Source organism: Phoenix dactylifera, chromosome 3 (assembly GCF_009389715.1).
Source record: "Phoenix dactylifera cultivar Barhee BC4 chromosome 3, palm_55x_up_171113_PBpolish2nd_filt_p, whole genome shotgun sequence".
NCBI classification, from domain to species: domain Eukaryota; kingdom Viridiplantae; phylum Streptophyta; class Magnoliopsida; order Arecales; family Arecaceae; genus Phoenix; species Phoenix dactylifera.
Window position 1 is genome coordinate 8532877 of NC_052394.1, and position 144179 is coordinate 8677055.

The 144179-nt window shown below is 40.0% G+C and overlaps 9 protein-coding genes and 2 long non-coding RNA genes across 18 annotated transcripts in view; 6 read left to right on the forward strand and 5 right to left on the reverse strand.

Moving 5' to 3' along the window:
* LOC103700965 (protein FAM91A1) overlaps window positions 1-16311 on the reverse strand; it is a 17196-nt gene extending 885 nt beyond the window's left edge. The window contains 11 exon segments of the mRNA XM_008782873.4: window positions 453-1947; window positions 1950-2042; window positions 3795-4159; window positions 4295-4355; window positions 6582-6735; window positions 6942-7064; window positions 13793-13899; window positions 14866-14962; window positions 15304-15421; window positions 15653-15802; window positions 16036-16311. Coding sequence (XP_008781095.2) covers window positions 453-1947; window positions 1950-2042; window positions 3795-4159; window positions 4295-4355; window positions 6582-6735; window positions 6942-7064; window positions 13793-13899; window positions 14866-14962; window positions 15304-15421; window positions 15653-15780 — 2741 coding nt within the window. The 5' untranslated portion in view covers window positions 15781-15802; window positions 16036-16311.
* Window positions 16312-16868: 557 nt separating this feature from the next.
* On the forward strand, window positions 16869-24004 carry LOC103700968 (peptide chain release factor PrfB2, chloroplastic). Of its 2 annotated transcripts, none has more exons than XM_008782878.4 (7): window positions 16869-17393; window positions 17828-18040; window positions 19085-19186; window positions 20757-20894; window positions 21440-21744; window positions 23230-23383; window positions 23460-24004. In XM_008782878.4, the coding sequence occupies exons 1-7, from the start codon at window positions 16983-16985 to the stop codon at window positions 23595-23597; spliced, it is 1461 nt and encodes a 486-aa protein (XP_008781100.1). In that variant the 5' UTR covers window positions 16869-16982; the 3' UTR covers window positions 23598-24004. The 2 variants fall into 2 exon arrangements, with proteins under 2 accessions (XP_008781100.1, XP_017696796.1); XM_017841307.3 differs by having other exon boundaries at window positions 17075-17393; window positions 17848-18040.
* A 2727-nt stretch (window positions 24005-26731) lies between these two features.
* Window positions 26732-57082, reverse strand: LOC103700969 (bromodomain and WD repeat-containing protein 3-like). 4 transcript variants are annotated; one of them, XM_039124520.1, is made up of 25 exons: window positions 56538-57082; window positions 55185-55278; window positions 51538-51907; window positions 50480-50634; window positions 50022-50261; window positions 47164-47273; window positions 46985-47062; window positions 46778-46884; window positions 42018-42112; window positions 41814-41929; window positions 41573-41676; window positions 41416-41493; window positions 41166-41244; window positions 40400-40568; window positions 39465-39535; window positions 37661-37741; window positions 37505-37575; window positions 34936-35032; window positions 34794-34853; window positions 31678-31732; window positions 31166-31566; window positions 29044-31098; window positions 28372-28941; window positions 28203-28261; window positions 26732-27238 (listed from the first exon to the last, which is right to left on the reverse strand). In XM_039124520.1, the coding sequence occupies exons 3-25, from the start codon at window positions 51891-51893 to the stop codon at window positions 27043-27045; spliced, it is 5403 nt and encodes a 1800-aa protein (XP_038980448.1). In that variant the 5' UTR covers window positions 51894-51907; window positions 55185-55278; window positions 56538-57082; the 3' UTR covers window positions 26732-27042. The 4 variants fall into 4 exon arrangements, with proteins under 4 accessions (XP_038980448.1, XP_038980449.1, XP_008781101.2 ...); XM_039124521.1 differs by having other exon boundaries at window positions 55173-55278; XM_008782879.4 differs by lacking the exon at window positions 55185-55278.
* Window positions 57083-59815: 2733 nt separating this feature from the next.
* Window positions 59816-65357, reverse strand: LOC113462337. 2 transcript variants are annotated; one of them, XM_026802185.2, is made up of 7 exons: window positions 64474-65357; window positions 62439-62690; window positions 62146-62319; window positions 61825-61931; window positions 61191-61558; window positions 61052-61117; window positions 59816-60937 (listed from the first exon to the last, which is right to left on the reverse strand). In XM_026802185.2, exons 1-7 carry the CDS (start codon window positions 64645-64647, stop codon window positions 60552-60554), a joined length of 1527 nt encoding a protein of 508 aa, XP_026657986.2. In that variant the 5' UTR covers window positions 64648-65357; the 3' UTR covers window positions 59816-60551. The 2 variants fall into 2 exon arrangements, with proteins under 2 accessions (XP_026657986.2, XP_026657988.2); XM_026802187.2 differs by having other exon boundaries at window positions 62841-64610.
* An 8862-nt stretch (window positions 65358-74219) lies between these two features.
* Window positions 74220-75481, forward strand: LOC120110202. Its single transcript, XR_005510971.1, has 4 exons — window positions 74220-74562; window positions 74705-74743; window positions 74892-74982; window positions 75140-75481. It is a non-coding gene; the product is annotated as an uncharacterized LOC120110202 (long non-coding RNA).
* A 2315-nt stretch (window positions 75482-77796) lies between these two features.
* Window positions 77797-78231, forward strand: LOC103700970 (bZIP transcription factor 53). The gene has a single exon (XM_026802171.2). It carries the CDS (start codon window positions 77797-77799, stop codon window positions 78229-78231), a length of 435 nt encoding a protein of 144 aa, XP_026657972.2.
* Window positions 78232-81497: 3266 nt separating this feature from the next.
* Window positions 81498-82285, reverse strand: LOC103700971 (calvin cycle protein CP12-2, chloroplastic). The gene has a single exon (XM_008782885.4). The coding sequence runs from the start codon at window positions 82053-82055 to the stop codon at window positions 81804-81806; it is 252 nt and encodes an 83-aa protein (XP_008781107.2). The 5' UTR covers window positions 82056-82285; the 3' UTR covers window positions 81498-81803.
* A 2483-nt stretch (window positions 82286-84768) lies between these two features.
* On the forward strand, window positions 84769-90254 carry LOC103700972. Its single transcript, XM_008782886.4, has 2 exons — window positions 84769-85034; window positions 89271-90254. The coding sequence occupies exons 1-2, from the start codon at window positions 84962-84964 to the stop codon at window positions 89990-89992; spliced, it is 795 nt and encodes a 264-aa protein (XP_008781108.2). The 5' UTR covers window positions 84769-84961; the 3' UTR covers window positions 89993-90254.
* Window positions 90255-91482: 1228 nt separating this feature from the next.
* On the forward strand, window positions 91483-103464 carry LOC103700974. 3 transcript variants are annotated; one of them, XR_005510972.1, is made up of 5 exons: window positions 91483-92507; window positions 92657-92791; window positions 97198-97400; window positions 102211-102317; window positions 102763-103461. It is a non-coding gene; the product is annotated as an uncharacterized LOC103700974 (long non-coding RNA). The 3 variants fall into 3 exon arrangements; XR_003384515.2 differs by having other exon boundaries at window positions 102211-103464; XR_603102.4 differs by lacking the exons at window positions 102211-102317; window positions 102763-103461 and having other exon boundaries at window positions 97198-97583.
* Window positions 103465-107833: 4369 nt separating this feature from the next.
* LOC103700975 (nicotianamine synthase 3) lies at window positions 107834-109139 on the forward strand. Its single transcript, XM_008782887.4, has one exon. It carries the CDS (start codon window positions 107897-107899, stop codon window positions 108848-108850), a length of 954 nt encoding a protein of 317 aa, XP_008781109.2. The 5' UTR covers window positions 107834-107896; the 3' UTR covers window positions 108851-109139.
* An 18755-nt stretch (window positions 109140-127894) lies between these two features.
* Window positions 127895-138509, reverse strand: LOC103700976 (homeobox protein knotted-1-like 1). Its single transcript, XM_008782888.4, has 5 exons — window positions 137844-138509; window positions 137653-137763; window positions 137351-137513; window positions 128647-128894; window positions 127895-128445 (listed from the first exon to the last, which is right to left on the reverse strand). The coding sequence occupies exons 1-5, from the start codon at window positions 138087-138089 to the stop codon at window positions 128257-128259; spliced, it is 957 nt and encodes a 318-aa protein (XP_008781110.1). The 5' UTR covers window positions 138090-138509; the 3' UTR covers window positions 127895-128256.
* Window positions 138510-144179: the final 5670 nt, after the last annotated feature.

Here is a 144179-nt window from a genome sequence, read left to right on the forward strand (position 1 = left end):
TGTTATAAGCGAGCATACTTCACAAGCATCACGGAATTAAAGGACAGATAGAAGAGCATATGTCAAACATAAATAGTAGTTGCGTTGCATGAAAAAGAGAACAAGGTTATTTTTGATCACCTATATTTTGACTAGGATTAGTACAAAAGCATCTATGGAAGCTACCCAAGCATCTAAACTTGTTGGAACCAGAAAAAATATAAATGATTAATGTAATTCACTCTGTAACAGATCTTTCACTAGCTGGACAGAAAAATTGAACACTTCAATGACAGGAGTGATACGAATACATGAAAGAATATTCTCCTGAAATACAATTTATGAACTGAAGTAGCAGAGTTGATTCTGTAATTGACATCCTTAAGTTTATTGAAGCACCACAAGTAACAAATTAGTAGGCTGTAATAGACTGATAATGCATTTTACGTTGTTAACATTCTTTGTAGAACTACCTGAGTATGTTCCCATCAAAACTTAGAACTTCAGTCCGGCACTGCTGTCGATTAGCAAGCTTGAGCCTCTGGCGTTCACTGGAGGCTCCAGAGATTGGTGTTGAAGGATCCAGTGGACTCCACCTTCCACTAGCATAGTTGATCAAATGGCGGGGTGACTCCTTTACATGCTCTATGCGATAAAAGAGCTTTGCGGTAGGACCAGTTGCTTGGTATTCAGAACAAATTTCACGTAACCTCTTTCTTAAACTCTGCATCGCATCATGATGTTCATTAAGTGAGTCTGCTTGTAGTAAATGTGATGAAACCACCCTTTCACATATTCTACTACATAATTTTGGATTGAACAGGGGGACTCCGAATTCCATGCTTAATGGAACCCATTCATATTTTTCATTATCAGGGAGAAACATGTCAGATTCACTTTCCTTCTGAAGTCTTAAAAGGCGAATATAACCTAACGTGCATAACTCGGCTTTCCTTGAGAGTTCATCTAATAATGAATTTAAATTGGCACTTTCTTCCATGGAAAATCCCAACTCCGATGCTATGGGTGGAAGTGATCCATCAGAATTCTTAAGGGGTAGAGCAATATCCACTGTAACAATTCTTCCAGACTTATTAAGATCATATCTACTCAGAGGTTGCACCAGCACAGCTGAATGCTGGAGCATTGAGTTTAAACAGTGTAGAAGTACATTTCCATTAACCAAATTCCCTTCAAACTTGCCTCCTAGTCCTCCTATTACAGATCCATCCCAAGACCATATCAGGGCCTTTTCACAGCCTGCTAATGGTGCAGGAACCAATCGTAGGCGCTGTCCTTTCATTAGAACAACTGAAAGTGGTCCACTAGACATACTTGTATACAATACTAGCTTCATCCACGGTGACATAGAAGAATAAGAAGGTGGTCCAAAATGGATGGGACCTAAAGGTCCAGGTAAGACTGATGAAGAAGGAAGCGGAACCATAGATACAATAATGTCATAGTCCCTAAGAAGTAAACGTTCCAGTGTTGCTGGTGGAAGAGCAGCCAAGCTTTCACAACGAAGGATATCAACACGGTATTTCCTTTTTCTCTTCAAAATTGTTTTTTCAGCATGTGGGTCCTCTACCAACATTACGTTCTGATCATTCTGCAAATCATTGTTTGGTGTGAAGGTATTACTTTCAGTTGAAGTGGTTGAAAATGAGTCAGGAGGAACATCTGTAGCATTGGATTCATTTGCAGAGGAATCAAGTTGAGGCAGTTCCATATCATCATTGCATAGTGTCTTTGCTTCATTAATGTTAGAATAACCAGAGTTCTCAATAGTGTTTCTATCAACTGTAAGGGAAGTAGCCTCATTAGAGGAAAGCTGCTCATCAACTTGATCACTAGCTTTACCAACCACTTCATTAGTAGCCACTCCACCAGATTGCAGGCACTCCAGAATACATCGAAGACTATATGCATGGTTAGCAAATTCCTGCAATTCACCCTCAAACTTTTTCCTTCTAACGTAGCAAGATCCTTGCAAAGTTCTGCAATGCAAGAATCACCAAGTTTTCCTGCTTCATAGAGTGTCACAGCATGAGACTTCAGTCCTGCAAAAGTTTAGCAAAAAATGAGGACAGCAAGCTAAACTGATTTAGCTTATTACAAACAGAAAGTGTACTGATTGAAGAACCAACTGACTAGAGGATTTAGTGCTAAACATGCATCAGTGCAAAGTGCTGTATGTATTGTTTACTTCAAGAGAAAATTTGCTCGACATAAAACCATCATACTGCGCCTCTGGTATGCTTCATCACAAGTATTTAATATTGGATAATGCCACCAACAATAGCAAAAATCTTTTGAAAAAAATAATTTTGACTAACTATAGGAAGATATAAAAATTAATGCTTGATAACAGCATTGCACGGACTAAAGAATGATGAGTAGTTGGGAGTTAATCTTAGAAAGTCATTTGTGAACGAGACATCCTATATAGCTTATGCAGGAAAATGTTGATTGAGAGAGAGAGAGAGAGAGAGACTAAAGAATGACGAGTAGTTGGGAGCTAATCTTAGAAAGTCATTTGTGAATGAGACATCCTATATAGCTTGTGCAGGAAAATGTTGATTTTGAGAGAGAGAGAGAGAGAGAGACGTCTCTCTAAACTACCAAGATTGAACCAAGATGTTAACCAAATCCCTGCCACTAATCAGCACATGCCTAGCACAACAATCATGCGTGTTTCAGTTGTAGGCATTTATTTCAGATAATTCTTGTCACTGAAATTTAATTAGTTCCTCAACTGACACTGAAATTGCTTTCAAGATTCTCTAGTCAAACAATTCTGTTGTTCTAATTCCAAAAACACTAGCAGCTAAAACACAAGGACCTCCTAAATACGGACAGTCAACGCATCAATTACAAGTGATAAAAAACAGAAAGCCCTCTTGGTTCTCCACTATAAATGACAAACACCAAGTGTGCTAGAAATATTTGTGCATAAGATTGTTTGTCCCACTTTCCTTTTGTAAGACCTTGCATTAAATTCTTCTCTTAATAAATATTCCATTCTATCTTCGCTCCTTGATAGACTACTAAGGAAAAACACATAAACTAAAAGTACGAGAGTTGGAGTATGTTTAACAAATAGACTGAACAATCATGATTGATGGGATTGCAGCCATGTTTTAAATGATCCTTCACACTATGCAAACACACTTTCGCTCTGACACACCTATATTCAACAACCAGTGTTTGTCGGGTACACATTTAAAACACCTTCATAGGCAATGAGATGGCATATTGCACATTTTGTAAATAAGAATGTATATACAGATTTTATGATACTGGTTTACTTTTACAAACAAGCACTGTAAAACACAAGGAACAACTTTCACCTTATTAACACTATTATTTTGAATCAGAAAACAGAATTCCAAACAGAATGATGTATCCTATTACTTGATTGACTCCAATATTAAAAGAAATTGTATTAGTTAGCACATAAGTGCATATATTAATCTATTATCTGGTTGGTTATACCTGGTCAATTGGCTTGTCTTCTTAAATCATATGGTGATATGGATAGGTTACATAGTGTTAGGCAAACAATAGTATTCTATCAAGAAGATTTGCAACTCACAACTACGACCAAGTTGAATGTTTCTTCTTTTCTTTTGATAGGTTTATCATCTCAAGCCTGTTGTTAGTATATCTTCAAGTTTTGAACACCAAAATGAGCCAATTTTTCAGATATATTTCAAAGAGAAAGTAGTTAGGAAAGACCCAGGTCAACAAAAAACAAGAAAAAGCCAACAAGATTGCAATACGAAAAAGGGCATAAAGTAAAAGGATTGAACCTGGTGAAAGAGAACCCATCATTAGATATGAAGTTATATTAGCATCCACAACAAAGGCAACATGAGCATTATTGGAAACTGGCCTAGGCTTTTCGGTTCCTGAACCATGAACTTGTTGAGCAGATTTTTCTGAGCTGACACTAGCATTTGAACCATCTTCATCATCACTGAGTATATTACTAGGATAGCCAGGTATTATTGAATCTTGAAGAACAGATTCTGGATCTATAAGCTTTATAGCCCAGCCCAGTCGGCAAGCAAATGATGCAGCAGCCTGTAGCTGAGAAAGATCAGCCTGCAATGTTGCAGCCAATTCAGCAACAGTGGCATTCTCGCTCGAGACAACAAAAACAGCATACAATAACCTGCCGAGAAGATCCGTGATATTAGGAAATAACATATCAGCAAGTCAAATGATATGGGCATGCAAAAAAAAAGAGAGAGCATATTCCTCGTTAATATATATTTAGAAATATCTGATTGGACACCAAGGAACTTACTCTTCAATGGGATCTTCATAGGACTGCTCTTTGTTAGAAACAAAACCTTCGAGCCTGGAAACTGAATCAGTATTATATATTAGTGATTTAAACATTGTACAAGCAAGTGAACAAAAAAACAAACACAGCAAACAGGACAAATGATTTACATTTTGTTACTGTTTCTATTAAACTAATTAAGTCTCATTTGATTATGAAATGTTATCCATTATATATAAAGGAAACTCTTGGAGTCGGGCAAGCAAAACCGAACTTCAAAAGCAGTGAGAATGCACATTCATTTCTTTTTTTTTGAATTCTCTATCCTTTTTGGTCTTTATCCAGACACTCTCCCCAACCCACTTCGGAGTGAAAACGATTACAGTCCAAACCTTTATTGGACTCTTCTACCAAAATTTTATCTGAGAAAAATACATATTGGCAGGAAAAAACAAAAGATAACCTTCTGGAAAAATTACTGCCATCCATAATTTCCATGTACAATGCATAGCATGTGCTAATAACTAGTATATTTTAAATGCAATATACCAGGAGCACAAAAAGTGAAAAATAAAGCAATTTATGCATTGCTTTCTAAATGAAATGATATAACCTAAAGAGGACTATACAGCAATATAAAAAGCAATACAGGGACAAGTAAACCAAAATGGCTTATAATTGACCACACAAATCCACTTGTTAATACAATTTTATTTTAAGGCTCAAATATGTTGATTTGAAGATTTGATTTAAAATAAGTAGGATAAGAAGTTTTCCTTGTTTTGTAAGGCATTATGTAGGCGGATAGCAAAGGCTAGGTCTTAATCTGAAGACAGTAGTCAAATTTGAAACCGGAGCAACATCTGCAGGATGTAAAAAGCCAAAATAATTAGGCTATAATATGCATATAGCATACCCTCCCATGAGGAACTCATTTCTGTTTACTATGAATGTTCACACCGTAAGTATCCTTGGCTTTCATGGCTATTGTTTAGCCTTACATCATTCTCTTCACCCTTTCAAATTTCTTTTTTCACCAGTGAACTGCTCCACCTTAAGCTTGCAAAAGCAGCTTCCTAAATAATAATTAAAATTGTATTCCAAGTCAAGCCTATCATTGTAAACCTTCAACATAATATACTACTTCCAAGGAGCAAGCAAATAGTACCAAGCAAAAAGTCATTATCTACCCAAAATCAGCCCCCCAGCAATCCAAAAATGCTAAAAGAGCATAATGAGGTGATAAATTGAATAATAACAAAAATCTTCTAAAATAACATTGTAACATCATACCAATTAATTCATAATATTGCATGCATGCAAGGTCCGCTGTACCGACCATACCGACGTATCGGTGGGCACTGGTACCAGTACCATACCGAACCGAACCGGTACTGTATCGGTTTGGCTGGTTCGGGCCAAAAGCCAAAAAAAATTTGAGGTTGGTACGAGCCAGTCGGTACGGACCGGTACTGGTTCGGTACGGATCGGTACGGACATGTACCGGCCGGTACCGACCAATACGGATTGCGAATAATCGGAACCGAAAAATATAGCTGTACCATATCGGTTCCGTCCGGTACCGATACGTACCGGCCCGTACCGATCGGTACGGCAAACCATGCATGCATAGAAAAAAATCTCATGATTCAAGCAAATTACCATTAATTGAAGCTCTGCTTTTAAAAGCAAAAATCAAGTATGTTTTATGAATAACATGATCATTTCATAAGCGCCATAAATTTTGACAATAAATAACAAAAAAAAAAAATGAGAAAGGTCGCATACTTCACCGTAAGGAATAACATAACGTGAATCTACCTAATAGAAAATTATAATAATTCAACTAATTTTCCCACGAGGCCACAACAAAGCATGATTTCTTAGTCCTCAAAAGAACCTTCATTAAAACCCAAAAGAAAGACTAGCATCAAATAAAAGTAATGTAGGACTTTGATTTGATAAATGAAACCTTAAAATGGCTAGAAAGATGTAACACAAATAAACTAAGAAATACTAAAATAAAAAATTCCAACAAAATCAACTCCTACAGTAGCAGACTTATTTAGGTTTCTGAAGCATAACCAAGGCATGTTAACCAACAATCATGTTATCCAACAGATAACAGCAATTTGACTGTACGTGAATCAAATAAATACTATGCTCAGAGATCATTATTTAAAGCCAAATGCAAATACAAGATCAGTCCTTGATAGAACAGTTGAGCAAAGTTTCACGATGTAAAGACTAGAAGAGATATTGAATTGTTATAGAATAACAACAGATGTAGCTTAAGTTCATTATATACCTTTAAAACGATCATCAGGATACACAGGGACATCAAAGTAGATTAGTCCCCTTCTATAAAGACCTCTTATGATGTCAGGATCAAAGAGAACAAATGAATTTGCTTCCTCCTTACACACTTTGTCTATTGTCGCCATTTCTTCTTCTGTGAGTTTCTATAGGAGAAAAAGAAAAGCTACTAGCATCAATTACGTTAACTATGATTTACTGGTATTATATAAAGCATGATTTTTAATGGCACCATACACATAAATGAATTCCTCATGAAAATACATGTCTTGAGCTCCCTTGATAGACATTGTTACATACCTAAGTTTATTTACATTTCATGAATAATAAATAACTTTGTAATGAAACTCACCTTAAATTCTTCGAGTGTAAAGTTAACAAGGCAAACTCCCCACCACGTTTCAATTGAGAAGTCCACAGGCTGTGTGGGCAGTAATTCTTTTGCAATTGACTTGTTGAGCTTCCACATTATTTTCTGTAAATCTCCAAAACAAAAAGCAATAGTCAAGGCAACTAACAGAGTACAACTAATGAGAAGTTAAAACTCATTCTTAGAAGGGATAAAATACTAAAGAGTGAAAAAATAGAACATTAGTAATAAAATCATTTAGTAATACACATCAAATACAGAAGATGCTGTTGCATGGAAGATGTTTGATTAATGTCATCTCAAGTAAAAGTGACAACAGAACTATAATAATAGTTAAACTTTAAAGCACAACTTCAATGGCTTTCTCATGGAACAAGTTATATTATCTGATTCTATTAACACAATAAAATTCTGAAAAACAAACTAGTCTACAAAGTATTTACCTAATTCTGAAAGGAAGAGACATATTCCAATATCCAAGTCTATGTGTGCATTTACATATAACCACTATAACTTTCCGATTCCTTTAACTGCCTCGAGAATAATACATTTACTCAAAACCACAAAGGCTCAAAGAGAACTTTAAAAAATATGGTAGACAGGCAATAACATGTGCATTGAAACGTTAGGCGGTCAAAAGGTGGATGCACAACATGTGCAGCAGATATCATGAAATTAACAAGGATTTGCAGGTAGATATACATAAGAGTACTTTAAAGATAGCTTAGGAAGGTGATGGAGAACAGTCCTCTTCTCACAAGGAGGTATGATAGTAGTTGGTCCCGACAGGAAGGGTATCCAAATTTATGGAAGAGTCCAAATAAGAGGAAGACCTAAAACTACCTGGACGGTAATTTAGAAAGAGTATGCAAAACTGACTGACAGAATCAAAAAAAAAAAAAAAACTGACCTGAAGGAATGGTACAGCAGGCTTATAGAACAAACAATTCGATTTCACATAAACTTGGAAGTTAAACTAACTGTTGACCTACTTCATCCCACTCCTTTGTTGTTCAGGTCAATCCATATTTTAGCTTAAGATAGAAGCGATATAAGGGAAACAACAACCAGTGTTCACTCGTTGTTCACTACCACTTTTAACTGTTCTTTTTTCTTCCAATTCTTCCTCCCTTCTCTTCATTTTTAACAGTCCATGATTTCTCATCCCTCTTTTTAACCTTCTTTGTCCTTCACTCAATCTTCTTGTTAGTCACCTACTTTCTTTTTCCTTTTTTTTTCTCTTCCCCTTCTTTCTTATCATCTTCCTCCTTTTTCTCATTTGTCTTCTTTCTTTTCTTAGGTCGGCTTGTGAAAAGCTGGTTGCGTTGACAAAGTTGCAGCTGTCCTTCTAGAAGCATATAGCCAAGTCATGATTCCCAGAAACAAATACTAATAACAGAATGTCTAGAAAACAATTTTCTAGCTGAGCATAAACTATGAACTATGAAGTATTTAAAATGTCATCCTCTACTTTTTTTGCCACTTGCAGCATTTGAGCATTACAGTAGAAAAACCATCGACCAGACATGGTAACGTTATTTGATTATAGTTACAAAGGTTACATAATGCTGTAGCAATGATATGCAAGATTAAAACCAATAAAATTACAAGAGCAATGCAGAGTAATTAAATGATAAGAAAAGTAAAGATACGTAAATAAAAAAAACGTAAGTCGGAATTTTCTTAATATCATAAGAATCTGATGAGACTGGAGTATCACTTTTTAAATATCATTTTCTACAAATACATAGTTCAGAACCTGCTTGTACAACTCAGAATCCCAACATGAACGGGAATTTTCTCTCCACCTAGTGAATCAAAATTGACTATTCCAAACCAAGGCGGAAGTTTTGTCACATTTCACTTAACACGACATAAAGGATTTCATTAATCAATAACATGTCTGCATTTCATTCGCAAGATGTAGCACCTGGTCTGCTTGAAGATAGACTGAAACAACCATAAAAAACAAGAACAATGAGGGAAAAACAAAAATAGATTAAAAAATTGGTATCTTGGGATTGCCATGCCATCCCAAGTCATAGGAAGCAATGGTCCCTATCTATCTTGGCCAGGATGGACCAAGATGACCTTGTTTATAGAGACCCAAGGTCTCAGACGCATTCCAATACCTGATCTCTCTCTAGCCTGGTATGATATCACCCGGATGGATTGAGATGGACAAGATTCTTAATCTTTCAGCATACGTAACACTAGTTAAAGTTTGGAAAACATGGACAGTGTTTTCAACATAAGAAGCAGACTATCTTTTTTCACATAAAAAAGCATAAATGTCAGCTTCAAAACCTCGCTCCATCTCCAGCTACCACTTCCCAGCACTTCCACCCATCTTTAGTTCAACAACTTTTATCATTGCTTAATCATGTTAATTTAAATCTTAGTTTAGTCACAGTTTTGCTCCTAATGTTCTATAAGCATATAAGTTCCTTTGTATTCCAATATTATGATTTTTCAATGAGCTAGCCCAATGAGCAAATATCATTATTTTGTAAGATTTATTGCATTGTGGCTTTCTAGCTGTTTGTTCATCTTAAATTACTCCATAACTTCGATTTCTTGCTCTGACACTGACTCTGAATTCAGGCAACTAAGGTTCTGAAAGTAAATGTAAAGTAAACAATACTTAATGTAATTTGTGTCCCTCCCAGTCCCTACATTCTTATTATATTTTTATTGTTTGTGAACCCATACAAGGTAAAAATGTTCAATTTAAGACTATACTGGTATTTGCACTTGTATTCTGTTGTCACAGACTAGAACATTAATGTGTAGACCTCCTACCTTGCTAAAAAATATAGCTATTGCAACAAAAGTTAATATGATATCATCAAAGTGGTTTTCTCCTTTTGCTTGAAGATTCCTTTTCCCACTTCTTGTGGTCTTTCATTTCTTTTTGTAATTTGTACGCAGTACCCAACTTTCATGCAATATCTGATGGAAATGGAAACGCTTAAAATACAGACTCTGGACAAGATGAGAAACTCCAAACCAAGATTTTTATTCTTGGTCCATATTGGTCCCTCAGTGATGACAAACAATATGAATGGACAAATGACATTGAAAAAACAACAAGTCTAACAAAAGCTAAAACAAAATCAATGAATAGAGTCAATAAACCAACCGCATACCTAACATAGCACATATTACAACAACTATTATAATCAATGATCATTCAAATTTGGATGAATCTCTTCTGTTGTCATTTTTTGAGAATACAAGTTCAACCATTTCTCATAAATGTGCTCAAGCAAGAAAACTGAAAAACCACTCAGCAGTGAGGAGATCGATCCAGCAGCATAACCCCCCTATATTTGTTTTCTTTGAAACCCACTTGACTGGTCAAAGTTTGCTCTAGCCAGATGCCAATTGCCCCCTATTGGTGCTTCCATTCTGCGGAATTGCAAGGGTTGAAAAGAGGTACCATTGCAATTTGGCAACGGGGTTTTACAAAGGTGGATATTTTCAACAATTGCTCCCAGCAGATAGTTTTTGTGATCACGGAACCTGGTATAGAGCCATGGATTTTGTTCGCGGCATATGCAGATACAGAATATAGGCAAAGGAGAATCCTCTGGTCAGAAGCTTCTGCATTGATAAACCAAGCTTTGCCAACAGGACTACAGGAGACTTCAATTGCATTGATGCACCTGCTAAGAGGGTGGGGGGAGGAGGGTAGGGCAAGGACAAACCATACACTGAAGGTCGGTGTCAGAGAATTCCACAACTTCATATCTTATCAGCTGTCTGATTTGGGGTATTTAGCAGCGTACTCGCTATAATAATCATAGCAATCAGGCCAGAGAATGGGAGCGCATTCATAAAGCTTGTCCTACTGGGAGATGGATTCACAAGTTCCTAGACCAGTGGGTAAGCCATCTTTCTTGTATTGCATCTGATCATTGTCCTTTTCTTATTGATATCTCTTTGGGTACATCTTGAAAACCACCTTTTCGCTTTCAAAAGTTATGGCTTTATTACCCCCAATCATGGGATATTGTTCATGGTAATTGGAGTGTTCCAGTCAAGGGTGATGCCGTATCTCGAGTGACTTGCTGACTGGAGTTTACCAAGAGGAGACTGCAATATTGGAATAAAATGATAGTGGGTGGCATTTTCAGAAGGATTAAGGAAATCGAGTTGGCCACCAGACCTTTGCTTCCTCAAGAAACTTTGATGATGGTGTGCATGATAAGAGAGCCTATGGTGAAGCAAGTTTCATTATCAGGAGTCATAGTTGCTCTTTTCTTGCTGCAGGTGGCACTCGGATATTTGTCACAACTATTCTGACAGCTAAACTCTAGGAACATGGTAAGGATTGACCCATGCTGCTAAGATCCTGGGTGCATCCTGCATTGTGCTAGGGAGACTCTATAACGGTGATTAAGTGGTTGCCAAACATGGTATCTAATTAGGGCTGGAAATCGGTCGAGTTGTGTTGGGCCACTCCCCTACCCAAGCTCGGCCCAAAATTTTTTCAGGCTTTGAGTTAATTAGACCCGAAAACTTTTAGAAAATCTCGGCCCGAGCCCGACCCGAGCCCAGGCCCGGGCCAGACCCGAACCCGGACCCGATTGGGCCATCCCCGAATTATCCGCTTTGACTAAAAATTGGGTTGGGCCGACTCCGATTGAAGCTTAATCTTTCAATGTTTCATACTATAGCTTTAGGTTTTCTTGATGAAATATTGTAGCTACATGTTAGCAATTATCTGATGATTAAAAACATGTTTACCAAAAAAACAAATTGATAACATAATTGAAAATGGCATTGTTATTTTCTAAGCAGTTCATAAATAAGTATCTAAGTTCGGGCTATGTTTCGGGCCTGTGTTTGGGCTCCTTTCGGGCCTCGTCCGAGCTCGGGCTTGAGCTGGGCCAACGATATACCCGAGTGCAGCCTAAAAAAAATATGGGTTCTATATTTAAGCCCAAAACCGATCCAAATTCTTTTGAGCCTAGCTCGTAGCGCGACCCGAAGTCAGCCCAGGCCCAATTCCAACCCTATATCTAATGATGGTGGTGCTCACCCTCTAGTACAAGACTATCGATGTATAGTCACCTTTCTAGACTCTTTTGAGGTGGCACACATTTAGAGGAAGGCAAATAGTGTAGCTAATTGGGTGACAACCTATGTAGCCATCCTCACCCTAGTAACCCTATGGGATTCTGTATTTATGGCTCCTGGACTGCTAGAAATTTTGTCCTCAAATTCTCATGGATGTATTTATACTGGAAATATATACTATATCCGACCCACCAAAGAAAAAAGACCACCCAATTCCAAAAGCTCAATAGGCTCATGAATGAGTTGGGTTCAGTCTGCGTCTCAAAAGATGTAAACCCAACCCAATTAGTGTTCAGGTCTCTGATTCCAAGCAACTTGGATGTAGTTCTACTGCTAGTCAATCTAAAGCTATCTATGGTCAAATCAGTGATTTGGAAACCTAGATATTTTGAAATGATGGGCAAGATCAGATGCGGTCTAGTACAATTCGCCGAAGGAATAAAGTCTAGAATTTGACCAAAATCCTACACAAGGTTCATTATAAAGGGAAAGGTTCATTGAAAAGGACACAAGTCCAAGCATGGATACTATGTAGCTTATAGACACCAAAGTGTGCTCGGTGCTAGCATCCACTCCAACTGCATGACATATTCTCATGCTCAAACTGAAAATGGATAGAAACTACAAACCAATAAAAGAAAATACCAAAAACAGCAAGAAAGATACTACCTAATATCAACATCTGATTGTTGAAGTGGTACAAATTTTCATATATCAAGCAAGTGAAAATATAAAAGAAGCTAAGGAGGTGTAACACAATTAGGGTTGAAAGCAGGTCATGTTGGATCAGGAATTTGCACACACCAGATCCAATACATATTTGAATCAGGTCAGAAAATTGAATCCAAGCCTAATCCACTTTCATTTGGTCAGGTTGGATCAGGTTCAGGATTTTTTTATGTTAACCGATCAGGCTCTTTAGTCAAACCAGGTCAAGAATAATCTAGACACAAACCATAAAACATGTATAAATTGGTTGCTTAATTATATCATTAACATACTGGGCAAGAAAATAACAATTAAACAACATATAAACATTTGATCGACAACCACATATAATTTATAACAAACAACATAAATTGGTTACTGACTATATTAAAGTTATTAAATGAAAAATATTTTTCTAAAACTTTAGAGTGTTATGAAATATAAAAAACGATTCGGCGTACTAGATCATACCACCCTATACAAGGTGTATTGTATCGTATCAGTAGAAAATGACACGATGTGGGGGTGTACCAAGTGTTAAAACCATGAACTGACTTGTACCGACACTATACCAGCAATGTATTGGTATGGGTACTAAAACTGGAACTGTGAAATATGATATAAAAAGTATTAGTTTTGGGTAAGTTTAGGTTAGCTTAGGTCTAGATTGGGGTAACTAATGATCCAAATCCAATCCATTTTACGGAAGGGTCGTATTTTTTGATCCAAGCCTAATCCAAAAAACATCAGATCAGAATTTCAGGTCAAATCCAGACTGGAAGTAGATCAATGCAATCCACTTGCAGCCCTAAACACAATCAAGTTGACAAAATTAAAGCACAATGGCAGTCATGAGCTATCACTTTCAAAATTATGTAAAATTGTCTATGGACCAACATTGGACAATATGTCAATTTTTATGTTTCAACATATATAGAAGAGTCAATGAACCGGGAATAGGTACAAATTGTTGAAACAATTTTTTTTTGAAAGTAAGATCAGTCTATTGCATACAATTGATGCGGACTTATAAGATATACCTTTGATCTGCACTTATTCATAATATCAATAAATTCATTTCTTCCAATTCCTGTAATCCTCAAGGCATCTGCAGCACTGAAATTAGGGATGCTGTCATATGGTTGCTCTGCAAAAATTCTTCAAACATTAAAACTCATGCAGACAATTTGTTATATAAAGCAAGTAGCAGGTACAAATTTCCACAAAACAGTTACCTACTTTCTAGTCTAATAAGAAGAATATATAGCAGAGAAAAGAGAAGAAAGTTCGAGAGGAAAAATCAAATAAGTGGATAAAATTAGGCAGTACCATTAGGAATCCACCGATCGATCAATTGAACGATCAATCAATCAATAAATGAGATTAACATTTCTCCAGTCATGCTGGCAAAAAATGAAATGAACCTCCAAATGATGTCCATCAGCAGACTATAGAATTCTAAACTTCTAGAAGCTCCTATGGAAATGCACACCCATCTGTTTACTAGGATAGTTATCGCATGAGGTCTACCCGATGCTAGATGTAGAGGCACATGATAGATCAATATGAACATCATGAGTTGTCCCATAATAAAACCAGTTGTCGCTGATACCTCCTACTTGATTCCTTCTTCCATAACCCAAAATTGGAGAAGGAGAAAAGAGGTCCCCATGGAGAACATGGTCAGAGATCCATAATAGAGTCCCACCACAACGATAGAATGCTCCAAAACAAGTGAAAGGAATTTTTTTAAAAAAAGCAAGTCAATTAACAAACACCATATAACTGATTATAAGTTTGTAACCCGATAAACTTGTTTACATGACTAAAACAATTTTTCCAATGAAAGGCAGTGTACAGAAAATGTAGAACAAGTTCTAATAAAACATTGGAGCACAAAGTTAAGAAACAGTTAACTAGAATCACAATCATACATATGAAACCTGTAGAAAATTATAAGAGGTTCGTATTCTGCCATCTAAACTGTTTGCACTAAGAATACTTATAGAAGAACATACAAAGGAAGGTTCATTAGACAAAGAAGGGAGGAAGGACATGGCTGAAAATAGAAATATAAAAAGAGCAATATCTATCAAAAGGTATTAGGCATTACCATTCTTCATAACCTCGAAGATCATGTCACAGTAATATCTAAATGGTGAGATTCTCATCACTCGACAAACATATTCTGCAAGATGATATGGAAATAACTGCAAGCACACGATATTAAGTGAATATAAATTAATAAAATAGAAAATATTGCAATGAAGCAAAAAAGGAAAAAGTACAAAACACCAAAGTCATAAGGGCATATAAAAAGCAACTTTTTTGGCTTGGAAATTGGGCTTGACATTGGTATGAAATCCAAAAAATGGGAAACAGAGAAACAAAAAGGAATAAGTTATGGTTTGTGGCTGCTCAAAGTCAGATTCCAAAGGAAAAGAGGTTCAGTCACTACAAGGATTAAAATATGAAACTGGCAAAGGAAGACTCGAGCTAGTCTACATGTAAAGAAACAAGGGAATAGAGAACAGGCAGGATGCAAACATACTGCAAGATTTTTACGCAAATAACGCATCATCTCTTCATGATATTCTCCTTCCTTACAAACTTTACGTGCAAAACAGTTATTCCATTGTAGTCGTTTTCTGATACAATACTCTATTATCCTGCAATTGAAGAAGCAAAAATAAATCGTTGCAGGGACTAACCAAACAATTCCATCCAAGATAACTAGCATATATCAAAGTTATTGAGTATCTGATCCATTGACTGAAGTTAAAATGCGCCATGGAAGTGAACATTTATGCTATCTTTTAGCTTGAAATGGTACATCGTGCTTCCTTTTAATCAACAAAACAATGTGTAAGAGATCAATAATGTAACTTAAAGAAAACAACCTCCTGTGCCACTCCTCTTTCGACGACAGGATAGCTTGAAGCCTTTTCGGAAGACTCTCCCATGGGCATTCTTCCCTGATCGCCTTTAAAAGAAGCTGCTCCTCGATCGTTGCTGGTATGCGCTGCATCCTCTCGAATGGGCTTCCGGTACTGCAAACAATACCGAAGAACAAAGAAGCACATCCTCATTTGCACCAATTCAAAGAATCCAAAAACTTATAAAAATCGACCACAAAACCACAAAACGACTTCAATTGCATTATATACTGGACGAGTAAACTATCAGATTCTTGCAAAATATTCAAACTTTAAAACAAATACAAAACTAACATCAAAATAATTAAGAATACAAAATTAAAGTGTAGGAGATGGAGATTGCGAACCCTGGTGAAACTATAGCATAGATTTACGAACAAATCTCTAACAAAGACATCCCAGATCCATTCTTTCTGAGAAATAGAACTTGAAACGACAGAGGGGGCAAAGGTTTCGCAGAGATCGCGATCGAGAACGGTACCAGAGAGCAGCCTAATATCGGAGTTCTCGTGCTCTCTCCGGCGAGATCTGCGCGGTGTTTCTGTGAACGAGGTGGGGGTGAGAATAGTCTAATATAGAGAGAGCAGAGGACGGGTAGAATGGAAGAGAGGAAGAATGGCAAGCAGAGGACTCGGACCGGTGAATCCCTCTTTAAGCCGGCCAAGAGCCGGTTCGATTCGATGGTTCTTCTTACTTCTTACTTCTTCTTAATATTAAGTTTTTTTAATAAATATTTTTCTAAAAATTTAAATTTACATGAACATCCTCTTTAAATTTATATTTATTTTTATCTTCATAAAATATCATTTTGCATAAATATCTCTAATATAATATTTCTCCTAACATCATTAATAAAAACTATATTTATTTTAATTAAAAAATAAAATTTTAAAATTATTTTTTTCCTCCATTACAACTGCCTTATAAATATTTTATTTACATAAAGTGCATTTTAGTTATTTTAATTTAAAAAAATATACATGTAAATTTAATATTTAAAAAAATATTTATGTAAAATTTAATATTTAAAAAAAATATTTATATAAAAAAACTCTTATTATTATTATTTTTTGACATCAGCGGCTGCGGCCGGCAAAATTAAAAAATAAAATGGCATTGCACCGGCTGCGGTCTTTCTTCTAACTTTACCATTCCGTTTGGACCTGGAGTCAGACCCGAGGGCGTTGCACCGGGAAGCGTTTTACAAGCGCGACGCAAACCTCGTTATACAAAGCCTTCGAGTCCGAGCCCCTTGGCTTTTGATTCCGGCCACCATTCGAGAAAGCTGAAGCGAATGGGTTTCTTCTTCGTTCTAAAGAGATCGTGCTCGAGAGTTCGCCCTTTCCCTCCGATAAACCCTAATGGAAAGAGCTCTCTTCTCGCCCTCTTCTCGACTTCTCTCTCCGGATCCCGAGCAAGAAACTTGATCTCCTCCCATCCGTTTTCTGTTGGCTCTTTTGGGGCTCCCCGTGGGCCCAATGGATTCTCTGGGAGTGGCAAAAGTCTGGATTTTGCTTCTCTTCCGAAGGTCAGATTGTTCTCTTCTCAGACGGCAGCTCTCTCGGAGCCCACGACCTCCGATGGGCTCACGGTGGACGCCATCGCCGCCAAGGGCTGGCCGATACTTGATGAGAGTGAGAGCGATTGGAGGAGCCATGCCGCGGCAATTGCTCAATCCATTCGGCTCATCAAGAAGCGATTGCAGGTATACCTTTTACTTCTTTTATTCATCTTTACCTTGTTGCTTTTTCTTTGATGCTTACTAGTTTAACTACGTTCTCCTATAAATATCTCAATATTTTCATTGTTTTCCTCACAGAGATTATATCTTTTTGTTAAATTTAGACTGTTTAATAGGTACGGGTAATGGATATGTTTGATTGCTTATGGAAATGAATGTTTAGGAATGGTTTCTAGCCGTAGTGCTGTCAGGGTATTCAGATATGGTGATAAAAATTGCTTCTTGAAGTCATAATGCACTACGTTGGTTTTATAGACTTTTAAGCAAATGCTTTTGCACTTTCTTCTTGAACCTCTCTGGAAGAGAGAAATCGTATGGTATGATTCTTATGTACATGAATGCTTCAATATGATATCGTATTTAGGTCTGATATTAGATTTTTTTTTCTTTGCTGACAGTGGAGAAAGATGATTGTCAGGTTGGAACAATTGTCTGCGGCACTGAACAAGTCGGACCTTTGGGATGATCCTGTTTATGCTGGGAGAATTAGCCGTGAGCATGGTGAACTTATGGGTAAGATAAAGGCAGTAAACAGATTTGAACAAGAGCTACTTGAGCACATTGATTTGTTGAAGCTTGCACGTGAAGAGGGTGATAAAGAATTGGAATTGGTGGGCTCTTGCTTCTAGGCATGTATTTTTATGTGCTTCTTGTTCAGTTTTAATGCTTTTGTTTCCAAGGAAAAATGTAGATGGAATGCTTGTTCTTTTACAGATATGTCTTTATTATGTTTCGGTTAGGTTTTTGGTGACAAGGTGAGATATTCTAGATAAATTGTGGAAATGTTTCATTCTGTAGGGATAGACTTATGTTTAATGCATTAATGTGGTAGTTATAAATCAACCTGAATTTCTCACTTAAATATCATACCCCATGTTTTCTTGGTCTGTTCTGTTACTGATATAATTCTGATATTCTGTATATTACTTTTTATTTCTAGTTGAAACTCGATTTCTAACTTGAATCTTGGCAAACAAATTTTGCGGTAGTAATCAATGACAGAGGCAGATGAGTGATAGGCTTATTTTGCAAAACATATCTAATACTGCATATTCCATTCTAATACGTTGTCTATTTGTTGTTTAACATCTATACTTCAGCCCTCATTACACTATCTTAGCTATCTTGTTTTGAGCCCTCAACTGTTTTCTATGTTCTTTGACTAGAATTATAGCCCCATACTACGAATTAGTACCAACCTGTGCGAAATTCTGAGTATTTTGTTGTGGAAGTATATTAGATAGAAAAAAAAAACTTTGCTAAAACTTGCTACAAAAACCTCCCAGTCTTTTTCATCATCATATTGACTTCCTCTTTGAGCACATGAACCAAGTGGGAACCTTTCAAGAAAAGAACATTGCCTCTTAAATACCATATCGGCTTCCAGAGATGGATTTTCTAAACATAGGCATGCATATCGGTCAGAAATGAGTGCAGTACAACACTGTTGATTTCGTATTTGCTAAAAACAGTCATATTGTGATGACTGTTATATACTGATTATTTTATTGAATCACCTTCTGAGCAATTCTTCTCCAGTCCTTGGAGAGAGTTTTGACTATGTATGCTATTTTTTTTTCTTTTTCTATTTTATCCCTTTGATGCATGCAACATTGACAAGTTTTAATTTGTCTTTGTACATCACCTCTGTGAAGGAATCTATGAAAGCACTGCTTGATATGAGAAGAGATGCGAAGGAGAAAGAACTTGAAGCATTGTTATCTGGGGACCGTGATTCATGCTCGTGCTTTATTGAGGTTATTCCTGTTTCTTAGAGTTCTCTAGCACTTTAACTGCCCGACATGAATTTGCATTGTTCTCTGAACGTAGTTACTGAGTTATTATTGTAAAAGGCTCTGTTTGTCTATTTCCTTGTTCTTCCTCATATATCTAAGATGTCCAGCCTTATGTATTTAGCATGTATATGATGCTATACTCTTTTGTTTCTTCAATATCTTAATACATGATTTTGCAATTTCTTGATTTATTGTTATCAAAAGAGGATTGAAAATGAAATGGTTGAAAAAAAAATAGAAACTATGTGATCTAAATCATAAAGCATCAATAGAGTTTTCTGAAGCATGATTACATCTGCAAAATTGGTAAATCATCGATCATAAATTATGGACTATGGGTTAAGACTTCTTAAACACAGCCAGTTAGCTGCCATATGACTGTTTCATTTCTCTGCCCAAACCCCCAATCCCCCCCTCCTCTTCTCCTCTTTCTTGTTTGTTCCATGCAATACTGTAAGCTATATATCACAATGCCCCAAATATACTCTGTTTAGTTTGAAAGTACATGTTTCACACTTACAATATGGACAAGATCTAAAGGACAATATAGTTGAAATGCTTTGAAACCTTACTATTCTCTGTCATCTATACTTATCTTCCTTTTACTTCCAATTTCCCAAATAATTTTATTCAATTCCTGGAGTTTAAATTTTTTTACCGGGTCTTCTGGTTTAGATGTCTCACTGTATTTCAACAGAAATGGAATTTGGAAGAAAGTTCTGTAAACTGCAGCTATGATTCATACACTCAGAGGCATCTTTAATTCACACTAATATAACCTGAAAAATTGGTGAAAGTGTTTCTACTTTTGTTATATAACTTTTTTTCTGCACGCCATAATTCATCTACAATCTTGAACTGACTCGTGCACTTTAAATGCTGAATGAATTAATTGTATTCCATAATGCATAGCATATCTGTTTATGGTATCTATCACTTAATCACCCTTTTTGTACTTGTCTCCTTTTCATGGCTGTCTATTATATTATATTGATGATCAACTGTGGAGCAATGAAGACAGTATCAACAAAGTTGAACTGCATTAAAGTTTTAATGTTGCTATTTCACAATGTGTTCAAGCACAATACTTCAGTGCAGCGTGTGTTGATATATTTTAAGTTGCAGCAGAGGAAACAGGGGATAGTCTTGTGCTCCCAGGCAAATATATATATGAATATCCTATAGTTCTTGGGATTATTTCTCCAAGTGATGAGAACTTACAATTTTCATGGATATTGATCTTTTTAGTTGTCCTCATTGAGCCCTTGTTTATTTAAGATTTAATTTATCCCTATTCAGCCAATTCCCTCTAGCTTACACTATAACGATGCCCTTTCAAGTATGTGTTACTTTCATTATTTGTCATAAATTTCTTGGAGGCTTTTGCTTCAACTTCACAATCATTTTTAGCATTTGCACTAGTAAAAATACTGTCGTGTAAAAAATGCAATGTTTTCTCATGCTCTTGAAGCTCATATAATTCTTTGATTTTCCAATTTTAAGAACTCAGGGTGGTGATAATGTGATTCAGGTTCAAGCAGGAGCTGGAGGAACAGAGAGCATGGACTGGGCTTCCATGGTTATGAACATGTACAAGATGTGGGCTCAAAGCCATGGATTTGCAGTCACAGTGCTCGAGGAAATGCCTGGTGAGATAGCAGGAATCAAGGTTCATATTCTTAACTTGTTATCTTTTCCGTTGTTTGGTTCATGTTCATCATTAAAAGAAAAGAAGGACAACTTTTTTATTTGGTGAATAAACGTGTAAGCATTATAAACTCTTCAGAAAAACCTCAAGGTAGTTTTGTTTTAGCAATTTGACTTGTGACAATATTTGAATTTCTCCAAAATTCAAGATTAATGGCTTCCAGTATATGTGATTTTGGATGATCTATTCCATCTGCATATCTGAAAATGCATTATTAAAGCATTACGGGACAACAAGATGCTCAAGATGACACAAGTGTTGTTTATACGACGCCTGTCATAATCTCCAACAGGAAACTCAGGGACGGATGTCATTCTCAAACCATGTTCTCTGCCTGTTCTGGAATATATAGTCACTTGTTGCAGATCCTATAAACTTAATCTGTGCTTGTGTAAAAATAATTCTTTCCTTTTGCATAAACTTAAAGTGAGCTTTTAGTCTGAAAGTTCTAAATATTTATGTGCAGTAATGTGGAGTGTTATTTATTTAACGGTTGATCTCTTCAGCGTGCAACAATCAAAGTTGAAGGTGAATATGCATTTGGATATGCCAAAGCAGAAGTTGGGGTGCATAGGTTGGTGCGAATATCTCCTTTTGACAGTGCAAAGCGCCGCCATACTTCTTTTGCTGCTGTTGCTGTGATACCAATCCTGAGTGATGTCTCTACCCAATATCAGATTAAAGAATCAGATCTTCGTATAGAACGGTTTCGTGCTGGTGGTGCTGGCGGTCAGCATGTTAACACAACCGAGAGTGCGGTGAGAATAGTACACATTCCAACAGGAATATCTGCTACATGTCAGAATGAAAGGTAATTTTCATGTCTCATATTTTCTCATCATAGCTGTTCTTCTGGTTTATAATCAATAATTAGTATAAACACCGTCATTTTGTTTGAATGAAGTTTAATAGACTGGCACTGCTTTTAATGTCCTATACGGTAGTTGGCAAATACAATTGCTGTAATTATGTTCTATTGATTTGTCACTTACCTACAAAAATATTTTTTAACATGTTTAGTTTAAGATATTTTTCTGATATTCATGTAACTTGGTAAATAAACACCCACTTTCTGCAGCTACACTTAAGTTGTTTCTGTCGCTTAGACATGTTATGCAGAAAAAGAGAGAGATTTTTTTAAAAACGGAAAAGCAGGGTCGACTTGCCCACCTTGATTTCATTAATATGATGAAATAATAGTACGGAAAGAAAAAGAGGACTAAATGTGCTAAACATGAGAATATGCAGGGTAAATGAGAGTGGAGATTGTTAGTAGTCAAATTCTAGAGTTATGCGGGCCATACTTGGATCTCAAATTTCACATGTTAGTACTCTCAGCTTGCATCAAGAAGTCGAGTCGACCTAAGAATGGGCGCACACAGAATACAGCAAGCAATGAAAGCCAGCCTTTTCACGAGTCGAGCCAAGCAAACTCGAGTCGACCCGAAAGATACACGAGTCAAACCCCACAATGACCAACCCCCCAAAACCTTAACTCAGCCACTTGTTAGGAGGTTCAGCAATTCTGCTCATCCTGAACCCCTTCACAACCACCACCTCTCTCTGCACCTTGTTCAACCTCAAATCCTCTGCCACCAGCCCCTTCTGTCCACATCTTAGTTGACCCCTCATTCATCATAGCCTTCCAGCTTGTTGGCCTCTCAGTTACTCTCTCCTCACCTCCTGATCCTAGCTGACCAGAGTTTAAGGTAACTTGGCCTTTTCTAAGCGTAGCTTGAGCTGGGTCTTCCAAGCTTGGTTCAGGCTTGAGTGCTCAGGCTGGTCCATTTAATGATCATCAAGTTCAAGCTGACCTCATCTTGCCCAAAATCGGTTCCTTTAAACTTAAACCCCTTGCCTTGACCTAGCCAAACTCCATTTAGTTGGGCCATTTTTATTAAAGCTGACCTTTCAATAGAAAAATACAGGGAGATTAATATGGTTTTTTTCCATGCTTTAACATGATGCTGAGAAAGAATCGTCGAGACTGAAAGCATGCAACTTATCATAAACTTTTTCTTTGATGTGAACTTGCCATAAAAAAAAATGACAGTACAAGTCATCTATGGCTAAAAATGAATCACCCAATGGAAATGTCATAACAAATTTCTTATGAAATGGATTGAGTTCCAATTCCGAAGAAACTGTCCATATAACTTCTGGGGTTTGACTTTCTTTAGCTTCATCGTGATCGATGGCCTGTATTTTTCAACTTAACAGCATCAGTAGTTATTCTAAACTCTCATCTTCATCAAAATAATGACAGCATTGCTGATATAAAGTCCATAAAATGCAGATCACAGCATTCAAATAAAGCATCAGCAATGGCAGTGCTTCAGTCTCGGCTAGACCAGCTTGAGATGGCCCGCCAAGCTCAACTGAATGCAGAGCACACTCAATCCCTCACTGAAATCAGTTGGGGCAACCAAATAAGGACTTACGTGCTCCATGTATGATACTGAAGTCTGATTTCTCGGTTAATAATCGTCAAATTTAAGGCCGCTAATCTGCTTTTCGCCTCTGCAGCCATATCGCATGGTCAAAGATCTCCGAACAAACTATGAAGTTTCAGACCCTGATTCCGTTCTCGACGGCGATCTTGACGGCTTTATTTTGAACTTCCTATCTACATTACTGGATAAAGATGAGGGAAACACGAGTTAGAGGTTGCTGTTGTAATTCTGATAATCACTGATAAGCAGGTGAGAGAAGTTGAAAGCAAGCTTCACTTGGTATCTCTCTAAAGAGGGCATATCTGTTTTCTCCTGCTGCCATTACTTAGGTGTCCCACAATGATCGGTTTAATTAAGTCAACAGAAGCCAGCCATACGAGCAGGGTGCCGGCCATGCCAGACTTAGCTTGGCACACATCTGCAGCAGGAAGGAGAAATTAGTTGCGCTTATATGGCAGTTTCATGTCATACCTTTTTTTTTCTAATAGATGAATTTTTACGGCTAATTCAAAGTTTGAGCTATTCTCCAATCTCGTGTAAAGCAGCACTCGGCTTTGTAAGTTGCGGACCATGTGGTGACCACGGAAAAAAAAAATACTGTTTGCATCAAATTACAAACGGATTAAACGGGTTAAACAGGTTAACTTGTTTACGATTCGAATCTGTTTAGGCCAAACCTAAATTTGTTTATGGCGGGTCGAATACGGGTTGGGTTGACGGGTCGGGTCATATTTTGTCATCTTTAATTGTAGCTGATCTCGATTTGTTTGGAAATTTGAGAGTTAACTATGCTGATATGCAGATTTTGTTTACCTATCATCTTGTAGAGTACTGCTCGCACGAAAAGTGAGCTGGAATCACAGGTTATTGCTCACATCTATAGAATAGAAAGTTCTGAGAGTGAGGATGAATCCAAGCTATTAAAGTCTCTTGTGTTGACGCAAGAGGACTTGGTTTTGATCCCACCTCATTCCAGCACCTTCTGTCGAGGCCTTAAACTCGTACTGAAACCCAGCCCATCGACAATTTCCAGACAGTTCCGCATGTCCATCAAGAGCCCATTTGAGGGAAAGGCCACACGCGTGGGCATTCGTACACGTATTTTGATCTAGGCCTCAAGGTCTACTTGTTTACACTTCAAGGTCCACAAGGCCTTATCCCAGCCCATCAACAGCCCACGTAAGAATGATCGTCATGACTTTGGAGAAAATTTAATTAACGGTCTGTTCGGATGAATGGGATGGAAAATTTTATTAGATTCATATATTGAGCTAATACGACTAGCAAGATTATATGATTACAAGCTAGGTTAGGCCTATGCAGGAATAGCTTTGAATTGGACCGGTCCGAATCCCAAAGGAAAAAATAAAAAAACCTCCCACTCTACGAATCTAATAAAATTTTTAGCCCAATCATCCAAAGAAATCTTAAAAATTAGATTCTTTCTTGGCAACTAGTCTAAAAAGATTAAAAATATTAGGAATAGCAATAGATAGGCTACCCACAAAATTTAGCCTATTCGCACTCGAATCCATTTAAAATTCTATTCTCCGAACCTATCTCAAATCCTATTAAAAATTTGTCTAAAAATTATGAATCTATCTCATTAAAAAAATGATAAATTCATTGGATGCCTGAGTCTGTCCGATTAATTTTTATTTGAATTGGGTTATTTGGGCCGAGTCTGATGAGGTGCTTGACCCGGAATTACCAGGAACCAAAAAAAGAAGCAGGGGACAAATGGAAAGACTCTTAGATAAATTTATAAACGTAGCCAGCATCAAGTAAAAAATAATAATATAATTAATAATATATCAAATTAAAACCAATAATATATGACAGAGATCAGATGTCTCCTCAGAATTTGGATTCAAGTTCCCTCACGCCACTCTCTCCTAAACCTTCCCTTCATTCTCTCTCCTAATCCTTGCTCTCATGGGCTCATGGCCTACCAACAACAGCCATCCTAAATAATATTGCACCAGATAACTTGATCAACGCTTTTGAAGAAGAGACGCCAAGACGGTCAGCCCTCCCCGTCGACATCCTTGAAAGCAGCTTCTCCGCTGTGGTTCTCCACAAATTCGGCTTCATATGCCGGTCCCGGAGGTGTGTCCGAGCCGTCTCCCCATCTCCCATGGCCCGTGCTCGGGACCGACAATAGCCACTTCCTCAACCCCTCAGATCACCGGCGTCACGCTATCAATCTACCGCCTTTGCGAAACAGACACAATCATCGGCTCCTAAGAAAACTTGCTTGTCAAGCAAACAGGTTTGTCACATCAAACCTCATCTCCTTAACCATTTCACGAACTCAGAGCTCCAGCTGCCGAGATGATGGACGACGTCCAGGCCCTCCATCGCCCTCTCGGCGTATCCCGGCGAACATCCCTTCTCTTTTTTAATATTTTAGCATGCATTTCACTTCTCGAAATATGTTCTGATTTTTTTTCTTTTCTGATTCTTTGATTCCAGCATTTCACAAACTTCATTTTATATTTAAACTTCAGGCTTCTTCCAATTTTTTTAATAGTTATGCATGAGTCCTATTTCCTGAACTTCAATCTAATGATAGGGAGAAACTAAACACCTAATTGCTTGGATGAATCTTTAAACTAAGACATGCCTTTCACCAAACAAACTCCGAACTCATATAATTATAAGTCTTCTTTATTAAGAGTTCATTTTGACATGTCGTACAAAATCCATCTTGTCCTCTTTTCTTGGACCATGGTCATTTTCACCTGCTTATTTACTGGTTAGGATAAAGGCCCTGACATCTTAAAAACATAAGCAGATTGAACCCAAGCTCTAAATGTGCCGTGAATCTCAAAGCAGATTATAATATAAAGTGCTAAATACAGGCAACTACTTTTAGATTTACAATATCATATCGAGCTAATTGTTTAAACACTTTGACTAGTTATTTCTCCACTAGGTCTTATCTTTGACTAGTAAATTCCTCGACAGACGGCAAGAAAGAAGGTTCAGCCCTGGACTTGCTAGAACTCGTCTTTCATGAGAAAAGCAGAAATTAAAACGACTCATCTTGATTTTCATGCTGAAAAAAAATCATTAATGGCAACAAGAATATAAACTTTTCTGGACACAAAAGGCAAAAGAATAATATAACTAGGAGGCAAAACTATTGCTTTAGAAACATAAAATATGGAACATGAGATGCCTTGTTGACAAATATGAAGACAGATTGAGCAATGAAACCACATATTCGCTCATCCGTCTAATTACGATACACATTAACGTGGTCTTCAAGGAGACACCACAGAATGGAAAGAAACGAGCACCACGCACTTCAAGCATCAGAATGCTGAAGACAAAGCTACATGGGAAAAACAACAAGCTTTACTTTCTTTTCTCTTTATTGATAATGGAAATGGGTCTATACATAAATGAATCTGGTGGGTCATTTCCCTGTACCATCTCTCTCTCTCTCTCTCTTTGAACATCCTCTCCTCTAAAAGGGCCCTCATAATAATCCTCCCAAATGTAACTAATTTCTCCCCCAAAAAAATGGATCAATGGGTAAATAACTGCCGGCATGTGAAACTATTAAGTTAACAAAGAGTTATCTACAGAAAAGCAGCAGCTTAAACCTCATCTGAAATAATCATCCTTCTACAAAACTGTTCCATGTCCTATAACGATGAAAACGTGCGTGTGATCCAATCAGACAGTCGTCTCATCTTCGCTGTCATCTCTGCACTTTTGCCAAAGTAAGACTCGGCATTTGAAAGCATAACGGAGGCATCATGCTTCACTGCCTCCAAAGTGCGATAGTAATTGTTTTCTAGTCTCCTCTTGATTACCTCAAGGGACAGTGGAACAGGGAACCTGCAGGCAAAATATGCAACCAAAACATTCAATTATCCAGATTTCTGAAAGGGAATTAAAAAAATATATAAATCCATCATCTGAACATGCCTTCCTCCCTCTCTAGTTCTATCTTCTGGATAGAAGCTTAAAAAGCACCTCAGGTAACAGTCATGAATGGCACGTGGTTTTCTGAACATTCTGGTTTTTAGGCACACACGATAACCACAATTACAAAACCCATCTTCCACCCATCTTTTATTCTTGAGTCCTGTAAGATCCTACTATGGAAAACATATTTCTTAACAAGGAGTGCTTCTTTCAATACCTTCTTTCAAAATTTGTTGTCTCGGTACCGGACCCATACCGGTGCCACACTAGTACTATGCCGGGTACAATATGGTACGGAATCTTTTTGGCGTACCGACAATTCAGTACGGAATCTTTTTAGCGTATGGAGTGTCGGTACGCCATATGTACTAGATACCGATACCGAACTAGTACAGTACAATACGTTCCGTACCGTTCAGTTCAGGCCGGTACAGCGAACCATGCCTTCTACCATTTCTATCCAAGTTTTCACCCACGCTGGATGATTCACAAGTAACAATCATTTCATGGTCTTCTCACTTTTTACTTCCCTAGTTTCCCTCAGCTCACCAGTTACTCCATGCACACAACAAAACAAAACACCCACACTAGTTCCCCTGACCACTCAACCAGCCAAACACAACATGCACAACCATAATGACCTCAACTTTACCATGGTCAAATAATACCCCCGCACAAGGCCCATCACATTCAGTTCTCTGAAGCTCATTTAGCATTATCCCACAGATGACAAATGACGATAACTACATATATTTTATAGCTGGAACTATAATAACCTAGCGAATACAAGCATTAACGAATAGAAGGTTGATCTCTCACAAACTGCGCAATAACTATAAAATTACTGCCATAAACAGGAAACATATAGTGGTACCTGTTTAGAAAATCAGACTTCTGTGCTACCTGATTCAGTTTTTGAATACCATGGTAGTCCTGAAACAATGGCAAGGGAAAAATAAAATAAAATTAAAAAAAAAATCCATATACAAAGTCAAAAATAAAAAAACACAAAAGAGAAGCTACAATGCACATATCTGCTTCACCTGATTTCTGATTGAGGTTTGTTCTATCTTGGCAATACTTGATAACAACCTGCTCCTGGCCATGTCATCAATATGGGGATGCTCCCACTGGCTATCAGCATCATGAAGTTCCCATGGACTATGTAAATGCTGGCCAGAGGAATCACTTCTGTACTGAATAACATATCTCTCCCATGGACTCTCCAGAAAGTCCAAAGATTTAGGCTTTACTGCCAAAATCCGACCCTCCCACCAACTCCCACCATCTCCATCCTCATTCCTCCACCATACCTGACACTTGTCTCTGTGTGTCCAGTTTCTCTCAATGGCAGCATCATAACGTGTCCTTTCCACAAGGAAGTCTGGAAAAGCAACAAGCTCAGGCAAAGTGATTTTGAAGGTTTTACCAAATCCACTGGAAGAATGATCTATAAATTCAAGTGTAAGTTTGCAACAGCTTTCTCCAGATCCAGGAAGAGTAGAGTAATCAAGGCCTTGAACTTTGCAAAATTCTACAGCTTTTAAGCTTTTGATCAATTTCCAAGGCCCTGCTTCATATGAACGTGAAGTTTTGACATATTCTTCATGGCCCTGAAATAGAAGTTACAAACACAAATAGATTATAGTAACTTAGATATATATATTTTAATTCTTGCAGAGATCATATTGCACCAAAATACAAACAATAATTACCTGTCTCAAGTATGCAACCTCGTCACCTTGTTGGGGAATATATCGATAGCTCTCTTCATGCTCTAACAACATCAGCCATGAAAGTTTCCGTAATGGTTGGTATTTTCGCTTATCTAAAGGTCTTGGGACACGAGAGCTATAATTTTCTCTTCTGTTTCTAGCAGACCGTAAACCAACAGTCATATGTGAAGTTGGCTTCCATTCATCGGATAGAAGTTGATCGCCACCATTTAATATCGATCTTCCTCCACTTCTGGATGTTTCTAAAGAACCATGTCCCTGTTTCACTAGGAAACTACCTGCCCTAGGTGTAACCTCGTTTGTGCTTGCCCTTGTGCCCATGGATCTTGTTTGACAGGCACCATCAGCCACATCATCACTGAGATCTGCTTTCATCTTTCCAGTTTGGTTGTTGCAATTTGATGTGCCTTCATCCACTCCATGGAAATCGCCATCAGAATTCTTCCTACCCCTGGATGACTTTGACCTTTTATACACAGCATTATACATCTTACTATGGGATTCTGCTTGCAACTGCTTTGAATCATGTGAAATGGATGGCTCAGCATTTTTATTTGCCCACATCCCAAAGCTTTCTGATGCATTATTCCATACACCATGCTCTGGACTCTGTCCACTAGTACCCTCCTCCTCTTCACGCACCACAGAAACTTCATTTTGTTCATTTGGTGTTGGACTGTCAGACATTAGTTCACACTCAGAGCTCCTCCGGTCTTCAACAGCAACAGATTTTAACTTGGAAAATGAAATGCCGGTTTCCTTAGCTGGTTCTCTTGATTTGATCCTTAGCTTAAGACAGCTGGGCTGAGCATTTTTCTCCACTTGATCATGGTCAGCGTTGTTCTTACTGCTAAATAAATAACCATTTTTATTATCATTCACCACTTCAGATCCTTTTAGCAGCACATCGATACCCCTTGATTCACTGTTCTGAGGGCTATCTCGGTATTCATCATCCATGTGTGTTGTTGACTCAGTCATGTTGCCATTACATGTGACTCTGATTGTGAACTTGTTCTGTTGGTCAATATATGGTGATAACTGTGAAAGTACTAAAGACTTTCCCTTGCTATCAGAAGAAAGCTCTTCAACTCTTGCACCATCCAATACTTGGGAAACAACATCTTCAACTTGTGCTTTATCTCTGTATCCCATTCTGTCAAGACTGTTTCCATAAACTTGGATCCTAGAGTTAGAGGATGCTCCATACTCATCTTCTGATTTGAGATGCCCATGAGCGTCACTTCCAATGATGCTAGGACCACCTGGACATGCATTACGTGCAGGCCATGTATCTGTCACTGTAGCATCGCCCAATCTCAGACGTTTAGAAGTGCGCATCTTTACTTCTCCCCATTTGATTGTGCTACCCTGGTAACCCGCAGACAAGCTAGGCTGATCGGACTTTTCAGTTTGCCCTATTTCTCTGATATCATCAGCTGTGTTACCAGAAATATGTGATGGGTCATATGTTCTATTAGGGTTAGCTAAACCAGAATTTGCTTTAGCCAATGAGTCAACAAGACCATCCTGTTCATCACATTCAATTCTTGTTCTTTCAGAGGACAAAACAGCTTTTCCATCACGACGCGGCAACTTCAAGACCAATCTCCTCTTACTTCCAGCATTTGCTTGCGATTCAATAAGTGAAGGTTTTACAACATCTTCACACTCATCTCTGGATACTTCCTTCTCCCTAGCATGTCTTATCTGGTTATTCTGCATTGACTTGTCAGACTCAACACTTTGAGTGTTTGAATCTGGAAGCAGCGAATCACTTTCTGAGGAACTGCTCTCTGAGTCATCTTCACTTTCTCCGTCTGTAGAAGCTCCAGTTATTTTAGAAAATAAAGTGAGAGCATTGCGCGCAGCACGTCTCTGAGGCCGCAATGACTTTGATTTAGATGATTTTTTCCTTGAAGCCAACCGTCCATTTCTTGACCTCCGTGGTCTATGAGTCCTTGATAGAGTAGTGCCATCACGCTCATCCAAGTTCCTTTTCTTGATTCGCCTCCCAGAAGTAGTGAACTCAGCCTGTCAAACAAAAGGAAAATGTAAATTGTAGCAAACAGGAAAATAAATTTTGTGCACTATTTCTTACTTCTGACTTGTCCTTCTTCCTTTTAGATCTCCGGCGGCCCTCATTATTATGGTCAACTCCACTGTCATCTGCACTGAACACAGGCTCTCCTGAGGAACTGCTGCTTAAACTTTCACGCTCCCCTTCGCTTGAATATTCATCAGTGACGTTGTACTCAGAATCAGTATCATCACTTTGTACTTCGTTTTCTGGTTCCCAGTCAATGGCATCTACAAATTCTGGTAATGGCTCATTCCATCTATCCAGGTCTACAATTGGCAGCATTTGAAAATCACCAGTGTTGACATTGTAACTTGGGCCAACTGCAAATTTTACTGAAGGAGGACGCCACTCAATACCCAGGGTTCCCAACCGACGCTGCTGGTACATGCTCTGGTAAGGTTCAGGGTATGGGATCATGCCTGGCATTGTGCAATGAAATCAACTGTCACAAATTAAGTATATCTTGAAAAGCATTAGATATACAAGGAGTAGCTTTTGATCGCCTGATAAACATAGAAGCAAATGCATACTTGAATCACAAAGGAGATCCTGAACATTCCTTCGATATGGTGCAAGCTGGGTCTCCTGAAGCAAATACAGCGAAACTTTATGAGGAAATACAATGAGAATAATCGATAGAAACAAGTAACAACACAAAGTCATTAACACTAAATTTAAGGCCATGATGGCCATGATGAAGGTGCACGACTTGCCCTTGTAAAACATTCAAAGAATGGTGAGTTCCATCGGGGGAGAGAGAGGGAACAACAAGAAAACATTGAATACAGTATGTATATTTTGCAAGTCATTTGAAAAATCATAAGCAGCCTGTTGTTTCTGTCAACTTCAACGATAAAGTTGAGCTACGTGATTACCTCTGAATACCAAATATATTGCAATAGATTCTGCACTTAGAACCTCTTAACAACAAAACCAAACAATAAGGAGGAACAAGTCATCACAATATCTGAAGTTAATTTAAATCCAAAAACCAACAAGGAAACCTTTTTTTAATTCTAAAAATTCATAGTACAATCAAAAAATTCAAACAAAATCAACTTAACATGGTTTAGGCAGATCAACTTTAAAGTAAGTTAGCTTCAAGGTAGAAATTTAGATCCAACGCCACCAGCATCTCATTGATGTCCCATTCTTTTGATCCATACTCAAACCAGTTCCTCTTTTCTTGAGGAAGACAAAAGAAAATTTCTTAGTTTAGTTAATAAGACAAAGTATCCCAATTGTCCAGCACGTGAATTGCAGTAAAAATTATTGATCACTGGGATATTTTAAGCCTAACAGTCATTGTAAAGTAGGATGGTGGATAAATAATGGAGCAACCTATTTAGCAGATGTCTCCAGTGTTTTATCAAAAAGATAAAAATTAAGGCAAAGTGAATTTCTCCAGAAAAGAGGGACTAATTTTGGTTTGAACCAGCAAAGGAAGACCATAACATCATAATCCTCACAAAAAACAAAAAAAATCGAAAATAAAACATCATAACACCAGCGCAACTCCTATAGCACATCCCATGATGACTCTCTCTCTCTCTCTCTCTCTCACACACACACACACACACATCTTCCCCGGGCATCTATCATCCTCCTAAAACAGGAAAACCCTGTGATCTAATGCATTAATGCAGGGGAGGCAATACTAGCTATCACAAAACCAGGTGAACTTGGAACAACTATCTAGATGCAGGAACAGAGCCAGGAGGCACCATGGCCCCCAAAGAATTTAGATAACTCCTCAGGAACTCACATGTGAGCACCCTCTATTTTCCATTTTCAGATATGACCCATGACCCCCTTTCATGCAGCCAATTTTCTTGCTTCTCTTCACTTCTTTTGCAGGTCAAGCTCATCCAGTAGCCAATCACAAGACTCCTTCAAATGAAAAAAAATGAGAGGGAGAAACCAAATTAGTAAGAGTTGTGGTAACCAAGTGTTGGGTGCTAATCAAGAAAGAGGATTGGGCCAGTAGAAGGGGTGTGGCCAATGAGAGATAGAGATAGAGAGAACAAGTAAAAAGAGTTGGGCACTAATCAAGAGAGAGGATGGAGGTGCATCAGCAGAAAAGAAGGGGAAAGTAGAGTAATTAAGAGAGAGAGAGAGAGAGAGAGAGAGAGAGATCAAAGAATTGGGCACTAATCAAGAAAGAGGGTGGAGGTGCATCAGCCGGAAAGAAGGGGAAGAGCAATTAAGAGAGAGAGATGGCTCTAGTTTCAAAGCAAAAGGAGAAGGTAAATAAGTTTACCTATATAATCATGTCTTCTTCAGATAGTAGTTTTACTTTATATTACAAAATTAGTTCTAATATGCAGATTTAAGATACTCCATTATATTTACTCTATAAATATTTAATTCCCTTTTCATATGTTTGTTCGTAAGACCCTAGGTAATCCAATGCTATTGCATTTTACTTTTATATTTTTGATATGCAATGTTGCAGCATTGTATGTCATTAACCTTTTTCATATATTTCTTTATGTTAGGCAGATTTGAGTTTGGAATTAACATAGGGATCATAGGAAATTGATAATTTTTATTAGATTGGTTACCTCGGGATTTTTTCTCTTTTAAAAGATATCTTTCTTGAATTACTAGCAAGTATGATGACAGCCCTCTATTATCTTAAACATAAGGTATCTGGTGTACTTCTTTAGCAAATGTAAGCATATAAATCTATAAATGTGATAACGCCAATACCTTCCCTGGAGGACAATTTTTTAATCCCCTACATAACAGATGTTCATATCCACTTCCTGTTTGAAATCCCAATAACAGTAATAGAGATCTTAATCAAAATAACACTGGTTTATGCTATAAATTCTAATAACAGTAACGGAAATATAATATGCAATGTTATAAGGAAATATCTGATCAATCAGCACAGCACATCCAATTCTAGCAATAAAGTAACGTCTGCAGATACTGCAGCCATTTTCTTACTCTCAAACAACAAGAATCAAACTATGCAAACATATTGATGGAGGGTTCTGACCTAGATTGGGTTGGTTAGGTGATGAGAAATTATAGATGAAAAAAATATTGAAAAAGAAGATTAAAGTAGCTGGTGATGGAAGTTCACAGTATGAGCTTTGGACTACTTATGGTTACCAAATAACAGTTTGACTGCGGTCAAAACAAGGAGAAGGATGGTAAATAGTGTTAACCATCCCTGTTAACCTACAATAATTTTAAAATAGGCATAAAAATGGAAAGAAAGGAACAATTGAAATTAATATAACATAGAAGTTTCATCAAATATATATTTTAGATACATATAATGTATGCATTAAGTCAGCATACAAATCAGCGAAGAGAAAAGCCCTAGTATGCAAGAAAATCTGACTTCAAAAAAAATATTTTCTGGGTTGGAATTTACTTTATTAATCTAAATGTTACTTAAAATTTTGCTAAAGTCTATGTAAATTCAAGAAATAAAATGTCTTTTGTCACCTTCATAATTTCAAACACAACCTAATATCAACATCAACTCTATGATAGGTCCGAATTTATCACTTTCAGGCCACAATACTCATATGACACAAAGAATGTTTCTATATCTATATAATGAGAGATGTATTTAATTAAAAAATCCTGCAAATTTATATTAAGAAACATAATAATGCTAACAAACCTGATCTAAAACATTTCCAAGAGTATCTTGGATAAGGGGACGATAATCTCCAAGGAAAAACTGCAACAACAGAAGATAATGAATATCTTAGTCTTGCATGCATAATATTAAAAGAATATATCAGCAGATATCATGTTTATACCTGATCATATTTTGCATCCTTTTGAGACTCCCCTTGCCCGGTGGCGATTATAAATATTTGTCCAACTTCATCTGAGAGAACAATTGAAGTCCCATCCCTAAATTAAAATAGAAAAAGAAAGAAGTCAAACCTAACGATTAAGCAGCATTTATAAAAATAACTGATCATGACACAGCCAACGAGAATTAAATTGATATTGATACATCTATTCCACTAGAAAAATGGCTGACATAAGACAAGAAAAGCAAATGAAAAATAAAATCAAATAATTTAAAACCAATGTTCGAAATAGACCAAAGGGAACCAAGTGCACTTCTCTTTATGTTGACCACTAACCAGGCATTACAGGACAGATTCAGTACTTCATAAATCTAATTAACATCTATATAAATACAAAACAGTTCCAACTAGACTACTCCAGAAATATTGCACCATTAACTTCCCGATTCATTGAAATCAACTTTAATGATGGCTCAAGTTTTACTTACTAATGACTGATGAAAGGATGGTAATTTTATATATGAGTATCTAGTTCAACATTTAAGCTCAAAATAGCATCTATATGATGGCTGTGGAACGTCAGATCACAAGATTACAACTAACTAAAATTATCCCGCAAAAAACATGTAACAGCTGCAGGAATTTTCCATAACATCTTCACTTCCCTCCATGATAATTAATAAATCATCATCAAGTTACCCTTTTCTCCTATTATGGTTGTTATACCTCTTCTTTTCTGTTAATTATGACATCTGAATGAGTAATCAAGCTCAGGATTTAACCTTATACAAGTCACACAGAAAATGACCATGAAGATCTAGATTGATGTGAGTTATTGAACGATGGATTATATATGCGAGAATGATACCTTCACTCTGCTACGGAGCAGCAGATGCCGGCAACTTGTGTTTGTCAGTGTATTATGCATGTCGATAGACAAAATTTAAAAGTTATCGAAGATACATGTTGAGCAAAAATAGTAAGGTGATGCAAATGGAACTGAACACCAAAAAATGATTATCTTCCAGTTTTGAGAGGCTATATGCATTTAAATTATCGCTATAAATAGTATATCATCTTCCATATTTTTTTGACAGATTGGCAAAGTTTTGAAAGAAAAATGAGGACATATTTTGACAACAACACAAGGACAATGCAAGAGATGCAAAGAACTTCAAATGTTTGGAGGGACTGTCATGCCATGACCACTACCATAACATGACCATTAACAATAACAAAAAATGAGTATAGGTTCTAGATGCCCTTACATGATTGTCCATCTCTATTGCTGTTATAACACAGGAAGTAAAGGTTGGTAGACAAGAAGGCCGATGACCAAAGATACAGCTTATGTGAGGGTGAAAAGACAATCTAATATAAAGAACCCTCCAAGCAAAAGGATTCAGGTGCTCATGAAGAAAACGGACGAAGGTAGAAAGATCATTATCAAGCACACTAAGTTCCCGAGATGACTGACCCACAAAATCTAAATGATTTTATGGACGGCCAGAATAGACAACCTTATGGAAAGAAGAACCCTCCAAGCAAAGTGATTTAGGTACTCTTGAAGAAAAACAGGCAAGGGTCGAAAGATCATTATTAAGTACACTAAGGTCCCATGAGTATTAACCCACAAAAATCAACAACCGGTTTTATGGACAGCATGATCTGATCAGTACTCAGCAAGTAAGAGGCTGTTGAGAGACAGAGATGATTCTAAATACAAAATTATTTCTAAGAAATTCAGAAACCAAGTATATCATGAAACATAAGAAAGAAAAGAAAAAAAAAATCTTCTAGACTGCAATTGTTACTAAGTAATGAGAGAAGTTTTATTTTTGAAGGCAATAAAACTTCTATACTTGATTGATCCATCAAACTGGACCAATCCACTTCCTGGAACAAACCAATCATACCAAGGGAGTTGTCTTCAAGTATAGATAATCAAAGAAAAGGAACTTGCCTATCTTTGCAGCACTGCCAAATAAGCTTTTATCTCCTAAATCCAGACCTAAAGCCATAGGGAGAAAAGGGCCAAGATCACATTCGTCATTAAAATTCTACAATTACTAGGGCCCATATAAAAATAAGCCCATCTGCCTGAATTCAACTTAAAAAGTTCTTATGGAATTGAAGATTGTTTTTGTCATCACTAAATGTAGCTTGGTATACAAAGGGAAGGCAAAACAGGACCTCCATGAAAATAACCTCAAAAGCAATAATGGATGTGATAGTCACAGCTATTATTCTAAATATGGCTTATCATTGGGGACTCAATCCAATGTTAGCACTGGATCCTCCTTCAGGTGTTTGTCACCATACAGCAAGCCACACCACTGGTTCATTTTGGTAAAAAAAAAAAAAAAAATCCAATTCCTACAAGTCAACTTATTGAAAGACTGACAAGTATTCAAATAAGCAAGATATGGTAAAATCGGAACTTTACCCTAAAATAAAAAAAACCAATGAAGTCATTACAAGTAACAATTCAAGTATGACATGCTCAAATGTATGAGGTTCTTCTGATCAACAATGTGAATTATATATATATATAATACAGCTAACTTACGGAGAGAACTTTCCATCAACCAACTTAAAGCGTCCGGTTTCATAGATCTGTACTGGTGTGCCCTCCCATATCTAAAAGGAACAATTAGCAAGAGATTCAACACATGAAGAACTATGAAATTACACAATAATATGAAAGACCATCTCAGAAACTCACATCCCAGATGATCGTCTTTCCATCATACCCAGCACTCATAGCTATCCGAGGATTGAAAGGATGCACATCCAAGACAAATGTCTGTAAAACAATAAGAATGAAATCTTTCAACGAGATCTCCTTTAGTAGAAGAGACATTTTATAGAATGAGTACTAATCAACAGTCACTTTTGGCACTTAAAAAATTCACATGTTGAAGACAATAATTATGCTGGATCAGGAATCTTTTTCTACAGTAAAAATCTATTCATTCTTTGTAGTGCATAAAATTGGCAAGCTTTGAGGGAGTATATGGAAAGCAGATGGGTGAAGATAAATCCAACATTTTTCTCATGCCAAGATGTATATCAGAAGTTGTATGTCATTATCAAAATGATTCTAAGAAACTCATGGGATCCCAAGTGTGTGCTCATCGTCTTTTAATGGAATTATTACGACTTCAATGAGTGAGAATATGTTCTATTGTTTTCTTTCTCAATTTCGTTTTTTTTTTCAATTTCTAAAAAACACCGAAAAGGGGTACAAATGTTGCCGACCATTAATGACTAGTTCGAACAATTGGAGCAGGGTTGAAGCCAAGAATATTTGAAACTTTCGTTATGTTTCCTAACGTTTTCAATAAAAGCTTCTCGTAGAAGTATTTTAGCAAAGTTTTCGATTATTTTAACAAATTTACCATTCAAATCTGTTACGCATCTTATTAAAGTTGAATAAAACCCTCATTGATACACAAGAAACAAGAAACAAGAGAAAGTTGCACTCCACACATGAAAAAGATCGCTGGTAAAACAGATTCTAGTATCAGCTTTTTTAAGAACTGATGGTCTAGTGCTCAGGAACATATGAGATGGAGCATCTTTAAAAGCCAAATCAGGGCATGACAAAAGGTTTCAGAAGCTGACTTCCAGTAAACATCATTCAACAGATAGAATGGCAACAATATGTAGAGAAATACAGAGTTTCTGCTAAGTCTTATTATAAATTTCCATTTTCATAAGAAATAAAAAAAGTTGGCAACTATTTTTCATTTACCAATGTCACTATAGGACAACTACAGCGACAGTGCTACTTTGCTAGTTGTCAATTATAATCTGGTAGTATTTTCATTAATGTGCTCCACAAATGTATCAGTAAGTTTTTGGCAGATTTTCTTAGGAAGTATCTACCATCCAGTCAAAACCCATGGTCATGAATATATCCCACAATGATATTTCAGCATCCCCAGTCTAATAATATTGCCTTGTCATGGAAGAGAATATGGGAGAAAAGATCCTCCCACTCTCCAATAAATGTGCAATCAAGTAGAGAGCCAACTGCCTCATTCAAATGCTCCCATGATAGGAACATTAAGCAACCATCCTTCATCTCAAGACAAGTCTCCACAGATAAATCTTTCTAAAAGCCCTTTCAATGTAACATGACAATCATGCTTTCTACCAAATGTCACCCCCTGCCCCCCCTCCAACTCCCAAAAAAAAAAAAAAAAAAAAAGCTTGAGTGTGATAAGAAACAAATTGGCTCCAGAAGAGCTGGAATACAAAGTTGCATTGTTTTTAATACTAACTTTGAGTCACATTCAGACAAATATTGACAATGTCACAGAGTCCTGCATGATGGCGTATGTGTATGTCCAAGCATGCATGGTTGGGAGCAAGAGACTATAAGAGATCTAATGGCTTGACCTAACAGCAAGACCATAAGAATATAAACATGTTGCTAACCAGAATTCAGGTGGTCTATCTATCACAAAATAAAATGCTAAGAAACATATCAACAAGAAGCACTACCATATTGAAAGACTTACTGATTCACTATGGCCAATCAATGAATGAACTAAACTGCCATCAGAAGCATTCCAGACACATATTCTGCAGTCTACAAACACAATGGTACATTTAGAATATGGTATAGGAAAACCATGAAACAAAGTAATTCTGTAAAGCCTTCATAATTGAAAACAAAATCCAAGAATATAACTGAAGAATGTTTATCAATGGAGAGGTCCTCAAACACAATAGACAATATAGAAATGCAACATGAAAAGCAATATCCACTAAATCCCTTAAATCCAATTAAAAATATCCAGATGGTAGATCCATATAATACCAACAAAATCAGCACAACAGTATTGAATGTATTAAGATGTTTCATTTCTTGCCCATGGTTTTCCTAGATTAAATTAGAAAACACGAGCATATCTCATAATATTTGACTCATGAAATAGTCCCTTTAAAACCATTGTTTGCCACAAATCAAACTACCCACTGTTGAATAGGTACAAATGCAACTTGAACAGACTGATGTGCATTCATCAATTCCTTTTGTTGATTAGAAATGCATTATGGCATCAAAATATGAAGACATTAATTGCCTGATCCCACAGGGAAAAGATACAGAAATTAAGATGCAAAAAAAAAAAACACAATCTAGGATCAAACTCACCAAGACAAACGTGAAGCCCTAAGGCGACTTAGATTACACCAAATTAAAAAACTAGATGTCATTTAAATTATGCAGAAGACAATCTCTATAGGGTTCTGATAGAGTACGATATTTATCTTCTGCAACCCATCATCCATTTATTAGAAGCCTTAAGCACTGGTTAGGCCATTAGACCCATCTTTGCAGTCAAATATGCATGCTTAACTGATAATAGTCAATTAACGAATGAGGTTTTAAAGGCTTGTGGAAACAACTTTTCATCTCTTAAGATGCATACAAAGAATACAGCATACTTACCCATGATAGCAGCAAGCACAAAGCGATTATCCAAGCTCCACACAATCATATTAACACCCCGAGGAGTTGGCTGAAATCTCTGGCGCGGGCCCCCACGAGGAGGTTGGGGAGGCATGGGTGGAGGAGGAACCTTAAGATGATAAGCACGTGTCCAGCGCCCAACTTTTCCCTAAGATTAAAGAAAATATTGAAATGTTATAACATGGGAAATCCAAAAGATAGAAAATGTAACTTCAGATATCTGTCTAATGCAAAAAGAATCTATACTGAAGAAGTTATAATAAGTGCTCCCACTTTCAAGCAGGTGAAAGCATATAATTAAGGGAAAACAAAAGTTTCGACTTATAATCAATAGACAATATCTTAACAAGCAGAACCAAGCAATGAATTAAAAGATCTAGTTCCCAGGAATTAACATGAACTGTAATTCAAAAGGTCCGATCATATAAACAAATTATTAAACCAGCTTGTCGACAGATGAAACAACAGTAGAATGAATCAGATGACTATTAGCATGATTTGGCTGCCAAATGCTATCTTCTACATGAAAAAGATTTCTAGACAAAAAACAAGCCAAACCAGGAAAAAATGTTCCAATCTTATACATACATAAAATGCTCTAAAAAAAAGCTGATGTCCTGCTCAAATGTCTAAAAGAATATTGGCTTCCTTTTTGCTACTAATAGTGAAACCAAATGTACTAATCCAAATAGAAAGAATAATAAGGAAACTGAGCAGTACAATTACTGAGGTAAATTGTACTCACATGAGATCGTCGGGATCTTGGAATCCAAATAATTGCACTGCCATCACGAGAGCACGTGACAATGTTGTCATGGGTAAACCTACAAAAGTTAAATACTCCAAGGTCGATACAGATAGCATGAAATAATTGACCAGATCTCTGATTACAGTGGTATTTCGCAACATTTCTGCAGGATTGTTTATCATATATTTCCACATGCATGCGTAATAAGTAAATTAAATGGCAGTGACTCAAAATGAAAGAAACTAACCAGGAATTTTTGAACTTTGGAATATTATCCTCCTTTAGAATATCAGCTGTAGACGATCTAGAAGCCACAGCACAGCCACTGAATCAAGAGAAAGCAACCATGATCAAACTATATAATAAGCAGAATAATAAATGCTTTTCGACCACAGCCAGCTAACCTGAATTGCACATAATTAACATCATTTTCATGACCAGATAACAGATCCATCTCATGATTTGGTTGGTCAGAATCCTCAGTGTTGCTCTTACAAGCATTCCAGACCTGCAACCAACTGGCTCGTAAATGAAGTCTCGCTACACCAGGAACTCAGTAGCCCCATATTGTGTATTCATTCCATATTAACCAAGATAAAAACAAATTAGCATTGCAAACTTATAGACGTTCATATTTAAGCATACCCTCGCATATGTGTCTGAGCTTCCAGTGACAAATACAGTTCCATTAGCATTGAATGCACAACATAAGATCTGATGACTTTGTCGAACAGCACTAGGAGAGGGATCAGAGCTCTTTACTGGCATCAATTTCATCATTATATGTAACCTCTCAGCATCAATGATCATTAAAGCAATGGAAATTCCATAGGAAAACAAAAAACTAACCAGTTGAAGTATCTGAAGGTTTTGGGATGTAAATTCGTGGACTGAGCTGCGAGTACCTAGCGTCCCAGATCCGGCACGTTCCATCATCAGAGGACCTGCTCAGTCAAAGCTATGATATAAACAAAAGCAAGCAATCTCCAAAAGGAAAAGCTAAACGTGTTAACACATCATGTTCCAAAAATCCATCAAAAACCAGATGCTTCACAAAAAGAAATGCTTCATCTTTTTTGCCTGCAGAAAGGAACAGGGCACCAGACCAGGTGGTACATGTTTGACCATGTATTGAATGGAAACAGGTCCTATTTATGCAAAACACATGGTTTCAATGAAACCACCTGGCTATGCATGCTCTCCAGATTATTAAAAACTCACCTTCTTCGATATTTTATCAAAATTCTTTTTCTCATTATCATTCTAACTTAATGAGAGAATAACACTAACTTTACAATTTTTTCTAACATTTCATGAACTATTTAGAAACTCACATGAATTTTATCCTATCCATTGTTTCCAATCACAGATTAAGTATCAGTTCATACTAGTCATATCGGGCATGCTTTATCGCACTGTTAGGTAACCAGCACTCAAAAGTCAGCACGTTCCGCAGTACCATTGACACATGGTAGTCTTTGTCACCTTTGCAGTGCCAGCATCAACAATCATAAGATGTGCAGGTATGGTATGGTAACCGGTACCACAACAGTCCCAACCAGTACAGCTACAGGTAGCAGTACTTGATCCTTGCTTTCAATTTTCAGCTACTTCTCCATTCAAGAACTTCTTAAACTTCAAATATTTGCCAAAAGTTTAATCATTTTTAGTCTTGAGAAGTTAATCCGAAATCCCAAAGTGGAAACACAGTTTGTTAGTTTATGATTGCATTTCTGCAGATACCTTTATCACAACAAAACTCATGCATAAAATGTGTTACACAAGTCAGCCTAATTTAAAGAACATAAATAAATCTTATGTTGAAAGGCTCCCTTTTTTATTTCTATATTCTGGTATTCAACTGAAAAGGATAACTTATCAATCATGCTCAATCAGTTAGAAACATATGCAAGCTAAACAAAATGGATCAATCTTTCAGCCTAAGTTGAGTAGGACCTCCAAAACCGAAACTTTAATTCTTGGGCTGTCTCAGATAATAACAGCCAATAGAAACCAGTGAAAATAATTTTCAATAATTAGTCATAGATCCACATCATTTTCGCAGTTATTTCCCTATGCTTGTTTTGCATAGTTTTAGTCCTGATAGGTGTTTGTGAGTTTTGAATTAATATCAGTAAATCATTTTGGAGTGTTTTAGTAAGTCTTTTATGAGACTTAAATTCAAAATATCATTTTTGCTCTATTCTGACAAAGCTGTCCATGACCACCTTAAAAACATGATAAATATTATGAGAACAAATATTATGAGAAGATTTTTTTTTCTTAATGATAATGTGTATTTGGGGTCACTAAAAAGTCAAGAATTTTTTAAGATATGTAACTTACAAATGTTATCTCGACAAAGTATCTATATCTATATTTCTTTGGTATCTCATAACAGCTAATTTGGTTTAAAAAGATAAAACAAAAGCTACAATTAATTATCATGTTGGATAGTAAACAAAAGCTTCCATTAATTACCATGTTGGATTTCCCTAGCAAGCCCTATTCATTGATAATTTTTCATTTTCAATTTGCAAAGGACTATGCATCTTATCTGTCACACACTGGATCCACATTTACTTCTTTCCTCTTCATAAGTCCTTTCTATTTCCACTAATTTTTCTTCCCTGTGATAAAAATTCACAACCCATGCGAACCTAGACATTCAACACAGCAGCATAAAGATTCAACAGCCTTAAAGCAAATATCCTAAAACTGTTAATAATAGCAGAGATGCTTCAAAAGAATGCAAAAGAAGAATAACTGGACAAGAAGTCAGAAGTACAAGGACATATATGAAAAGCTAACCAAAATTTCAATACCAAAAAATTGCTGTAAGTCTGAATCATGAAACAATTCGCCCAGGATATAATTAGATATAAATCTGCCATCCTTAGATATGGGTCCCCATCAGTTGATATTTTGGAGGAAATGGATGTAATGAAAGATTTCCAAAAAGCACATATAGTTAGATAGAGAAGGTGATATTCTTCCATTTTTTTTTTCAAGAGCCTTCCTATAACAAATACAATCTGCTTCCCTTTAGTCTGATCCTCCTCTATCACCTTCTGAGGTGAAAGAGCTAAGACGTTACTAAGATATTCACAATCCTCAATCATGAGTATTAAAGGGAAGCACAACAATGGTTTGAAATTTTATCAAAAATATATTGAGAAAAAAGTGTGTGTATACATACATATATATATAATGGAGGCTCAACTTGTGCTAATCTCTCCATTTGCCACATGGACACCCGTATTAATAATGTCATTAACATGGTTCTTTGTTTTGGATAATAAATAGCACTCTAATAGCTGATACAAGAGGAAATAGGCATATAATGATTGGTTATCTATTTATCTACCTATATGTATCATGGAGGCTCGGCTTGAAATGAGCTCTCCATCGCTACATGAATGCATGTATCAATAATATTACTAATACGGTTCTTTATTTTGGATGACAAGTAGGGCTCTTATAGCTGATACAAGAAAAAGATAAGTCTATAATGATCACTTATTAACAGATATCTGTTATAAGTGAGTCTTATATTAACAAAGGCATGTTGTGCCAGTACGGGGACCCGTAATGATTGTCCGGCGGTATGGTACGGCATGATACCGTGTCGTTTCATTTTGGGTCGTTATCGACATAGTCAAGGCCTACAAGGAGGGGGAAAAGGAGAAGGAAAGAAAGAAAAAGAGAGAGAGGGAGGGAGGGAAGGAGAGGGAGGGGGGAGGGAGGGCTTTCGAACCCCCCCTCCTACGGCTGCACAAAAACAGTGGCGAAGCCCCTATTTTGTTGGAGAGAGAGGTAGAGGAAGGGTGGAGAGAGGGAGAGGAGAGGGAGGAAGGGAGAGAGGCCGAGTGCCGATTTCACTTTCAAAATGCAAAAAAAAAGGTGCGGAACCCATATTTCCGTGCGACCGGAGGAAAGGAAGCTCGAAAGCCCACTCCCCCTCTTTCGGCCTCTTCCCCCCCCCCCCCCCCCCCCAAAAAAAAAAAAAAAAACTCTCCTCCCTCACCCCCATTTTGCTAGATTTCTCAAACCGAGGGACAGAATCATGCCAATCCACCCTCGGTATGGCTCAGTACGTTCTGAACCAGGCAATTCGGGGCGGTATAGCATTCCATGATATTATCTATTCCTTTAATGATAAGTGAGTATAAGTGAGAGATAATGGATTATCTTATTATTACCGATGTTAAGTATCAATTGTACCTATATAATTAACAAAAGTATAATTGATACTTGAGAATATTATCTAACTAAAATAGATAAGCACTATACTTATTTAAACTGATATTACTATATTAGTTTAGATATTTGACAGGAGTTTCTGCTTAACTATCATTAAAGTTCATTGCTTAATATGCAACAGAAATTTGGCTATTGAAACCTTTTATTTATTATAATTTACTATATTGTTATATTGCATTTCAAAAACCATTGAAAAAAGAAGAAAAAATCATACCCTACACATCGCGCAAGGCCAATATTGGTAGGCTAGTATTAATGACGGAAGTTTTTCAACAAAGGCTCAGCTTGTGCAAAGTTCTCCGTTTGCTATGTAAATATCAGTATTTATGATGTCAGTATTAAAGACAGGAGTTTCTGCTCAACCATCATTAAAATTAATGGCTTAATATGCAACAAAAATTTAGCCATTGAAGCCTTGTATTTATTATAATTTATTGGTATATTACATTTCAAGAATAGTTGGAAAAAGGAGAAAAATTGTGCCCCATGCTCGTGCAAGTTAAACGCTAGTTAATAACTAATATGGGATTTCTATACATTAATTTTATACTTCAAAGCCCACAGAAGAAATAAAATTAAGTACGTCAGTAGAAGGGGGGATTCTAAATTGTACTACATCCTGTTAGGTTTAGCAAGCAATGGATAGTTACCCTTTCTCATGTGGTCAAAAAATAGCAAGTTCACACGCAAATGGTTGATAAACCAAACTAACATCCACCTTAGACAAGTAAAAAATAATGACCCTATTTACGAGCATCAAATAGTTCATTACTCCAAAGTTATTAAGCATTTATTTAAGCTAACCCAATACTCATTTAATACAATATATTCAATCATGGGCCCAATCTATAAAGTGAATAATTCATTTAACTTTAGGGGGAGTAACACCACAGCCTATTTCAACTGAGTAGTTCCTAGATTACTTATATTAAAGATAATTGTTCTTTACCACCCTAATCAGCTCGCCTGCGTCATGCATTAAAATGTATTAGTAGTGATAGAAGATGTCCTAGTATAAGTATGATGAATTATATAGGATACTTTTCTATGGAAGCTTTTCATGTTTCTACTTTCAAACATCCCACAGTTTTTCATGGATCAGAAAAAAGAGCGACCAACTTATGCAATACACAATTCTCTTCTAGCAACAATTTAAATAGAACAACAGAGAACAAAATTTATTGAAACATCAAGGAAGACATGTTACATATCAAAGAAGATTTCAAGAATATCACCACTGAACAATAGACAAAATCCAGGTCCAAAACCAAAAATCATTTGCTTGTTAAAAAATGCAATACAAATACGTGGCGAAAGCATACAATAAGATAGAAAATAACACTTACGATAATAGCTGGTAAACAGCGCTTGGCCTGGGACTAAAGGCAATAGCAGTTACTGCTCCAGTGTGACCCCTCAAGACTGATATTGGTAGTCCATCAGGTAAACGCCACTGCATCAATAAGACAAAACAATAAAAACATAGAAGCAGAAACTAGACATAGCAGGTAATCATATTTCATAAATTGCACCTAGAAAGGTGATGGACTTACAACTCTGATAATGAAGTCGTTTGAAGAAGATGCTACCAATGCATTATTTGAACTCACAGCCAAATCAGTAATGTCGCCCTTCACAACAAAGACAAGAAAACAGGAGTTTATTCACTGATGCGACAGAGAAAAGATGTTATGGTTGAAGTGACAAACAAGGAGAAACCATCCAAACTCACTTCATGTCCACGGCAGCTTGCCAGGCAAAATGCAGTTTCCATTGACCAGATCTTTACAAGGCGATCATCTGAACCAGTAATTACATATCGCCCCGAGCGATCAAATATAGCTACAGAAAAGAAAAACCAAATGAAATTGATGCAGTAACAGTGCATAATAGAGACCAACCAGAAAATCCAACTAATTCAGAGAATAGCAAAAAAAAGGAAAAGAGGAACAATGTAAAACAAGTATCACACAGTAGAAATCAGAATATGGTCAGAAAGAGAGGAAACAAGCAGGAGATCCGCCAAATTGATTGAAGTACATAAGACGGCCTAAAGTTTAGGGTGGACATCCAAAGCTGTACATTTATGATAGCATAAAAGAAAAATAAACAAGAACAGAGCAGTCAGAGAAGATTCCCACAAGTACCACAGCATATTTTTTTATGAGGATAGTACCACAGCATAAAATTACCTATCTGTGTGAAAATTACTTCACAGATAACTGAAAACATATTCATTAAATATCTTGTAAATGTTAAACACTGAATTTGTTGATTCTATGATCCATAAAAAATGGAAGGCTCCCTTTGCATGAGTAACTATTAACACTTGAATTTAAAGCATAAACATTAAAAACAGATAGAAGGATAAAAACCTAGATTCGACCAATAAAATAAAGTTCAAATATCCTAAGTCTTAACATGAAGGCATCACTAAGATAAAATGGTTAAAAATTGCTTATTTGTTGTCTATGCAGATTGCATCATAGATCCCTTGGCATGAGATATTAGATGGCAACACCTATTCTCCCTGAAATCACATGCTGGTCAAAGCTTAAAGAAATGCACCAGGCAGGACTTTGAGAAGCAAATGTAATGTATCTCCTAGTTCCACAAGTTTAGAAAAGAGAAATTCTACAAAGAGGAAAATTTTCTATATTTCATGATGTCTTAGATTAATGTTAGTGAGAAATATTTTCCCATTTAGTTTGCACTGTGAATCTCATGTTAACTTTTTTGCAGTGAGTTCATAAGCTTGAGGATGCACCTTACAGGGCCACAATCTTCAGTTCAGCATGCCCAACCCCCGCCAGTGCACCACAAATCTCAAACTGTCACAGATTTCAGGTCTGGTTTTAAGGAAACCTAATGCCAACCTATATCTAATTATGCATTCAGATTTTATCTCCCAAAGACTCTTCAGAAGTCAGCCATAACATATTCCCCTTCCTAAAGGTCAAGCCCCATTAGTGACTCCTTCAAAACATCAAACAGCAGCAGGACAGTATGTACCTCTGTTAAGCTTATACCATGGGTTACACTCCAACATAGCAATGAGTACAAATAAAATAGAGAGTATTTGCCATCATCGAGCAACAACCACTAATTCTCTAGTCAAAAGGCAGAAATGTCCAAGGACTGCCAAGAAAATCAAATCAATTTCAACACAGAATTCAAAACTTGCCAATTTCAACACAGAATTCCAAACTTGCCTTAAAGAAAATCAAATACAATTATTACTACTTAATTGTTCCAGATGAGACAATTAGACAAAATCAGACACCTAAACAGATCCTATACTTTTCTCAAGGCACCATTAAAAACAAAACGAGAAGAGTTTCAAATTAATACATCTAAAGTTGAAAGCAGAATCAAAAGATATCTTTCTAAATAAAAGAGACAACAGCTTACATGCAATGTTTTTATAAAAGTAACATGATTCAATCAAAAAAGGTCTAAGGCTTGTCCACACAAAACTCAGGCCACAGGTCACTTCAAGCCATGTTTTCTCACCCTGCTAAGTATATTTCCTTGTTCTCCTCTGTGGAAACTTTAATTCAAACCCCAGGGCTTAAAGTGGCAGAGCCCTGTTTAAGAATGCAAGTTCATCGCATGTTGATGAAGGATGACATGATACTACTGTTACTCGTGTCACTAATACAGATATCAAGAGATTCAGATCCAACCCCATGTATTGCTTTCAAAAGCAAAAAATTAGAAATTCTTTGTTAACTCGAAAAAAAAAAAAAACAAAACAAAAGGTAAAACATTTTGCATGGAATAAATCATGTGATTTCAACATAAGGTTTCCAATTTTCATAAGAGAATTCCACTATCAAATGTTATATGGCAACAAATACTACTAACTTGCATTGGACAGTGTTTGCTGAAGTGGTAAAAAGCAAGATAACTGCAAAAAGTCCTACAACATTCCAAATCAACATAATCAATGAACATGTAAAGACGTCAATAACCTTGCAAACATACATGAGCCAAATCTTTCATCTCATTCAAAGTTAATAGTTTGCAAACTTGAAATTTAAAATCAGTCCCATGTGCCTGTTCCGTGATGAAGGAGGTTGTCTGGAATATCATCACACTCGTCAGAATGAACAGAATTTGTGAATATAATCGAGACTTCAGTAAATATGCTTTAATTCCTCATAAATTAAAGAACACATGGAGAACATTAGAACAAGTTTTATCTCATTATTTTGGCAAAGCTTCACAAACTATGTCTGCAGTCTATTTCTAGCATAAGCATAAGAAGAGCAGCCCAAAACAACAGCAATATAGGCCTTGATAAAACACCATGACCTTCTTGGATGACCATGGTTTTAGCAAAGAAATGGTTGGAATAATTATTTACATCATAAAACAGTTCATTGTCTCAATAGACACAAAATAAGTTAATATAAGATATACATCCCATGCATCAAAGAAAAGTATACATTGCAAATGCATTTCCAAATTATAAGGCAGATGCCTAAACAGAACTGTAAGTATTGCAGAGAAAAGTTCACATCAGAGAAAACCTCAAAGTCCAAAAGAAAACCTATGCCAATTCTACACAAGATATAACCACAATACCACAATAGACAGCATTCTGATGTCCCCGCAATTTTTTTATGATTTGCATCTTTTGCACTAGGGTCGTTGGTTTGGCAATGGCATAACATGCTGCACGAACAGATGGAGCACGATGGTGTTTTGTGAAACCACCACCTATCTCCCTCAAACTTAACCCACGGACCTGATCAGCCTGCATGTGAGGCCAACGCAGATAACCAGGCAACTTATTGGCTCCCTTTTCTTCCTTGTCCCTATCAGCTGGAAGATAAAAATTATTAGCAGTAATTCCATATGAAGGGTACAAGATTAGAGAAAAAGAGAGAAAGAGAGAGAAAGAGAGATGGTAAACTGGAAACAGATACCAGAAAATAAATGAAAATGAATCTATCAATAGTGGAAGTATCATTCCATGACAACAGACGAAACATGCTCTAGCATAGCACATCAAAAAGATAAAGAACATAAATATCACTTACATCCAAGAAGAGAAAAGGAACCAGATCCCAGGAGTGTGGGAACATCGGCTGCATTTGGAGGACCTCCACCAACCATGCCATGCAATTGAGGGGAAGAATTAAGAATCAATTGCTTTAAAAGCTTCACCAAGTGATCTTTTTCAATGTGTGAATACCTACAAAGCAGCATGTAATAAAGTTGGGAAAATGGTTCAAACTGAGATAACTTGCTCATCAAGATGATATGAAGCATGAACCTCAAATATTCCTCTACGAAGTAATATTTATGAGAAAAATTATCACTGCCTGGTAATTCTAGAATAAATGTCAGTAAGCAGGACATGATTAACAAACAACAATAGCCTGCTATTCTACAAAGTAGACAGCATAATAGGAACATAATTACCAAAATCAAGATGTCAAGTCCATCACTTATTTAATTGATTTATATTTTCTATCTTATTTATTATATTAGATGATTCAACCTTGAGTTCAATTCCACCTTCATCAGACTGTCTGTCACCAAAGGGCAATCTCATGACTCTCATCTGTTCAATATTAGAAATAACAATATGATTGTATTTGAGAAATAGATAAATTAAAAAAAAACATGAAAAAAAAAATTATCATCTTCCCTCTTCAACCAAACTCTTTCCAAGTCTAGGGGAAATTTTGAAAGGTTGCATCTTGTTGCAAGCTAAAGCAGTCCTCCCTAAAGAATCAGTTATTCTGTAGTGGAATAAACATATCAACGAACCCACCTTCCCTTATTTACTTAAAAAAATTGGTCATATTATTTTGATGTTAGCATGGTCTAGTGCATGTTTTGAGCAGTGTTTATATAGAACAATGCATACACAAGAAGATCTATAGTTTGCTTATATAAAACTAGAATGTAATTTAACATTAAGCACAAAAATTTAACTGAATGGCAGTATCAAATTCCTAAGCATTGAAGCAACTTTTCGCAATTAAAATCGTATAAAATCCCCAGTGGGCAGAACAGTCCATCCATTTGATTAAGCATTAAGAAAACAAATTACAAACTAGAAGTTGCTAACTAATCTCACAATATGTACCTCTCAGCCAACTTAAGGTAGCACAGTGGAAGAGACATGCCATCATCATCTTCATCACCAGTCCGTAAACCACTTCTTGAATACCAAGCATGGTATCTTCTAGGTAGAAGTTGATGCTCCAGCAGTTCATTCCATAATTGTCCACATGTCCTCTTACATGGCCCAGCTGATAGGAAATGCATGATCAAAAAGTAAACTTCCCTGAGGTCAATATCTACATCAGCCTCTGTTGAGAGGCCTGCTGTCATCTCTGGCTCCATAGGATTGGCCTTCTCATGCACCTGTTTTGCAAAATTCAGAGGTGCCATACTGGCAGAAGATGTATCACCAGAAGGTTTATATTTCCTCAGAGCCATGATTAGTGTAACACCTGGAGTTTAAAACAGAATTGTGGATATAGCAAGCTCAGAAACCTAAAATATATGGGATCACTTTAAGCAGACAAACTTAAGTAAAACAGAGCAGAACAGCAACATTTTAGGAGGGAAGCTGATTTGAGCATTACAGAAATTTTTTACACATGGTGTGAAAGACAGATATAAAAACAGCATGCAATTAAAAAAAACAAATTTAAAAATATAAAAAAAACACTAGGGCATGTTTTATATTTTGAAGTTCAGCAATGTCAACATATACTTAACAGACTAATCAATAAGTTACTCTTGCAAGTTATGTTTCCAAACAATTGACCACAACAAGTCAATACAAATTAAATAAAGAAAAGAAACACTCCCCTGCTCATCTTGTCTTCTTAGCTTAAGTATGCAAAGACCCAATTAGTGAGGCAGGTTTAGAGCCACAGAGTCCAGAAACTTTATAGAAGGTGTCAGCTGAATATGACAAAGAGATATAAGAAAATGAAATAACATTTGGTTGTCCCATTTAAAATTTTTAATAAATGGTTTTCCAGGCTCATAAACTAGTCATCACCAGATTAGGTAAAGATAGAGAATTACCGAATTAGTCATCCTCCATTTAATTCTAGAAACGAGGGAATGCACTTAGCAAACTTATGACAAGCATAGCAACTGTCAACAACGTGTATAATGATAAAACCAAACCAGTACTGCCCCAAAAAATTGAGTTTACTAACTGTAGAATTCTTTATTTGTTGTTGAGAATCCAAATTGATTGGACCTTTGCCCAAAAATGACTCGGTAAGTTGAGCTCTTAGTAAAAACTGGACCAAGCCCAAATGCATTCCAGAAGTTCAAGAAAAAATTCTAGATCCAACCGGATGTAACGTAGTTCTTGTTATTTAGACATACTATGTGACCTTCAGAGTTTCCAACCAACATAGGTTTTGGCCAAAATTCTTGGCTTACATCCCCATAGTCAAAATCAAGCAAATCTTTAGGCCACTGCAAAAAAGATGGCAGATTAAGTTGTTCAACAGTTCATATATAAATAAGAATCTTGAATACCTGCCACGTTTTACTTCCAACCAAAAAAATGAGTTTCCCAAAGGATAAGATACTATCTCCCTGTATTAGCTTACAAAAGTGCAACATCCTGATTCAATTTTCAGTTGATCAAATAAATTACCAAAACTTAGAAATAATCAATTTATATCCAAATGTAATATTAAACTAACCAAATATTTTGTTAAACGCTTTAGCTCAAGAGAAGATAGAGTTGATATAGCAATGAAGGAACCAAGCAGCAGTAACAAGATTTGAATAAGGCGCAAAATATCCCTGATAATGGTCAAACCGTATGAGGGAGAAAAAAAAGCAATGGAAGATGTCAAGAGCCCTATTGTTGTGCCGAAGATCATTGGTATCAATCTCAGGCCAACACAGGTTCATAAAAGCCAACATACAGCATTCCAACAGTAAGAACACTCGGCCTAATCAGCAACATACATACTGTACAGTATACAATAGTACATAACAATACCTAAATCCTTGTGGAAGAGCCCAACCTTTGCAGCATCAAACACAATGCCTGATGATAGTGTGAAGTGGACAGTGACAGTCGCCAACTAGGGTTAAAATTTTAACCCAAGTATACTAGAACAACTCAAGTTGGACCATAAGCCTACCCAGTTAAAATGCCCTCATTTTGACAAAGTCTTTGTTATCGAATATTGAGCAAAGTGTAGTTTGGGCACAATAGAGCCAAAATCAAACATGCAATGTTGGAGAGGAGAATTGAATTGTCTAACATCAAAGTCCTCAAAAAAATAAAAGAATCACTTCCACTTCTTCTCTTTGCAAAGTAAATCAAATTTAAGTCAGCATTAATCACGTCTGAGTGTCCTCCAAAGGACAGTTTGTGTGGCAGCATCAATCCAATTAAACACCATACAAGATCCAAAGAAAATGTTCTTGAGTCCTATTGGACCCTATACTATAATGGACTCTGGAGAGAGATTTTATTTTTAAGCATACAGCTTTCAAGAAGCAAAATTATATGCCGGTTATAAACACGTTGTCTCAAATCAAATAAGACTTCATTGCTGATTCTTTACAAAGTAAGAAGCAAGGTTCGCCGTACCGGTACCGAACCCCGTACCGGTGCCGCATTAGTATAGGCGTACCGAGTGTCGGTACGGTACCGTACGCTCGGTACCGACCGTACCGACATTGGTGTACCGATACCGGTACCCATCGGTACGGGTACGGTACGCTCGGTACCGACCGGTACAGCGAACATTGGTAAGAAGTTTATGAAGAAACAAAAGTAACCAATGTTACCTATATTAGCCTTGCATCTAGAATAATATTCGCTGGATCGTTAAAGGTGTTTAAGGTCCCACCCAATTTCCTTTCCATATGGTATTATCTGTGGAACAGAGAGGGGGGGGGGGGTGGTTTCTAGCCCGCTTGTTGTTTCTAGCCCGCTTGCTGTTTAAATGTAACCGACCAAGAAACTTGATAGTGGCCTTCCACAATAAAATGATTCAAATCCCAGCTCACCATGAAGTCTTTCTTTTTTTTGGTAAAAGCATCACGAAGTTCTTTATCATATCATTCTCACCTCAAAGACACGTCACTTTCAAGGCTAAATCACTTTTTAAATTGATAATTTCATCGAGGCTTCTGAGCGTATTTGTTTAACAAGCTCCATAGGATCAAAGTATCTTGAGATGAGAGGAGGTCCAAGGAAGGAAACAAGGAAACCTAAGGGATTTTGTTGAGGCCAGTGTTTCTCCACAATCAAGATATTAGCTAGAAAAATTTTGGCATTTGCAGGAGTTACAATTTCCAAGGCATTACTAAAATACCACGCATGGTTTTGATGAGCTAGGCTCAAGGCTTAAAAAGATTCCGCCTTTGAGGTGTGGTAGGAAAAGAGAGCCTCACTGAGGCTTGCATTTATGAATCCTAACATACCCCTCAAGATGATTTTTAAGGTGAGGAGGAGGTTAGTGAATCTTTAACCCTTGCAGAATATCCCTTTAAAATTAAAAAATAAAATTTAACTTGTATTTTCATTAATTGTCAAAAAAATCATTTATTTCATTTGCTTATCTCTATTCTCTTTGAAGTTTTAGCATCCTAGACTACACTTGACATCTTAAGCAATCTGATCCTCAATCAAGGGCAGTAAATGATGTAGATCAACCCATGAGTGATATATTTATTGTATTACATCATTATAACTTATTCAATTAAATATTTGAGGCTTACATTTCAAACTACCTTGAGGCTTATCCCATGCATTTTCTGGCTCAAGTGCCTCATCTTCGCTTTAGCCTTTAAAACATTGATGCCAGGCTGTTTGCTTTTATAGGAGCTGCCCAAAAGAGAGAGGAAAAAAAAAACAAAAGAACTTTTAGAACTTGTCAAATGTATTAATAGGGTCACTAGATGCTACAGGGTATCAAAACACACGTTTGTGATGGTAGCCTCGCCTTTTCTATCCCAGCTTCGGGACTGAGAGGAAATTTCCACTTTTCTCCAGTGGAACCATAACAGAGTCACTTAATGAGGCTAGATGCTTGTTAATGTTGGACCGGCAAACCAATTCATTTTCTTCATGACAATCACACAAGGTTACTTAAGCCACAGCCATCAATATTGGTTAGAGTAGCCACTAACAACAACTGATTTCTGTGAAGGTCATAATGAAAATGTATAGGCCTAGCGGTAGAGGCAATGTGCAGAAAGTCAACCTTCCTAGACAAGGGAGAACAGCCGGAATATGAGGAGTGGACTACCTTCTGTCCACTATTAAGGATGCATAATAGAAGCTCAAGAGGTTTTAGCATGCTTTATAACCTTCTAAGTCCCAGTGACAGTAACAAAAACAAAACACAACATGCTGCAAACTCATATCTCTCGTTCATAGCTTTAAGAAAGGGCCATCCCACAATGGAAGGAGTCGCCCCAGCAAAAAGGAAGCAAAGAACAAGATTGAACAAACTCTTTCTCTCTCTCTTTCTAATCTGATATAAGTAAAGAGATTATATGCAGAAAAGCCAAGAGAAAGAGAGTAACCAAGTCAAAAGCCAAAACCCCAAGCTCATGCTCTCAACACACTTTTCCCCAACTCCATCATTCCTAACCCTATTTTTCCTTCGTCAAGCATGTGTAATAAAGGAAGTAAGAAACCATTGTCTCATTGAGGATTCATTTTCCTTATTTCATTTTCCCTCACAAATCCTGTATATCCAAAACTGGTTCTTTTCAAAGATTTCCATGCCAGTCCTTTTAACGAATTTCGTTTTATTCAAATAAAAAAAAAATTCTCAATTGCCCAAAATTTAATTTAAGCAGAATAGTATACAGTTAGACAATTTACGCAATCCCCCAATCGTATCAGTAGATGAAACTAAATCAAACAATACAAAGTGAAAAGAATGATCAAAAAAGTTGAACCAAAAGGGGAAAAATGAAAACATTTCTAACCCTAATTATGCTATAACTCATGAAACACTACAATATTCCCATGAGCCAGAACAAGTAATCTAACAAAAACCCATACAGAACAAGATCAGAAGAAAAATGACAAAAAAATAAGAAGAAAACCAAGAGGGTTTAATACAAACTCACATGGGTTTCAAGAACTTCGATTGCTGCAACCAGAGGTCACGCAGATGGGAAGTTGCCAGAAATCGGGAACATCTCACTGGCTTCCGAAGCCCCGCAACGCTCCTATCCATGCCGCATTCCTCGGCGGCGGAAATCGAAGAGGAACCACCCCAAATCCCACGCTTCGGAGCCAAGAAAGCAAAGAAAACCCCAGAAATTCCTAGAACGGCGAGAAACCTTTCCAAGATCTAACCCCAAGAAGCTGAAATCCAAATGAGTTCGATCGAGTTGGCGCTCCTTCCGCCGCCGCGGTGTAGATGGATCTCCCGATGGGGGAGGTCAGGGAAGGCTGCGAGAAGAGGGGGCTTCTTCACGGGGGCTCGATTCGATGGGGAGCGGAGGGAGGGATCGACGGATTGGGAGGAGGCGAGGAGGGGGAGGGATCGACGATTCGGGGCGCGAGGGAGAAGAGGATTTGAGGATATCGTGGAGAGAACTCTCTCTCTCTTCTCGCCCTTGGGTGGGTTCTTTCTTTTTCTTTGTTGCCTCGAAGGGGAGAGTTCCATAAGGGCAGTGGGGACGTCGCCTCTTATGTAGGACTCCAAAGAAACAAAGGGATATTAAAAAAATAATAATATTTAATGGCGGTGAGGTTAAGCTTGGATTTGGTAACCGCTTCTTATGTGCACCACCAGCTTACTATTGCTTGATAGTTGCCAGATAATTAATGTTATTAGTAAAATTATTATGAAATTTATATGAAAGGAGAATAGGATCTTTGTTGTATATCTGAGATTGATGGCAGGAAGTCAACATCATCTTATATGGATTTATGGCATGACTCGTGTGTGTCGCTCCAAGAAACATATTTTATAAATTGATAGCTCCTAGAAAAAAATTACGACAACAAAATAACAACAAATAGTATGAGTTGACAGAGAAATTATTAAAATTATATCCTAATTTGCTAATAGAGCTATAAACCAATTATTGCTACTTTTTTATATTCTCTGAATGCTTGACATTAATATTTGCCATATAAATTCTTTCAAATGATTAATGGCTTGCTTATATTATTTGTTAAAGAAAGAAAAAAAGTATAGACAAATTCATGTGCAAGCAATAAATTTCCAGATTGGATCAAGAATTCGAATAATTTTGTTGTGATGCATAAGAGTTTTATCAGAATAAGTATCAATTCTGCATCTAGTGGTTATTCTTAAATTAGATTCATCGCTTTATACAAATTACTCCAAGATCATTTAGTGATCGAGGTCGAAAGGATGAAAGGTTGATATAGTCGTTCATCTAGAAATTTGTAGTGCAGTTAATAGATACATATTCTCATTTGGTCACTTAAAGCCAGTGATGAAGGGAGTGTTTGTGAAAGAAACAGTCCCACTGCCATGGGAATTCTGTAGCCACTATTTTTTTAAAAGAATTTTCCAAATACGAGCTATGAAAAGTGTTGAAATCATTCCAAGAGGGAGGTCCATGAAGAAGCTAGGCTCACCCCCTCCATATGTTTGAATTATAACGGCTACAAACCTTTTCCCACCATTTTACCTTGCGCCCTTTTTCTTTGCACTGTGAACTCCTATCTGCACTTCACGTTAGCCTGCCTTCGTATAGACCTCAGACCATATGTTCAGGCCTTCTCGCCTTGGGCGGGAAAGGAGCAATATATTTTAGGTAGGCAAAGCATGAGCAGGAGGAGGTTTTCTATCTACTATTCTATTGTATGTTATTTGTTTATTTATCTAAAGATATATGGGCGAACTCTTGTCCGCGTGCAATTTTTAATTGCACCAATTAGTGTGGTCTTAGGTGGCTGGAATTGCAAATCGGTTGGATCGAGATGGACTTGGGCTGACCAAATTGTGGGCATACTTTGGGCTTGTCAATCTGGTGTTGTTGGGTCTTTTTTGTTGAAAGAGGATAAATCAACTCACTTACAGCCTTATCAATTGCCTTAGCACCAAGCATAACTCCTATAATATGATGGAAAGCACTTTTTGCTTTCCTAATCGAACCAACTTTGCCAACAAATTTAATAATCAATGCATTCCTATGCTGAAATTAAGAAATAAAGTTCGGAAAACATGCTTGAATTTGCAATTTTGTTGTGAATTTATCATCCCAAAGCATTCGCTTATTAATCACTCTTTTTTGTACGTCAGCATGGAGACAGACTTATAAGGATAGGTCATGCAGACTTGTGACAGCCTGATCCATAGAAGGAACATCCTTGAATCCACTCCATGCATGGCCTACGTTCTTCGTAAGGAGGCAAAGCATGCATGCATGCACATATATTACGTGCAGAAAAAAATTGAATTTAAATTAAGTCTGTTAAAAAATTTTCTTCTTACTTATTTGCAAAAATCAAAACAATATTCACAAACTTTCCTGCACTCTGATGAAACTTCAAAAGTAATTAGTTTTTTTATCATAATATAAAATTTTCCCATGTTTTCTACAAAACATGGATGCATCAAAAACCAGCATATCGTGTATGAGAATATTCTTCCCAAGTCTGCTTTTAGAAACATCAACACAAATATTTTTTTATCAGATGTCTGAACATAAAGTGACCTCGTCTAATGGAAGAATCAGCTGGCCGGCGATGTTTCGGTCCCAAGAGATTGAAGATTTGGGCAGGTTCCTTACTCAGCAACAGCCAAGTGGAAACAATGAGCTCATTTCGGGAAAATTTTGATAAAGAATTATTAGGAGTCAGGCACAAATATTTCCTTGTATAACATTTCAGAGCTCCAGTTAAAGAAACCAGAAGAGTTATATTGGGAAAATAGAGAAAGTGGTATTGATGAGTCTTGGCAATCTGAGCGGTTTTCAATTAGGACTTAGCTCAAGCAATCCCTGCCTTCCTGAAATCTCTAATGACCTATTTAAAGTTTGTCAATTTGCTATGAGGTTTTTGAGATTACAATGGGTGCTGTTGGAGGCAAGTGATGCACAGGACGGAGTCTCATCTAGCCATCTCAGGATTAATCCTGCCTTAAGATTGCCTAGCTTATAGAAGAGGATGAAAAAGGAAAAGATTAATTGAATAGCCTATGCTGGCAACTTAAAATGATATAAAACAACGCAAGATTTACTGCCAACCTATTCTTACAGCTAATGATGACAATTCAGAGCCTGTTTGAAAACTTTCTTGACAGATTCAGAAGGATCAAGTGTGGAGATTGAGAGAGAATGAATGCATTTTCCAAGCTTGCATATTATAATGTATCTCAAATCTGATAACTTATTGTTTCTTCTTTTTTTTTTGATCCTTCAGGTTAGTTTTAAGCACGTAGTAATGGAATACTCTCCAGCATCCAATAGAACGGTGTTAATTTTTTGAATGAATAATTGTGATTCATAAAGATGTATACTCGTACAGCCTAAGCCTGTCCATTTTAGAAGTGCAATAACTTATTTGAAATGGAGAATGATATCTGAATCTAAAAGGCACAGCAAATCCAAAATATCACATTAGAAGGCAGAAGAACAGTTCCCATAAAAAACAAAAAGTTAAAGGTGCATCAAAATGCAGATAATATCTCATTAAAGAAGAGATCAAGAGGTTAGAGATTTTCCAATCATGTGCTTAAAAATGACCAAATGAATGATATCTGAATGTAAAAGATGCAGAAAATCGAGATTATCTCGGTAAGAAAGAGAAGACAAGGTTTGAGACGCTCCAATCTTCTAGTTTAGAAGGACCTAATGCAAATTCTAGTCCAGTAGGTTCCACATCCTGAGATTTATATCAAAGACGATCTAATCTAAGCTATACTCTCATATAGTCCCTACAGAGTACAAAAAGACTGCACTTGAGCCCCAAGAAAATCCTCTCCCGAAATCTGAAGTCATTGACAATTGGAACAAGGCCATACTGGTCTATCATGAATATGACATAGAATGCGAGTCAACATGGTCAAACTTCTGAAATTGCTTGGAGTCCCTCGATTCTAATATAGAGTTTGTGCCATCAGTACTTTGGACACCATCATCCAATCCACTATAGGATTATGGTTGTGTGTCCGGTGCTGCCATTAAGTAAAGGAGTGACCCAATAGATTTGACTTTGGAGAGAAGCCTGGACTCATCAGAGACACAGGCATCCAGATCACTTGAGTCACTCAATAATTGCTCCTCAATTGATTGTAGATCTTGTATGCCAGCATGGAAATTTTCTGTTTCAGCTGTATGAGTTAATAAGTTATCAGCAGAGATGCGTCCAGGAAGAAAATTAGGAGCTGGGGCCGGATAGGCACCCAAGGATAGTTTTTGGGTTTGGTGCTCTCTTATGCCATCAACCCTTCTCAAACTTTGAATTTCTTGATTGCAAAGTTGAGTCATTCCGTTCGGGATAGGGTTCACCGTGGCATTGGCACTGTTAAGTGCAAAGTTGTCTGCTTCATTCAAAAAGTCAAAAGAAAAGGAAAAAAAAGAAAGTCTTAGCTAGAGATCATGGTAGTAGAATATAATATTTAATGAAATCAAGGGTTAATGAATCGATAATTTACGCAAGTTGGATGTCTTTGGATTCCAAGCACTTGCAGCTTGATCCATAGTTGGTGGGAACTCGATGACTTGAGAAGGAAAAGAACGAAACAATTAGCATTTATATCTTGGTTTAGTTACTAGATGTTCAGGATAATTTACCTGAACTTGGTGAATTCATTTGTATAGCTCCAGCTGTTGTTTTCAGCAGTGAAACTGAATAGTTGGCACAGATTGATGGACCAAGAGATTCAAAAGTCCTGATACAAGTAGGAGCATTCATACTCCCTTGATTGTTAATATGATGTAGATGAGGCGCATACCAGTTGCTGGATGGTTGATAGAACAAAGATGGAAATCTTGGTTTGAGCATGCCTATATCTTGCATCTCACTACTAACAGTCCCAAAAAATGAAGAATTGAGGCTCGGAAAAGCTCTCTGATTCATCATAAATAGACGGTTATCACTACATAAAAGCCTTTCATAATGTTTCTCCAAAGTTCCTTCTAGAAACTCAAGATAGTGCCACCTGAAAGAAAGAAAATGCGAAACAAGATATGAGAATATTACAAAAACTCTACTAAAGAAGTTATTATTTTATTTTTTATTTGTTCTTCACATTTTCAGAAGCTCTTCCCATAGAAGTAGTTTAACAAGGACTGAACATTGAATGACTGAAGCTCTAAATCAAAAGACTTACCTACTTCATCAATAAAGAAGTACATTCTTCTAACAAAAAAGCTTAGAAAAATAACAGAGCTCTAAGAAAGTGATGTCAGTTTAATCTTTATAGACCTGGATATGGTTGCATTCCCTCCACTAAAATCAGAACAAGCTTCCCAATTAGTATGCTTTCTTGGCTGTGGATTTATTTCATTAAAGAACGCGGGCTGCTGCCTTAACTGCACTATGCACCAAATATCTAGTTATCAAACCCAAGCAAGTCTTTCAAATTTTGTTATTAAAAAAATCAAATTGTTAAGAAACATCAACAAACCACTCAAAGCAAAAAATTAGTAAAAAACATGTCTAAGACAAACAAAGTAGTCGATACAGTAAGAATGTAGCGAACTTAATCAATGGAATAAGAATATATGTTTAAAAAAATCATCTAACCTCAACTTCCAGAATGCCATGTTGATCCTGAATGAAACGTGCTCTGATTGCTGAGATGTCAGGCCATTGGATCTCAAGCTTTTTTTTCAATCCATTTTCTAATATCTCCCACACAAGTTTTCGCTTAGCATAGTAAAACTTAGCTACAATATCACCTTCATTTCTTGACTTTCTCTAAAATTATGAAATATAGTTAAAAAAAATGTTAGATGTTAAAAAGTAAAACTGCTTAGCAAGTTTTATCCTGACTATTTGCTTCTAACTTGATCTATCAAGTCAAAATATAACATTACCTCCCAACAGCCGATCTTGAGTTTTGTTGCAGGCAAATTTGAAGCCTTCCATTTCACAGGTGTAGGTTGGGTATTATAGTTATCATTTCTAGTTTTTTGTTCTTCTATATTAGTACTCACAGTTGGTTCATTATGAGGAGTGGTCTTCTCCTGACATAGCTTCATATGAATGAGATCCAAGAAAGTTTGATTTTTGCATAAATTCAAACCAAGAGGACTTGGTACCCCTGTCATGTCGGTGCATAAATCTATCTGCATAGACAAAATATAGATAAAATGGTATATAATTATCTATCTGAGAAATAAGAAATTCTAGCAAAAACTAACTATAGAGACTTTAGAAGAAAGCCAAACTTGGTTAATCTTGTAATACAAATAATTATCTGTTAAAGCATCCCTTACATCGCTACACCGCCCATGGAATTTGACCTGCTAGAAACAAGCACTGCCGTGAGTCTACTTATACTACTCCAAGGCTGATCGATAGGCAAGCTGCTAACTTATTTAATGAATTTCCTGAGAGATCCAAAACATCTTCATTGACTGTTGCAACTTCGACTCAATGGGGATTGCTCTGTGGTGCTCACCAAACTTTATCTCCTCTTCTTGTCAGTTGAGTCCCCCACAGTTAGGTGTCTTCAAGATAAATTTTGATGGAGGTGTTGAGACCAATGGTGCGAGTGCTGGTTTTGTTGTGCATGATTATGAAGGAAAGGCTTTGCTTCTTGGGGGCCTCATCTTTCTGTAATTGTTCGGTCACAAAGCTGAGCTTCAAGGAGCTTGGGAGGGTTTGAGGTCTGCTATTGGCTTCTTCATGCAGATTCATTTGTTCCATTCCAAATCAAGGTAACTAAATTAACTTGACCCACTCAGGTTCATGCTTCAACTTCAGCGAAGAACCTAATTTACTTTTTCTCAGCCCTCCCAAACTTCCCATGTTCCTAATCCCTATCTTCCTAAGAACCATAAACATCCCCTAAATCAATCTATTTCAAATTATTTTTCTTTAGCACATACAACCTTATCAAAATAAAGACAACTAGATATTTGTGATGGCCCTGGAAATATCAAAAGATGAAGGGATGAGTTTTTTTCTCACGATTCATCATTCATTTGATAGTAGTGGAGCTTCATTTCATATACAGCTTGCACCTAAAACAATTATATTATGATGAAAATATATATTGCTTTTCAAAATAAATAAAGGATATTCACACTAGCTAGAATATATCCTGTCGCCAATACATTTGAGGAGATATAAAACATAAAGTCCGTGAAAAAGTTAAAAAGAAAATTGTACAACAAAAACCTGGAGTATATATACATTGTAAATTAATGCAACTTATTGGTTGACCTATACTTATTATTGACATCTTAGGTAAGTTCTTAAATGCAAGGTCAAAAAAGGGAGGGAAGGGAATAACTTGAATAAACTATGATTAGGGAAAAAGTTTCTCCCATAAGTCCTTCCTTGAGGTCCTCTTTAAAGTTTCTCCCATACCTGATTCTATTTTAATGGAAAAAGGATTAGGGAATGTTGCTTATGATTGTATGGGTATCGTAGCTAATCAAATCATGAACATCAAAGGACAATGCTCAAATGTAACGGCTCGATTGATGTTTTTTTTTTTTTGGTTTTAGAAAATTTTCTTTTATTTTCTTTTCAAAGTTGTGATTAGCAAGAAAGTTGAGACCTTCATACAATACCTGAAGATGCGGTGGAGAAGGGGACTTTAGAAGGAGGGAGTGAGGAAGAGAACCAAAAAGAAAAGAAACCCTCAGACCTATGCATGATGGTCCTATCATTTCTCATTTATCTGCAACATGTCTGTGTATGTCTGCTCAGTGTTCACAATACTGGTAAAAAGACCTAACATGACATTCTTTTTCAGATAAGGTCATACAAATTAAATCAAAATTTCACCAATAGATCTAAAATTCCTCCTGGCCATCCAATCAGCAACAGTCACTAAACAGAGAAAGCTAATAATCCAGTCTTTTTATATGTCTATATATTTAAAAATAAAGAACAGACCTTTTGTCTCTTGCAATTTGACTCTGGCTCTTCAGGCCTATCTTGTGGTCTGCTCTCTTCGGGACTTTGTAGCCCATCCAAACGAAGAAGTACCTTATCTAACACACTGTTATAGCTCCCCTCTTCCTCAGCCCATTCATGACTTCCTTCTGACCCAACAACACATTCACTCATGGTCTAGAAAAAAAAAAAATCTATAGATCATATCTAACATACAACCATTTAACCAATCTTAAAGAATAGAAATCTAATGGATTGAAATTTTTTAAAAAAAAAGAGAGAGAAAGAGAAAAGAAAACCTTTACAAATGGCAAGTTTTTAAGCAATAGTGGCAACAATGGCCAATAATATGACGCAGTTTTCTATCTGAATGAGGTAAATACAGGACTGTTAAGCAATATTGAAGCAATACCTAAGTTTTCTATCTGAATGAGGTAAATACAAGATTGTTGAGCAATATTGAAGCAAAAAATATATATATCGATCTTTTACAAGCAGGATTTCGAAGCTATCCACTCAAGAGTTTCAACCAGAAGAATACCAACTAATAGGATGACTTTAGATGATAGAAGAAATAAAAACAGAACCGAGAAGAATCAATAAAGAAGCTTTTACAAGCAAACACCGGATCTATTCCTAATAACAAAATCCAATCTTCAATCTGAGTCAGCTACCAATTTATCCGAGTCAGCTACCAATTTATCCGAGTCTAACAACAAGGAACGGTAACCAGTGACATGGTAGAATAAAGAGCTAGGAATCAGAGACAAGAAAACTAACTTATAATCAAGTAATCAGAGAAAACCGACAACAAAATCCAATCTTTGAACTCTGCTTCCAAGACAGGGGAGGCCGTAGGGAAGGAAGGCAAGGGAAGAAGGGAGGGCGGGTGGCGGGTGTTTGCTAGGCTCGCCGAAGGCCCTTTTTAATACCCATGGGACGGTGCCACCTCCGGAGAGGCGGTGCGCGCGGGCGCGCGGGACGGCTTCACGGGGAGGGTGAACGGTTGAGATTGAAGCGGGGAAAATCGGACGGCATCTGCCGACTTCTCGCATGCGACCTGTTCGGAAGATACTGTTGAGAGAACAATTAGTCAACAAGTAAATATATTTATAATCATGATTTGCAGTAATTTATTTCTTTTTTTTTCTAGAATACGAAGTTCTCTGCCGAATCTGTATTTGCTATGTTTTATGAATTGATATATGAATTTCTTTTGTTTGAACCAAAGTTTACCATACCGATACTGGACTCCATATCAGTGCCACACTAGCATAGTGTCGGTAAGATGCGGTATGGTTGGCGTACCGAGAACCGGTATGCCACCAGTACCAAATTAGTATGGTACAATACATATGGTACTGAATCGGTACGGTACAACATATCATGGTTGGAACTTAAGTTCACTGGATGCATCATAAATTATGTGTTATTTATTAGATTGAGAAATTGATTTTATGTTTGAAAAGATACATGCATATTTCTAGTGGATCTTGAAATATGTACTAATAATTAGATTTATAATAAATGGACTATTCTGTTATTTAATGCAATATTGTTCCATTTTTATGATCCAATTGCTGTGGAGCATTACCTGAAGATGACTTGCACTTTGGCAATATATGCAGATCATCAATTTTGACCCAGTCAAATGTTTTATTATTCATGTTGCTAGAAATTGGACCCGGGGGCCGCCGTGAAGCCGGGGAAGGAGGAGCTCCGCTGCTGCAGGAGGCGGACGGCGGTGCGTCGGCTGGCTGCGTCCTCCGCTACGGGGGGGTGTGCAAGTCCTGCAAAGAAAACCGGTGGCCGGGCTCCCCGGCGCCGGCCCTCCGATGCCTAAGTCAGAGGGGGCAAGTATGTGGAGAGAGCAGGGGAGAGAGTATGTGGAGAAGACAAAGAGAATCTTGTGTTCAATTGTGTCTGTGCTGTTTTCTTCCTTTTTCCCCCGGTCTAGGAGGGTTCTCTCCAGCTCCGGATTTTTTCTCTGGTTTTTGGTCCTCTCTCCCTTTTCCCTCCAGGTTTCCTTTTATAGGAGGATTTTTGTTACCTGGGAGGTGACAGGAGGTTTGTCCTGTTTTGTAATAATTGGGCACGATTTGGCCCATTAATGGCGTAATGGAGAACGGGACCGGATCAGACGGGAATCAGGGAGTTGTCACGGTCGATCGGACCTGTTGGAGTGGTTGAACCGCCGGCTGTGGTGGGCCTGGGGTCCGTGGATGGTAAGTGCATTTATTACCGAATGAACCGGCGGTCAGGGAGAGCCATACGTTCTGATGGTTCAGTGATCCGGAGATCGTCTTGGGCCGTGTTCATTAAATGCCTGAGTGCATCGGAGACTTGAGGGAGTCTCATGCATTAATGGCAGGTCGTGCCTAACGCCTGAGGAGATCTTATGCCTTGATGGCTTGGAGATAGTGGCAGGTCGCAAGCCGTAGGAGTTGTCAAGTCCCTTGGACTTTAGGCGGAGGTTGAACATTTGGTCAAGGCATCGGCTCGGCAAGGGTGCCGAGCCGAGCTGATCGCCCAATGGGGCGCCCTGTGGCGGGGCTGCTTTGAGTACTCCTGGTCGGCGCCCTTTCGACGAGCACCTTCTAGCAGAGCGCCTCGGCGCTGTCTTTGGTCGGCACTTTCTAACCGAGCAGCTTATTTTGGGTGGGGCACCTCTTGGCGCGCGCTCTGGTCGGCGCCCTCTAATCGAGCGCCTTTCTGGTCGGCGCTCTCTGGTCTCGGCCTTCTGGCCTCGGCTCTCTGTGCTCGGCCTTCTGTGCTCGGCCTTCTGTGCTCGGCCTGCTGTGCTCGGCTCGGCCTATGAGCTCGATCACTTGATGAGCTTGAGAGCGGAAGAGCTCGATCACTTAGGATGAGCTCGAGAGCGGAAGAGCCCGATCACTTAGGATGAGCTCGAGAGCGGAAGAGCTCCATCACTTAGGATGAGCTCGAGCTTGCTGATGGATTTGGGTGCTATAATTACATTTGTGGGGTGGTCCATTTTTCCACCAACAATTCAATGTATGCTTTTATCATTTAATTCTCACCAGACATTTAGCTCATCGTCGAGTCCTCCAGCATCCTTCTTTACTCGGCGCCTAGGTCAAGCAGGTCCCCAGCGACAACTGGCATCACAATATCAGTTATAGTTTTATATCTTTTATGATTTCTATACGACAATCAACATTTTGCCACTCACATAATATTGCTACTGTGAAATATAATATTAATAAGTGAAAACGATTAAGTTGTGGTACATCTGGCAAATATCTAGCACAATCCTATCCGCTTGCACGCTTTTGCTTTTGCTATTCAATACACTAACCCACTCGCGCAATGTCTGGCTTCGAGGGAGTGGGGTCAACTCGAATGGCTTTTTATCCGCTTGTTGGATATGTTCGAGCTCTTTGTCACCTCTCTAGTCACTTCCCTCTAACTGCGAGGGAGTGAGATCCACCAATCAATTGGAGAGTAGGTGAAATGGAGGCACCTCCTTTGTGTATTCTTATTTGCCCACCATGAGCCGCCATTGCCATGTCAGCAAGCTGGCCACGTCGACATGCATATCGAATGCAGACCTATGTGGATGATGTCGCGCCAAACTACCATCAACTTGGGCAAGATGGGACTCTCAAGATGGAATTCCTTCTACTAATAGAACCATCAATCCCACAACTTAAAAAAATAAAAAAAAAATTGCATAAGTGAAGAGAGGTTATCCGCCCACATCCTTTCTTCTTTTTCGTTAGACTTTTCTCCTCATCCCAGAGTTATTTTCTTCTCTCACGAATGTTCGTCTTTATGAAACCATTCAAAATATAATGTTCATTAGTATATAACATATGGCTAGATGATACGCACCTAGCAAAATAGTTATCTAATGTTCCAATATACACCTACAAGTAAATCGTACACAATTATGGAATATGATGTTCACTAGAACATACTACATGACCAGATAATACATATCTAGCAAAATAGTCATCAAACATCGCAATTTATAATACTAGATAAATTGACAATTTTCAGAACATGGTGCTCACTCGTATATATTACATAATCAGATGATACACACCTAGTAAAATAGTCATCTAGCATCCCAATATGCACCTTTAGATAAATAGATATACAATTTTTAAAACATAATGTTCACCGATACATAATATATGGCTAACTGATACACACTCATCGACTTCTCGATACATAGTGTAAGCTTCTTCGATACATACCCAACAGCAATCCAATACTCACATCTAGATATATAAATCGATACGAAGCTTCTATAATATGATATTTATATGAACTTGTTTTTTTTTTTGCATGGCAGCATACTAATAGTAACAACATTTTTTTGGACCTACCAAGACCATTGTCACTATGGGAAGTTGACCCTCCAAAAGAATGGCGTTGGACCTATACTTTAGTCACTAGCGGCAGTGGGCTTCAAGAGGAGGTGCCTGCCCTGCCAAAGAAATATGGTTTGGCTTCTAGGAAATTGAAGATAGTGGCATTAATGGAGAGTTGGGAGGAAACTGCATCCCAACTCAAATTGGCCATAGTGGAAAGGAGGTGGAGACGGGTTGACGTGATGAATGTGAAGTCTCTCTCAAGAGCCATTGTAGAGCTGAAGTCTGAGGAGGAGGGTCTGTGTGTGGACCTACCATCCCAACTCCCGGCTTTTCCACTGCTAATATAAGTGGTGGAATATTGCTTTTCCAACATGGATTCCATGATGGCAGCATGGTATTCTAGTTCCCGCATGGACTTCAATGGTTGCCAGAGCCAAAGTCAGGAAGATGAGGTTGAGCCCACAATCCCTTTCCATGGCTTTTATCCGATAGAGGCCCCATCACGAGCACCCCTTTTAAGTGAAGAAGAAACTTCATGAGGAAAATGCTCAAGCAAGTCTTCAGTGAGACTGATGGTCCCATGGCCATTACTGAGGCTTTTGGCACTTTCAGTCTGAACTCCAATAGCATTTCATCATCGTGGAACGCTGACTGGCGAAGTCAGCAAAATTATCTTATCCATGAGTTTTTGGTAGGTATTTTGTGACACTATTAATCATGCAATGTGCATCACATTGGAAGAATGGCATTATTCATGGCTAAAAATATCTAGCAGCTAGATTGCACTCTTTGTCATCGCATTGGATGGTCCATTTAAAACTAGCAGTAGGACACCCCTTACTACAGCATTATGAGTGATCAGTTCAATTTTGTTATAGCATCAAGGGACAATTTAAGATACAGATTTAAGAACCATTCGCTAATTCAAAGAATGCATCCTCCAACCATCCACCCTAGAACACCGTCAAATTGTGTGATGATGCTTTTCAGTGTTGAAGATCGTGAAATTAAATTTAAATTATCTGTTGATAAAAGAAAGAGACACTGTTTATAAAGTTTTCCCCTTCCCTTGGATAAAAGTAAGTGAACAGGAACTAATTCTAACTCCCACACGACGAGAAAAAGTAAAAGAAAAAAAATGATCCCTTTTGGCCGATGTATATTGCTAGTATCAAGAAATAAACAAGACAAATAAAAAAAGACTAATTTGTAAAGTTCTAGTATTTATAACACAAATGCCCTAAATGGAACGAAATGACTGCTCAAATGCGAAGCTCTACCATACAATTTTTTCCTGCTGCGCCTATTCAAGGAGAAAAACACAAGTTGAAAGTTGAAACTGATCGAGCAAATATGATCGAAAAAATAATCAGCTATTATCATAAATTCGAATGAATAGAAAGTTTACATTTTGAGAGTAGTTTACATTGAGTGTCGACCAAGACAAGAATGCAAAAATAATGAACTTGTATTTTGACCTCTGACCACCTCCAAATACAATCACCACATGCAGGCAGCTCCCTGGTTTTTCGCAAAGGTTGTAAGATATAATTAATAAATAATCTTGACGCATCAGTACATAGCTTGCAACCAATCAAAATCATGGGTGTTATGAGTAGCTTGTTTGATGAATTGCTTATGACCTACGTAAAAGTCTAGCTCTCTTCGAGATTGGCCTGTAGTGGCTGCATTATGAAGAACTTGTTAGAACCGTAAGCGCTGCCATCTCACTAAAACCCGCCGATAATAGTGAAGGCTTAACCATGGTCTTTAAACCGACCATCCCAAGCGCCCTCCTTGCTGACTTGATCCGCACCGGCCTCCGCCGCGGGCGAGCCTTGCTGACTTGATCCGCACCGGCCTCCATCAACAATCCTCCCAGCAAGCGAGCCTTGCTGACTTGGCCCACACCGGCCTCCACCAACAATTCCCTCCCCCCTAAGCAAGGGAGTTTTTTTTTTTAATCGCTTATCCTGGAAATCGAACTCGGGCCGCTGGCTCTGATACCAATTATTGGCCGAGTCCCACCTTATGTGAGGTGGGACCCAGCAATTTAAATAAAAAAAAGAAAAGAAAAAAAAAGAAAACAAAAAGAGGGAAAAGAGGGGTTAGGGTTTATTATTCTATTAGAGGGTGGATGAGAAAAAAAGAGGGCAATCGTTTTGGTGAAGTGCCTATGGAATCCATCTCAAGGAGGAGGTGAAGATCTTATTCAAGGCATCTCAAGAGGAAGAAGAACCTTGTGCAAATCTACACTCGGTGAGATTGTTCTCATTTTATTATTGGAGCCTAAACTCTTTTTCATATAAACTCTTTATTTGTGATCCAATAAAGAGATCCTTGATGTATGTGATCCTCTAGCTTAGCCTAGAGAAGATACTTTGTAAGCTCATTATTATTGATAGTGAAGATTTGTGGTGGACTTAGGTCCGGTGGGTTTTTTTTTCCCTCATATTGGAGGGTTTTCCACCTAAAAATTATTGTCTCTTACTTGTGATTTGATTTTTTGGTAGTTTTTACATTGATTAATTATTATAGTATTCTCATTCTACTCACACAAAGATAGGAAAATTGTTCATCTAGTAAAGGGGTATTTCCTAACAGAACTCACATGGAATTTGTCATAAAGAAAACAATAATGTGTGACAACCCAATGCAGGTGAATCGGAGACAGATTTGTGGTTTAGAGTTGCTTCCGAAAGCCAGATCAATTATTTGGTTGTGATAATCTACAAAGTGACTTTGAGGCCTTACTTCACATTGGCAGCAAGCTCATCAAAATCTCCTGCTAGCTGATGTGAATACGAGAGTCTTCACCTACTTCTGTTTAGTAGGTATAAACATTTTACAAACTAGCAGAACAAAACTCAGTCGCAGAACAGCAATAATACTAAATATTTCCTGGTGTTATTTTTTAATGGTAAATCATAGAGCACACCGATCAAAGGTAAGCCTCTAGAAAAACTTCTAGATTCAATTAATGGTAAATCATAAAGCACACATCAAAGAGAGATAAGATGAATTTAAGGACAGTGAGTATGTGGGACATCTGCGGTTAGAAACTAGAAGAAGAATAAGAAACATGAAGCTCTTAAAATAATCATGAAAACAAACAACGAACTTCCGAGTATTATGCTCATAATAATGAACTTCCAAGTATTTTGCACATATATATTCGCATGCAGATTTCAGATGGATGCTACCCGAAACTAACAATTACCGGGCCGAAATGACCAAGTCCTCAAACGTGAATTCTAGAAGCCTGCAAAAAAAAAAAAAAAAAAGTTTGGTACTGACAAAAGAATCTCGTCTTTGCACCTTACAATTAATAGAAAAACAATATTTATACGTTTGCCATTGCGTCATCTTTAGCTACTGAATAAAGTTTTAAAATGTATTTCGACAATGACAATTTTAGACCATGTGAAAAGCCAGTGCAATTTTTTTATGCCCGTCCGAATGAGCTGTGAGGCATCTCACTACTTTGTTTTATACAAAATCATGCATCTAGACTAAGTTTCTACGTGAGAATATTCCAATAAGTTATCTTCTTATCCTCACAACCTCTCCCGTCTCCACGTCGCCGTTAAACGAGGTAGTAATACCACCGTTCCAAACAATGGGCTTCCTTCAAAACCCAATCACTTTGTACCTCATAGTTCCAAACAATGGGCTTCCTTCGAAACCCCACCACTTTGGCACTTGGGAAACCACACCACTTTGGTTACTCCATACACCTTCAAAAAGGAATACCAGTCATATTTACCAACCCATGGTTTTCTAGAGTAAAATAATACATACTACGCCAATTATTATTATTTTTGGAAAAAATATATTAAAGCACTATAATATTATTTCTTAATAAAAAATAATTGATAGTAAGTATCAGATAGTATTATTATTTAATTTTGTTAATTTTATACAATAAAATGGGTAGATTTTAGAACATCAATTAAGATATTGAAAGATGGTAAATCTTTTCGATTTTTTTTTATCTTTTGTCTTCATCTTTGTTCAAATAAGAATAAGATTTTGGTACTACATACATCTTTAAAAAGAAATACCAGCCATATTTACCAACTCATAGTTTTCTAAAATAAAATAATACATAAAAATATGTTAAAGCACCAATGAGAAGCTATTTCACCTTACTAATTAAATTAGTAATGTGAGGCTGGCAACTTTACAATCAATCACCCCTCTATAATTCATTAATTTTAACTATAAGACCAATTCCCTAAGGTCACATGGTAAATAAAAAGTATGCATGACTGGCTGGCTATAACATTCTTTCATAATAAAAAATAGTTGATAGTAAATATCAGATAGTATTATTATCTACTTTTGTTAATATTTATACAATAAAATAGGTAGATTTTAGATCATCAATTAAGATATTGAAAGATGGTAAATATTTTCAGTTTTTTTTTTATTTTTTGTCTTCATCTTTGTTAAAATAAGAATGTGATATTGGTTTGTTGCTGGAAATTGGACCGGGGGCGGCCGTTGGCTGAGCAGGAGGGGCTCCGGGAGGGTTTGGCGAACGGCGGCGATCCAGCGATGTGCGGCGTCCTCCGGGGGACCTGCAAGAAGCCGGTGGCCGGGCTTTTCCGGCGCCGGCCCTCCGATACTTAAGTCAGAGGGGGCAAGTGTACAAGCGGAGGTAGAAATCAATAGTCAGAATCTCAATCTTCCGACCCCCCTCTAAGATGGAGAAATTCCCCTTTTATAGAGGGGGCTGGGTTACCTGTGATGTGACAGGACAAACGGTCTATCGTACAATTGGGCATGCAGTAGAAATTAATGCTCGATTGTGTGAATCAATGTTGTTACTGTTGGAGATTAGGCCAAAGCTCTTGAGTCGTCGTGGAGTCGTGCCATCATTCATAATCAAGCAGGTTTGTCGTAAGAGGCTTGATGTCCGTAGGCAACGGGAGCCATACGCTTTAATTGTTGAGTAGGCTGAGGGCCTGCAAGCGCCATGCGCTTTGATGGTTGAGTGAACAGGATACCTGCAGGACTAGGGGTGGCAAAATATGACCCGACTCGCCAATCCGACCCGTGTTCGACCCGCCATAAACAGGTTTGTGTTTGGCCTAAACGGGTTCGGGTCGTAAACAGGTCGACCCGTTTAACCTGTTTATTAATTGGGTCGGATACGGGTTTTAGATATCGGACCCGTTTAACCCGTGTAACCTGTTTAACTGTTGGGCTGATAGATAAGGGCCACAATCCACAAAGCCCAGGGCCGACCCAACTCCCCGCCTCAGCCCATTTTCTTTGCCTCGGCCCAACTCCCCGCTCGGCCCAATCTCAACGCGAGGGCCACCAGCCGTCCACTGGCTTCACTGCTCCACGCATCCACCGTCCGCGACTTTAGAATGGATCTTTTAATTGAGACTTCTCCCGTTCTCCGTTGTTAGGGTGAGGACTGAGGAGTGAGGACTTAGGGTTTGTGCGCCGGCGCCGCCCGAGCTCTATTCCCTCCCTCAGCGTCCCTCTCGAGTGTCTCCCCTCTAGTCTCCTCTCCAGCTTTCCTCCGGAGTCCGGACTCTTCGCCTCCCAAGCCCTCTCCTCCGGACCTTCGCCCTCTCCTCCCCCGTGCCAACAACTTCGGCCTCCCCGTCGACGGCGACCGCGGCGGCTCGACGGGTCTTGGGATTTTTTTGGCTCCCGTCGCCTTCCCTCTCCCTCTTCCGTTCGAAGTCTTCCGTGCATGCGAGGTCGGATCCTCTGCTCCACCGAGGTAAGAAAGATCCATCTTTTCTTCTTTCTTCCCTTGATCTTTCCTCTTTTCTTCTCAAATCTGATACGGATTCATCCCTTCCTTCGTTTATTTCTTCGATTTCTAAGTTTTTTTTGTTGTTCTCTTTTCTATTGTGTTCTAGGTCATCGGTTGATGCAGGCTTTATAAGCGATTCATTTCGGTATAATTTCTGGTTTTATTTTCTGGGTGAAGTTGATGATTTCAGTATTTATTTTTTGTTCTTCCGACATTGTCTCTCCTAGAACCTAGATGCTGATATCTGTTTTTTTTCCCTTTTTTGTGGGCTTTCGACTATAATATGATGTTAGGGTTTGGGCCCTTTGGGGTTTACTTCATGTGGCAGAATATTTATGTTGTATGCGTGATTTGGGTTTAACAAGTCACCGGAAGCACCATCAAGTAAAACATTGGCATTCATACTACGAATCTAGAAGCTTTTCAATAGAGTTGATGCAGCTTAGTTCTTTAGATGATTGACAGGCTTGAGTTTTTGATCAGTGAAAGCGATTGTCTAAATTGTGCTGATGTGGGTGTTTTTTTCCCCCTTATTTTTCAGATTAGGACATCTGTTGCCGCTATCTTTGCATTGTGGAAGCCTCATACAGCTAAAAACTAAAATCAGCAAGCAGCCAAGCATATTGATACATCAAAAGCTAGTATGACCATCTTCCTGCATCTGGAGTGTTTGATGCAAACCATTCATTCTTCAGACAGTGGCCAACTACATGACTTTGTTTCTGTTCTCTTTCTATAATATTTTATCACATGAACCATCATTAGGTGGAAAGCTTTTTGTTGTGAACTTTTAAGTAATGCATACCAGCAGCTAAGGATTTCATATTTCAATTGATTTGCTTGTATGTGTAGGATCCGTATATGAAAATTTTGAAAAATCTAAGTTATGTGGTCTTCCGATTGATTCTTTAAGCCTCCGCGTCTTAGATTGTCTGCAACAATTGCCTATAGAATTTTCAAGAGGTATGAATCGGGAAAAATATTGTCATGTAAGCAGATTTGTGTATTTGTGCTTTGTCTAGAGCTGGAAAACATAAGGAAATATTAATGAAAAAATGGATCCTGATCATGCTGATATTGAGAAGTGATTGTTAAATTGCATGATGTCAAACCTTCATTTAATTTCTTAGAAGAAAATGCAGACAGCAATCCTACTTGATGTGCTTTCAGGGTTTTTATCAGATTCAACGGGTCGGGTTTAAACAGGTTAAACAAGTTTGGTTGGGCATGTTAAACGAGTTTGGTTGGGCAGGTTAAACAGGTTTGGTTGGGCAGGTTAAACGGGTCAGGTTAGGCAGGTTAAACGGTCGGGTTGGGCAGGTTAAACAGGTCTAAATAGGTTAAACAGGTCGAGTTGGGCAAACAGGTTAAACAGGTCGGGTTGGGTAAACAGGTTACCTGTTTATTAAACAGGTTAAACGGGTCGGGTCGGGTTACCTGTTTAATAAACAGGTCAGGTTCAGGTTGTAATTTCTGACCTGTTTAATAAACAGGTCGGGTTCAGGTTTATGATTTTCTGACCCGACAACCATGTGACCCGACCCGTTTATGACCCGACCCGACCCGATTGCCACCCCTATGCAGGACCCATACATATTAATTGTTGACGAAAGCAACACGTAATCTTACGGTCGCGCTGCGGGGGGATGTGACCTCAACGCGCAGGTTGGGCATTTTTGGATTGGTAGAGCTGTTCGGGTGCTTCCAGGTCGAAGGGGGTCTGCTCGACTGTCTACAGTCGGAGGGGATCTGCTCGGTCGGCCCCCGCTCGGAGGGGACCTGCTCGACCGGCCCCTGCTCGGCAGGTCTGCTTGGTCGGCCCCCGCTCGGAGGGGACCTGCTCGACCGGCCCCTGCTCGGCGGGTCTGCTCGGGCAAGCGTGGCGACATGCTTTTCCCCCAATATGGTTCATCTCGATCTCTATCACCAAAAGATAATTTGACTTGTTCTAACACGTTGTTTATTAAGCCAGATTATTTATTTAACAAAATAATCAAATTTAGATTTGAATTTTTAATTTATTTAATAAATATATTGAGTCTGGATTGGTAGATTTTGTATCCAATCCAATCGATATCTTGTTTGACCGATCATTATGGATTGACCTACAATTTAACCGCTACCATCTCATAACGTTGCTTGTTTTGGACCCTGCTTCTGGAATACCTGCGGTTTTCGAGGTTTATCCAACGATATCCATGAAAAATCTAACGGCCGTTTTGACGGTCGGAAGCTTCCACCCGATTCTCCAAAGCCTCGCCGCGACTCCCACCTACCCTTCTGAGTTCTGGCTGCCATAAAATATTTAAGGAAAATAGTTAAATATATCCAAATCTTATTCCCAAAGTGCCCCTCTCCCTATCTATAAATAGCCCTCTCTGATACCCCAGAAACCTTCTTTCGTTCGTTGGCTTGCTTTATTGGTGTTCTGGTTTCTCTTCCAGCTAAGTATTTTTCTTCTATTCCTCGTTTTCTTTCAGTTTTGCTTTTATTTATAGCCAATTTCAGTTCTTTTCTGTTCCATTTCTCAAGGCTATTTTGGGGGATTTTCTTTGATTTCTTGGTTGATCTTGTAAAACCAGAAACAAAATCCCAACTCTTCTTGTTGGTTTTGGTTTCTGGGTTGATCTCGTGCCCCAAAATCAGATCTTTTAAGGTTTACGGAAATCCCCTGTTTCCAATATCTCATCTTTTCTGGTGGATCTTTTTATCTGAAGAAATCTCTGTTCCAAAATTGTTCTTTTGGAGTCTGTATTTGGTTTTGGAGAACACCCAGTTTCCAAAATCTGATCTTGGATAAGATTCCAAGCCCCGTGATATATCCAGGTTTCTAGATCCCCTGTTCTTGCTGTTTGGTTGGATTTCTGGTGCTCGCTGCATTAATCTTCCAATAGATCACCCTCTTTGCTCATAGAAACGGGTCTTCTGTTTATAATTTAAAGCTCTGCCCTTGATCTCAATGTTCTCGGGCTTGATTCTGTCGATAATCTTTCTTTAGCCTTTATGAATTTTGCTTCTCTTCGCCGCCGCCGCGTCTGCTTCCTCCAGTCCTACTCAGTAGTGTTCCTTTACTGGTTCTACTTCTTCTCATAAAGTAGACCTCATCGTTCGATCGGTTCAACTCAAAGCAAGCACCAAATCTCCTCCAATTTAGTTTCTACTAACTTTAATTTGATCGAAGAGCTCCTTCGAAAGAGAATGTCTCCATCTCCGGCTTGCCAATCTTCCGGGTCCGAAGGCGGTCCCCAGCTCGTGGTGGATGAGAGGAAGCGGAAGAGGATGCTCTCAAACAGGGAGTCCGCAAGGAGGGCCCGGATGAGGAAGCAGCAGCGTCTCGATGAGCTGACAAACCAAGCAGCTCAGCTTAGGAATGAGAATGAGCAGATCGTCATGCAGGTCAATTTGATCAGTCAGCAATACCTCAAGCTGGAGTCAGAGAACTCTGTTGTGGGAGCTGAGGTGATGGAATTGACTGAGAGGCTGCAATCTCTGAATTCGATGCTCCAAATCTTCCAGGAGGTCAGCGGGATGGCGATGGACATACCGGAGATACCGGACCCGCTCCTGAGGCCATGGCTGCTCCCTTGCCCTGCCCAGCCAATCATGGCCTCTGCGGACTTGTTCCAGTTCTGAATCATGAGCTCCTTGAGAAGTCTAGTTTGCTTGGTTTAGACTTCAGAGTTTACTGTATTGCGAGTTCAGTGATGTGTTGCATGTGTTTTCTTCTTGGGTCTCAGACAGAGTTATGTCTAATTACTTGGTCTTTGTATGTTTTGTGTTTTAATTCGCAGCATGGTGTGGGCTTGTGTTTGATCTAACATTGCCTTTCATGACATATGGTATTGGGTGTTGAAATGGTTGTCTGATATGGTGGAAGTATGAGATTGTTCTTCATGGTTTGGTTTGAGTCCAACCATTTGGATGCAATGGGAATTTTTGTTAAACTGTGGTAGATCATAATTGCTTTTGAAGTATTTCAAAGAATATTTTTCTGGTGGTTCAAGCCTGGTGCTGAATTTGCTTCCTAGTCTTTGCTTGGCCTGAATTCCACATTGTTAGCAAGCATTTGTGTGCATCATTGGTCCAACTGTTTTCTGCTTATTAATGTAGTTCCAGATGGATGTGCATTCTTCTGCAACATGTTTAGAGACACCTGATTTCTGATGCACTTTTACCCATGGTTGGTTTGATCATTTGAAGGCCAAAATAATCCTGCCTTTCTTGATTCAAATTAAAAGATAGTCAGATACTGTAGTTGATAGACTTCACATGGTTGAATTAGTGATTCATTTGCTAGATATAATCCTGTTTTATCAAAATAAACACATCGTTTGCTGTTGGAAATAATATTTGCTATTGAACAAAGTTCTGGAATCAGTTTGTTAGTTCTCCAGAACTGGAGTGGAATCAGTTTGTTAGTTCTCCAGAACTGGAGGTTAAGTCTCACAGCTTAGTATCTTCTTGCAGCTTCTTGTTTCACATTAGTTCAAAATCCTTAAGTTTTGGACTGAAAGCCAGGACTTTGCAATCTGTTTAACATAAGCTCAAAATCCCTAACTTTGTTCTGGGGTCTTTTTTTTTCAGAACTTTCAGTTCTGCTTTATGCTTGGTTCCGTTAAATTTTCAACTCGAGTGCAGCTCTGATAACTGTGTTCCTGGTGTCATCTTGTATTAATGGTGCCATCCATCTTCCACTGCTATGCGAGCTAAGTTCTCAACCATGGATGCGAATTCGAAGCAAAGTGGAATGCCTTTTGTTTGTTTATTTGTTTGTGTATGTGTCATTGGTTTTTATTATGAGAAACATGATGAGAATGTCACCTTTTCCCTTTGAAGCCAAACCTCTCTACAGAAAACGCATGTAGGAGAGTGGTGCTACTGATCAAATAAACCAAGTGCTGTTTGCTTTGGTTGGTAGGATGCCAAGTTCATTATATTGTAAATGGCTCTTAAAACTCACTGCGCTGCCAAATTGTTTCAACAGTTTGTTCTGGGTAAAGTTGGCAGCATCGTTTTTGTTATGGCTGGAATAGAACTTCTGGAACAATTAGACACCACACCCCCCAGGCTTCTTATATGACTATTACACCCAGATACTAAATTACCATAAGCAAGTAAAACAAGACAAATCAAATGTAATATGGCCTTTCGATATAAGGATTCGAAGTGAAATATAGACAAGTGGATTGGATTCTTGGATGTCATCAAAAAACTTGGATCAAAATTGGCCGATTGGCACCACTGTAAGCAACATCCGAGTTGAACTTGTGCCTTCATGTTGGCATCCTGTTGGTTAACTTAAGGTTTTGTAGAAACTACTCATCGTATCAATTAAATAGTCCAAGAAGGAAGGCAAGGTCCAAATATCTGTTAAAAGTGCTATCAAAACAATTATGAAATGCGAGATTAGGCAATAAAACACGCGAGGATCCCAATCCAATATTTGGACTTAAACTCAATACACCTGTCTTACCAAAACAAATTAAAAAAAAAAAAAATTAGATACACTTAGGGGCATCTTCTTCTCCCCCTGTAAAATATTGCAGAACTTCCCTGACATCTCTTACTAATGGATTCTTTTATGCTAAACATGCACAAACGTTTTATGACCACTGCATGCATAAATTGACATGGACTAGTGACATCAATCTAATAACTCCTCTTTCTTTTTGCTCTCATGGTTTGCCATTAACAAACATTTGCTTGAAGAGATCAAGGCACACCGAGATCTGTCCTCGAAAGGCTGATCAACCATGATGGATATTGAAATTTGGCCAGAGGTGCTAAGTTGGGGAACAAGTCAATTGACCATCTAGAGGCCATGTTAATTATGTTTGCGAACATTTTGTGACCTCATATATATTAAAATTAGATTTTTACTTGGATGCTGAACTCAGGCATGCGAGAATCTAAAAACACAGAGTCTGAGCCTGTTATGGCAGACTAATATGCATCTATTTAGTCAAGATAGTTGATGCATAATGCCGAACACCATAGCTAGAATTTTGACCTTGAGGAACAATTAATTCAGTTAAAGGCAGAAAATTCATGCTTCAAAAAATGCAGAAAATTTGTGAAAAATTCAGAAAGAATTAAAAATTCGTATCTGAATATGTCTATTCATATAAATAAAGTGTTACATTGATGAATGATGAACAATTAATCAGTCAACGACAATCCATACAATGAGGTCAAGTGCCTAATCAGTCACTCTTAGGATAAGGAAGATGTGTTTGGGTGGCAGGAACCCCAATGTTAGAAATTTGATGGCCTAAAATTTTGTTAATATGGGTGTGTGTGTATATATATATATGGATTAATTTAGATTTTTTTTTCCTTTGTGCTGAAACAAGCACAATAGATTCAAAAGAATGATAAACATTTATAAAAGCATTACCATTTCATGCAACACATAGGCTAGCATCATCACTTTGTAATTCACAAGTTTTTCATAAACTACGCATCAACAATATAAAATAAAAATAAATCAATTTATCAAGAAAAAGAAAGAAAGAATAGTTCAATGCCTATTTTAAAAGTTCAGAGAATATTGTTGCCACCATGTTAGCGGTAACTTCAATTGAAGAAATAGTAACCTTAAATAATAATAAAGAGCCACATGATGCAGCTGTGCATCCTAATAAAAGCTCCCAAATTCTAACTTTATCTTCAGGATTTTTTAGAAGTTAGAATCCTTTCTTCTTGGACCAAACTAGATGAGAGATCTTCAGACCTCCCAAACCACAGAGGACACAACTTATTGAGTGGCCATGAAACACATATTCCCTACCTTGAATGCGATCACTTTGCTGTCTCCTTTTGTATGTAACCCCATTCAATAATAAAATGATCACACAATACCTTACCAAAAAAAATTGCCAAACCAAATAACCAGAACATAAGACACAAAAGTATCTGTCAACAGTGGGCAATAAGATACAACGTAGTAATCATTATATAGCACGCTTCACCAAGTAGAGATCGATTTACCATGATCACCATCATCAATCAATCATTGACCATGCAATGATGCTATGCTGTGCTTTAATAACAGAGCACGTAAAACATAAAAACTTGCATATGTGGGAAACAGTTCAACCCTAAAGATTACATGCACCCTACCATCAAGCAAGGCACAAACGCCAAACTTTCTTCTTCTTTACTACTAATTAAGGGATGATTATTTCTTCTTCCTTGTGTGGTCTTCAGTCCTCGTAGGTGCGGCACTCTTCGGTCTCGGGGTTGTCCTTGCAGTAGTCCTCGAGGGGATCGGAGTCCTTGAGCTTGTCGCGCGCATGGCTCGCCGCTGCGCTGAGCTCCTCCACCTCGTCCCATGCTGCTGCGCACTCGCCGCTCACCTCGTTGCCTTCGCATGCCTCCTCTGCCTTCTTTATGCTATCCGACACCTTCTCCGATATGCCCGGAGGGGTCGACGGTGAGCTCGCCACAAGCACCATGCGGCGGCCTATCGGTGTCCGGTGGCCAGCAGCCCATGGGAGGATTCTCCCATGGAGTGGTTGTTGTAGCTTGGGAAAGCTCTGCCTTCTTGGAGGCAACCTTTGTGGTGGAGAGGCTCACGCCGGCCAGAGTGGTTGCCATGGCTATCTCTTGTTGTTGGAGGGAGTGTTACCAGGCGCAACAAACCAAGGGATGGTGCAATGGGAGGAAGAAGGCTGGACGCAAGGGGAAGGTGGTGATAAGCCCTCTTGAGTGGGTGGTGTGCCTTTGGGGACGCACGTTTCTTATCATTTGGTGGCCAATGGGAGGGTTCCAAGTAAGCGCAAGCGTAGATATTTTTTTTTTGTTGGGGCAAATCTATTGGTAAAAGATCCTGGGGTGTGACTGTGAACCATCCACGTGGAAGAATTTGGAAGCATCAAGCTGTGATTGGGTCAGGTCCGATGGGTGATGGGTGACGAAGTTTGATAAGGCCGACGAAGTTTGGCACAACCAATCACAAACCAACTAAGACAATATTTGGCAAGACCGGCTAAGTTTGGCAATGATTAATTTTTTTTTTATTTTTTAATTAAGTACTTCTCCAAATAATTTTATCGATTCAAACTGAGAAATATTCGATGATTCATGAATTATATGATTTGTTATTACAAGAATATATGCTTTTTCTCAGAAGATTCCATTGAAGCGACGATTGCACAATCCAATGATGGATTCTATGGAAAGGTTTTTTTAGAGTTAAATCTCCTTCTAACAGCTCAAATGTTTCAGAGCCTCTACCAAGAGTGCATGGTCAAAGCCCAACAATTGCTAAAACTTTAGAAGATTCACTGTCTTCGGTGCATCAACATATACATAAGGATGAGGATACGGGTATTCTCAACAACCAATTTGGATAAAGTTGAACGAAGATTAGTTTAGTATCCGCTAGAACATTGGTCTTATTTTGGTAGAAGTGATATAGATGGAAGCTAGTGAAAAAATTCTGGAAGAAAGCAGGCATTATGAGAATTTGTTGTTCACGGAAACAAGAGATGACTGCATATTCACATACAAATCCTTTATTGAATCATCGACAAAGCGGAGTGCTAATCATGCATCAATTCACCAAGATTTTTTTTTTTTTTTTTTCAAACGTCAGCTAAAAATCGTGCATCACTCAACGCCATGTAATTCAATCTGCAAAGAAAAGGTTGCACCATTTAATGCCATCAAATTATCATGATTTTATGCATATATGTATATATCCACGCATGTTCTTGACTACCATAAGTTCATAACCAATACAGTGAATGAGGGGGTCACTCAAATCAATTCAACCTGCATATCGTGGCTATGCACCTGGTAAGATCATGTAATTGGTACCACATAATTCGTGCAAAATTTTTGTGCCAAATATCGTCTTTGGAAATGAAATTATGGCTATCATTTGTAAACAAAGTTTAAACCTTGCGATCTAAATTACTTTCTCCAAGAAATGTAGGGTGTTTTTTTTCACCATTTTTGCTTACAAAAAATACATTGGAAAGGAAAGTGCAGTGTTTGCTTAACAATGAGATAGTTTCAGTAATTTTAATCATAGGGCAATGAAAAATATGCAACGTAGAACACTAGTCTGCTTTCCTAGAAAAAGTGGGGAAGAAAAAAGAATTTATTATAACCGGGTTTGGGTTATGGGTTAAAAATTAAAATGTTATGTGACATGCAGGATTTGGCATGCCGAGTCGAGGGGTCAACTAGACGCCACGAATAAATAACACAAGAAATCAACACGTCGTCATTTAATTTCCTACACACGCCCCCACTGGACATATTATGCGGATATCACGCGGCCTCAATCCGGATCTGGAACCGGGCATCCCTCTCAGAATAAACGTAGGGCGAGCTTATTTGGTAGAGCATTTGATGGGCAGAAAGTACTTTTTAATCCTCTAAAAATATTTTTAGATACAATAAAAATATTTAATAAAAAATCAAAAAACTTCAAAATAAAATTTATTCAAAAAAATACTTTTCTAGCATGAGCCGAAAAGCTATTTTGATTTATAATTTTTTTTTCTTTTTGAACCAAAATATCCATAATAAAATATTATAATTACAGAAAATATATTTTTGGATCAAGATATTATTTTATTTATATTAATAAAATATTAATATATAATGATAATAATTATAATATTTTATATTTTTATTATTGTATTATACTATAAATATAATATTATATTACATTATATCATAATACATCGATATGTTATGTTATATAATATTAAATTATGTTATATTATTATACTATAGTATAAAATATTAGATTACTATACTATATTAATATTATATTATAATAATATTATACTATATTATATACTTATATATTAATATATATTATATTTTATTATGCTTTATTATGCTTTATATATTATATACTATATCATTTTGTAGTACCTAAAATATTTTTTTAATATATTTATCAAATATATATTAAAATTTTATGATACTTTAAAAATATAATTATCAAATAATAAATAACTTTTTATAAAATTTCTACTATCTATTTTCGAAAGTTCTAACACTGCTGAATGGAAAAGTCAGGGTAAATAGAAAGAGGGCCGCTCGCTTTGAGATCCGGGTTGCCACGCGTGGGCAGGTTAGTGTGTCTGCATAAAATGTGGTATGCGAGCGTGTGTAGCTTAGCAACGTCCCCGGTTCTGGGTTCTAGAATGCGGCGGGGCCCACTCTTCCCCATGACTCCGCAGCTCGTCTTCAAAACTAAAGCGCCGGTCTCCAGCTGCTTCCGACGCCAAAGCTGATAAAGAAGAATCTCGATAACTCGATAACCGTCGCTGCCCCCATATCCAAGCCTGAGCGACCCAAGCCACGATTAGGGTTAGGGTTTGGTTGGCCGGCGAGGATGCTGGATCTCCAGAAGCGGCGGGTCCAGCTCGCGCTCTTCGTCGCAGGCCTCATCGCTCTCAGCATGACAGGTTCTCGTCCTCGATCTCTTCTCTTCGTACATTTCCCCTTTGTTTTTTCAAATTTTTCGGAGTTATTTTCCCGTAATTCCGTCGTTTTCCGTCCTGTAAATAATTGGCAATTAATTTGAGTGACTTTAATGCCTACGAGTTCATTCTGGCTAATTCTGCGTCAATTTGGATTATCATTTTGGTTGGAGATTGGATTCGATGCGGTTAGAATTTCGATTCATATGATACTAGGTGTGGTGGCTTTTGAGCGCTGATAGAACCCAATAAGAACTTACTAATTCACTGTTTTGATTTTCATCATGCCCTTAGTTTCAAAAAGGTGTTTTTTTTTTCCTGGGATCTTAAATTCTTAGGAAATTTCAATCAATCATTTTGGAGAGAGAGCATGAAAGCGACATATGAAGAAAACATCTGATTGTGATACTTTTGAAGTGCGTGGAGCTTTGAGGCCTTCATTTTTATTGCATTGGCATGGTTGGGATTGTGTTGTAACTAGTGGCAACCTAAGATATTTTGATTATATGAATATCTATGGATACTGGAGGAACTTGTCTATTCATGGTGTTTCCTTTATAATTTGGTAACTTCTACCTGGTGGTATTCATCATGTAATTTGTGTAGCCTGCTGCCATCTTGGAGCCAATGTTATATTCGGGAGTCTTTCTTAAATGTTGGGAGTGGGCGTAGATTGTTCCACTGTAACCATTGGTCTTTTTGGTTTGTTTCCCTCACTCTCTTGTACCTTTTCTTCAATAACTCAACGTGGGGTTTTCCCTCCTTTTTCTGAAAATTTGGAAAAAAAGGAGGGGAAGTTCATTCAGTGGCTACCGAGGCTTTGCATCTTGATTTCAACTTAGAAGCTTGTCTTATTTACCATCTCATTATTTCTCAAATTATTTCAGCACTTTCCATTAGAATGTTGCTGCTATTGTCAACAACATACCAGCGCTCATGACTGCAGGTTTGTGTAAACATTGTCCGATGGCCATCAAGCGAATAGAAAAAAAAAAAAACTTTTAACAAAAATCATTACTACTAACTAATCGGCATTCTGAAACACGTGTAAATTTACTTCTAAGAAAAACTCACAAGTGTAAATAGTGAGCCTTATTGTGTTTAATTATATTTGCTTTCATGAATTTTACTTTTGACATTACTTCCGACTCTAGACCGAATTGCCCTCTTAGAAGGAAGGGGCTTTGGAATTCCTTCTTACTCTTGGTTTCCCATTACTTAATTTTGATGCTCTAAACTATGCATACAACCTTTTCTTCATGGTGTTGTTGCCGTCAATTTTGCATTTGCTGCAGCATCTCAAATAATTTTCCCATACCTATTGTTTTCTTAAGAGTATAATTATAATAGACAAAAACTTTCTTTGTTTTGGTTTTATATGGTAATGATATGTTGCCTGTATTTCTTTGTACTATGGGAAGAAATCTTATATGTACCCCATCCCTTTTGTCTGAGTCATTTCCTGTACCTTTATGTTGCTTCACCAGCCCATTTTCTTTGACATTATTTTCATGGCATGGGGTGGGGAGCAAATCAAATCTTCTTTTTTTCTTGAATATACTAAGGGCTAATTTTTATTTTACATTTGCATTTTTTTCTTTAATCATATGAGTTTTATTATTTTTTTCTTTTAAATTATATGATCCATGGTTAATCGAATCAATTTCATCTTATGAAGTAGTTCAAGTAATACTTGTCTTAGATTCTTAACCTTAGCTGATTAGATGAAAACTAATGCACATAACTGCAACAAGCTGTTATTTGATTCTATATCATTGCTGATCCAAACAATGAATATCTTGTATGAATACACTTCTTTTGTCTCAAGCTTTGATGGAGAAATGCTGATTATCTCTAGGAAAACAAGCAGTTACTTGACCACAGGCTGATTATCTCTAGGAAAACAAGCAATTAATTGACCACATCTTTAGTCTACTCTGAGAAGTCTTCTAAATTTATTGAAGTCTCGACAACCATGATATGATAGGAGGGCATTGTTTGAGTAGAATATTTGGTTGGATCATCATCAAGTATACTAGTTCTCAAATTTTAATATTAAAATATTCTTTATCACCAAAGGATCCAGCATCCGCATAAGGTATTATGAGCTTAGGTCTAGAAATTTAAGCACATGATTTTGTAATGTAAATATCATTCTTAGAAATAGCATATCTTAGACCATGGGAAATAAAATAACCGGATGCTGTTGATATGAAACTTGCTTCCTAGGCATTGTTTCATTTTTGATAGTTTATGGCGTCATCTGTTATTATTACATCATCCTCGACATTCACCAGAACAAGAATACTGCTTCTTTCTTTATCTTTATGCAAACAGTAATAAAGTTAAGTGATGCCTTTGAACTCTTCAGTATCAGAAAAAAATATGGCCATTCTTCTGCATTAGGAACCATTTACCATGTAGATGAAGGGTTTAGAGTTTTGAGTTTCTTTTTTTGTTTCTTTTGGCATATCTTTAGTCTGCATTTATGTCATTTAGAATTTATTAGAATCTTCATTTTTATGTTTTGATTAATCCAAAAAGTTTATTTTGTTAGATTTCGTAGACCTATTGTGGCATAACCTATGTATGTAAGGTGAAGACCAAGTGTTCTATCATGGTGATGAATTTCTTAGCATTGAATCTATATTGAATTTGTTGTTCCTTAAATGTTCAAGTGTTCTCTAAGGTGAATCTCTAATTATCCCTTTCCTCTCCTCTCTTAATTTACTTTAGTAGGTACCGATATTTATTAATTAGGACATAGGAGTGATAATCCTACTTCATTTCCATGATTGATAATCACTTGCAGAGCTTGAAGCAAAAAGAGAAAAATATGTATTATTCATAACTAATGAGTACTCTGGCAGACACTTAAAAGGAGCTTTAGTCCTGCTAACAAGAACTTTACCTCTGTTCTTTTAAAGTGAAGCTCCCCAATTGCATAAACTTATTATAGGTGGTTCGTCCTCTGTTGCTTCTGCTCCTGCTTCTAAATACTTTGGAGCTTCCCTTTTGTTTGTCATACCATCTATATTACCATGATTCCACTGATATCACTTCCAAATAACAGTGTTTTTGTTCTTCTAGGTATTCTCATTAATGTATATATCATTAAATACCTTGTCAGATTGAATCATTCTACCAGTTTTTATTATGTTGTGTCTATTATAAAAGTATTTCATAGTAATGCTTCTTAGGCATTCTTACTCTGTGCCATCTTTGAGAATTTGCTATTTCCCTGATCTAATCATGCAACTATTTGAAGGTGACATCTAAAAAAGATTCACCACTAAAGTAAAAACTGGAGTGTGACTGTGCCAACAATGCTACAAGTAGATAATTTTCTCTTATATGGCACAAATGATGCTGCCACTCATTCTCACATATTGTCACAAACCACTAAAATTCATCGTCATCAACTTGTCACAATTAAGACAAAACTCTGTGAACTTGTCAATTTGGAGAAATACTTGGAAGTGAGTAGATTTTGCTAACACAAAGGATAAGGAGCCTAGAATTATCAACTAGTCTTAACTTCCCTTCTTTTGTAATATTAGGACAAAATTGGACTCTGTTTCCATTTCTTTGTGGTTCATGTAGTGATGGCCTAAGAGGAGGATGAAGAAGAGGCAGATAAGGATGTCTGAAACTTAGACTTACTAGCACCATAGATTTCATGCTGTGTGATGATTTCTAGGTACTCTTGCTCTAGATTTTGAAGTGCTCCTACATTATCTGGATAATAGAGAACAAAATCCTCCTCTTTTTTTTCTGATGTGTGGATTGAGCATGTAGCAGACAGCCAATTTCTTTATAAATATGTAAAGTCTAGGAGTATTTCTAAATCAGCAAGAAGTTGAAAGTTGTCAGGGGAAAAAAGATGGATACTGCTTTCTTTATTTCACTACCAGGTTTGGTGATGAAAATTGGTGTGGATGATAAGAAAAATTTCACCTGGACTTCTATGAGTACTGAAGGCAGTCCCCTTGCATTTGAAGCACTAAAACTTCTGTTTAAGCAGTGTCAACGTTCCACTGAAATTAATGTTCTATCTTGTGGGCATCCTTCCAATCTTTTGGTTATAGCCAACAAACTAACTGCTGGCATTGTATATGAATTGAAGCTATATTTTACTTCCACTGCAAATGCACTGATTTTTTCCTGTTGAATCATTAATTATAAGCCCTTATATTCATATCCCCCTTTTCTCTTTTCCAGCTGAAAAGTTCAGGGAACTTGTTGGAAAAGGAGCTGCATCCAAAAGTGGTGAGTTTACATTTTTGAACTGCTTTGACATGGGCTCCGGAACTCTTGCTTGTGGGGCCAAAGAAGGCATCAAACTCTATGTCTACAACCTCCGAAGTGCTCATGTGGAGAAAATGAGGCAGCGAGCCACTGAGGCTGCATTAACTGATGCATTGAAGGAAGGGTTGAGTGCGAGTGATGCGGCGAAGCAGGCACAAAAAGTTGGAGCAAAAGCTGCAAAGCTGGCTTCCAGGCAGGCCAAGCGCATTTTGGGTCCTATTATATCCTCAGGCTGGGACTTCTTTGAAGCCATATACTTTGGGGGCACCATGACAGAGGGATTTCTCAGAGGAACTGGCACCTTGTTTGGTACCTATGCAGGGGGGTTCCATGGAGAACAAAGGCTGGGTCGGTTGGGTTATCTTATGGGAAGCCATCTGGGTAGTTGGGTTGGAGGAAGGATAGGGTTGATGGTATATGATATTGTAAATGGAGTGAATTATTTACTTCAGTTTGTCCAACCAGAAGAAAACACAAGCTCCGTTTTTTCTGATGAAGATTCTGATTCTGAAGATACATATAAAACAGATGAACACATTCACTATGAAAGTCCAAGTGGGGAAACTGGTTATTATGAAACTCCACAAGGTGAAACAGAAGAGGCTGAAGCCTCAGGGGGTTGGGGTATTTTTTAGATGATTAACCAGTGAGATGCTAATGATTGTTGTGACATATGTAGCAATTTCCATTTTCACGTTTCTTAGTGTAATTTGTGCAGTAGTGTTGAATATATTTTGTTTTGGGTTTATCAGTGAAGCATCAGGTCACTGGAGACACAGAAATAGTTTATTACGTGTTGCCGTGTTGGAAAACACAATCTGAATTGCTTGACGATTGAAAGATTCTACATCTTTAAGATTATGGGTCAATAAACAGCTTTGTTGCTGGTTGTCTTAACATCCATACTTTTGCAGCCAGGATGCTTTGATGATTTACAGGGAAATCTGATGATTTGGCAGGAAGCCTTTTGCTGCTGCAGAGCTTGATATTTCTTTGCATACGTGTTTTGATTGAACTTAAGATTCTCTTCAAGAAAATTAATCATAGATTGATCAGGTGGGGCTTGTTGATAAGTTATTTATTTATTTACTTTTAGTGGATGTTGATAAGTCCTTGGTGGAATATTGCTTAACAATTTTTTTTTTCAGGTTGAGTTTGAGATTTCAGATATGCATAGGATTTCAGGAAAAAAGTTTATTAGTTTTTGTAGCTTATCATCCATTGATGAAATTTATTATGACTTTTGTTTTAATTCGTGGCACCATCTTCCCCTCTGTTGTATTTTGTCATTGAATGGGTGCCTTACGAAACTTAGCCTGCTATGAACTTGAAATATTAACTCCATGCCAATGTGTAGATGAAACAATATCACTCATGAAGATTCAGCTAAACTGTCAAATGCAAGTATTACCGGTTTATGATTATATGATTATTATTCTTAGCCTTTGCGCTTTATTTTCCCAACTTGTCATCTGACTCCACAAAACTCCAAGAGGCCATGGCAGGTTGTAGGACAGGTGTCTTTTTAGTCAAATTGTAAAATAATGAAGGTAGGATAGATCTTTTTGCCCTTTTCTATTTTTTTGACTTCATACAAAAATTGTATCACTTTGGTAAACAATGTCATAGGGATCAATTTAATTTATCATTGACATTGAATATTTTTTTCTGACATATTCTATATTTCTACATGAGAAGATCCAATAAGTAATTTATTAAGTTAAAAGAAATTATAATCCTCACGAATATTAAGTTAAAAGAATTGAAAGAACTCAACCCTATGTTTTTTCCAGGGAACTTGGCACTCGAGCCAGAATTGTTGCGCTCAAGAAAGGAGAACAAATAATTATATTAAAGATATTCTTATTTTTTACAAAAATATCCTTCTAAAATTTAAATTTATGTAAATATTTTTTTAATTAATATTTATTTCTGTATTCTCATAAAATATTATTTTTACACATATGCCCTAATATAATTGTTCTTCAAATACCATTAATAAAAATTATATTTATTTTAATTAAAAAATAAAATAAATTTTGAAATTACTTTGTTATTCTCCATCGTTCATTTTATAATTTTTTTTTTGCACATCTATCTAAATAAAAATAAAAAAATAGAATAGCAAAATAAGTATTTTATAAAAACATACATATAAATATTAATTTTAGTAGAATATTCATCTAAATTCGATATTTAAAAGGTATTTAAAAAAAATAAAAGTAATGTCGCTGTACAGGCCGTTAGGCGTTAGCTCCAAATGTCCATCTCTAAAGTTCCTTCCCGAAGACCACGATCGCCTCTCTCTATACCCCTCCGGCCCCTTCGCTCCGCTGCTTCTCCCGCGAGCTTTCCTCCGTTCCGTCTGTCCCCGCGCCCGCCCGGTCTTCTTCGGCGCGCACGCAAGAAGCCGACGAAGCCCATGACCTCCCACACGGCCTCCGCTTCCTCGAGGCTTTCCAGGGTCGCTCGCCCCCTTCGCCTCTACCGCGGACAATGGCGCCGGGGATCCCAACAAAAAAGAGCCTGCTGTTACTCGCTACTCCGTGCATTACAATTTTCATCAAACTGTACACCAGCAAGCTCAAAGTATGGGTTGCAGATGTACAATCAGGAAGCCACTTTTCCAGTCACCTGATATATACTTACATCCAATTTTTTGACTGTTGAGGGTTAGCTTTATTGCTTGTCGGCCTGCACACACTTCCTTCATTGTGCTAATGCTTCTCTAGCTGTGGTTTTGTAGTTTTGTATGGGTCAATGATTCCACATTGTTGGTTTGCATACTTCCTGTATCTCGTGGATCTCCACCAAAGAAACCATTGGTTCCTTCTGGCCCAAAAATTCAATCAAATGAGAAGCAAAATGTTATTCAATTTAGGACCTTCCAGGATCTGCTAAAAGATGAATATGATGAAGCTTTGTTTGACTGCTATGCCACATTGCAACGATTATTGGCCTCTTTGGATGGGACAATCGTACTTGCTCTTGCTTGTTTTGGTGGCTTACCCAAATAGAATTGCTGTTGGAGGTCATTCTTACGGGGCAGTTATGGCAGCTGATCTCTTAGCCCATGCTCCCCATCTTTTCTGCTGTCGAATTGCTCATTCTGGAGATTACAACAGGACCCTAACTCCCTTTGCCTTTCAGGTTGGGACATTTATACCTGTTATGATTTTCCGGCTTGCTCTTTAGTAGGTTCTTGTTAACTAGTTCTCTAAATAAAGATGCTCCTCTTTGCATAATTTGCAAATATCTTACTGGATATGGATCTAATGGTTGCCAATTTGTGGATGTAGAATGAAGATATAACTCTTGGGAGGCCACTAATACTTATGTTGAGATGAGCCCTTTCATGTCTGCAAATAAAATAAAAAACAATTCTATTGATACGTGGAGAAGAAGACAACAATTCAGGAACGCTAACAATGCAGGTACCCAAAGCTTTATATTGCTATTTATGTTGTATTTACGTATGTATACACTGGAAATGCTTGTTCCTTATCTTTTTCTCAGCCTCTATTTTTTGAAGAAATTATCATAATAATTGTTGTATCAAATTATAAAAGGGATAGTTTATTATACATAAAAGAGTTCAAAATGTGGGTGTGGTGTGGTACTACTTGTTAACCAAAGAAGTGCGCATCTCACTCGACGAGAGTAAAGAATAAATGGGAAACCTTCTGGCTGTCTCTTATTCCATCCCTCTGATCATGTGAAGAGCTTTACAGGCATTTGCAGTACAAAACCAAGAACAGTAAAATTGCTGTTCAAGAAACTGGTTGAAATATCATTTTAAGGGATATTTGCAAGTCTATTCTTTTATTTCTATATGATACCAGCTCTTTCCATTCTTATGCTTGTAGATCAATTTTTTATGCCTCAGCTCCTACCAGTGGTGTCCCTCTCTGTTGCCATTACTTGATTATAGTTGTTCGTATTGTTGATCTTATAAGCGGATTACACAAATATTGGTGCAGAGTGATACACTAGTAATGATCCAAATATCCAATGCCAAGAACCATAATCTAAAACCCAAAGCAGCAAGCAGTACCATTCCTGCAGCATCAACAGCTGATGAAAAGTTTCACTATGATTTTTTTTTTTTTTTTATCAATATGAAACCTTAATGAATAGACAAACACTTCCAATATGTCTGAATGGGAGTTTATTGCAGAAGATATGTTTTTGAAGTTTTCCAGAGCTGAAATAAACACTTGTTGGTTAGGCACTTGATCCTATATAGGAGCACTGGCTTTATCGTTCCTGCATTTTTGTCCTTGCATTTAGATTCTGCATTATGCCCTTTGAAACATCATTAATTCATGTCTGCACTTCTACTGGTCTTGCCCTTTTTCATCAGTTACTGTTTTGCTCTGCCCGCCCATCTTCCATTGTTCTCATAAAAGCAATTCCCACAAAAGCTGTTTCTTCTTATTGCACTCAAATAATGTATCACCACCAAACATTTATTTAATGGAAGTAATGGCTGTTATTTGTATAATAGAGATGTGAATTTAAAATACTTGAATTTAATTAGATTATGAACAATAAATTAGTCAACAAAAAAGGTTTGAAATAATAGCCATTGTAAAGCTACAGCTATCGCATAACATTTCTGGAGGTTCCCCGGAAAGGTTAATTGAAGGTTTGAAATAATAGGCTTGATCTCCTGATCCATGATAGGCTTGGTTAACTGAAGGTTATCATCATCTGCGATAAATTCCAGCACTGGGAGCAGCTATACAGGAGTAGGGGACACCTTTGGCGCCCATCTAGATTTAGAGGTATCGCACCTTGTCCTGGATCTACGACCCATCCTCCATGATAAGTTGCACAAGAGCTGAAGTGTTTAATCCAGTTCCATTGAGGGTACAGTAGCACGATTTGGAAGTAGGTAGTGTTTCTATCTCCTGCTTGAAACCAGGAAGTCCAAGCAGGGGGCCGATACATTGGGGCTAAGGCGAATCCAATGAATGAGCTTTTTTTTAATAAATTTTTTAATAAATATAAAATATTAAAAAAATAATATGAAATAGATAGCTATCAAGTATACTATTTCAACAAAGATACATGAATCTAACAAAAGTAGACAAAATTTTTCAGTTAATATAATTTTGAATGAAACATAGAAATGTAATGCCATAAAACTGATTAAATAATGAGATAATGCTGGCATACTGTTTACCATGTCAGCAAGAGCAGATAGAAAGGTCATCCCGTGGCACTTCATGGTCAAGGTAAGAAAGAATTTGTCCAGAAAGAAGCCTCTCTATAAGAGAAAGTAGGGGCATTATGGGAAATTCACTCCATCTAATTAATAAAAGTCCCGTCCCACCATCTCCCCTTCAAGTGAGTACCCAAGCAGCAACTGCAACATCACAGCACAGCAGCCATTCAACCCCCTCCCTCCTTTTCTCTCTCTACCACCCAAGAGGGGAGAAGAAACCCAGAGGAGAAAATTAAAAGAATCTCCACCCTCCAAGAACTCAAGAAGTCCATCTCCAATCAGGAGTAATGTGAGGGAAGGAAAACCAAGACTAAAACCAAAAAAGAGAAGGGATGAAAGATAAGAGTGGCTTCAGGCGTGTATCAAGCCAACCAAATCCCTCCTCCTCCTCTCTCTCTCTCCACCCAAAACAAAACTACTGTCCCCAACTTCCCAAATTGCCTCTCTGCAGGCCAGGAAACTCTCCACCTCCCTTCCATCAAGGGGGAAGACTCGTAGCCTTCCATCAAGGGGGAAGCTCCTGTTCCTGTTTTCACATGGGGCCTTTGCTTCCTTTTGGTCACGCCTCCCGGAGGCCCTCCATTGGCATGAGGCCTTAGGCGACCGCCTCGGTCGCCTAACGCTCGGGCCGGCACTGAGTCCAAGCCTTCTATTGCCAAAGGAGTTCCTGTTGTTTCAGAATCTTGTTGTAGTGAGCAAGCAGGGCTAGTAGCGATTCAAACTTCAGCCAGGCGAAACCATGTGTTTTGGCCTCTTGTTCTTGAAATTAGAATATTTAAGCTTCCAATGAGCTAACCTGCTTCTCCATGTTACCTATGGTTTGCCAGTTCCAAGATCACAATGCTTGTCAGGTATTGCGAAACTATGGAGTCACTCAGTAGGATGGTGAACCCCTGGAACTAAGACTCTGCTGCCGAACGGACTATATTGATTCCTCATATTAAAGCTAGAATTGCTCGAACTGAAAAGGATAAGAACCAGTGACATCCAAGGAACTCTTCTATAACGTGATGAGACAGTGGTCAGATGCTGAGCATGCCTAACGATGAACCCTAAGTTGAGGAATCTATGTTCCCATGGCTAACCCTCGATCAAGGTGTGCCACTATGGTTGTTGCATCATGTGTGTTGTGGCCCAACAATTGAGATCCACAAGCCTGTTTGGAGTGATGAAGTTGCGAAACTCCTGTACTTAGGCTATAAGTAGTAGACTAGCCCCACTACTTGTCCTCGGGATTGAGAATACAATTGAAATCTTTGATGGGGACCAATAGGTGACCAAGACTAATAACAGAAGTTAATGTGGGCCATAAAGGTTGATGTTCCTGATAATCCATAGTTGCTTAGATGATTTCTGGAATGGAGGACTGAGTCTGAGTGGGTGTTATAACACTGAAGATCGCCTGGCATCGGGTCGAATAAAGATCAACTAAACCCAACTTAGGTTGCCAGCAGACTGAGACTGCCAGGTGTGAGTTGGTGGTATTTCTAATGTTGGTGTGAGATTGAGATAAGGGTGATGATGATTTGATTTGAGATGTGGGGATTGGCGGTAAATGATCAATTCATACGTTAATTAAGTTTGTGAGATGAGCTAGGGATGAAGATGTATTGCTTTGCCATTATGAATTTGATAGGGCACATGCTAGAAAATGTCATATGTTTTGCATATATTGAGATTTATATAGTTTCTTCCATAATTTGAGTGGCACTTTATGTTGTAGTGCCATATATTGTCTGGGAATAAACCTAGCAAATCCAATATTTATAGAAGTGCCTGAATCAATAGTTGTAGAAGCCAGCCATGCACTCCCCCATTAACTCCCATTCTGCACTAGAAAATGCGAGCATAGAACTCATATCAAGATTATATGACACTATGCTTACACAATCATCGGCCAAATCAGTAAGAATAATAACACATGGCAAACTAAACAAGTATGCCACTTGTGGTTCTTATGAAACTACAGTTTGCCATACTTGTTCTAATAATGTGGTTCTTAAGATTATATGACACTATACTTACACAGTCATCGACCAATGAGTAAGAATAATTACATATGGCAAACAAAACAAGTATGTTACTTGTGGTTCTTATGAAACTACAGTCTAGACTTATTCTAATAATGTGTTGAGAAATTCAGCAACATGAAAGTGTTCTCGTTGGTTAATGATCAAGGACATTGCTACTGACATGAATCAATGTAAAATATGGTTGTATGAGTAATATTAATTGGTTTGCTAAGTTTGGTGAACCTTGATAACTGATATGAGTTATGAACGCTTGTTGGGATATGGTTCATACCTGCAAGGTTCTTTGCCAAGGTGTTAAGACCCTTGCAGAAAGGCTTTCAAGAAAAAAGTTGGAAGAAGAACATCACCTAGCAGTTGATGTTCTGATTTTGATGGCGTTACAATCATACTTCTTAATGATGCGATATTTTGATGCTTCTTGCCTTTGGTGGTCTCTTTGATGCACTTGGGAAAAAAAAAACAAATTTGTCTGTATTTTTAGCACATGAGGTATACAAATTGCCAATGTTATCTTAATTGAACTGCATGTTAGCATTTCTGAAATGCACTGATAGCTTATATGGACTAACTGATGCAGATCAAGTTGATTGTATGATGGCTTCTGTGGGCAATCAACCTACTCATCTACCTAAGAGATATACTAGTAGTAGCAACATTGTGCTTGGGCACCAAACATGCGCACCATAAAATTTGGTTCCAAACTTACTGGAATTCTTTCAAAAAGCCATCCTGCATTTAAACAAGGATGCTTGATGGAAAACTGGCACCAACAATAGTAATGTACATCATCTCCTCTATATTGTATTCTCCAAATAAAGCTTTTGTTATTTCTAGACAAGTATATTGCTTATGCTTCTTATGATTCTTATTCTTATTCTTATTCCCAATTGAGCGAACGATGTCCTCTCAACTGTACAACATGCCAACTGTTTTTGGTATTCATGTGGTTTAGTTGATTTCCTTGGGCCACTTCCTGAATATTCTCTTAAAGCTCTGTTGTTGATATCAATTGAAAGTTTCATCTTTACGATTGAAGGATTTAGCTAAAATTGCAAAGTTACTTCGATAAGTGACACATGTGAGTGTTGCACGTCAAGTGTCAAGAAGAATCCGATATAATTACACATCAGAAGGGATATGTTTGTATCTTATATATGTTTCTGTGCCTTAGTGTATGTAACTGGATATGCTACTTCTTAGCTTCATAACACTGATAAAGCATTTGGTAACTGTTGTACCAGACTTGATGACTTTCATGTAGAAGTGCCCAAAGTAGACATGATGGTAATGGCATCATGAGTTGATGTATAAAATGTCAACAGCGTAACTGAGTGTTCCTATTGTCCAACACGCCAAAGAAAAAACCTAGAATTTGGAGATTCAGGCTAACATTGTCAAGAATTATGGATTTGGGATTAGCTGGTCTAGATCAAGAACTTGTAATTAATGAAATTTCAGAACAAACTAGGAATAGGAGAGAGTGCAAACTATTTGAAACATTTTAAAAGACAGGCACAAGTCAACGATATCGATATGTCAACGATCATGGACTATTTGTTCAAGTTGCTGAAGAATTGAGAAAAATGTATGTTACCATCAACTTGGTATTGACGTTGGGAAAATCTTCTGCGTAAAATCTGGAAATAACTGAATACTTTTCAGGGAGATGGAGAACATTATGCCTTGATATCTGGTGGTCGCAAGGTGATTAACATCATCTTTGGTCATGTATATAGCATCTGAGAGTATCAGAGCTTTTAAAAGAACTGATTCAATCGGTCTGTAGCTTTCCATGTCCATTTCCATGAATGATTCTTCCAACTCTACAATTGGTGGTGGATGAAACCCTTTCCTTGAGCTTCTCTTAGTGCTCCCCTATAATTTTAATTGATCCTTGTAATTTAAGGAAATTACAATGGCTAATATACTGTATTATGCATAAATAATTGCAGAAATGTATGATGTAGTCTTGCAAGACCTGCAAATGGACTTTAATCTATATTTATTGTATATTACAAATTCTCTTAGTGCAACAAAACCCATAATCCACTCTCCAAGAGGCATGACGCGTGCCTAAAGGCAATCTAAGTATGCGTTTTTGCTTTTTTTTTTTTTTTATGGTACCCCCATCCCAACTGCTAACTTTTGTAGACTTGTGGAATTCAGGAACTCTGGTTGATGAGTACAATCATGTTTGATGGTCAAGCATGTGATTTACTGAAAGAATTTATCCTACAAGGGCTAAAAATATGCAATTATTAACATTATAGCTTAAAATTACAGCCTTTTTTCCCCTTAATTTTGTCTGATTTCTCTGAAGGCTTTAAAATGGCCTTTTTCCTTGGAACTAGTTAGGGATCAATTAGTTCACACATCCATCTGGTCTGTCTGGATGGTGGGATCCTGAGTTTGCTTTTGATTGTTAGTTTCTAGTACCCCCTAATTCCTTTCTGAAAATCCACAAAAATTTCAGCAAGCTCTGTTCCATAATTACGTCTCAATGGAATCAGTTGTTGGACGCAGCCATTTATTCAGTGTCTGAAAGCTAGGTGAAAGTGAGCCTTATACTTGCATAGATGGCTATCCTTCCTCTGAATACGAGCCATAAGTTGAGACCATTTTCTAGTTTGAGGTTCTTTCTATCATTTAGGAGGTTGGAAGACCTTGATTTATTATCATGGAGCAAAGAAGTCAAACAGTACTTTTGACAAAGCAAAATTTATCATGGAGAGCAAATTATGGTTCTTCTGTAGTTCCACATGAATCTCAAGTGAGTTGACTCAACTGGTTCAACAAGTCTAAGTAAGGAGGTTCAATAATTTTGAGTGCTAAAGTCACTGAGGTCTTGCAGTTATAATTGCATCCAATTAAATGAATATCTGTTGAAGATTTTGAAAGGTCACCAGAACCTCAGCCATTGCTTTTGGTGGTCATGTCAACGAAGGAGAGGTAAAGGAGTCAGTGATGGAAAAGATATCTATATCTGCGTCGAGTAGTCGCATTGTGTTCATTTTCTTTAGAGCATAGTGGCCAAATTGGCAAAAGAAAGAAGACAATAAACTCTCTTTAGTGCAATTATGCCATAGCAAAATGTCTACATCCACAGGAACATCCCTCCATTTGCATGCCTCGTGGAAAGTGTAGGAGAGAGAGGAGAGAATGTAAAAACACCAAGGAAACCTCTAAAAGGTCATATGTAGTGGAAGAAAGGGCCAAGCACTACCATAAAGAGATTGATCTGCCTTGATCCGCACCATGAAAAGAGAAAAAGGTTCTGCTTAAGTCTCAGAGTTCCTTTTTTTTTTTTGAGGAATGAGTTCTTGCTCAAATATATGACATGATATGTCGACATCCTGATTCTCTCTAAATTCAAACTTTTCAATTTTTTAATTCTCTGGTGGTCCAGAGGAGTTACATTCCTAGATGTCAGGCTAGGATTTGAGTGAGGCCTTCACCTTGAATCATTAACAGGGAAAGGCCGCGCCAGAAGTCGTACTTCTCACTGTAGGTGGAGTTCCCATGTATAAAGTGCCATCCTTTTCTTCCCTCAAGAGACTAGTGTCAAGTTTTTTTTTCTACAGGAAACCTTTTTGTAAGTCAAAAACTTGATATCAATTAGTTTCGTAGTATTGTAATTATGTCTAATAGATCCTCTGAAGACCAGCAGGCTAACACAAACACCTCAAGTGAAGCTAGAAGTTTTGGAAAATTGGTGCAGTACAAGTGTTTGTCAAGGGTGTAGTACGAGTTCTGTTCAGTGATTATAAGTAGTACGAAGTCTTTGTCATACCACATTAGACTTCTGTGAAGCACGTTTCTCTGTTGCAGAGATGGTCATAATTTTGTCTGAGCAGGGAATCGATCGATTACATAAATGACAAGAAAGATGAAGATAATGGGAATCAAGTCTAGGGAAATGCTGGCATGACAACTAGTGTGGTGTTGGAGTTTTTTTGGATTTCATGCAATGAGAGCATCAACTCTCTTGGAGAATTAGGTCTATAGAGTGAAGAAAATTTCTAGTGATCTCAGTAAACGTAAACTATGAAATGCAGGTGTCAGCCAGCCCAGTTAATTAAGTGCATTATGGAGGCTTTTTTTTTGAAAAGAAGCAATTCGGATGTGAAGATGGTTTTGAGTTCAAATCATCCCGACAGTTCTGAGAATTCTTTCTCTCTATATTTTTTTACGTTAAAAACTACTATCATGCCTTAGAAGGCTTTTCTCCCTCCCATTTTGTTATGCACAACAACCAAGACATAACATGTCTGATAACTTCTAATGCTTTAATTCTGGAATGTCTACATTGCAGCTACATTTCCAAATGACTTAATTAAAATCTCTGTTAAACCCATCTAAATTATCTCAAAATGCTTGTAATATCATATCAATCTTTTGTAGACTGCCCAAAGTAAGGCTGCTTCCATCTTACGCTCTACCAGGCTATTTTTCTCTTCCATTTCATGGTATGCTTTTTATTATATGCAAAGGCAAGAAAAAGAACCAGCTCGAAGCTGATCTAAATTTTCCTTCAAATTTTAAGAATTAAAACACCATGTGACCTCCACCTTCCTGACAGAAGCATGGGATCTTCGTCGTCCCAACCCTACTCATCAGAGTATGGAATCTTTCTCAGACCCTGGTAAACAAATTTTATTAAATAGTATGAAGTCTTGGAATGGTGCTTAGCCATTGTATGTTCTCTGGCCACATACATAGAATCTACTTTAGATAATGATGCGTTGGGATTATGTCATTTCAAGATAGCACTATGACTGGCTCTTCCATTCAGAAGAGCCATTTCAAAAGTTTGGGGTACTTCTGTTAAAACTAGTCACTTTGTGTAATTATTCAGGAAAGCGAACTGCAGTTTGATGGAAGCTCCAATTTAAAATCATGTTAAAAGAGAAACCATCTTTTTCAACTGCAGTAAACCCATTAAACACTCTGAAAGGAACATGCCAGGAATTGATGATCAGGGTGATGTTGAAGGATCACTCTGTTAACATGGCTGCAATGCCGATGTCTAAGCCTACAGCATCAGCAGAACCTCTGATAAAACTTGATTTCCAGTTTTAAGTATATCTCAGCATGATTCACCCTTTGGAACACGTTGTTCTCCTTCATGTACAAGTAAGACGTCTCGTGTTATCGGCCTTATTAAACAAAATCAGATAAGTTATCATGCATATTAGTCCTATTAGCTCAACTACTTGCAGTACATTGTTTGTGGATGATTCATCTTTTTCTGTATCTCTGAAATTTGGCACTGAATGAAAAAAAATGCTCCTGTCGTCAACGTCAACCACCTTATCTTTTAAATTTTGAGTAGTGACTGCAAGTCTGCCTCTCTCTCTCTCTTTGTGAGAGTGTGTGTGTGAGAGAGAGATGAGGCTCCATTTCATCAGGAAATTGAAACAAAGCAGAATACAAGCCTTAAGAAAAGGCCTCACCAATCTGCTTGATAGTTATTAAACACACTACAATAATCCATCTTTTGGAAGGTCTAGAGAAAACCTTTTCCTTTTTTTCACCTTTATGGTTCCACTTTGCTGGAAGATTAAACTGCTACTGCCATTGGACTACGCAGGACTCATTTGCCAATGAGACCGTGTGTTTTTAAGGTTGCTGTTTGGTTGGTGCTGTGGCTTCCATTTGTTTGGGGTAGATGAATCCTCAGAGGAGCTTATTAAAATGGTATCCTTCCGTTGTTCTTTCTTTTTTTCTTGCTTTCTTTCCTTCTTTTTTTTTTTTTCTGTTGTTGTCTGCAATGATTAAAGAAAAAGGGATTCTTGGGAGGCTCAGCGCAGACTCCTCAACTGGACTGGGGGTCTGGCTAGCTATCATGCAGCCATGTGAAATGCTTTTGAGGGGCCCCAAACACCAAGAATATTTATTAAATTCTACTTTTGGCTGTTCTTCAAGCACAGCCAAAAGCGACTTTTAACTGAATTCCTCGCTCGTTGACACTATGTGCTCATCAATAGGAACAGTACTGTAGTAAAATTATTTCTTAGAAGCAAGTTGGCAGCTTTTATGTGGAATTAATTTTTTACATTTTTTTTGTTTTTTTATTTTTGATACTCCCGAGGTTAATGCCGGTTTCAGGGGTCGCTTCCTGATCAAGTCCTTTATCTTACAGAGAGGGCTGTACGCATGTCGGAGATGGATAGATTTTACAAGATCCACACCTGAACCCATTGAGCTAACAGGTGGATTTGGGTAAAGGTTTCATTGTCCCAGCATTTTATGGCTCTTGATATTTTTTTTTTAAATTATTATTATTATTTGTTATTTTTGCTAATATACATTTGCTTTCATGACAAACAGGCAGACAAAGTAAATGAATGGAATTTTCATATGAATACTGCTATTCTTTATCCGAGTGATTTCCACCAAACGGAATTTTATGATTTTCACCCTATGGAGATTTAATCTCAATTTTGATGGTGCTCATCTAAATCCAGAATGTGACATTCATCAATATAGAATGTAAAATAATATGAATACATTGACGTAGTTGAAACAAATGTAAATTCCTAATGACTATGCAAGCAAAATATTAAGAAACTATCTACAGAATTTTCACTTCAATTACGTTTCATCAAACATTGATTTGATCGAAACTTGACGATTTTGTAATTGTCCGTTCAAGATAGTTATCGCTGCTGCCCTAGTAGCATGGTTTGATGATGCTACCCCGCCAACAAATTATGATGTTGCTTCAATTTTTGACACATTTGTCAAAATTTAGAAAATTAATTAATAGTCATCATCCTAAAATTTCAGGGACGTGTCATTCATTGGATTCATCTTAGAATGTCATACACAATGGGTAGAAATTGTGAGGTTTCTAAAACCTAAAAATTACCTAAGCTTCATCTTTTTTCAAGGAGAAGTGATCCTTGTTTTAGCTTTTGTGGTTTTCTATGTTATATCAACTGTTCTGATTTACATGCTGCAGTTTAAAAACCATATTTATTTTCACATGATTTTGATATTTTCGCTCGTATCTGCAAACCTAGATGGACAGTTTATGGTTCATCTTGGTTCAAGCATACCATTAAAGTAAGAAATATTCATCTTGGTTATGTGTGTGTATATATATATATATATATTTCTGCTAGGGTTCGCGAGGTATTTTATGCCCTAATTATAAATCTATGTCATTATTATTATAATATAAATTACTTAAGTTTTAAGATCATGGCCATAAGCCTGTGTTTGTGGTGTTATCCTATTTCTTAAAGAGGCAGTTTATACATTACTCTTTTTATTGAAAAAAAAAAGAAGTCCTAATTTTTTCTCTTTTGCCTGAGTGGAGAAATACAAAAGAAATGTATCAGCTGGAAGTCAAGGACATCGATTAGAAGGAGAACTTGTCAAAGATTGGACTCCTTGCTTTCCGTATATCAGCCCGTTTCTAGCACTTGTCATTTTGAATGAAAACACTCCTTGCTTGATTCCTCTTGTTGAAGGAGAAACAAGAAACAAAAATGTATGCACTGGCCATAGATTGGACTGTATTTATTAGATGTTGATTTTACAACCTTTTTTAAGAGTTGAAATATAGTTTTCTATGCTTCCTCTTACACGATCATGACAATTTATGTTATCCCTCACATTTATCCTGGCACTAGTCCTTTCGAGTAAAATTTTTAGGCCGATTCTACTTTCGTTCCTTTGCCCCATTGAAATCTTCTTTTAATGATCAAATGTTCAACTTATGAGATCATTGATGCCTCCATGTTCTCATGTTGGCGATCAAATGTTCAACTCAATGTTCCCCTCCTTTGAAGTAATGCACAATGTCAAAAAGAGGTTTTGTTGATGCCCTTTTGTCATGATACCATTTTGGTTTGTTTAGTCTATCATCTCAAGCTCCATGCCCCCCATTTCTCTAGAACAATGAGACGTGGCAAAAACACCAAACATGTTAGGAGAGCGTCCCCCCATTTCTCTAGAACAATGAGACGTGGAAAAACACCAAACATGTTCACAATGAGACGTGGGAAAAACACCAAACATGTTGTACCAAAAAAAAAAACACCAAACATGTTAGGAGAGCGTTTACTAATTACATAATTAGGAAAGAGACATGTTTAGTCTGTTGATATTTGTACCCATCTTTGCTTCCTCTACCCTTTTTTTTTTTTTTACCTTTCAAGATAGATTAACTAATCTAAAGAAAAACAAAAAAGGACTGCATTCGGATATTCAGTTGCTGAGGTCGTTGGACGAGCATATAAAGAAAAACATTGAGATCATTGAATCAAGATTGAAACTTAATTGAAAGAAAACCATCTAAAATTATCTACAAGTTGGCAAACTGAAGTCCAATGAAGTTTTAGAGAAACATGTCGCTCCTGAGGGCAGCGTAGCGAAATGGAAGCTGACTAAATCAAACAGGTAGGATGAGGATTTGGTCTTCATGTTTTATATTTATGGCTATGTCATCATGCCATCAATTAATCATTTTAGTTGGGATTATCCAGCATTGAGCACATGACAAATGGGGCTTATAAGAATAAAATGACTAATTGATGTCGTGCATATGATGCACGATATAATTTTTCCCTTAATTGGGGGTGGAATTTGGTGCTCTCGTTGTGCTCGAATCTTTCTTTCCTCAAACAAGGTGCTAGTGTGAACACCTTCCAAGCATAAGATCTTTGACGAAAGCCGCAGATGGTTAGGAGAAGGCATGATATGGGCCATTTGAACCACTTAGATTTTATTACGCTTCTTGGTGACCTATCAATTATAAAGTTCATGTCCCTCTCCAATTTATTATATAAATACTCTAGCTTCACTTTCTTCTTATTCTTTTTTCTTTTCTTTTTCTTTCTTACCAATAAGGCTAGGAGGGGCTAGGCTCCCCCCATTCTATATATCTTGTACCCATCACCCATCTAGATTAGAGCTCAGGCTCTCGTGGAAACTGTGCTATCACTACTTGAGGAACTCATGATTTATATATGAAAAGGTTGAGGTGAGGACCGACGGTTATAGTATTCAAACCCCCAGAATCCTCTACGGTGCACAGGCTGCACCACATACTGCTGTGAGCCCTCAATGGCCATCATTAGAAAATGGATGGTTATCAAATAATACATGTTGTGTATGAATGGTACATGCTAGTAGACTATCTTATTTGATGTCCATTCATCTCTGGATGGTGGCCATTGAGAATTGTACAACACTCTCTACAGAGAGAATACATACTCTTATTTTTATCTTTATAATGCATGGTGAGCAATGCTTCATGACAAAATCATACTATAAACAACTTCTATATATTTAGAGTATCATGGTGAGAGGACAGCCATCATTTCATAAATACGATCGAAGAATTGTTCATGCTCTATGAATAAATCTCTCTCAGAAATCAAAGACAGATCTCCTGCTTCATGACAAAATAATATTATAACCGAATAACTTCTATTTTTTATTAGAGGATAATGGTGAGAGGACAGCTATTATTTCGTAGATATGACCGAAGAGTTATTCATGCCATATGAATAAATATCTCTTAGAACTCAAACACCGTCACATCTCAATGGAGTTTTCCAACCCCTCGCTTTCTCTGATGTAAACCCTTGTGCTTGCGCTTTGTTCTCTGACTTTGTTTCCTTTCTTTCTTCCACCTTTATTTTACACCTAGATAATGTGTTGACAATGTGAAAATTCCAAGTAAACATTTTTTCAAAAAATTAAGTCATTTCTACTTTGCATAAGTTGCACCCATGCGTGTCGTTAAGATAGATAAAACCCTCCCATTTATGACTTTGTGTAAAATATAAAAATATCTGTCCTGGTCAAATTTGTAGTTGTCCTGAATCTCCCATGCGAGCCCATAGCTTAGTTGCATGTGCCATGCTACTCATCAATCTCCTACAAAAAAAAAAAAAAAAAAAAAAATAGCGGTTTGCACTCCCTCGTTTAGATGGACATATATATTTCTGTCTACATTCTATATATAAAATAAGATATATGTATGTACAAAAAAAATAAAGATATTGATAAAATAGTAAAATAGGTTTAAATGTATATAACCCAAGTCACAAGATTGTATGATAAGACTATAAGAATAAATAAAAATAAAACCAAACACAATGATCAATTGGCAGTTAAGCCAAAAGCAGGTAGGAACAAAAAAACTAGAAAACCAAAATCGAAATCGAAAAATCAAAAACCATTTAACTTTTTTATTCGTTTCAAAATTTTTGCATATAAATAACAAAATTAAAAGTAACATCCATAATTCTATAATAAAATTTATACCAACTTATTTAATAAATATATCAAAAAATAATTTACAGTCCAAATTTGTCGTTGTGTGGAATAAGAGTTGGTCAAGATTATTTCATGAAATTCCTAATTTGAATACAAAGTGTATTAAGGGTATTAACTATCGGATATTTTCGGTTTCGGATTTAGTTTCGAGTTTGGTTTTAGATCAGATTCGCAACAGAAAATTCATCAAAGCTAAAATCGGATCTAAAATCGAACAATTTATAATTTTTAAAACTATCATCCAAATCATCCTTGTTCAATTTTAGTTAAAACCGGCCGAGGATGAATAAAATATCCATTCCGCTTGACATCTTCAAGGGCTGCTGGAATGTCTTTAGCTATATGTAGTCTAGCGTGACGGCATTGATCTAGCCTTTTGAACAAAGACAAGCAATTTGAAAATCCATTTAAGGTCTGAAGGTAGATATATACGGGGAGATGTGTCCATGCACGACACCAGATCCAAAAAGTCAAATTCTCATGAAGCTGATTAGCATAGAACAGCACACAGCGGTAGTCAGCCCCCAGCAAGCCAGCACAAAACCATTTTAAATTGGGCCCCACGTTCTCTACGCCACTCAGCTCTCCATCCCCGTAATAGGCCAGCCAGCTGATCCCTCCCCAGAGGGCATTCTCGGTATTCCCTAGTGTGAACTAACGGGATCCGAGAATCCAACTATAAACCACATAAATGGACGGCTCCACGGATTCTGATGAGCCACACTTCCGCAATTTAATCTTCCATTATTAACTGTTAATTAAAAATGTTCGGCTTTTAGCCGTGATGCAATCACGTCTAAACCAAGGGTCCATCAGCAGCCGTCCCTTTCCAATCGTATCCATCCAATCCCCCCCTTGGGGACCACCCCCCGCCGCCGATAAATACGCACCACCACCACCCCTTCAACCCTCGTGGCGGGCGCGTGGCCTCGAGAACTTTTCTCTTGCACAGCCTCCTCTTCTCACTCCGTGCGCACGCCATGGGAGTCCAAGAGGAGAAGCTGGTCGAGAAAATCTCAGAGATCTATGACCGCATCTCAAAACTCCCAAGCCTCAGCCCATCCAAGGAAGCGAACACCCTCTTCACCGAGCTAGTTCTCGCATGCATCCCTCCGAGCCCCATAGACGTCTCCAAGCTTGGGAAAGAAGTCCAGGAGATGAGATCCAGGCTCATCCAACTCTGTGGCCAGGCCGAAGGCCTCTTGGAAAGCCACTACTCCGACATCCTAGCGGACACCTACGACAACCCAATCGATCATCTGAACCTCTTCCCGTACTACTCCAACTATCTACAGCTGAGCCTGCTGGAGTACACGCTGTTAGCTCGGCACGCCACGAGCCCCCCGACAAGCCGGGTGGCCTTCGTCGGCTCTGGGCCTTTGCCCTTGAGCTCGCTGGTGCTGGCCGCGCGGCACATGAGGGTCGCCCGGTTCGACAACTACGACGTGGACCCGAGCGCGACCGCGCGGGCGCGGCGCCTGGTGCGCGCCGACCCGGACCTGGGGGCGCGCGTGGCCTTCCGCACCGCCGACCTCTTCGGCCTCACCCGCGAGCTCGCCGGCCACGACGTGGTCTTCCTGGCCGCGCTCGTCGGCGTCGAGCGCGAGGAGAAACTCCAGGCCGTCGAACACCTCGCGCGGCACATGGCGCACGGCGCCCACCTCGTCCTCCGGAGCGCCCACGGGGCCCGGGCCTTCCTCTACCCCGTGGTGGAGCCGGGAGATCTCAAAGGGTTCGAGGTGCTGTCGGTCTACCACCCCAGTGATGAGGTGATAAACTCGGTGATCATAGCGAGGAAGCCGAAGCATGGTGGGGTCGGGACCGGGGCCGTGATGAGGACTTGCAAGTGCTGTGAGATGATGCAAGGGATCAATCACTTGGGGCATGGGGCGCCCATGATTGAAGAGATGGCGCTGGAGGAGCTGCCTTCGTGAGAATGGAAGATTAGTTTTTCCTTGCCTTGTTGAATTCTTGGATGGCTAGCTTGATGTTATGATTAATTATTATGTCTTTCTTCTAACTGTACGTTGTCTTTAATTTTGTGCTCATGATGATGTGTGGGTTACCATGGTTTGTGTTTTGGCTTTCAAATGTTTACTAGCAAGTGCAGTAAGTGCAAGTGGCATTGTTGTTCTTCGGTTGGAAGGACAAACATTATGTTAATTGTTCTGATCGGGAATTTTATCTATATCAATAAGTCTTATCTACATGGCATTTGGACTATGGCACTTGGTCTCACATGCATTCTTCATCAGCCCTTTTTTTTTCAGTCAAGTTCCACAATCATGAACATCCATGTTTTTGTACAACTGGGCTCGTATTATACATGGACAGCAGCCTCTAGAATACATGAAGGTCAATGCATCATAACTACGATTGCCTAAATCATGAACAGCCGTGACAGTGGAACTGAAGTATCTCAAATTCACGTACCAAACTTGAAAGGATCTGAACTCTTTTTTTCCAGAAGGAGCAGAGCCGTGCAAGCATTGCATACTTGAATGCCTCTTTAAAAGTTCTGAAAACAAAGATAAGATAGCAAAAAGCAGATATGGCTATGCTAATTACATATTTGTTTTAGATGAACTATATTGTCCATGGTTTAAATCTGTATATTGTTATAATTAAGATTAGTTTCGTTGAAGCCGCAACCATCTTATCGTATATTAAATTTTTGTAGCTAATTTTGTTATTCTTGGAGGAGCTATCATGTCATCTCTATCCATATTGTACTTGTTATGGGGGAATTGAGCCGCCATGCCCCACGTGATCGGCACGCGTATCCAGGAAAGCTACAGCTGCCCTATGATCCAGCACTCCGACCCCGAGTCGGACCTCCTCGGCTCCGCAGCCCGACCCCGGGTCGGCTGCCCTATGATCCAGCACTCCGACCCCGAGTCGGACCTCCTCGGCTCCGCAGCCCGACCCCGGGTCGGCTGCCCTATGATCCAGCACTCCGACCCCGAGTCGGACCTCCTCGGCTTCGCAGCCCGACCCCGGGTCGGCTGCCCTATGATCCAGCATTCCGACCCCGAGTCGGAGATCTTTTGATAACGACAGGCTATTCTCCAGAGGCACGCCGCGGCCTCCTGCTCCACTACTCCCTGCAACGGCTGTACCCGATGCTGCCCACGATCTCCTGTATCAACCGTACGAAGCGGAGCTCCACTACGCCCTGCCATGACCGTACCCAGCGCTGCTCCACGACGCCCCGTAACGGCCATGTCAGTGGCCATTCTATCGTGCCCCACGACGACAAACCCCCCTGAGAGACCTCCCAGCCAGGTATATATGCGGCTGGGGGGAGAAGGGGGGGGTAAGCAATACCTCCCAGAGCACTCTCTCCCACTTGTGATTATCATCTCTCCTCCTCCAATCTCCTCTGACTTGACCGTCGGAGGGCCATCACCACCCTGGTGGTGGTGCAAGGCTTGTTTGCAGGTTCCTTGGCGGAAGGTGGAGCGCAACCAGCACCAACCAAGACAACTCAGGCGGAACCCCGTTCACACCGTCGTGTCAATCGTTCTCGGTTTGGACCACCAGCAACAGTTGGCGCTAGAGGAAGGGCCGAATCTCAGAACGATCGTAATTGCACGGCGAGGTGGTCGCGGAGCTTCCAATGCTTCCGGTCGTGGAGCCTCTCGCGCCTCTGGCCGGGAGGCTGCTGCGTCCCCAACACACTCTCAGCAGCATTCCATCGCTTCTCCTCCCATTCAGACGGTCGAACCTGCTCAGTTCGACCAGCTAGCCCAGCAGGTTCGCACCCTCGCGGAGGCAGTGCAGAATCTGCAGAGTGTGATCTCTCGGGTGCCGCAGCGGGCTCAGGAGCCACTGCTCCCCGAGCACTCGCCTCTTCCTCACAACCCGCGCTCCTTCCTCTCCCATGGAGAGGAGCGCCGGCGCGGGGAGGATTCTCGAGTGCGGTCCATTCTGCCAGGACCTTCTCATCGGAGCTGCGCGGGGTACGAGAGGCGGACCCGGGCGCGTTCTCAGACACCCCAGTCCTCGAGGGGCCCGCACTCCAGTCGGTCCCCCTCGCGCCGCTCCTTGTCTCCCACCCACCGGTCGCGCTCCCTGGACCGGCGGGTGGACGATCTCCACAGACAGCTCCAGGTCCTGAAGGGCCACTCCAAAGATCCCTTCGCCGACTTGGAAATCTCCTCCCAGCCGGCGCTTGCCTCAAGGATCCTGCGAACCCTAAACCCGCCGGGGTTCAAAATGCCGGCGATCGAACCCTACGACGGGGCGGCGGACCCACGGGACCACGTGGAGAGTTTCAGGACTCTTATGCTCCTCCATGGAGCATCGGATCCTCTCCTCTGCAAGGCCTTCCCGGCGACCCTCCGCGGCCCGGCAAGGGCGTGGTTCGCCGGCCTGGAGGCTAATTCCATCCAGTCCTTCCACCAGTTCACCCGTCTCTTCATCAGCCATTTCGCCGTCAGTAGCCGGCGAAGACTGGTCTCCGACTCCCTCTTCGATGTCCGGCAGAACGAGGGAGAGAGCCTGCGGGATTATCTCACCCGCTTCAACAAGGCAACACTGGAGGTCCGGAATTTGAGCCAGGAGGTGGCTCTCTCAGCCCTGAAGCGAGGCTTCCGGAAGGGCAGACTCACCTTCTCCCTGGACAAACGCCTGCCGCGGAGCTTCCCGGAGCTGTTGTCTCGGGCAAACCAGTATGCAGACGCCGAGGAGGCAGCCTCCCACCGGAACAAGGAGGCCGCCGAGGCCCCTCTAAAGCCCGGGAAGAAAAGGCGAAAAGAGGCACCCCAGAGGAGGAGCCCGACGCCTCAACGCCGGCGCAGAAGCCCGTCACCAGCAAGGAACCACGGCGCCACACGCCCTCGTTCTCCGCACCGACGCTTCAACCGGTACACCCCACTCCTGGCCCCCCGGGCCCAGATCCTCATGGAGGTCAAGGGGCGGGAGGACCTCCCGGTCCCGAGGCAGATGAAGAAGATCCCTGGGAGGAAGCCTTCTCGGGCGTACTGTGAGTACCACCGAGACCACGGCCACGATACCGAAGACTGCTTCCAGCTTCGGGACGAGATCGAGGCTCTCATTCGCCGAGGGCGTCTCGGTCGATATGTAAACGACCGACGTCCCCCCGCAGACCCGCGTCCAGCCGACCCGGCCCCTCGGGAGCCTCGGGAGCAGAATCGACCCGTTGCGGGAGTGATCCACACCATCACTGGGGGCTGCTCTCGGCCCGTGAGGAACGCAGGGGGCTCGGCGGAAGTATCAGGAGTGGCCGTCGCGAAGAGGCAGCGGGTCGGAAATGTAATCACTTTTTGTGATGAAGATGTAAAGGGGGTTCAGACTCCCCACGATGACGCCATGGTGATCTCTCTCACTATGGCGGACTATGATGTAAGGCGTGTTCTTGTGGATAGTGGAAGCTCAGCTGATATTTTGTATTACGAGGCCTTCCAAAAGATGGGCTTTTCCCGACAATTATTGCACAAAACATCCACCCCCCTCATAGGATTCACTGGAGACGCTATCTCGGCCGAAGGTGTCATCGAGCTGCCTGTGACTGCGGGCATTGCACCCGCAGAAGCCACGGTGCGGCTCGGGTTCTTGGTCGTCCGTGTCCCCTCGGCCTACAACGCTATCCTCGGACGACCCGGACTGAACGCCCTTCGCGCGGTGGTTTCTACCTACCATTTGCTCATGCGGTTCCCCACAGCGGCCGGGATTGGAGAGGTCCGAGGTGACCAGCCGACCGCACGGCAGTGTTTCCTAGCAACTCTCAAAGGGAAGAAGCCCATGGAGGCCCTAAGCGTCGAGTCACTTGACGCCAGAGACGAAGTGGCCTTGCGGCACGGGGAGCCGGCCGAGGGCGTAATCGAAGTTCCCCTCGAAGAAGGCCGCCCGGACCGCACGGTCCGGGTCGGTGCCAACCTCGACTTGGAAGCTCGGCTCCGGTTAGTGGAATTCCTCCGAGCCAATGCAGATGTGTTTGCCTGGTCGGCGGCCGATGTACCTGGGATCGACCCGGAGGTCGTTTCTCACGCCCTCAACGTCGACCCGACCCACCGACCAGTAAAGCAAAAGAAGAGACACTGTGCCCCGGATCGGATCCGGGTGGTCGACCAGGAGGTAGACAAACTCTTGGAGGCAGGTTTCATAAGAGAGGTGAGCTACCCCGAGTGGCTGGCAAACGTCGTACTTGTCCGGAAGGCGAGCGAGAAGTGGAGGATGTGCGTCGACTACACCGACCTGAACAAGGCGTGCCCCAAGGATAGCTTTCCGCTTCCACGGATAGACCAACTGGTCGACGCGACTTCCGGATATCAGCTACTGTCTTTTATGGACGCCTTCTCCGGCTACAACCAAATAATGATGGCTCCACAGGACGAGGAGAAAACTGCCTTCATAACAGACCGGGGGCTGTACTGTTACAAGGTAATGCCCTTCGGTCTGAAGAACGCTGGCGCCACTTACCAGCGCCTCGTCAATAAAATCTTCAAGGAGCAGATCGGCCGGAATATGGAGGTGTACGTGGACGATATGCTGGTAAAAAGCCGCCATGCAGACCAGCACATTGCAGATCTGGAGGAGACTTTCACCACCTTGCGAAAGTTTCGCATGAAGCTAAACCCAGCGAAGTGCGATTTTGGTGCTTCGGCCGGGAGGTTCCTCGGTTTCATTGTCAACCAACGGGGGATCGAGGCCAACCCGGACAAGATCAAAGCCATCCAAGATATGTCCCCTCCGACCAAAGTGAAGGAGGTTCAGGAGCTCGCTGGAAGGGTCGCCGCGCTCGGACGATTTGTGGCAAAGTCGGCCGAACGCTGCCAACCATTCTTCAAGGTGTTGAAGCGCCCAAAAGACTTCCTCTGGACGGCCGAATGTCATGCGGCGTTCGACCAGCTCAAGGAGTACATGGCGTCTCCTCCCCTGCTGTCCAAGCCGCAAGAGGGGGAGATGCTCTACCTTTACCTGGCGGTCTCCCCAACCGCAGTCAGCGCAGTACTGGTTCGGAAAGAGGCAAGACTTCAGAAGCCTGTGTACTACATCAGCCGAGTCCTCCGGGATGCCGAGACGCGGTACACGAAGGCTGAGAAGATCGCCTTCGCGCTGCTGACTGCGACCAGGAGGCTTCGCCCCTATTTCCAGGCTCATTCTGTCACCCTTTTGACCGATCAACCACTGCGGCAGATTCTCAGCAATCCAGAGAATGCGGGACGGCTGGTGAAGTGGGCAGTAGAACTTGGTGAGTTCGACATCCGCTACCAGCCCCGACCAGCCATCAAGGCCCAGGTGCTCGCGGACTTTCTCGCTGAGTGCACTGTGCAGGAGGCGGAACCTAAGCCGCCGGAGACACCCAGCCTCGATCTCCCGATCTGGACGCTCCACATTGACGGGTCGTCGAACCCTGAAGGTGGAGGGGCTGGGCTGGTCCTCACCAATCCCGATGGAGTGATAGCCGAATATGCCTTGTGGTTCGGATTTCCAGTGACCAACAATGAGGCGGAGTACGAGGCCCTAGTCGCGGGACTCAAACTCGCCAAGGAGCTCGGCATCCGGCGTCTGAAAGTCTTCACCGACTCCCAGCTGGTGGTCGGGCAGGTTCGAGGGGAGTTCGAGGCGCGGAGACCGACCATGCAGAGCTACGTCCGGAAGGTGCAAACACTCATTCCCGACCTCGGCAGTGTTGACATTCAGCAGGTCCCGAGGAGCGAAAATGCCAGGGCCGACAGGTTGTCCCGCCTAGTGGACGCAGACGCGCGCAACTTGTCGAGGGCAATCTACCTGGAGACCCTGGATGCCCCGAGCATTGACGGGGCTGGAGCGGTGATGGCAATTGATCCGGAGCCGTCTTGGATGGACCCGCTCGTCGCCTACCTCGCCGAAGGAATCCTCCCTGAAGACGAAGATCAGCCCCGGCGGCTTGTAAAGAAGTCCGCCCACTACGTACTTTATGAAGGGAGGCTGTATCGGACCTCGTTTACCGCCCCCCTCTTAAGGTGCCTCCGCCCCGCGGAAGCGGCCTACGCCCTCGGCGAAGTCCACGAAGGCATCTGCGGATCGCACTTGGGGGCTAGGTCCTTGGCGCATAAGATCATGAGGCAAGGCTACTATTGGCCGACCTTGTTGGAGGACTCGAAGGACCACGTGCGGAAATGCGACGCCTGCCAGCGCCACGCCAACGTCCAGAGAGTCCCCTCTGTCCCCTTGGCGCCAATCACCGCGCCCTGGCCCTTCGCACAGTGGGGAATGGATATCCTCGGACCATTCCCCGTCGCTTCGGCCCAGCGGAAATTTTTGATTGTCGCCATCGACTACTTCACCAAGTGGGTGGAGGCAGAGCCACTGGCCACCATCACGGAGGCGCAAGTCCGGAAGTTCGTAAAGAAGAACATCATTGTCCGATTTGGAGTACCTCGGGTCCTCATCTCGGATAACGGTCGACAGTTTGATAACAAGCACTTTCGGGACTTCTGCGAGGAATTCGGGATCGAGCATCGGTTCACATCCGTGTCGCATCCCCAAACCAACGGCGAGGCCGAGGTCACGAATCGGACAATCCTCCAAGGTATCAAAGCGCGGATCGGCCGGACGGGGCAAGCTTGGGTCGAGGAACTCGAGAATGTCCTTTGGGCGTATCGGACCACACAACGGACTCCTACTGGAGAGACGCCTTTCAGCCTAACCTATGGCACGGAAGCCGTTGCCCCCGTGGAGCTCGGACTCCCCTCGCCTCGGGTGGCCGCGCACCGACCCGAGGCCAATTCAGAGCAACTCCGAGGGAACTTGGATCTCTTGGAAGAGGCAAGGGAAATGGCTCAGGTTCGGATGGCAATGTATCAGCAGAGGGTGGCCCGATATTACAACTCCAAAGTCCGACCGAAGCTTTTCAGAATTGGAGATCTGGTGCTGAGGCGAGCTAAGGCATCTCAACCTACGGAAGGTGGGAAGCTAGCGCCAAATTGGGAAGGCCCGTATAAAGTTCGTTGGGTAAACCGACCTGGCTCCTACCAGTTGGAAGCCCTAGATGGCCGAGAAATTCCAAGGGGCTGGAATTCCGCTAACCTGCGGATGTATTACCAGTAGAACAACAAGGCCAGAAAGACAATTTAAAAAGGTGCAATACTTTTCATTTCAATAATTTCTGGTTACAATGGCGTGCTCGTGTGATTACAAGGAATTCCCAGAGGGGAATTAGGGAGTAAAGAAAGTAAAGAAGAGGTGGGGACCCAAACCCTCAACCCAGGGCGGCTGCAGTCCCACCAGAAGTAGGTGCTTCTAACCGGAGGCGCCATCCAGCACCTCACCAAAAAGAGGAGGAGCCGCCGCAGAAGAAGCTCCCGCTGCCCCCAGGGGAACGCCGCCTCCAAAGGATATTCCCATCTTCCCCAGTGGTAGGGAAGAGAAGGGATTCAAGGGGGAAGAGTATATGGAGGCACGGTCCCGGATTGAGCGTCCGGCGCAGAGCTCAACCGGGAGGCCGAACTTCAAGGAGGGGAGATGTGATCCCGGATGAAACGCCTAGAGCGGAGTTCCGCCGGGGAGACCCTCCTTGTTGATCCCAGATGAAACGGCTAGTTGGCTGAAGTTGTAAGGGGAGCGCCTCCCCTTTCCTTCGACAGGAGTCTCTCAGTCATATGCCAAGGAGGAGGTCCGCGATCCACGGCAACCTGCAGCTCCGGCTTGGCAAATTCCATCGTACCTGCACCTGTATTTATAGCCAAGCTGCGGCCCCCTGGTAGTTCCGATACGGGTGGCTCCAATAAATGCAGGCGCACTGATTCCGGAGCCGTTCCGGCTCCCGAGGCGTATCTCCCCGCGATTTCCTAAGCGTCATTCTCCTTAAATCGCATTCTTTGTGCAGGACGATCCGGGTGACGTATACCCCTAGGTCCACGTGTCTCCGCTCGCGCCCAGGCCGCATCCTCCTCGAAGAACCCGCGTATCGCGGCCGCTCAACTAACACTCCTCACCAGCAGCAACTGGCGATCTGATTTCCCAGGTAACGCATTAATTAGCGTTTAATACCCTTCTCGTGTTCCCCCCAGGCAACGCTTGGAGGAGAGGAGAAACACGGTCGCGGCTGGGCACGGAGAAACCCCGATGGGCGGCGAGCGACAAGTGGCCGACCAACGAGTGGAATGTCCCGAGGCTCGGCCCTCGGATGCCTGGCTAACCCGATGATCATCCCGGGAGCAGACTAGCCGGAAGCCCCGACCGGTCGCCTCGGCTTGCGCCAGCCTTGGCCGACCAACGAGCGGAATTTCCCTGAGGCTTGACAACCCTCAGATGCCTGGCTAACCCGATGATCATCCCGGGAGCAGACTAGCCGGAAGCCCCGACCGGTCGCCTCGGCTTGCGCCAGCCTAGGCCGACCAACAAGTGGAATTTCCCTGAGGCTTGACAACCCTCAGATGCCTGGCTAACCCGATGATCATCCCGGGAGCAGACTAGCCGGAAGCCCCGACCGGTCGCCTCGGCTTGCGCCAGCCTTGGCCGACCAACGAGCGGAATTTCCCTGAGGCTTGACAACCCTCAGATGCCTGGCTAACCCGATGATTATCCCGGGAGCAGACTAGCCGGAAGCCCCGACCGGTCGCCTCGGCTTGCGCCAGCCTTGGCCGACCAACGAGCGGAATTTCCCTGAGGCTTGACAACCCTCAGATGCCTGGCTAACCCGATGATCATCCCGGGAGCAGACTAGCCGGAAGCCCCGACCGGTCGCCTCGGCTTGCGCCAGCCTAGGCCGACCAACGAGTGGAATCTCCCGAGGCTCGGCCCTCGGATGCCTGGCTAACCCGATGAACATCCCGGGAGCAGACTAGCCGGAAGCCCCGACCGGTCGCCTCGGCTTGCGCCAGCCTAGGCCGACCAACGAGTGGAATCTCCCGAGGCTCGGCCCTCGGATGCCTGGCTAACCCGATGAACATCCCGGGAGCAGACTAGCCGGAAGCCCCGACCGGTCGCCTCGGCTTGCGCCAGCCTAGGCCGACCAACGAGTGGAATCTCCCGAGGCTCGGCCCTCGGATGCCTGGCTAACCCGATGATCATCCCGGGAGCAGACTAGCCGGAAGCCCCGACCGGTCGCCTCGGCTTGCGCCAGCCTAGGCCGACCAACGAGTGGAATCTCCCGAGGCTCGGCCCTCGGATGCCTGGCTAACCCGATGATCATCCCGGGAGCAGACTAGCCGGAAGCCCCGACCGGTCGCCTCGGCTTGCGCCAGCCTTGGCCGACCAACGAGCGGAATTTCCTGAGGCCTAACCCTCGGATGCCTGGCTTAGCGCCGGAAGAGTTTCCTGAGGCCTAACCCTCGGATGCCTGGCTTAGCGCCGGAAGAGTTTCCTGAGGCCTAACCCTCGGATGCCTGGCTTAGCGCCGGAAGAATTTCCTGAGGCCTAACCCTCGGATGCCTGGCTTAGCGCCGGAAGAATTTCCTGAGGCCTAACCCTCGGATGCCTGGCTTAGCGCCGGAAGAGTTTCCTGAGGCCTAACCCTCGGATGCCTGGCTTAGCGCCGGAAGAGTTTCCTGAGGCCTAACCCTCGGATGCCTGGCCTAGCGCCGGAAGAGTTTCCTGAGGCCTAACCCTCGGATGCCTGGCTTAGCGCCGGAAGAATTTCCTGAGGCCTAACCCTCGGATGCCTGGCTTAGCGCCGGAAGAGTTTCCTGAGGCCTAACCCTCGGATGCCTGGCTTAGCGCCGGAAGAATTTCCTGAGGCCTAACCCTCGGATGCCTGGCTTAGCGCCGGAAGAATTTCCTGAGGCCTAACCCTTGGATGCCTGGCTTAGCGCCGGAAGAGTTTCCTGAGGCCTAACCCTCGGATGCCTGGCTTAGCGCCGGAAGAATTTCCTGAGGCCTAACCCTCGGATGCCTGGCTTAGCGCCGGAAGAGTTTCCTGAGGCCTAACCCTCGGATGCCTGGCCTAGCGCCGGAAGAGTTTCCTGAGGCCTAACCCTCGGATGCCTGGCTCAGCGCCGGAAGAGTTTCCTGAGGCCTAACACTCGGATGCCTGGCTTAGCGCCGGAAGAATTTCCTGAGGCCTAACCCTCGGATGCCTGGCTTAGCGCCGGAAGAGTTTCCTGAGGTTTAACCCTCGGATGCCTGGCCTAGCGCCGGAAGAACTTCGGGAATCAAAAGTCAGCAAGAAGCAACCAAGAGCTAAAAAAAAGAGGACGAGGGCGAGATGAAGAAATATTCAACGTGCATTAATTTTCAGGGCCGAGGCCCATACAATTGGGCAAAACGCCGACATACAAAAATAAAAAAGACAATGAAAGGTACAAGAGGTCAGCTTGGAGGAACTCCCGGGTCGGGAACGCCGGGCTCGTCCGCGGGAGGTAGGGAAGCAGCAGGAGAACCAGCAGGCGATGGCGCCGGAGAGGAGTCCAGGAGGGAGATCTCGCTCAGGTCAACTTCGGGATACTTAGCCGACACCCTTGCCAGGCCCTCCTCGAAGCCCAAGGTGAAGGCTTCGGCCCCCGCGTCCGACGCGTCATGGACGAACTCGTCAGACTGGCGATAGGTCCGCACTGCCTCCGACATATCATGGGCGAACTCGGCGGACTGGCGATAAGCCTCAACCGCCTGACGCCCGATTTCCGCCCTCTTCTCGGCCAGCTCCGCCTCAGCTCGCTCCATAATCTGAGCCTTGGCCTCCAAGACCTTCGCCACAATCCGGCCTTCGGCCTCAGAGGAGACCCTCAGCAGATCAGCCTGAGCCTCTTTATGCTTCGCCTCGGTAGCAACCCGAGCGGCCTCGGCTTCCTTCAGGCGCGAACGGAGCTCTTGGACGTCCGTGCATGACTTCTCCAGGGCCGACTCCAGTTCGCCTAGTTTGGCTTCAAAAGAGCGGATTCGGTCGCAGGCGTTGTCGGCAGACCGCTGGGCCTTCTCCCACCGCTCTCGATAGTCCGCGATCTTCCGGGACTGCTTTTCAGCCCGTTCCTCCGCCTTCTTGACCCTGCTTTCGAGGCCCGAGGCGGCTTTGAGTTGCTCCCGAGCCTCTGACAGTTGCTCCTCCAGGGCGGCGAAGCCGAGTGCCCGCTCCTCGGCCTCCCGGAGCCTCGCCTCGAGGTCCCCGGTCGTCCTGCCTGCCGCAGCCCGGCCTCCCTCTTCCATTGCTTTCAGCCGGTCCTCGGCCTTCGCCAAAAGCCCCGCCTGTTCCTTGTAGCACTCCTCCAGACGGATCATGTACTGGGCGAGCTAAGAAATAGGAAAAATAAGGGAGTCAGGCGGAGAACAACAGAGCCAATAAATGGTGAAAGACGGCCAGAAGAACACTCACCGACATGAGACAGACGCAGCTGGCGGCCCCAACGTCAGAGACATCCAACTCCCGGACCCGCCGACGGTCCTTCTCCAGCAACACTGTTTCGATGAGATTTCGGGCGCCATCGGTAGTGAAGGCAGACCCCGATTTCTCCCCGGAGCCGGATGGTGGTTCTGCAGCCTTACCCTTATCCATCGCCTGGGGAAGAGTCCGGCTGATCGCGCTCGGGGCGGGGGTCGCCCCAGGAATTGATAGGGTCCCGCTCGGCCGGGGCCTCGGCGCGTCCCTCCTCGAGTCATCAGGAGCCGACCGAGTCGAAGGCCGGGTCGGGGACCGATCACGTCCGACCCGTCCGTCTTGAGCAGGCTCAGGTGGCACCTCCGGAGTAGCGGCAACCTTACCACCGGAGGGCTGATACAGCGTCAGCTGCCGGTCGGTGCCCACGACATCTCCCTGACCGGTGGGCCCGGACTCGTCGGTCGGCATCGGAGGTATCTCCTTACGGGACTTCTTCGCCGGTGGGGCCCCGCTCGGAAGAGCTCGTTTCCTCCTCCGGACTGCTTCCAGCAGGGACGCCCTACCAACAGCCTTCGACTTCACCGACCGCATGACGTCGTCGACCTCTGCAAGAAGGACGGGATAGTCAGGGACTGAGAAACCGAAAGGAAGAAGGAACGAAAGAGAAGAAAAGAGCTAAAGAAACGATGGCGAACTCACGGTCGGTGGGGACCGAGCTCAAACCGACGTTCACCAAGGTATCCTCAGAAATAAGGCGGCCCACCGGGGGAAGCTGGCCCTCGGCGACCAACCCCTTCAAGGCGGCGACGCCCTCGGATTCCTCCCTCGACAACTTCGACAGGCCAATTGGGGACTTCACCGGCGTCCCCCAGATTGCCCTGATTTCCCAGGAGGGGTCTGCATCAACGAAAAAGAAGCGCTCCTTCCAGTGGTGAATGGAGGTAGGACCCTCCTTGACAAGGCCGCACCCTCGCCGCGCTGCGAAGCACCACCACCCTTTGTCCTGGGGGTGGCCGCTCAGGCCGTAGAGCTCCCAGAAAACGTTCAAGGTGGCGGGAATCGCATGCAAGCGACAGAGAACCTGGAAGACCGTCAGAGCACGCCACGAGTTCGGCACCAGTTGCGTCGGTGCCATTCCTAAACCCCGGAGCACCTGTAAGACTAGGTCTGAAGGGGGAAAGCGGAACCCGGCCTGGAGGATGCCCTCATTGATGGCGATCTTCCCTCGAGGAGGATGAGACATCCTCTCCTCAGGCCCTGGGAGCGTGACATTGCAGGCCTCGGGAAGGTGGTACCGAGCCACAAATCCGTCTAAGTCCTCGGCGACCAGTTTTGACTTGATGCTATCTGCTCCCACTTCGCCCATCCCTAATGGCCAATCTACGGTCAGGACGGGGTCAAGAAGGAGGGAAAGGCCGGAACGACTGGGGTGCACTAGTACAAAAAGAAAAAGTATGAAGAGCTCAAAGTAGAAGAGTGGGAAACTCACTTGAAGAGGAGGAAGAACGGCTCCGAGAGCGTCAAAGGAAAAGCAAGCGAACGTTTCGGCGGCAACAATGGTAGCGCAAAGGAGAAACTCGAAAATGTCCGTAAAGAAGAAGACGGACGGGGAGGGCCCCCGATTAAATAGGCGAAAGGGCAAGTGACACCTCGATGACGCCAGAAGACGCCTGGCCGCCGAAGGGTCGCTCGCACCCCAAAGGCGAATCGACACCATTAAGGAAGGATGTCCGCCGAAGTCCTCAGGTTGCCAGGTCAGCAGCAACCGCCATACGCTATAAAGAAGGCGGGAAGCTTGAAGCGCGCGCGCCTCTCCGAAGGATGGCGGCAATCTCGAAACATCACTCCCTTCACCTGTTCCCCTTCTGGTTCCAGGCTCGGAAGTGGGGGGCTACTGTTATGGGGGAATTGAGCCGCCATGCCCCACGTGATCGGCACGCGTATCCAGGAAAGCTACAGCTGCCCTATGATCCAGCACTCCGACCCCGAGTCGGACCTCCTCGGCTCCGCAGCCCGACCCCGGGTCGGCTGCCCTATGATCCAGCACTCCAACCCCGAGTCGGACCTCCTCGGCTCCGCAGCCCGACCCCGGGTCGGCTGCCCTATGATCCAGCACTCCGACCCCGAGTCGGACCTCCTCGGCTTCGCAGCCCGACCCCGGGTCGGCTGCCCTATGATCCAGCATTCCGACCCCGAGTCGGAGATCTTTTGATAACGACAGGCTATTCTCCAGAGGCACGCCGCGGCCTCCTGCTCCACTACTCCCTGCAACGGCTGTACCCGATGCTGCCCACGATCTCCTGTATCAACCGTACGAAGCGGAGCTCCACTACGCCCTGCCATGACCGTACCCAGCGCTGCTCCACGACGCCCCGTAACGGCCATGTCAGTGGCCATTCTATCGTGCCCCACGACGACAAACCCCCCTGAGAGACCTCCCAGCCAGGTATATATGCGGCTGGGGGGAGAAGGGGGGGTTAAGCAATACCTCCCAGAGCACTCTCTCCCACTTGTGATTATCATCTCTCCTCCTCCAATCTCCTCTGACTTGACCGTCGGAGGGCCATCACCACCCTGGTGGTGGTGCAAGGCTTGTTTGCAGGTTCCTTGGCGGAAGGTGGAGCGCAACCAGCACCAACCAAGACAACTCAGGCGGAACCCCGTTCACACCGTCGTGTCAATCGTTCTCGGTTTGGACCACCAGCAACAGTACTATATAAGTTTTCTTTTGTTTCTTTTTCTGATAAAAGTGTTGTAACATGTATATTTCTAAAGACCGGAGAAAGAAATGGTTTACCAATGCATTGCATCATTTTTAATTCATCTCTTACATGTTCACTTAGGTTGAATTATTAAAAGTTGTTCTAATTAATATTAATTTTCTTCTCGAAAAATTTAGTTTATCTTATCTTAAAAGGTTTTTTTTTTTTCTTTAATCAAATTAGCAAGGGCTAAACTTCATCTTTTTTCTAATTTATATCCACCCTATCTTTGGAGGTCGGCTTCTACCAAAATTGAACCTCTGGCCACTTGCTAAGCGGCAAGAGGCGATACCATCCGATCAAGTGCTCTGGAAGATTATGCTATCTTAAAGTTGTACAAATATTTTAGTTTTATTCAAAAGCAATAAGTTAATCTTCAAGTTTTTATATGTTATGTTATATAAATTAATGGCTAAATAATGGAAGAAAAAATGATTCGACAACAAATTTTGTCCTATCAATTTATATTTTTTCACAATTTTCTTGCAAATTTCGTCCAAGCTTTTCCTGCCTGCTGCTCTCAGTCATTAATGGTGGCAATGCAATACTACTGATCAACCATACTCTTTATATAGAGACTCTTATGAAGTTCTTGTCTTAAATGCCTTGTGTCAGATGATTGCTTGATACAATCTACAGTGTGAATCAACAATAGATTTTTTGTTGGCATCGAGTTATCTAATGTTTTTTTTTTTTTTGGTTGAAAAACTAAAGAAGGAATTGAAAAGGGATGAAAATGGGGAAATGAAGCATATGATTCACTCCCATTCTCAAATTCCTTTTTCTTGGTGTTGCTGTGTGATTATGTCAACATAAAGGGATGGAAAGCATGTGGCTTTAGACGTTCTTGCACTCTCCAAGATAATTTATTTAACTCACACATGCAAGGCTCTCATGTGGGCTCGCGTACGCCTGCCAACGAATCTATCAGCTCTTGTCCCTTCTAAACAGCTTTTGCAAGAAGTCATAAAACATGACCTTCGACCTCGACAGCCTTGTCTTCGTCCAGTGGTCTTCATATACCGACACAGCCAGGACTGTTTCTTTCTTGGCAGAGAAAGAAGCTTAAGAGGCCAAGGAGTGAAGAACTAGAACAAGAAAATTATTTCACACTAATCAATCAAACGTTTGAATTATAACGCTTGCCCATTGCATACTCCAAATCCATTATCAGCCAAATGAAGATAAACAAAAACAAAAAGATCCATCAAACGAGGATCTCATCATGTTGTCTTGCTTTCAAAAACATCCAAATTAAGGACTCTATTCCTGATACGCCCAAATCAAAGATACCTTTTTTTTTAATATATCACAAAGTCATTCCCAAGATCAGCCGATCTAGAGGTTACCCACCTAATATGCGTGGCAAAATAGTCTAAAATTTTCTTGAACATAACGCAGGTTTTCCTTTTTCTCTTTTTTTTTTTTTTAATTTGGTCGTTTGGAATGGGAATCACAATGCTTTCTCGATCTCGTAGCGACTGCTTTTCTACATTTATTATTAATAGCATTACACCAGCCAATTTATATGCAACTGTTAGATTTTTACTCGCAACTCTATGGCATTGCTACAAATGTACTTGTTCAAGTTAGATAATGAAAAATAGATTCAGCGAACACTTGGTTTGAATTCGATAAGCGACTTAAAACACTCTCGTAAGGCTTTAGCTACGTAGATATTAGGGGAGAGCGGGCCATGGCTAGCCCTCAACAAGAGCCTAGATGAATCTGATCGACTTAGAAGAACATAAAGCCCAAACAAGCCAGGAGTTCCTCAGAATAACTGCACCAACTCTGCTAAGATGACCGAGTGGATACAGGACGAGCATAGGTGTAGAGATGGACCCCAATTGTTCAGTAACATTTGCAAGTTGGTGAGAGATTGTGGCTCCTTTCAGGCCGTTCATGTATACCGGAAGGTGGATAAGTCTGCGGATTGGGTTAGCACTTTTGCTGTTCAACATTCGAAAAAGATCCTTCAGAAAAGTTTTGTATCTGTCTCTCCTCCTCTTTGCCATTTCCTTCCTCTCGACACTATTGGTTGTATTCATGCACGAACTGTGTGAGCAGCCATTGTACTAAAAAAAAAAAGGCAGCTCAAGGTCTAAAGTAGCACTGCAACGAGTCTGACCAAGAGGAATTATTTGATTTTTTTTATATCCTACATAAAGATTCTAAAGAATGAAAACTATTCAAATCCAATTACAGGTATCTCAAATCCAATCTAGATCTGTACTGCAGTATTATCTAGTTCGCATGAATGATTGACTAGGTTCACTTTGATACTATTTGTAATAACCTATGACTTCTATCAAAAAAGACTAATTAGAAGGTATTATTTTGGTTTTTTGATTCTATAGAAATATCCAAGATTTTTCTACTAAATAACCGATGTGGAACTAAATATACACCCATACGGATCCTCACATAAGATCATTTTAAACTAGAAACTACTGTTGTCATGATAATTCCATGGCCTTAGCTTCAAAATTTATATTAAAAATGGCAATTTCAGGAGTAGACGTCATCTCACCATATCAAGGGAAGCATGCATCTTCATATTTACATTTGAAACACTGAGGTAGGTGAGCAAATGCAACGTACTGGGTGGCAGCTCATTTATTGTGATGATGGGGAAAGAAGACAGCATCTAAGAGTAAATTTCGTAAGATGGTACCTTGCATCAGCCCAAGTATGGATTGGAAACAAATCAACATATCATGTTATAGTTAGGATCCAAGAGAAAAATTAGCCAGACGGAAGCAGCAACCACGTTGGTGGAACTGGCCCAGCCTGGCCCAGCCCACAACTACTGGACTCACCCAGCCCATTGGCACCGAAAAGAGAACAAAAAGACCGCCGCAGCTTTTATGTATTTCCCCCACCTCCCACCTGATCTCGTCCCCTGTTGGCGCCCACCCGTCTTTTTGTCCCTCTCTTTCCTTCCCTCCCTCCTACCACAGGAATGTCAATTCGGTGCAGGTAGTTAAAAAACTGAAATAGAAACCAAAATCCAATACTGTATCTCAAAAAATCGGAACTAAAAATAAATGGTTTTTGGAATAAAAAGAATTATGAGAGCCATTGTCAAAACCACAACTGAAAACAAAATCGAAAACTGAAAATTGGCCATTCTTATGGAGTTAGTAATTTGGATTTATGCTAAATATAAAAGGTACAGAGAATATTAAATATCGGATATGTTTGAGTTCGGATTTGATGTTGGGTTCAGTTTTAGGTTCGATTTTGGAGTGAGGAATCATAAAGCCGAACTAAAACCGAAATCGAATGAATTTTAATCTTTCAACCTATCATCGGAACTATCCTTATTTAAATTCAGTCAAAATCGCCCCGTTGGATTCGGGGATGGGTAATTTGAGTATTTGTTCACATTGACATCCCTACCTTGCTCTTTGTTTGCTCGGCTTATTGTTTCTAATCCTATAAATTCAGTAGGATTTCATAAGATTATCCCAACAAGCCCTTAAATTATTTTCGGACCCCTATATATCAATTATAGCTATATTTGTAAAAACAGATTCCAGAGAGTGAACATTAGGAATGAGCCACAAAGGCTACTTTACCTTGAAGAGCAATGGAGGGGAACCTCGGAAAAGTCACAAAAAAAAAAAAGGTGAGTCAGGCCTCTTGCCCCAATCAGTTTGCACACTTCGCCATACCAGCTCAAATGGAGGAAGGGAATGCACTGAGTAACCTTTTGAGAGGCATTTTTGAATTAGTAAAACAATTTTCGTACATTATATCATCCTTACCGTTTCAGAGTGAGATTCAATCTAATTGATCGAGCGCCAATATGAACTTAAGTTACGATTTAAATCTTGGTTGATGGATATCACAATATATATCAAACCAAGCAAGATTTACAATCAATTAAAGCACACTGTGCTGCATATCAAACAGGCCACACGCTAATTGGCAAAAGCTCTGTATTTTGATGCATACATAGTACCTACATAGATACCACGCCTCAGCCTTCCTTGGCACTAGGTTTGGGTATAAAAATAACCCAACGCTGTTGTTGTTGCTTTTTTTTTTTTAAGTATGAAAGCAGCTCACACAAAATATGCATGAATACATCTAACAAAATAAGAAAGAAAAACTAATGAAAAAAAAAGAAATAGATGTTTGGTTCTCCTAAAATAACTCTCGCATGATGAAACGCAAAATAGACAATCCAATCAACAGCATTATTTGTCTTCCTATGGATATGGGTAGCCAGGAAAGACCCAACATTAATTGTTTTAGCGTTCCATAGAGTGCAAATGAACCAAGCATGAGCCCCAAAACGCTTAGCTCCAGCCCAGCCCATTTTATAAGCCAACCAAGCTTGAGCCAGCTTGCCTAGCTTCCGAACATCTTAGTTAAAAAATGAAATAGAAATTTAAAATTATTTTTATACTTTCACTTATATATTATATTTTTAAAAATGTATGACCAATATTTATAATAAAGTCATAATAATCATTTGCATAGATAATAATTAAAATATCATAGTATAAACACATTATTTTTGCATTCGACCTAATCCAATCTCTAATTCAGAGCTAAACTCGAGCCAGCTGAGACGCCTGTCAGCCCTAATAGCAGTAGGGCCGTATAACAGTGTGTATTACCTTTAATAGATTGAATTCAGCTTAATCCAGTAGCTGTATACGGGCAATTCAGATTACGTACACATGCAAAACTCCAAACCTGTGAACCCTTTAGTGCCCTTCAGTTAGATACCATCAGGTAGAAAACGCTTACCAAGTTACACAGGCATCCACTGCCTACTTTTCGAACAACTTATTACAGCACAACGACAACTAACCATTGATAAAACCAGCATGGACAGAATCAAAAGACGACAATGATTTACTCCATTGGTGAGAAAGAACCAATGTCTCTAATGCCACCGAAGACATTGAACAAGACATCCACATACACTAACATCACAGTTAAATACTAAGCTCATCAGTTCAGAGAGACTCAACCCAGTTTCTCTTGCTCATCAGCACAAGACAGCAAATTTAATCAACTCCCAGACATTCGGAGCTCAAAAACATCCAACGGTAATACATTCGATGATGGAGTCGACCGAGATGAACCATGATCAAAAAGATACAAACCGAAGTCTGGCTCATCAAGTCAGACTGACTCCCAAACCGTTGCCATGATACACTATTTGTCGACAATGATAACACCAGTTTCAGTCGATCGAACACCATATTCACATGGGCATCAAAAGGAGAGATTAATTAAATTATCCAAGAACAAAGCATCATGGATGTTATGATGAGGTGGCACTTAGCATCGTCGATCATGGACCAACGGTGCCTGTATCGAAGTACAGCATGGTCCCGCTGGATCCACCACCAACACCCTCCATAAGGGCGAACCGCATATCCTCCGAGGGCTTCCAGTGCCTCTTCCTCTGGTTTATGAACCAATTGTTAATTTGCTTCTGGTCAAGCCCTGTCATCTCAGCTAGCTTTGCCTTCTCCTCTTCCTGAAGAAGCCATCACAAAGAAATTGCCACCAATTAAACAACCATTAATGCATGGCTTGCCACCAATTAAACAACCATTATTGCATGGCTTGCCACCAATTAAACAACCATTAATTCAAACTAAATTTAACCATTGTCCAAGCTCAATGTCTAGCTGAAGATAGAAGCTCTAAATGGATAACATAAGGGATAAGAAACTACCGTGGGATAGGGCCACCTGTAGTGGGTATGCCACCAATCTAGCAGTGTCAACCTTGCATCTTTGGGTAGCTTTCCCTTCTTCCTCTTCTTCAAGAATTCCTTTCTGAGATTGCTCAGGTAGCCACTGTACTTCTTAAGAAGCATTTCCTTCAGTTCGTGGTCAGCGAGGCGCGAACCGGATTCCTGGCTTTCCAATGCATCCACATCACCACAGCTAAGCTCTTCTTCAGACGACCCAACCACTTCATCTGACAGAAGATACTGAAAAGTGTCAAAACAAGGGAAAGACCATTCCGGGAACCAAACTGGATCTTTGCCACTAAATAAAAATGACATCATACATTAAAATTTCAGTTTCATTGATCAAATTTTAAAGCATTCGGCTGCTCTATGTAATAGACTTCTAGTCAAATACTGATAGTCCATCTAAACAAAGCCCAAGTAAATCAGAGCCCTACCAAAAATGTAATACATATCACAGCAGACACAGCAATATCACAGCAGACACAGCAATCACGAACAATACTAGTCCTACCGATGATCCTACATCACATTTTTCCCAAACATATTCGAAGAAACAACATCGATAGAATCAAATCACACTTACTTTTGGTTCGTCCACCAACAAAACACATGTATACAAAAGGTGATCTGGAGAACTGAAAAAAGTTTAATAATTCGAACAGGCATCATTGATACTGCATGAGCATCCACAGAATTCTTCACACCCTCGCCCACTAAAGGTCCTTTAAATAAAAATTGCATTAAACAATAGTTGCTTTCACAGGCATACCCTCTAGTAAAGGGAAGGAAATCCAACTTTTGGGTGGATCATTTTTCCAGCCACAATATTGTGCTTGAGAATTTTCTTAGCCTCTCGTTTTCTTTGCAAGCTAGTTTCATAGTGAATTTTCTAAATAAAAATCCTCCATTATCCAACCCTCTATTGACCTACAAATGTTTCCAGTATTGGCAATTAGGGACACCCAAACCCTATCGCTCTCCGTACTCAGCAAGCAATACAACAAAAAGCCTAAATTTCTACCCGCTATTCCATCGCACCAACCAGTTACAAGCAAAGCCTGGATTTTCTTATTCTTATACAGGCATTAATCAAGGGAAAAAAATGAGGTCATCTAAAACATTATTGGAAAAGGAGCATTATGCATTTCTTCCATCCAGAAGAGATGAATGACAGTCCTGAATTACATAACAACAAAAACAATAGCAACCACAATAATAAAAGCAACAACAATAACCGCCATCACATTCTCGTAGTTAACACCAATAAAAACTATACAAAAATATGTGAACACAATAAAGATTTGACTGAAAATTTCAACATCCTTTGTAGGTGCAACATGAAAATGAGTGCAATGAATTATTGGAAAAGGAGCATTATGCATTTCTTCCATACAGAAGAGATGCATGACAGTCCTGAATTACATAAGAACAAAAACAATAGCAACCATAATAATAAAAGCAACAACAATAACCGCCATCACATTCTCGTAGTTAACACCAATAGAAACTATACAAAAATATGTGAACACAATACAGATTTGACTGAAATTTTCATCATCCTTTGTGGGTGCAACATGAAAATGAGTGCAATGAATTATTGTAGCAATTAACTCAAATTTAAACCAGAACAAATGTCTATATTTCAAATTAGCCTAATATCACGGAAAGAATTTTTTGACAATTTATGAAAGAAATTGAAATATAATACGTTCCATAACAGGAGGTGCAATACCATATTGCTGCACTAACCACCTAATTAGACAAATTAATGAGACTAAGAAGAACTAACAGGTGTAATGAACTCCATGCTTAAATATCACATATATAGACAGAAAAACAATTCAAGGCTTGAAACCTTATACGAACTATTGCAGCATTAAACCAAACAATAAATAATCTTTAGAGAAACAGGTTGACATTTATTTTGGATCTGCCTGCTTACGAGGCCATTGTAGCTGCAACTGTTTGTAACCAAGGACACCACCTAAGTAAATGGTCTACAGACATCAGGTATACATTTTGACAAGGAACTGCATGAAAATGTGATTTTTTTGGGGGGGGGGGGGGGGATTTCAAAAAATGATAGAATCATATATGACGGCCATAACAGAAGAAACAAGACAATAAGTAGAAAGCCAGTTCAATTTAACAAACATTGTCATAAAAAAGATTTCAAGATGTAAAGTATAAAATAACATTATCAAGCAAACAGTAAAACAACCCACATAGTATCACGGAACTTGCTCAGCAAGTTGTGTCTGTCCATTTAAAGAAAGCACTGACAGTAGGGTATTGAATATCAGCATGCATTACCAGCTTAATAATCCAAGCAAGTAGCAAGACAGATTTGGGAATGAGATGAAGCTCATTTAAACAAGGAGTAGTTAGAACAGTATGCAGAATGCATTACCACCATAAAAATCCAAACATGTAGCAAGACAGATTTGGTAATAAGATGAAGCGCATTTAAACATGGAGTAGTTAGAAACGGCATGCAGATTGCTCCCTCGAACATATATTAGTGAAGGCCATTTAAAGCATAAAGAGATAATGCATATGCAAAAAAAATCTTTGAATAATAATAGATGCGTCAACAGACGGTTAAAAAAAAACAATTCAGAGAAGCCAGCACCAGCAAATCCAAACACAGATTTAAATGATCATCGTATCATCGGAGAAGCAATTTTAATTGTTATTTAAGCTAATTTCGGCATTGACCTCTGTTAAGAAAAACATAATGTATCATCACCAATTTTGCCCCAAATTATAATTGAACTAAATGCAAACACAAAAAGGCAGTATATGCTACAATACAGATGACTTCCCCCTGGGCGAAATAAATGGATAATACCCACAATAACACAATGATAAAGGGGAAAAGGGAAAAAGAAGTCCTATACAAAAGAAACCCAATTTAAAAATCATATATAACTCTAACTAGTAAGCCTTTCATAGACCAGGAGGTTCTCAAACACAATCTAAGACAAACAGTAACCCAAATAATATACCAGAAACCATTTCTTACCAAAATAGTTTGAGCAAAAGATCTCAGACATTAATAAAGTTGCTATAATAATAATAGCTAATGAATAATATTAGAAAAAGAAAAATTAGTAAACGACATAATTCCTATAGATTTGAATTATAAAAAAATACAGCTTAGATTTGAAAATAAGAGAAAATGATAGTACAATACATATACAGCACCAGCCCACAGCGGAAACGAGAAATCTGTGAACGTAGTACAAACAAGCCGTGTTTAGTATTCCTGTGATCTTATCAACCCGTAGCACTAACCTCTGCAGCATCTCTCTTCACAGACAACTAGCTTTTTTCCTTCCAAATGAGCTGTTCATGTATGCACTATAAAACTGACCTAAGAATAACATTAAAAAATTCAAACCAGTTAGAGATAAAAGTGCTTTTTTAGCAGGTTTGGTTCAGGACGACTGCCATAGAGAAAAAACTTCAAAGAAAAAAATACTACTGGTTTAGAGAGTTGCCACCCCCAATGATGAGATTCGAGAAAAGTAGGAATGAGCAGATCATGCCCAAAAGAAAGAAGATTATTGCATTTTTCATTTATCACTAGTAATCATTCTATTAGAGGGGCTGAACAACCTTTATAGAAAGAAAATCAACAGAACTTGTTCCAAGGTTTTTTTCTGGACCAGGATGAGATCAAAGATGGGTGATACTTACACAGGATGGAAAGAAGTAAACAAAAGCGGAGGAATGAAGAAAGCTCAAGCAAGGGAGAATGGAATCAGTCGTAAATCAAGGTTGGAGAGGCCTTAGGTAGTAATTGAGATGCCTTCCATTCAGGTAAGAGACCATGCAAGCTTAATAAGCATGGAAATGGCGTCCATTTTCTAGGACCAATGTTAGCATGGTAGAAACGTCCATTGTGACTTCCTTGGGTAAAATTTGTGTTACTAAAAGCTTCTGTATTTATTTATGAAAAATTAAAAATAAAATAATTTCTCATCATCCTTGAGCATAAAATTGTCAGTATCAATAGAAACCAGTGGTTAAATGACCAAACTTTTCATGCCTAAATTCCCTTTTTAAAGAAAAACCCTTCTGTAAACTGGATGATACTCGATCTGGTTGTCATGGTCAACAATTTTAAGGAGGTTCAGGGTTAGCTCCTGAATGGAGCATGTCTGGGCATTCAGACTTGGCTATTTACTATGGTAGGTCATGCCACCCTTTCTGTTTTAAAAAAGAGGCAGAAAACATTTAGTCAACATAGTTAGATGTTCTAGCTCCAGCACCTGTCAGGACAAAGCATGAGGACATGTGCGAAGCACCATTACATAACAAAATTGATAAGTGAAAGAGCTATCTATGCTGGTAAATAGACTCGAATTACATATATCAGAATCTCCTACTGCATATTGACAAATGCTTCATTCTTCTGAGTTTTTAAATTCTTGGTTGGTTTTATAGGCATTTACATATAGCCCATGAGTATTACTCAACATCACAGTTTAGGGACAAAGAAAAAAGTAGTGCAAACCTTGCCAATTTGTCATACTTCTCCAGGTCTGGACAATCACACACAATTCAGCTGGCTCAAACAAAACTTGCAGACCTACTGGCAGGTGCATGCATGGCCTGAGCACCTTTCCAATGGAATCCAGTACAACTATCTATCAAAACTTTCCAAATCCAGTTATCCTCTATCACAATTATTTCCACGTATTCAGTTTTTTGATGTCACTTGATCAGATTATTATTGGTTTAGCTAGTTACAAAATTTTGTTCATCATATGGGAACATGATTTGAAAACTATTGTGAACAGTATTACGATGTGTAAAAAGAAGTCTAATCTACCAATGAAGAATTTACATCCATATAGTTATACAAAAGAAAGCACATCTACATGTTCCTTTTTCCACATCTCCAATTACCGCAGAGTGCTGCATTTTTTGTCCGACTCCCTGTAAGTTCAGTGAAGACAGCTGGCAAGCCATGTAAATCACTGGCACAAAGACAGCTTAAAATCTTGATCTTTTAAGATGAGTATGGAACTCAGGTAATAATCCAGTCCTTTGTGACATAAAATGGAGAATAGAAATTGAAATAAGCAGACTCTATATATCCAACTTAGTTAACCAAGCAACCCCAAATGTCCAATCAATGTTGAAAACACAAGAATCAAGAGTTTGAAGAAATGAAACAATCAGTTCAAAGAAGCAATAGAGAAGAAAAATGAACATGTCGGTTAAAGAGAGATGTTGGGGAACAGTAAAGGCAAGGTGATAACGTGTCCCTACATTTGAGTATATAAGATGTTCTAACCAGGTCAAGTCACAAGTTATCAAGGTGATGTGTCTATTGATGTGCACATAATCTCCATAAAAAATGAAGAGTTTATTGTAGGACAAAGTTCATATTGTTTTACCATGCATATGAATATGATAGGTAAGAATATTCAGAATGATTAAGAATCTTCATGTCATTACAAAAAAAATCCTTGAAGAACCAGCTTGAAAATTCAGTACAAGGCAACAAACGAAGGAGCTTCTAGTTACAATCTTTGGTCTGAAATAATGTGCATCATATACAAAATCTTTGGTCTGAAATGTTTAATAAGTGGTGGTTCGCCACTGTTTAGACAAAAAAGAAATAAAAGAATATAAAAATTATTTATTTTGGATGAATATTGCATGACATGAAGTAGTGTGACTACAAAAAGGATAAAAGACAACTTCTAAAGCTCCGCATAAAGGAAAATAGTACCAATGCAACAAGAAGGAACAATCAGACAATTAGGGAACCACAACCCACCCCCTAAACAGCATGCCTACATTAATCAGAGGAGGTAAATAAAAAGCAACATCCACCCATAATAAGTTCAAGATATTAATTAACACATGGTGCATCATGCATTAATTCAATATGAGAATTCAATAAATGGAGAAGCTACAACAGGGAGATAATCCCTATCAGAATTGAAGAGCAAAACTCTACCTTGCAAACAGGAAAAACATTATACTCTAGTAAGCAAAACGGCATTCTACTCTACAAAAGGGACAAAACATGTACAACAACAAAGTGTAGAGTAGCATTCTAAACTATCACTAGTGACACCTCCAAGAAAATCATATAACAACTAGCTCCTGTGTCACAACTTCAAACACTTTTCAAAGCCCTTCGTCCCTAAACATATCTAACTGAGACAGATTTTATCTTTCTCCTTGAAAATGTAGCTTCACATTTTAGTTGAGAAAAAACAACATACTTGAAAATATTTATGTTCCCTGAATCCAATTCAATCCACATGGTGTTGCTTTATCCAACCATTGCATGCATGCAAGACCTAGAACATCTCCAAACAGGGAGTTTCACTAGCTTCTTACCTACTGCTCGATTAGCTCACTTAAAACTAAGATAAGCAGTCCAAACCCAAGCAATATAAGAGAACAGTCTGTATAAATCAACCTTCATCAGAATCCACCTTGAAATTGAAGCTGCAATAAGGGCAAATACAAACCCTTTTGAGCAGATGTGTAATTCACAAGTCCAAAAAAACGACCCAGTAGGGTCAAGATCATGTCGAACAAAACACTTAACCCACAATCAGTCTGCACACACAATCCAAACACAGGTCTGAGACTTTCATTAATAATTTAAATTTATCTCATAAAAGCATGATAACTATAAAGTAAGCTTCCAGTCTAAGCCAATATCCTGTGCTAACACCAAAGCTACATCATGACAGAGAGAATATGCAAACTAAAAAATAAAAAGAAAAATATAAAAGCTCCATAAACAAAGAAAAGCAGCATAGTAATTTGACACAAACTTTGGAAGACATGATAAGGAAAAGGCAATGAAAACCAAAAAGGTCAAAAAATAATAATAAAGTAAAAGAAGAATTTGAGAAACACATGATAAATCAGTAAAATAAGCTCATTCACAAAGCTACTTTTGAAGAACCCATAAAGCAATGATCAAAACAAATCTAGAAAGAAATTTTACCTGGTGAGGCAAGTTTCATGGTGTGCTAGGTTGTGACCATTGAATTACATCTATATTTGACTTAGATAGGGTAGTCAAATCATTCTAACATTATTTTTGTAATTTGTGCAAGACAAAATCCAGATAGTAAATCAATTTCCATGTAAAGCTTTCATTGGGGTTCCTTAGTAAAGGAAGAAAAGAAACAAATACTGCAAAGAACTTTATCATTTATTTCATCTAAAATTGCAGCTCACTCCACTATCATTCATTCAACCTACACTGAAAAAAAAAAGAGAATGTTTGATCATTTCCATGGATTACAAGTGAGGGCATATGTGACTTGCAATATTTAACTAAGAGTTCCCAGCAATAAATAAGCAATAGTAAATAAGTTTTTGCAAGATTAGCAAACCAAAACCATGATGTATGAAAACAGAAATATAGCAGTTAAGACAGAAGGTATTAATTTCTCATATTTTTAATGTAGACATGGGGCTTTTCTACAATCTTTTTTATCAAATATTGTAGGTCAGTATTTCTGCATCACAAATTCTCCTATCTCAGATGCACTATGTCGGATTGCATAAAGAAATTAATGGTTCCGGGACCTTTCAATGCAGACTTCAACCGATCAAGTTAAAGATATTGCTTATGCGTACTAACACAAACAATGCCTGATATAATTATCGTATTTCTCCATCATAATTAAGTAGATAAAAAGTCATAGCAAAACAAATATTACATGGTATTGCATGTTGTAAAATAATGCAATCAGAAAAGGCTCGATATTCCAGTGCTCAATGCAAGCACCGGTAACCTGAGAGCTACATCGTCTAAATATACCCGTAAAATTCACCAAAAGGTCTAAAAAAGGCAGGTCTGAGGCCAACTAACGACAGCGTAAGCAATAATATTACAAGTTTCATAAACAGAAACAAGAAGGTGACGATACTGAATTACTGATAGTAGCACGCATTTCGAGATCCAAGACGTACTTTAATAACCATACTATTTCTAGGTTTTCTCCCTGCATGGCTATCGGAGCAGTACCTGAAACATTTACAGAAATTTCCCGAATACAAAACCAATGAAAACAAGAAATACTAATGATGAAAGCGACATTTAGATGGAAAACCTATCATAAATCCCCTAAAATACTTGATCCAAAGACAGGAAATGATTTCCATTAATGGAACTCAAGGCCGGTCCATAAATCATTTATGTCTTGGTAGAATGAAGAATTATATTCTCACAAGTTGAAGGCCACGTTCCATCTCATCATCTTTAAAAGGGTAATTATTCCTCCTCACCTCCCCCCACCCCAACCCCCCAAAAAAGGGGAAAAAGAAAAAAGGAAAACAAATCTTCGACAGGAGAGAGATACTGTTCTCTTTTCTGACCAAGGGAAAGATGACATCTAGAGCTATCTTTCTAAATGCTGTGAAGAGAGAAAAGGAAGCAAAACAAAGAACCACACGCACACGGTTCCAACGTTGGACACAACCCTACGCAGTCCGCTCTGACACGCTACACCCCATTTGCATGGACACGATTTGACGGCTCGGAACCCCCCCCCCCCCTCCTTCACCCCAACTACTTCCTTTCCTCTCTCACTCTCTACTCCTGCACCGTGCGATCATTATACTAAACGGTTCAGATTCTTCTCCAACCGGAGATGGCCATGTATTTGTTTAGCTGTAGCTTTACCGGAAGGGGAGTTGCCGGTGGCGGTGGTGGTGGAGGAGGAGGTAGTGCGGCCTTTGCACAGGTTGCTCAGCTGCATCTCGATGCTGTTGAGGAACGACGCTGCCTCGTTGAACGGCTTTGAAAGCTCCTCCTTGTATCGCTGAAGAACCCGGCAGTAGGATTCCTGGAAATAGAAGCCAAAGCTTGGCTCGATGATAACGACTTAAAAGCCAACGAACGAACTCAGGACCACTAATACTAGTACTTCTACTAGGGAATAGTATTTTGTTTCCTTGGAAGCCACGTTAGTTCTTAATTCATACCATGAACTCGTCGAGCTCCGGATCCGCTCCGATCTCCCCGCATCCCGCGCTTGCGTACCTCTCCCGCCCTATCTCTTCCAACAGCGATGCCATCTCCGGCGGCGCCCCCACCTTCGCCACCAAAAACCAATCAAAAGGACCAACAAATAAAGAGCAAATTCTTCCGCTTTTGTGAGTCCGATCTTATATACCTTTCTGCATTCGATGTAGGCGGCCACGAGAGAAGGGTAGCGAGGATGGTTGGCGATTTGGGCCTTGATCAGGTCGGTGAGATCCGAACCGCCGGCGCCGCCGGCGGCGGAGATATCCGACGCTTCGGTGGCTTCCCCGCACTGCGACCGGTCGGCCTCAAAGCAGGCGAAGCTGGACGTGGATCCGACGGCCGCCACCTCTCCACCCCGCGAGATTCCCGGATGGATACTGTACAGATCTTCCATCCTTCCTTCCTTCCCCAAATAGAAATAAGATGGAGAAATAAAACAAACAGACAACGAGAGCTAATCGTTCGTTTCTAGAAGAGAAGAGATAGAAGGCAAGTGGAAGGATCCGGAGTGGACTTGCTTCTAAATATGGCCGATGGACTTGCCGCTTTAATTTATGAACGAAGGCAACGCATGGAGTGAGCAGAGAAGGTTTCTGCTGCTACCACTAAAAAAGGGAGTGCAAGAAGGAAGGGAAGGGAAAAAAGCCTGAGCGAATCCTCCGCCCTCCTGAAATCGAAACAGCAGAAACAGCAGCAACAGCAGCAGCCACTGCGGCTCCTTCCATTTCCACTGCCCTGCAGCCCAAAAAACCCAACGAAAAAGCTAAGCCATCATCTCTCTCTCTCTCTCTCTCTCTCTCTCTCTCTTTCTTTTTCCTTCGTTTTCTCTTAAAAATTTAATCTTAATATTTATAAAAAAAATTAATTAATTAATTAGAGCTTATAAAATAGAGGAAGCGGCAGGAGCGGGAGAGGAGGCGCACGTGGTGAGAACAGGGAAGGCCACCGATTTCGCAGGGGAGGGGGAGAGACGGGCCGCCCGTATCTATGGCCGTCCCATCATTATTAAGACCGATATGACATTTCGCCACGTGTCATGTGACGATCGGCTGTTGTCCTGGGGAGGCGTGATTTAGGGTTCGGAGAAGTACTGCTGTACCACTCTCCTCCTGCTGCTTTCCTTTCTTTTGCCTCTTTTCTTTTCTTCAATAAAAAAAGTTTATAGCTTTGGTTTTTACCGGCTACGGGTACTAATCCCCGTAAAGAACGGCGACACCGGAGGTGAATCCGGTTCTGGTGCCCCCCAGGTTTGGCCAGAAACTCCGCAGACTGCGGTCTTCTTACGGGATAAAAACTTGCCTGCTTCTGCTGCGGTCTGGGGGATTAAAATGTTCGCGAGGCGCATCTGAAACGGGGCGGTGGACGGTTTAGCTTCCCGGGTTATTGTAATCTAATTCGCCTGGAAAAGTAGACTTCGCTGTTTCCCGTAACGGTACTTCCTGCGCTCCCTTCGAAACAAAGTAAAATAAATAATAAAATTAAATAGAAAAGCTTTTGAATTAGCACCAAGATTTCCTGGAATTACATAGAAGCCATCGTCTCGTGTATAATTTTTATAACAGCCCCTTCTACATGATGGCAGGGTTCCGCTACCTGCAGTAAGGGATTTCATGTGGTTTTTAATGTGAATAAAGCATATTGGAGTATTTCTACAACAATTTATCTATTTTCCTAATTTAAAATAGAAAATAACTAGTAATAATAAAGATAATAATCCTTTAAAATTCAACACTTCAAATCAGCTCTCCATATGTTAAAATGGTTATTTCACCACTCAAAAATACTTTTCATTAAAATTATTTTTTTGTAATAGTTTATTTATAGGGCAAATTGATCTACAAATATTTATGAATATGTGTACAGATAAATAGATTTCTCCAGGTCTTTGGTCCAGGCCTCTCTGCAAAGAACATCTTTCAGGCAATTCCATATTTTCAAGGGGTTTGGAGTGTGAATTCCTAAGGACTCAGGTCCATCCGCTGGTCCCGCAGAACATGTTCGACGAGTGGACTGGTGCTGCTGCAGCAGCCATCAGCCATCTGCGGTTGTCTTTTGAGCTCTCATTACTGCCGACGTCCGCAGAGAGACCACACGGTTTGTTCTCCGGACCCAGCGGGCCGATCGGAACACCAACTGAGTCTGTGACAGAGGCTGAGACGCTGCCTCCTCCTCCTCCTCCGTCCCCCTTCCTCCGAGTGCGTACCCTCTTCTTCTGGTCAACGTTTCAACGCCCCCCACCACAGCATACATGCACTCCGCCTCTAGCTCTATAAGCCTAGCCCCTCTCGTCTTATATAAGGGTAGGGGGTACGGGTACAACCTTTTCCTCAGGTGGCGACGATGACCACCTAGGCTTCACGCTCTGGTCTTCTCTCGATCGCCATCAGCGGCGATGGATGGCGACCACACGGCCTGCTCCGACCGTACGTCCCCACCCTGAGCGGGGGTCCTCTGACTCTAAGTCTGTCTTCTTCTGGTTAGTTTCTTGCCGAGTCCACTATTATTCCCCCCGATCCCATCCTCGTCGCCTGGCTCTCTCCTCGGGAGACAGAACAACATGCCCTCTCTCTTCCTTTCTCTCCGGACTCCGGAATCCGGATGCAGTGCAAGAGTCACCGCCTCACCGGGTGATGAGCCGAGCGGGATCATGAGCGCTCGTGTGGAGCTAGGACTACTGAGGGAGACCGAGGTTTTGCTCCACTGCTCTCTTTTTACTGTATCAGCAACTCTTGGTTGGTACTGCAGGCCGCTGGCAGCAAGCAGTTGCTTTGAATGATAGGGAAATTTCGTCAATGTAACCATTAAGGCAGACTGGAGAGCTCGCCCCTCCCCCCTTCCCTGTACATTCTAACACCTATTCTGTGACACGTTCATTACCCATTCATTGGGACTCTGATGCACAAAAGTCGCACCAGGGTAAGTCTGCAGTTAGGTGCTGTTGGCTTTAATTGTATAATCCCTTGAATAAATGGTACAGTATACTTGGGGAGCATAGACATCATGGCACCTGCCTCGCACTTGACTGCAGTACTCAAAGGTTATTTGTAGCATCAAGTTTTAACAAGGTTGACGTATGGCACCTGGCGAGCAACAGATGTGCATGTGGTGCGTACTCGATCGGCTCGCTCCATTCTCCTTCAAAAGCCATAGAGAAGATTGGTGCAAGTTTGACCGTGGAGAAAATCTTGGATTCCCACCTTTCCCTTTCCCATATCTCCCCCTCTCTCGTATACGCTCGCATGTCCGGATGAACAAAGAGAGCTGCACACCTGCATCTTCAAGATTCATACCAGCGCCCATAAACCCAGAAGGAAAAGATAACTATTCTGAAAGATTTTGTCTGTGCGACCGGAGTTGCTTCGAGTGGCTATAAACAAGCAATAGAAAATGGAGACGGCATGATAGATGGATGACAAGGTTGCTGCACATTCTCCTTTGACCAGTCATCAAGGGTCAAAATAAATTACTTCGAATTCATTGCACCATGTGATGGTTCAGGTTGTTGGCATGGCTACGTCTGCCTGTGAAGCATTATTGCTCGACACTATTGGCAAGGTTTTTTCCAAGAATATCACTACAGCAATTTACTAAAACAACAATATTATTTAAATGTTATCACTGTTTTTTTACCGGGATTGAATGATGCTCTTAACATTGTAGAGCTGGGGAACTCATGGTTTGTAGCGACATGCACCGTGTTCACTATTTTTTTTCATTAGAAATCCGGTTTCCATGCGCCTATTATGCGAAACTGAAGTTCTAATTTTAAAGGGAAAAGGTTAATATTTCCCTTGCTCGATCTTGAGACCTAACAGGAGATAGTTTTGCTGAGAGAGGCTCTAGGGAAACTGGTCAACTGAATCGAAAATCCACCTCTTCCAATTCCCAAGTACCCACATCTCTTCGAGTTCATACAGCACCCTTGCCATCTCCTTGACCATTAACAGTAAACCCTTTGCCCCCTCATCACTAGCTAAAACTCCACCTTTGCAGCCTCCTCATCCACCACCTCCACTGATGCCGATGGCCAGCGAAGAAGATTCTCTATCGTCTCAAGCCATCAGCTCTGGTAGCCAGGCGAACGCAATTGATCTAAGTAAATCAAATAAGGACTTGTGTTGGATTGGCACAACATAAACATAAATAAGAAATTTGGATGAAAAAAAAACGAAAGAGGTAATAGTAAAGCCATTCCTAGGATTCCAGCAATCTCTTCTTGAGGCTTGAGTTAGGGTTTATTTTCGATTTGATCTGGCGGGCTCGTATAGGCGACCAAGATCTCGTTCTTAGGTTTTCAAAGAGGACTCGAGATATGGAAGCTTGGATTTTCAAAAGTCATAAAGAGCTTGGATCATCTCAGATCCTTCAATGGATCTCTTGCTAGAACTGCTAAAAACTTCTCAAAACTCATATGCTTGGTTGTTCTCAGATTCCAATTCGTATGGGAGCGTTCCCAACCCAAAGCTCACCATTGGTTGTGCCTCTTGCATAAAGAAAACTAATTCTGTCTGTAGTTTGATGTGAAATATTAGTTCTTTAAGACAATTTCCCTTATGGAGGTGTTTGATTCAGAGATTGGTTAAAGAACAAGCTTTGGTGGAAAATGATGTTGACATGGTGGTAAAAATTTGTCCGCTAAGACCTTTCTTACCTATAACATTTAGATTTTTGAACCTTTATTGAAGTAATCGTATATATAATGCCGCTAGAAGTGTAGGGACATGTTTACTTCTCTCCCTTTTTTCCCTTATTTTCAATATGCTTATCTTTAAGCTCCCTATCTTGTGTTGTTGTTTTTTTAATGATAAAGGGAGGATAAAAGGATCCAGCTAGCTTTTATGAATAAAGAATATATATATATATATATATATATATATATTGAAAGAGTCGATTAGAAAGATAAAAGGATGAATAATAAAAATTTCAAAAAAAAACAAACACTAAAAAAAGAGTAAGGAATATTTTTGATTTTGTTTCAAATTCTTCCAAAATAGCTTTTTTTAATTACATAAAACAGACGACTAATTGAAATTTTGAAAACCAGCATAAACAACATAAGTGAAGGAAGATTGTTTGTTAAAGAAAATCCAAGCATTTCTCTCCTTCCAATATATTTTTCCTTGCATGGCCAATGTTTTGCCTTCCTATATTCTTATTATCTAATATGCAAGGTGCTTCTTTTCCTCATGAGTATTGTTCTTAAACTTTTTAAACTTTATTCAGTTCTAATAAAATCTATATCCATATTGATGCTTTTTTCCATCGAGTGGGAGTGCCAAGAATGTTGGATTAGGTAAAAAAAGGAGATAAAAGAAGGAGAATAATAATAATAAGATGGGCCTACATATCTTTATATTCAATAACTTTCACTATTGTCATAACGCTTGTTCGGAAAAGAAAAAAGTATGGTGTAGTCAAGGTTACGAGGTATTCCACTTTTACTACTAGAGTAAATTAGAATCCTACAAGAAAATTAAAGAATAGAATTCAGAAGTAAAAGCAAGAATAACTTAAAAGATAAAGATCGAGATAAAATAGTTTAATTGATTAGCCAAAAGTGTCCTTTCTTCGTATTATATTCTACTATTTATACAAAAAAAAATGATACGGTAATTGCCCACTCCCAACATTAATAGCCCACGTCTAGATTCTACCTTTTTTAACAATTTTAATACCGGACAACAATTGTCCTCCACTAATCACATTGTTATAACAACCAAATTCTATATCTTTGTCTAATCGATAGTCATACTTGATCGGCCTCAAACTTATCATAATTAATCTTCACTTTGCTTGCCAATAATAGTTCACCCTAGCTATCTCTCTTTTAACTCGGCCTGTAATACGATGCCTCATGCGAAGGTACCTTTATGCCAACTTGATTAGTTCCCTATGCGATGTTTGTTGCTTCAACTTATCTAGTACCCTACCTATAACTCTTTGGGTGAGACTGCATGATTTAAAGGTTTTTCAGTCTTGTTTGGCTTAAGACTTGGGATCCCTTTCATGTCACATCCTATAACTACCATGTGTATGATAATCCTCAAGTGCTAGGATGTAGTGTAAATAATCTAAGACTCTCTTAGATGCTAAACTAACTCTAATTGAAAACACATAGTTTGTAGACTATTGCCCATTAGTAGGATGTCTAGGTGCTGTGTAATTTAACTAGGCCAAATCCTACAAAGTGAAGAGCCATTGAACAAGCATAGTTATGATGAGCATGAAGAAATACACCTTTAACTTAAAGCATTGAACAATGTTTCAATGATGCATGCTTACTTGTCCCCTAATAATCTATGACATTTGATGAAACTTGACTCAAATAGCAGATTGCTCTCATTAGTTAGTTTCTACAATTTCAATGCATCCACCTGCAAGGGCATAGTGAATTATTAGGCTCCAAATACACACACATATATATATACACATATACAAACGCCCATGCGAGCGTGTGTGTGTATGTATGTGTATGTATGTATAT

Bases quoted from the DNA above. Each gene is read 5' to 3' on its own strand.
- LOC103700970 (XM_026802171.2), top strand. From the start codon at position 77,797: ATGTCTCCATCTCCGGCTTGCCAATCTTCCGGGTCCGAAGGCGGTCCC.
- LOC103700969 (XM_008782879.4), bottom strand. From the start codon at position 51,893: ATGGCTCTGAGGAAATATAAACCTTCTGGTGATACATCTTCTGCCAGT. The intron at 39,536-40,399 runs GTAAGTATGCTG...TTGTGTTTGTAG, and splicing joins TGTGCTTGCTGCTATCATGG to ACTGCAGAATATGTGTCTGG. The intron at 28,942-29,043 runs GTAATTATTGTT...CTTCTATTTCAG, and splicing joins AGGTTGCATACTTGAGACAG to GGCCATGAAGAATATGTCAA.
- LOC103700976 (XM_008782888.4), bottom strand. From the start codon at position 138,089: ATGGAAGATCTGTACAGTATCCATCCGGGAATCTCGCGGGGTGGAGAG. The intron at 137,514-137,652 runs GTATGAATTAAG...TTCTATTTCCAG, and splicing joins CGGAGCTCGACGAGTTCATG to GAATCCTACTGCCGGGTTCT. The intron at 128,895-137,350 runs GTAAAGCTACAG...ATCTTCTGTCAG, and splicing joins CACCGGCAACTCCCCTTCCG to ATGAAGTGGTTGGGTCGTCT.
- LOC103700972 (XM_008782886.4), top strand. From the start codon at position 84,962: ATGCTGGATCTCCAGAAGCGGCGGGTCCAGCTCGCGCTCTTCGTCGCA. The intron at 85,035-89,270 runs GTTCTCGTCCTC...TCTCTTTTCCAG, and splicing joins CATCGCTCTCAGCATGACAG to CTGAAAAGTTCAGGGAACTT.
- LOC113462337 (XM_026802185.2), bottom strand. From the start codon at position 64,647: ATGAGTGAATGTGTTGTTGGGTCAGAAGGAAGTCATGAATGGGCTGAG. The intron at 61,932-62,145 runs GTTAGATGATTT...TGCATAGTGCAG, and splicing joins ATGGCATTCTGGAAGTTGAG to TTAAGGCAGCAGCCCGCGTT. The intron at 61,118-61,190 runs GTAAATTATCCT...TTCCTTCTCAAG, and splicing joins AATGAATTCACCAAGTTCAG to TCATCGAGTTCCCACCAACT.
- LOC103700971 (XM_008782885.4), bottom strand. From the start codon at position 82,055: ATGGTGCTTGTGGCGAGCTCACCGTCGACCCCTCCGGGCATATCGGAG.
- LOC103700975 (XM_008782887.4), top strand. From the start codon at position 107,897: ATGGGAGTCCAAGAGGAGAAGCTGGTCGAGAAAATCTCAGAGATCTAT.
- LOC103700968 (XM_008782878.4), top strand. From the start codon at position 16,983: ATGGGTTTCTTCTTCGTTCTAAAGAGATCGTGCTCGAGAGTTCGCCCT. The intron at 17,394-17,827 runs GTATACCTTTTA...CTTTGCTGACAG, and splicing joins TCATCAAGAAGCGATTGCAG to TGGAGAAAGATGATTGTCAG. The intron at 20,895-21,439 runs GTTCATATTCTT...TGATCTCTTCAG, and splicing joins GTGAGATAGCAGGAATCAAG to CGTGCAACAATCAAAGTTGA.